We start from the raw sequence: 121,896 nt of genomic DNA on the forward strand, positions 1-121,896 counted from the left end.
TAGATGAATGCATGGCTGAGGAGCTGGTGTATGGGAGAAGGATTCACATTTTTGGATCATTGGAATCTCTTTTGGGTTAGAAGTGACCTGAACAAGAAGGACGAATTGCAGGGACAAGGTAGGACGAATACTTAAAATGCATTTATTTTCAATGCAAGGGGCCTAATAAGGAAGGCGGAAAAACTCAGGGCATGGTTAGGAACATGGGACTGGGATATCATAGCAATTACAGAAACATGGCTCAGGGATGGGCAGGACTGGCAGCTTAATATTCCAGGATACAAATGCTACAGGAAGGATAGAAAGGAATGCAAGAAAGGAGGGGGGTGGCATTTTTGATAAGGGATAGCATTACAGCTGTACTGAGGGAGGATATTCCTGGAAATACATCCAGGGAAGTTATTTGGGTGGAACTGAGAAATAAGAAAGGGATGATCACCTTATTGGGATTGTATTATAGACTCCCCAATAGTCAGAGGGAAATTGAGAAACAAACTTGTAAGGAGATCTCAGCTATCTGTAAGAAGAATAGGGTGGTTATGATAGGGGATTTTAACTTTCCAAACATAGACTGGGACTGCCATAGTGTTAAGGGTTTAGATGGAGAGGAATTTGTTAAGTGTGTACAAGACTTAACAAGTACACACTTTGGGCGGCACGGTGGCACAGTGGTTAGCACTGCTGCCTCACAGAGCCAGAGACCCGGGTTCAATTTCCGCCTCAGGCGACTGACTGTGTGGAGTTTGCACATTCTCCCCGTGTCTGCGTGGGTTTCCTCCGGGTGCTCCGGTTTCCTCCCACAGTCCAAAAATGTGCAGGTCAGGTGAATTGGCCATGCTAAATTGTCCGTAGTGTTAGGTAAGGGATAGATGTAGGGGTATGGGTGGGTTGCGCTTCAGCGGGGCGGTGTGGACTTGTTGGGCCAAAGGGCCTGTTTCCACACTGTAAGTAATCTAATCTAATCTAAAAAAAGAGACAATTTTCTGATTCAGTATGTGGATGTACCTACAAGAGAAGGTGCAAAACTTGACTTACTCTTGGGAAATAAGGCAGGGCAGGTGACTGAGGTGACAGTGGGGGAGTACTTTGGGGCCAGCGACCATAATTCTATTTGATTTAAAATAATGATGGAAAAGGATAGACCAGATCTAAAAGTTGAAGTTCCAAATTGGAGAAAGGCCAATTTTAGCGGTATTAGGCAAGAACTTTCGAATGCTGTTTGGGGGCAGATGTTCTCAGGTAAAGGGATAGCTGGAAAATGGGAAGCCTTCAGAAATGAGAAAATGCGAATCCAGAGAAAGTACATTCCTGTTAGGGTGAAAGGGAAGGCTGGTAGGTATAGGGAATGCTGGATGACTAAAGAAATTGAGGGTTTGGTTAAGAGAAAGAAGGAAGCATATGTAGGTATAGACAGGATAGATCGAGTGAATCCTTAGAAGAGTAAAAAGGAAGTAGGAGTATGCTTAAGAGGGAAAATAGGAGGGCAAAACGGAGACATGAGATAGCTTTGGCAAATAGAATTAAGGAGAATCCAAAGAGTTTTAACAAATATATTAAGGACAAAAGGGTAACTAGGGAGAGAATGGGGCCCCTCAAAGATCAGCAAGGCGGCCTTTGTGTGGAGCCGCAGAAAATGGCGGCGATACTAAATGAGTATTTTGCATCGGTATTTATTGTGGAAAAGGACATGGAAGATATAGACTGTAGGGAAATAGATGGTGACACCTTGCAAAATGTCCATCTTACAGAGGCGGAAGTGCTGGATGTCTTGAAACGCATAAAAGTGGATAAATCCCCAGGAGCTGATCAGGTGTACCCTACAACTCTGTGGGAAGCTAGACAAGTGATTGCTGAGCCTTTGCTGAGATAATTGTATCATCGATAGTCACAGGTGAGGTGCCGGAAGACTGGAGGTTGGCAAACGTGGTACCACTGTTTAAGAAGGGTGGTAAGGACAAGCCAGGAAACTATAGACCCTGTGAGGCTGATGTCGGTGGTGGGCAAGTTGTTGGAGGGAATCCTGAGGGACAGGATGCACATGTATTTGGAAAGGCAAGGACTGATTCGGGATAGTCAACATGGCTTTGTGTGTGGGAAATCATGTCTCACAAACTTGATTGAGTTTTTTGAAGAAGTAAAAAAGAGGATTGATGAGGGCAGAGCGGTAGATGTGATCTATATGGACTTCAGTAAGGCGTTTGACAAGGTTCCCCATGGGAGACTGATTAGCAAGGTTAGATCTTATGGAATACAGGGAGAACTAGCCATTTGGATAGAGAACTGGCTGAAAGGTAGAAGACAGAGGGTGGTGGTGGAGGATTGTTTTTCAGACTGGAGGCCTGTGACCAGTGGAGTGCCACAAGGATCGGTGCTGGGTCCTCTACTTTTTGTCATTTACATAAATGATTTGGATACGAGCATAAGAGGTACAGTTATTAAGTTTGCAGATGACACCAAAATTGGAGGTGTCATGGACAGCAAGAGGGTTACCTCAGGTTCCAACAGGATCTTGACCAGATGGGCCATTGGGCTGAGAAGTGGCAAATGGAGCTTAATTCAGATAAATGCGAGGTGCTGCATTTTGGGAAAGCAAATCTTAGCAGGACTTATACACTTAATGGTAAGGTCCTAGGGAGTGTTGCTGAACAAAGAGACCTTGGAGTGCAGGTTGATAGCTCCTTGAAAGTGGAGTCGCAGGTGGATAGGATAGTGAAGAAGGCGTTTGGTATGTTTTCCTTTATTGGTCAGTGTATTGAGTACTGGAGTTGGGAGGTCATTTTGTGGCTGTACAGGACATTGGTTAGGCCACTGTTGGAATATTGTGTGCAATTCTGGTCTCCTTCCTATCAGAAAGATGTTGTGAAACTTGAAAGGGTTCAGATAAGATTTACAAGGATATTGCCAGGGTTGGAGGATTTGAGCTAGAGGGAGAGAGTGAACAGGCTGGGAGCGTCGGAGGCTGAGGGGTGACCTTATAGAGGTTTACAAAATTATGAGGGACATGGATAGAGTAAATAGGCAAAGTCTTTTCCCTGGGGTCGGGGAGTCCCGAACTAGAGGGCATAGGTTAGGATGAGAGGGGAAAGATATAAAAGAGACCTACGGGTTAACGTTTTCGCGTAGAGGGAGTGGTGGAGGCTGGTACAATTGTAACATTTAAGAGGCATTTGGATGGGTATATGAATAGGAAGGGTTTGGAGGGATATGGGCTGGGTGCTGGCAGGTGGGACTAGATTGGGTTGGGATATCTGGTCGGCATGGATGAGTTGGACGAAACGGTCTGTTCCATGCTGTACATCTCTATGACTCTGTGACACTATAACAGTCCCTCTTCAGTACCTATGCAGGCACTGTGCCCCAACTCCTCAGCCATTACATCGATGACTGCATCAGTGCACCATCCTGTACCCACGCCGAACTGGAGCAGCTCATTGACCGCCCACAACTTCCACCCCACCCTCAATTTCACCTGGTCCATCTAGGACACCTCCCTCCCCTTTCTTGACCTCTCCATTTCCATTTCTGGTGACAGATGTTTACTACAAACCCACAGATTCCCATAACTACCTGGACTACTCCTCCTCCCACCCAGTATCTTACAAGAACAGCATCCCAAACTCTCAATTCCTCTGCCTCTGCTGCTTCTGCTCAGACAAGGAGCATCCCAGATGTCCACCTATTTTGAACAACATGTTTTTCCTCCCTTTGTCATTCAGACAGCCCTCCACTACGCCAACTCCATTCCCCGTTCCACTGCTCTGAGTCCCACCCCCCCAATGCAATGAAGACTGAGTCCCCCTTGTCCTCATCTATCATCCCACCAGTCTCCACATCCAATACATCATTCTTAAACACTTCCACCATCTCCAACTAGACGTCACCACCAAAAACATTTTCCCCTCTCCATCCCTGTCTGCCTTGTGCAAGGACCATTCCCTTCGATGGAGAGCAGGGAAATAGCAAATAGTTTAACTCGATATTCAATATTGCTCTTCATTTTAAATGACACTATAAACACCTTAAAGGTATCTGATAAAGAAAGTGTTAATGGGAGTCACTATCATGAGGAACAAAGTATTTGACAAATTAATAGGATTGATGACAGAGAAATTGTCAGAACCTGAAGGCTTGCATTCTAGAGTTTTTAAACCAGTGACTGCAGAGGTAGCAGAAGCTTTGGTGAAAATATTACAGAACTCCCGGGATTTATCAGGGTTCCAGTGGATTGGAAAACTGCTAATGTGATAATCATTTTCAAGAAGTAAAGAAGACAAAGCAAGAGACTATAGGTCAGCTGCCCAAATATTTGTCCTTGGGAAAATGCTAGAGTATGTTATTAAGTAAAAAGTAGCAGGACATTTAGAAAAGCTTAACACAATCAAACAGAACTTGCTTTTTGTAAAAGGGAAATCATGTATAATGAAATTGCTAGAGTTCTTTCAAGATGCAATCGAGTCAATAAAAGGAAACATGTAGATGTAGTATATTTGGATTTCCAGAAGGTATTTTATAAAGTGCCACATAAAAGTTCATTGCACAAGATTTGAGTTCATGGAATTAGTTTAGATTGAGGATTGTTTATTTTTTTATCTTAGTCGATGGAATGAAGGTGTCATGACCTAGGCCAGCATTTATTGTCCATCCTAATTGTCCAGTGATTAGTTAAGAATCAACTATGTTGCTGTCGATCTGGGGCCACATATAGACCTGAGCAGGTAAGGGTGGCAGTTTCCTTCCTGAAAGGACATTAACGAACCAGAGGGGATTTTACAATAATTGACAACAGTTATATTGTGGAGAAAGTGAGGACTGCCGATGCTGCAGAGTCAGAGTTGAAAAAGGTGGCGTTGGAAAAAGCGCAGCAGGTCAGGCAGAATCTGAGGAGCAGAAGAGTCGGTATTTTAGGCATAAGCCCCTCATCAGGAATCTAGAAGGGGAACGGGGCTGAGAGATAAATAGGTGATGGGGGTTGAGCTGGGGGAAAGCTGATCACTCCAGAATTTTATTGAAACCAAGGGTTGACACAGGAGATTAAAAAGTCAGAATTAATGGATCTTTTCAGATTGGAAAATTATAACTTATGCAGTGCCACAAGGATAAGTCCTAGGCCTGCAGATATTTATATCCAACTTAATAATTTAGGTGGGTGGGGGGGGGGGGGGGGGGGGACAGGGGGTAGAGTGCAATGTATTCAGACTTGCTGATGATATTTAAATAGGTGGGAGGACATGTTTTGATGAGTACTTAAGGAACCAGAAGAAGAAAGGGGATAGAGATACGTTGTGTGAGTTGGCAAAACAACTAAGCACATGAAAATTAATGGAGGGAAATGTGTGGTCAGAAGAATTAAAAGGCAGACTATTATTTAAATGGTGAGATACTACAAAAAACATCACAGATGTTCACCACCACCTTATAAGTATGGTATGTGAAATAGATTGGTCTGAATCTGCACAAGCACACAAGTAACATGGAGTAATTTTGCAACTTCAGTGAGAACATTGACAGTTGAAAAATGAAAGGTATTTTTATCAATACATTTGGGGACAATATAACTGTATCAATGTTGGGTCTAAAGTTAATTTTTTGAGGCAGAATTTAACTCTGCATTTTGCACCAGCTGTTCAGGACCTAACAAAATGTGATACTGACATTGGGTACTGAAAATGGAAAGGACTTTGATTCAAATATTGACATCCTTTACTTCAATGGACATGAAGTTCACTAATCATATCAGTAATATTTGACATGATCTTCCACTGACAGTGAATAATTTGTTTATTTTAGTACGAGATGTGCTGCCTCACAGGATATTGTATTTGATTTGATTTATCGTAATCATGTGTTCCTAAGCACAGCGAAAAGCTTTGTTTGCGAGCTGTGCAGGCAAATCATAGCAAACAAGGCCATACAGTTTATAGGGGGCTTAGACTGAGTGAGGCATACAGGTTACAGTTGCACAGGAGGTGCACAAAGCGTTACCAAGATTGACAAGATCAACATTATTTGAAGCTAGAGAGTCCATTCATCAGTCTGATAACAGCAGGGAAGAAGCTGTTCTTGAACCTGTTGGTACATTTGTTCAAGTTTCTGTTTCTTCTGCCTAAAGGAAGAGGTTGTAAAAGATCATTACTGGGACGGGAGGGGTCTTTGATGATGTTAGCAGCCTCTCTGTGACAATGAGAAGTGTAAATGAAGTCCATGGATGGGAGGGTGGCTTCCATGATGGTCCAGGCTGTGCACACAACCTCCTATAATTTTGACAAAAACAATGCCAAGATATGTTAGATTCAGCCTTTGGTTGTTAATTAATATAAAATTCACACTTTAAAATCCATCGTAAAAGAAAGGAAAACCATAGGGAATTTAAAAGGGATCTACACTTTCAGGTAAAGTGAAGAAATGTTTTGGAACAGCTGGTAAAATAAGTTTTGTTTTCGGAAAAAAAGTGTAGGAGACTCAGTTATACTCACCAATGTTATATTATAAGAGACCTTGGAGTGCAGGTTTAAAAGCTCCTTGAAAAGGTAGTCGCAGGTAGAAAGGATCGTGAAGAAGGTGTTTCGTATGCTTTCCTTTATTGGTCAGAGTATTGAGTACAGGAGTTGGGAGGTCATGTTGCGGCTGTACAGGACATTGGTTAGGCCATTGTTGGAATATTGCATGCAATTCTGGTCTCCTTCCTATCGGAAAGATGTTGTGAAACTTGAAAGGGTTCAGAAAAGACTTACAAGGATGTTTCCAGGGTTGGAGGATTTGAGCTATGGGGAGAGGCTGAACAGGCTGGGTCCGTTTTCCCTGGAACCACGAAGGCTGAGGGGTGACCATATAGAGGTTTATAAAATCATGAGGGGCATGGATAGGATAAATAGATTAAGTCTTTTCTCTGTGGTGGGGAAGTCCAGAACAAGAGGACATAGGTTTAGGCTGAGAGGGGAAGGATATAAAAGAGACCTAAGGGGCAACTTTTTCACGCAGAGGGTGGTATGTGTATGGAATGAGCTGCCAGAGGAAGTGGTCGAGGCTGGTATAATTACAACATTTAAAAGGCATTTGGATGGATATATGAATAGGAAGGGTTTGGAGGGATATGGGCCAGGTGCTGGTAGGTGGGACTAGATTGGGCTGGGATATCTGGTTGGCATGGACAAGTTGGACCAAAGGGTCTGTTTCCGTGCAGCACATTTCTATGACTCTATGACTCTATGATAATGTTAAGATGACTGGTCACATCCCCAAAATAATCTGTCTGTTTTCACCCCTAGTTCCAAAACATGTTTTTAAGACCGAATTGCTTAAAATTCAAGATAAATGCAAGTTTTTAAAAAATCTTCACGGGACTGATAGGATTTAACACCTAAAAGTGTCAAAAGAAAATTTAAACAAAGAGAATACAAAGTTAATGAAGAGCTGATGAACCTCTGTTCAACAGCAAGCCACTCTAGAAAGTTATCTCACAGTACAACGAGACCTTGACCAAATGGGCCAATAGGTGGAGGAGTGGCAAATAGAGTGTAATTTAGTGTGAGGTGTTGCATTTTGGTAAGACAAGTCAAGGCAGGGCTTATCCAATTAATAATATGGCCCTGGGGAGTGTTCTGAACAAAGAGTGCAAGGACATAGTTCCTTGAAAATGGAGTTGCAGGTAGACAGGGTGGTGAACTAGGCGTTTGGCATACTTGCCATCATTGGTCAGTACAAAATTTGGGATTTTATGTTATGTTGTAAAGGACATTGGTTAGGCAACTTTTAGAATACTGCACTCAATTTTGGTCTCCCTTCTATAGGAAGGATGTTGTTAAACTTGAAAGGGTTCAGAAAAGATTTACTAGAATGTTGCCGGACTGGAGGGTTTGAGCTATTGAGCTAAATTGGCTGGGTTTATTTTCTCTGGACCTTCAGAGGCCGAGGAGTGACTTTATAAAGGTTTATAAAATCGAGGGGCATGGATAGAGCCAAGGTCTTTTTCTGAGGGTAGGGGAGTCCAAACACTCGAGGGCATAGGTTAAAGACGAGAGGGGAAAGATTTAAAAAGGACCGGCAGGGCCACTTTTTCATGCAGAGGCATGAGATGCCAGAAGAAATAATGGAGACTGATATAGTTAGAACACTTAAGGCATCTGGATGGGTATATGAACAGGAAGGATTTAGAGGGATATGGGCCCAATGCTGGCAAATAGGACTAGATTACTTTAGGTTATCTGCTTATCGAGTCATAGAGATGTTCAGCATGGAAACAGACCCTTCAGTCCAACTCATCCATGCCAACCAGATAGCTAATCTAGTCCTATTTGTCAGCACTTAGTCCATATCACTCTAAACCCTTCCTATTCATATACCCATCCAGATGCCTTTTAAATGTTGTAATTGCACCAGCCTCCACCACTTCCTCTGGAAGCTCATTCCATACACGCACCACCCTCTGTGTGAAAACGTTGCTCTTTAGATCCCTTTTGTATTTGAGAAACCGCGCCCGGGGTTTCCTTGAAACAATAAAGAAAGGCAAAAACATTAGGAAGAACTGATAAAGATTGGAGCACAGAATATAAAGTACTAAATAAATATAGACTATTAAAAGGACTCTTTTCTTGGAGCAAATCAACAGATAAGTGATGCATAAAATCTGAGAGGGGATCTGATTGAGACGTATAAGATTATTAAAGGATGGGACACTCTGGAGGCAGGAAACATGTTTCCACTGATGGGTGAGTCCCGAACCAGAGGACACAGCTTAAAAATAAGGGATAGGCCATTTAGGACAGAGATGAGGAGAAACCTCTTCACCCAGAGAGTGGTGGGTGTGTGGAATGCTCTGCCCCAGAAGGCAGTGGAGGCCCAGTCTCTGGATTTGTTTAAGAAAGAGTTGGATAGAGCTCTCAAGGATAGTGGAATCAAGGGTTATGGAGATAAGGCAGGAACAGGATATTGATTGAGTATGATCAGCCATGATCATAATGAATGGTGGTGCAGGCTCAAAGGGCAGAATGGCCTACTCCTGCACTTATTGTATATTGTCTATTGTCTCTTGGAATGGATTATATTCTGAATCATAACCTCTTCCACTTAGTAACACGATAGGTTAAAATGACACTTTAAATTTTACTTTTTTAGGCAGCTTCTTTAGGCTTGTGACTGTCATTAAATACTATTGCAGCAATTTTCCCAAGAGTGAAATTTGATACAGGTATGGCAAATATGTGTGTATCATATATACTAAAAGAATATCTGCACCTTCTCTACGGCTGTAACGTACTGCACTCTGTTCTGTTACCCTGATGCACTTTGTATGGTACAATCTGCCTGTAGAGCATACAAAACAGCACTTTTCACTGTATCTCAATGCATGCAACAACATTAAACCAATCAATCAAATACTCAACAGGCTTAGCAGCAGCTGTGAAAAGTGAAACAGTTAACCCTTTAGGCCAATGATCTTTTCTCTATCACATGATCAATTCCTTTCTTTTCTGTTATAAATTTATGGGAATGCCACAATGTCCTGTTGCATAAGGCATTAATGTCAATGTTAGATCGGCTCCATTCATTCTAATGTTGTCACACACAGTCAGGTGGAGACAGGTGTTTGACTTTAGTTTGGAGGGAACAGATGTTCCAGTAACTATACTTGACCAAATGTAGTTGTACTTAGCATTATCACACAATAAATCTTCATAATACCTAAGAACAGTGATCCTTCTACAGTGTATCTATGACAGTGTATCCTCAACCACTAATCATTAGAAAGGCCCAAGACAAAACAAAGAAAAAGTATGTTGGTGACAGAGATCAACCTCACACAGTCTTTACCCAGAACCACAGACTGGTAGGATGACAAATACTAAAAGGTGCCATCAGTGGACACCCAGAAAAATGACACCTTTTTAATTGTGGAGCCAAAACTCCAGCAGTTTAGTTTTTTAAAATGAGATATTTTCTTTGCGATTTGATCTGACAGACTGCACTATCTAAAAAAACTGAACTGAGCTTCAAATATAGAAGGATTATATTCAAGAATTAATACGACTATTGGACATCAGTAAAAGGATGAGTGAATACAAATTTCCATTATAAATGATCATGATTCAAATCTATATTAATGTTTTTGTTGCATTTTTGCTGCACGTCACAAAGCACTCTTGAAGTTATAGGATCCTGATGCATATATAAGGTTTTGCAAATATTGTTCTTTAATGAGACACTAGAGGGTGCGAGAGTGCTGTAAATATCTTCCTTCATCTTAATTGTGCCAGATGTGGGAGAGCTTGATGTAATAAAACCCGTCTCCATCCTAGACAAGGCAGCAAGACAGGAATGATTAGCTGGATGTGATCCCAGTCTATGTGCTCATGGTCAGAAAGAATTGGCCCAAAACCTTTTTACTTGTAATTCACCAAAGTTCAAATTTGGTTCATGAGTGCCGGAGTAAGTCCACATCCCAAGGGGCCTGGACAGTGCATGTTGGAGCGGGTGGGGGTGAATAGGTCTCCTCTATGCTCCTCTGAAAGTTTAGCCTGAAGCTATGAGGAACCTGTAATAATATCAAATCAAATTAATATTAACGGACTTTATTAACTGTGACTGTGTAGATGGAATTGCAAGAGGGGAAACGCTCCAGCCTCAGGTTCTCAGTATCATATAATCTCATGTCACTGGCATCGCTCCTTACACAAATGCTCAGTAACATTTTTTAGTGTAAAAGTGTAGGAACATAGGAGTGGGCCATTCAGCCAGTTGAACCTGTTCAACAATTCAGTTAGATCATGGTTGATCTCAATACCATTTTACATTGGTAATCCCATAGCTTTCAATGGTATTTGTCTCCAGAAACCTATTGGTTTATGTCTTTAATATGTTTAACAATTGAGCTTGAATAACCCTCCAGAATTTCAAAGATTCACTACTCTCTGAGTGAAGTCGTTCACCTTCATGTCAGTATTAAATGGCCTGTCCCTTATTCAGAAAATATGCTCCTTTGATGTCAGCTCATCAGCCATAGGAAATATTGCTTTCCACAAACACCTTTTTTATGATACGTAAGAATCTACTAAGTTTCAGTGAGATAACCCCCCCCATTCTTTTAATCTCTAGGGAATGCATATCCAATTCCTCATAACACAATTCTGAAATCCCAGGGATTATTCTGGTAAACCTTCATTGCGCTCCAACTATGGAAGTAAAGACAAAAACAGAAATTGCCAGAAAAGCTCATGTGCACTCAAGTACAAAAGTATAGGAGTGCAGTGAAAAGTTTACAATACTGTCCTGTGTGTCCTAGATAAGTATGTACCTGTCAGGTAGGGAGAAAGATATATAAAGCGTGAGCCATGGTTTACTAAGGAAGTGGAATCTCTGGTCAAGAATAAGAAGGAGGCTTATGTTAGGATAAAATGTGAAAACTCAGTTAGGGCGCTTGAGAGTTACAAGGAAGTCAGGAAAGACCTAAAAAGATAGCTCAGAAGAGCCAGGAGGAGACATGAGAAGTTGTTGGCGGATAGGATCAGAGTAAACCCTAAGGCATTCCATAGGTATGTCAGGAATAAAAGAATGATGAGAGTTAAATTAGGACCAACCAAGGATAAGAGTGGGAAGTTGTATGTAGAGTCAGAGGAGATAGGGGAAGCACTAAATAAATATTTTTCAACAGTGTTTACTATAGAAAATGAAAATGTTGGTGAGGAAGATACAGAGATACTTGCATCTAGACTAGAAAAGATTGAGGTTCACAAGGAAAAGGTATTAGAAATACTGCAGAGTGTGAAAATAGACAAGTCCCCTGGGCTGGATGGGATCTATCCTAGGATCCTCTGGGAAGCAAGGGAAGAGATTGCCGAGCCTTTGGCATTGATCTTCAAATCATCATTGTCTACAGGAATAGTGCCTGAGGACTGGAGGATAGCAAATGTGGTTCCCTTGTTCAAAAAAGGTAGTAGAGACAACCCTGGTAATTACAGACCAGTGAGTCTCACTTCAGTTGTTGGTAAAGTGTTGGAAAAGGTTATAAGAGATAGGATTTATAACCATCTAGAAAAGAATAATCTGATCAGGGACAGTCAGCATGGTTTTGTGAAGGGTAGGTCGTGCCTAACGAATCTTATTGAGTTTTTTGACAAAGTGACCAAACAGGTAGATGAGAATAAACCGGTTGATGTGGTGTATATGGATTTCATTAAGGCATTCAATAAGGTTCCCCACAATAGTCTATTATACAAAATGCAGAAGAATGGGATTGTGGGAGATGTAGCAGTTTGGATCAGTAATTGGCTTGCTGAAAGAAAACAGAGGGTTGTAGTTGATGGAACGTGTTCATCTTAGTGTCCAGTTACTAGCTGCGTACCACAAGGGTCGGTGTTGGGTCCACTGCTGTTCGTCATTTTTATAAATGACCTGGATGAGGGCTTAGGAGGGTGGGTTAGTAAATTTGCGGACAACACTAAGGTCAGTGGAGTTGTGGATAGTGATGAAGGATGTAGTAGGTTGCAAAGAGACATAGATAGGATGCAAAGCTGGGCTGAGATGTGGCAAATGGAGTTTAATGTGGACAAGTGTGAGGTGATACACTTTGGATGGAGTAATTGGAATGCAAAGTACTGGGCTAATGGTAAGATTCTTGGGAATGCAAATGAGCAGAGAGATCTCTGTCCATGTACACAGGTCCCTGAAAGTTGCCACCCAAATTGACAGAGTTGTTAAGAAGGCATACAGTGTTTTGGCCTTTATTAATGGAGTGATCGAATTCTGGAACCTGGAGGTTATGCTGCAGCTGTACAAAGCTCTGGTACGGCCACACTTGGAGTATTATGTACAGTTCTGGTCACTGCATTATAAGAAGAATGTGGAAGCTTTGGAAAGGGTGCAGAGGAGATTTACAAGGATGTTGCCTGGTATGGAAGGAATGTCTTACGAGGAAAGGCTGACAGCCTTGAAGCTGTTCTCGTTAGAGAGAAGAAGGTTGAGAGGTGACTTAATAGACACATACAAGATAATCAGAGGGTTAGATAGGGTGGACAGGGATAGCCTTTTTCCAAGTATGGGGATGGCAAACAGGAGGGGACACAATTTTAAAGTGAGGGGAGATAGGTATCTGACAAATGTCAGAGGTAGTTTCTTTACTCAGGCCTCCCACCCACTGACCATCCCCACATCGCTCAGGCCTCCCACCCACTGACCATCTCCACATCACTCAGGCCTCCTACCCACTGACCATCTCCACATCGCTCAGGCCTCCCGTCCACTGACCATCCCCACATCGCTCAGGCCTCCCACCCACTGACCATCTCCACATCACTCAGGCCTCCTACCCACTGACCATCTCCACATCGCTCAGGCCTCCCGCCCACTGACCATCTCCAAATCGCTCAGGCCTCCCGCCCACTGACCATCTCCACATCGCTCAGGCCTCCCGTCCACTGACCATCCCCACATCGCTCAGGCCTCCCGTCCACTGACCATCTCCACATCACTCAGGCCTCCCACCCACTGACCATCCCCACATCGCTCAGGCCTCCCACCCACTGACCATCTCCAAATCGCTCAGGCCTCCCACCCACTGACCATCCCACATCGCTCAGGCCTCCCACCCACTGACCATCTCCACATCACTCAGGCCTCCCGCCCACTGACCATCTCCACATCACTCAGGCCTCCCACCCACTGACCATCCCCACACCATTCAGGCCTCTCGCCCACTGACCATCCCCACATCGCTCAGGCCTCCTGCCCACTGACCATCCCCACATCACTCAGGCCTCCCGCCCACTGACCATCCCCACATTGCTCAGGCCTCCCGCCCACTGACCATCCCCACATCACTCAGGCCTCCCACTCACTGACCATCCCTGATTCACTCGGGCCTCCCGTCCACTGACAATCCCTACAGTGATCGGGCCTCCCACACACTGACCATCCCCACATCGCTCAGGCCTCCCACACACTGACCATCTCATCACTCAGACCTCCCGCCCACTGACCATCCCCATATTGCTCAGGCCTCCTGCCCACTGACCATCCCCACATCACTCAGGCCTCCCACACACTGACCATCCCCACATCGCTCAGGCCTCCCGTCCACTGACCATCCCTGCTTCACTCGGGCCTCCCATCCACTGACAATCTCTGCAGTGTCATACCAGCTCTAAGCAGTCTTCCCACTCACTGTCTTTTCCAGCTCCTCTCGGACCTCCCACTCACTGGCCATACCCACTCCACTCAGGCTTCTAGACCAATTTGTTCCATGCCTCCAGCCCTCTTTACCTCTGAAGAGAATACCAAGCGGGGAAAGAAGTGAAGATGCCGGGCTCTTTAGATTTATTAAGATTCATCATCAGTACCAACAACCAGCAGAACAAACGTCATATACATAACATCCTGGAAGGACTGCAACAAACATCACATCGGACAGACTGGCAGGAAACTAGCCACCAGGATACATAAACATTAACTAGCTGCCAAATGACATGGCCAACTATCTTTACATACAGATGAAGAGGAACACCAGTTCAGCTGGACAATGTATCCATCCTGGGACAGGTTAAACAAAGACATACACGGCAATTCCGAGAGGTCTGGTTTTCAAACTAGAACTCCATCAATAAACACATCGATTTGGACCCATTTACCAACCTCTCAGGAAAAGAATGGCAGTGATATCACCAACCACAACAGATCCAGACACATAAATAGGAAGTGGGACAGTACACCAGCGATTCATCAGAGGCTCACAGATGATGTTACCTAGCATGGTGACGAAACGTCTGAGAAAAAGTCTTCTAGCTAAACGAGCAAACCTACAATGTGAAGCTTTTATAGTCTGCCATTATGTTTGTTGCTAGCTTGCATTCATACTCTCTTTTCCTTTTCTTTATCAGTTAAGCCATTATTCCATACAATCACCACCCCAAATCTTTATCCCCACTTATCTTTATACCATTTGCACATCTTCCCGCATTTCACCACCTCCATTATATACTCCCAGCCACGCACATCCAAAAGTATCTGGGCTTCACTGGAAAAATCTGTGTTCTTTTGGACACTGCAGTGTGTCTGTGCATGACAAACTCCATTTATGAGAGTCTTCAGCCTTTCTGCCCATCGTCAATGGTTGTGTTGTTACAGTTTCTTCCTGAGGATCAGGTATGCAAGCCTTCTGGCTATTGGTCTTGTTTTTAGTGAAATTAAGTCCTATTTCATCAAGTAATGCTGTCTGGTGTTTGAATGAGACATAATGTTGGGAGCCTTGCAACCAGGATGTTCCCTCACTACTGGACCCTAAATCACGCTTGGACTGTTTTTACCAATTTGGGCAGGTCGGGAGTCCTGCATCTCCAGTGGATGGTGTGGGCTCAGTCTGCTCTATACCATTGTTCCTCTTGTTGTACTTGTTCATGTTCCTGCACCATAGCACTTAACATTAGTGCATAGAAAGAGGAAGAAAGTTGAATTGACAGCCTGTAGGCTATCAAAGTTTGGTCAGGAGCAAAGCTGCCCGGCAGCAGTGTAGAGCACAAGGCGAGAAGAGAGAAATAAAAATCGTCATTCATTCTCAGGTGCTTTTTCTAACAGTATGTATTTACCTCTGGGCTTCACCATTTGCCTGAGGATGAGCTTGTCATGCAAAATATTAACATGAGTTTGCACAGGATTGAAAATAATTGGTAAATAATGGCCCACTGTCAGAGATGATTATGTTCAGGCTCGAAGGGCCGAATGGCCTACTCCTGCACCTATTTGCTTTGTTCAGGATTCCATATGTGGCAAATGTGACTTTCAAGAGGTTATAACAATTTCCAGCATGCTTGGATTGAGTTTCAGTATCCAGTAGAAATTAGTTGGCCAGAATAAAAAAAACCTTTAAATTCAAATAGTTGTATGCCAGGATTGTCCAATGACTTAGCTTTCAAGGGCAAAAGAAGTCATTGAGTCATAGAGATGTACAGCATGGAAACACAACCTTCAGTCCAACTCATCCATGCGGATCAGATATCCTAACCTAATCTAGTCCCATTTGCCATCACTTGGCTTATATCCCTCTAAACCCTTCCTATTAATACACCCATCCAAATGCCTTTTAAATGTTGCAATTGTACCAACCTCCTCCACGTCCTCTGGCAGCTCATTCTATACACGCACCACCCACTGCATGAAAAGGTTGCTTCATAGCTCCTCTTTATATCTTTTCCCTCTCACCCTAAACCTATGCCCTCGAGTTCTGGACTTCCCTGCCCCAGGGAAAAGTCTTTGTCTATTTATCCCATCCATGCCCCTCATGATTTTATAAATCTCTATGAGGTCACTCCTCAACCTTCGATGCTCCAGGGAAAAAGGCCCCAGCCTATTCAACCTCTCCCTATAGCTCAAAATCCTCCAGTCCTGGCAATATCCTTGTAAATCTTTTCTGAATTCCTTCAAGAATCACAACATACTTCCGATAGGAAGGAGATCAGAATTGCACGTGATATTCCAAAAGTGGCCTAACCAATGTCCTATATAGCCACAACATGACCTCCCAACTGGCTCAAGTGACACAGTTAGATGCTACATCTTAAATGAAACATGAGATGGCATGCCATCATACAGATTGCTGTACCCTGGTCTGACCATTGGAAATATCTAGGTCTCCCTGGTGGATTTATTGAAAAAAAACACAGGAGTGTCAGAAGTTCTGCTCAAAAAAAAAGAACAGACACGTCAGACATCCTGGGCTGATTAATTTTAGAAGAAGTAGCCTTTCCTACACTACAATAGGAAATTATAGTGTATTTGTTTCCTATTACAAAACACTCACAAGCATTTCATTTGTTGCAAAGCACTTTGAGACATTCAGTGCATGTGAACTTACCTTTAAATCTATCTGTCTTATAGGCCTCAAACAGACCCACGAAAATCAGGTAATTTATCAAAAATAAATTCACAATGGAGCAGATGAATGCAGGGATAAGAGATCTGGAGAAAACAACGCTAGTTTTTACAGAGCAAGGTGCAGACCACAATGCAGCAGTCATGGGTCAGTAACATTTTAATTAACTTTTAATGAGCAATCTGGTAACAAATGGTCAGGTACCTGCTCGAGCTCATATTTATGAACCGATAAATTGGTAAATAGGATTTATTGGATGTGGAGTGCTGTTGCAAAAGTTTCAACTATCAAAAAGTGGTGATGGAATTAACAGCAATAAAGGAGGCCAAGTGGAGACCTTTAAACAAAACACTTGGCTTGTGGAATGATTTTCCTGAAAGTGTATTGAAGTGTAAATTATAAATGGTTTGAGAAGGAAGTCGACTAGTGGTACTCTGCAAGGGTAAATGTGGACCAGATAGCCCATAGTTAACAGAGGTTTGTAAAGTGTGGGCAAAAATCAGTGATGAGAACTCAGAATAAGTCAAACTACTGGAGCAAAGAAATAGGACGACTTCATTAGAACCATTAATTATGCTCTGTCATGAGACTCTGTAAGTAAACATTCAGCATGGTCTTCAAGTAATGATCCCAGCAGTTCACATTTAGGATTTATTCATTTATTATAATTATAAAGAACAGTAGCGTTGAATGCGGATGTATTATCATAATTACTAAAGAAAGCATGTAGTTGTGGGTAAAAAGATGTAGTTTTGAATGTTCTATCCTGGCAACTGTTGATTTTTATGTGTACACCATGACTAATGGAGTGCATATCACATAGTATAAATTTGTTGATTGTGCATTGTCAGCATTATGGGGGAACAAGTGCTAGACTGTTGTTAACCTCTTACTGACCTCCACTGTCTTTGAGTTAGGATCTCAAGGAATATGAACAAGAGAGAATTTTTTTAAGAATGCAAACAAACCCAAGATGTGGAAAGGCTATGATTTGACTGTAGAACTGCAACCCTGAGAGGCCAGCAAGTATCCACAAAATAGATGGGGAATTCAATCGGGTTTACACCACCAGGAATGGGGCTGAGAAACTTTTTGCATGTCATTCTACCAGCTTCTTGCTCGCTCTTGCCCATTTACACCGTATAAAACAAATGTGGATGAGCATATTCGAATAGTATGCCAATAACAGGGATAAGTCATCTGGCATTTTTGGTATAATTTGCACTGTGACAACAGAAAGTGTTTCCTGCTGTCTGTCATCCTAATAACATGTAGTCGGTGGAGAGTCCTCACTGGTTTAAGTGTGAGAGTTGAATGAATTGAGGAAAAATCCATTCCTTTGTAGCTGCTGTGGTAGCACATGACCTTAAGGTGAGTTGCACATCCTTCCCTGCCCCAAGGTAAACACCTGCAGAACATGGTAATATGCTTGACCCTGGAAAATCAAGACAACAGTCTGGATTGAGACAAAGCGAAAGCAGAAAATCAAGGCCCAAAATATCCAACAGTGATCAATAATTAAAATAATTAAGGCTTGTTTTAGTATTCATTCACGGAATCTGAATGCTGCTGGTGTTTATTGTCCTCAAAAAGGTGTTGCTGACGCATCATGGTAATGATCTATTCTCATTGCTGCCTGTTGTATACTTTCATACACTATACTTTCAAACATCATTCAAAAAGATTAATTAAATATTATATTGTCATGAATGGGAGTTTGAAATCAGTATCAGACTGCTCATGCAGTGCAATTAAAGCTGTTATCACAATCTGTATTTGTTATTATGGATTACAAATAAAGTTAAAGTGAACTGAAATTGTAAAACTCAGCCCCACAGTTCGAGCACAAAGACATTTGAGGTGCTGTCCCATTGGCTGTGAACCAAACAGTTTAGACAAAGGCCGTTAAATCCATGGTCTCTGGGAATGAGTCTCCCCAGTGGCTTTACACATTATACTTTCACCTCATGTATTTGATTGCCCGATACAGTCTGAAAAACAGTCTTTGAAGACTGACTCAATTTTCCATGTATTCTCACAGGTTGAGTGGATGCCAGTAAGGTACAGAAGGATTTGCCTTGATTATGGTTACAGTCCAGAGAGTCCAGTCTGCCCTGAACATGAAGAATGTGAAGTAAATAACTTTGCAGATTTAAAAAAGTCCATATTACTGCCACATATAGAATCATATGAATTTATAGCAGTAATGCATGTGGGCCCTTCAGCCCACTATGTCTGTACCTGTGTGTTACTAATTATTATCTCAAAGTGTTATCTAAATGCTTTGAATATCACCTCTATATTATATTATGTCTATTAGCAACAGCAAGCAAACAATTCTCTAGGACTCCGCTAATATCTGTCTATTGCTGGTTTGCCTGCATTGATATTCTAGACAGGATTTTCAGATCAAGCTAGTCTGGAATGCAGGAGAATTAGGTTCAGTGTTGCCAGCATCAGCCAAAGTGTCAATTTTCCCACCCACTTTGACTGCGTGTATTGGAGTCCAACAGGGCAGTCTGTGCCCATGAACCAGGAAGGCAAAATAACCGAGGCCAACTTGGATTTTTCAGTTTTTCAGTTTTTTGCTGCAAACTGGGGCAGTTCACCCATTTTGAGATGGGCACCCGGTAGCAGTGTGGGGGTTCAGCACTCGTGACACATCCTCGCTGTCTGACTGAATGTGGGTGCAGCTGCATTGTTACCCTACCCACTCCTCATCCACCCCTTGGGGTGGTCTAGCTTTTAAAAAATTTTAAACTAAATTTTTAATAAGGACGCTGAGAGCAGACCTCCATACTGAAGAGCCTTCTCAAATAGTTACCATCTATTGAAGCCAGGTACACACCGTAGAATTGTCATTTCTGGTTCACGGCAACCTCCAGGATAATGATGGGAGATTCAGCAGTGGTGATGTCATTGAATTTCAATCGCGATAATGAGACTGTCACTTGTTTGATGGCAATTGCATGCAACATCTTTGATATAAATGATACTTGTCATTTATCAGACCAAGCCAAAGTATGTCCTTGTCTTGTTGTATGCAGCCATAGACTGCTTCAGTATCTGAGGAGTCGTGAATGATGCTGAACATTGTACAATCACTAGTGAACATCCCCACCTTATGAAGGAGCAAATAGATAAAGCAGCTGAAGTTGGTTGGGCTTAGGCCACTATCCTGAGGAATACTTTTTGCAATTTCCTGGAGCTGAGATGATTGTTCTCCAGCAATCTCTACCATCTTCATTGTACCAGACATGACTCTAACCAATGATTCTCATCAGCTTTAAGGGACTGATTTTTTTGTTTTGAGGTGGGGATTTTCCTGAGAAGAATTGATTTATTCTCAGAAAAAAAGACCATCCCACAGCAATAATACAAACAAGAACAATAAAATATGAACAATATGCTGAGGCCAGCCATTAAGAGTTGAGTTTGCTGTTTCTTGAAAGAAGCAGGATAGGTTATCAACCTGAAATGTTAATTTGGGCAAACCTTTCCAGCCCCTAAATGATTTGGGCATTGATAAGTTGGGAGAATCATGTGAGATCAGCATGAAGGAGATTCTTGATGTTGAGAGTCCTATTTTCCAACCAAGTGTTGAACAGGACGATGAGATTCTCACTAGAAGGTGGCAACAGATCTACATGCATTAGTATTCACATTATTACCCCATTTCACCTCATCGATATGTAGTTTCCCATTCTTTCACAGAAAGAACATAGATGAAAATTTTCAGAATGAAACTCAGAGTGGTAACCAACCACATCAAGTCACTTCGTGCTCCTATGGCCCTCCATTTTGGGAACCACTTACCATCTGAGAGCACGTTTATGAGCAGTGACTGAACACAACCCCCATCCACCAGGACGTCCACGACTGTGGTGGCAAAGTGGGATGCTAATTTTCTATTTCTGACAACTCTGGGGCAATTGACGGGAGCCAAGCAGGGCTACAGTGGACTACCAATGCTTAACTGGGAGCATAGCTGGACTTTAAAGATGGCATCAGTGCCAGCAGAAACCAACACTTCAACCTTCAGTGAATCAAAGAATCATACAGCATAGAAACAGGCCTTCCAGTCCAACTCATTCATGTGGGAGAACACAATCAAACGGGTGCCATAGGGGTGTGGTGCTAGATAATAAGGCAAGTTTGGGAAGATAGAACAGAAAACTCAGTCAAGCTCACAGGCAAAGTCTGTGCAGGAAATTCACCAATATTGACACTTGGCTAATTGCTGTTAAAATACTTGTTTTTCTCTCTGCAGATATTGCTTGAACGTCTGAGTATGGGTCAAATGTTGTTTGATGGACATGAAACAAAATGAAGTGTTCATAAATATGTGCAGTTTGGAAAGATGTGTGAAACAGCATTTGCCAGGATTGAAGTTCTGGCATTATTTCCAGTAGGGATCATTAAGACATTTAACAGCCCATAAAATTATGCAGTACGTTGATGGCGCAAAGGGGAAAGACAATTTCTTGTGCTGGAGGAATTGGTAACACGAGGTTATTAATTTTGAATTGCCACTGAGAGAATGAAAAGAGAAATTAAGAAACATTTCATTATGAAGGCAGTTGAAGCTAAGACAGTTATATCCTTTAAGTTGAGATAGATACTTGAAGCAGAGAAATCTACAGTGCAGTCGGGTTAGAATGTATTGAATCTTCAACACGAAGCCAGGGCTGAATGTTCTAATTTTTTCTCGTTGCACTTACTTTCATAAAATGAGGTATTTCTTTGAATCAATTTCAGGGCACGACATCCCTCACCAATTTATAATGCTACCATATAAATAAAGGTGGTATCTCAGGTATCCATGTGAAATAGGCATTTGATTGACAGGAAATGTGAAGAATGTACCTGAAACCACATTTAGATTCCACCCAAATATTAGCCACAGTCTAGTCATAGGATATGCCATGTGCATATTAATTAACTTTCCAAATGTAAAACAATCCAACCAGCAATGCTTAAATGGAGGCAGAAAAATCAGTTCAGCTAATTTAAAAAAAAATCTTTCTGTGGAGCCAGGATCTCCCTCTTGACCTGGAGGGTACCATTTGAACAGACATCACAGGAAGCAAGTAAACACACAATGATGGTTCACAGCTGGAGGGTCAAACTCTCTGATGTTACTGATGAGATGACATTTGTTTCATACTCGTCTCATCAAAGCTAAGAAGCAGCTTACTTTTCCACAGCATCACTTTTTTCTTTCAAATTCAGCTTTTGATGCCTGCATGTTGAAATACAGATTCATCTGCTGCCAGCAGAGCTTGAAGACAAGAGACAGAGAGAGAGAGAGAGAGAGATATGAACAATACCTACTGGGGACTGAAGCAAATGGAGAACCATTGTACACATTGACAAACAGAAACAGAGGCTGTACTTCTGATTAGAGAAGTCACACATCAACAACTTCTACTTTCAGAGGAGGGTGATATAAATAATTTTAGAATAGTTTTCCCATTTCCCATCAGGAGCTTCTCTTATTGGCAATGCACATCAGAATTCAAACACTTACTCTGGATAGTTCTATTCTCCCACATGTTTTCAAAATTGCTTGCAGCTGAGTTTTTGTTAATATTGTACAGGCAGGGTATGGGATAACTATTTCCTACATCTCCCTGTCTCTACTTAAATAATGCCCAAGTGCTCTAACAACTAACTCACCACTCCACCCAGCTAGATGCTGTTTTCCTAGCATTGCACAGCTAAAACCAGGAATTTGATGTTGCACATAGACAGCATGATCAATCTGTCTCAACTGTGTTAAACCATTATAAAACAAAGCAAATCAGGTTTCATTTCTGGGTGGGAATACATGTATAAGGTAATTTATTAATATCATTCTGCACAACTAAACAGCAACATTTCAGTTACAAGATTTGTTGTAGGAACTATGCCATGATTAATGTTTTGATTTCAGGTAAGGCTATGACTCCAGTGTGCACCGTGCCAGTTTAAACAATTGACAGGTAACACATTAGCCATGAAGGTAATTATCTATAACAAGAAAATCTTCACTTGTCTCTTCCTGATTTCCAATGGCACTAATTATTGAGTTGATCACTATCTAGGGGGTCACCACTGACATCAAGCTTCACTGAACAATGTATCAGTAACAGCGAGGCAGAGGAAATCTGTGGCTTTGGAACCTATGGACTTGTTAAAGCTTCTTTATCATCTACAAGCTCATCAGAAATGGAGTATTAGCTTCTTGCTGTAACAGATGGAGCCACAGCAACACTCATGTATAGGATGCATGAAAGCAACTCGCCATAGAGTCATAGAGACATACAGCACAGAAACAGATCCTTCGGTCCAACTCATCCATGCTGACCTGATATCCTGAATTAATTTAGTCCCATTTGCCAACATTTTGCCCATATCTCTCTAAACCCTTCCTATTGATGTACTCATCCAGATGCCTTGTAAATGTGCCTCTACCACTACCTCTGGCAGTTCATTTCATACATGCATCACCTTTGCATGAACAAGTTGGCCCTAAATTCTCTTTTAATTCTTTCCACTGTCACCTTAAACCAAATGCTTTCTAGTTTTGGACTTCCCTACCCTGGAGAAAAGACTTTGGCTAATGATGCCCCTCATGGCTTTATAAACGTCTATAAGATCACCCCGCAGTCTCTGATGCTCCAGGTAAAATTCATGCAGCCTATTCAGCCTCTCCCTATAGCTCAAACCCTCTCACCTTGGCAACATCCATGTAAATCTTTTCTGGACCCTTTCAAGTTTAGCAACATCTCTCCTATAGCAGGCAAACCAGAATTGAATGCAGCATTCCAAGTGTCTCACAAAATTCCTCAAACTTGGTATGTTGACACAGAATGTTTTTCTTCAATCAGAAAGTAGGAGAACAAAATTTGGAAAACTCCTACCCAATTCTGTTAAAAAATCAAAATTCTACTCACATCCAGCGTTATTTCTGTTCTAATAGGTTCAGCTTTCAGCAATGAGGACTCTGGTGGGATTTGTGTGAGAAACCTGACAAGGTGTATCTCAACGCTGGGAGCTATTCACTGCATATTTTATTCATAGATTTTTCCTTGAATTCCTACAGTGTGGAAACGGGCCCTTCAGCCCTACAAGTCCACACCAACCCTCCAAAGAATATCCCACCCAAACCCATTCTCCATTACTCTACATTTACCCCTAACCTACACACCCCTGAACACTATGGGCAATTTAGCATGGCCAATTCGCCTGACCTGCACATCTTTGGATTGTGGGAGGAAACCCAAGCACCTGGAGGAAACCCACACAGACAAGGGGAGCATACGCAAACTCCACACAGGCAGTCGCCTGACGCTGGAATTGAACCCAGGTCCCGGCACTATGACGCAGCAGTGCTAACCACTGAGCCACCATGCCACCCCATTGCTAAATGATGAGGTGTGTTTCTTACTGCTTACTGTTTCTTACTGCAGCATCAAGTTAGCAGTTAAGGGGAATTATAGGTTGTTAAACACCTTTTTAATGACATAACTCACCTGATTAATATCCAACTTTCTAACTTAAACATTGAGAATTTTCGACGTGGAATTTAGAGTGGGTACCTGGCGACTTTACTGGATTAGTGGTGCTGGAAGAGCACAGCAGTTCAGGCAGCATCCAAGGAGCAGCGAAATCGACGTTTCGGGCAAAAGCCCTTCATCAGGAATAAAGGCAGTGAGCCTGAAGCATGGACAGATAAGCTAGAGGAGGGTGGGGGTGGGGAGAGAGTAGCATAGAGTACAATGGGTGAGTGGGGGAGGAGATGAAGGTGATAGGTCAAGGAGGAGAGGGTGGAGTGGATAGGTGGAAAAGGAGATAGGCAGGTTGGACAAGTCCGGACAAGTCAAGGAGAGAGTGCTGAGCTGGAAGTTAGAAACTAGGATGAGGTGGGGGAAGGGGAAATGAGGAAGCTGTTGAAGTCCACACTGATGCCCTGCGGTTGAAGTATTCTGAGGCGGAAGATGAGGCGTTCTTCCTCCAGGCATCTGGTGGTGAGGGAGCGGCGGTGAAGGAGGCCCAGGACCTCCATGTCCTCGGCAGAGTGGGAGGGGGAGTTGAAATATTGGGCCACGGGGCGGTTTGGTTGATTGGTGCGGGTGTCTCGGAGATGTTCCCTAAAGCGCTCTGCTAGGAGGTGCCCAGTCTCCCCAATGTAGAGGAGACCACATCGGGAGCAACGGATACAATAAATGATATTAGTGGATGTGCAGGTGAAACTTTGATGGATGTGGAAGGCTCCTTTGGGGCCTTGGATAGAGGTGAGGGAGGAGGTGTGGGCACAGGTTTTACAGTTCCTGCGGTGGCAAGGGAAAGTGCCAGAATGGGAGGGTGGGTTGTAGGGGGGTGTGGACCTGACCAGGTAGTCGCGGAGGGAACGATCTTTGCGGAAGGCGGAAAGGGGTGGGGAGGGAAATATATCCCTGGTGGTGGGGTCTTTTTGGAGGTGGCGGAAATGTCGGCGGATGATTTGGTTTATGCGAAGGTTTTTAGGGTGGAAGGTGAGCACCAGGGGCGTTCTGTCCTTGTTACGGTTGGAGGGGTGGGGTTTGAGGGCAGAGGTGCGGGATGTGGACGAGATGCGTTGGAAGGCATCTTTAACCATGTGGGAAGGGAAATTGCGGTCTCTAAAGAAGGAGGACATCTGGTGTGTTCTATGGTGGAACTGGTCCTCCTGGGAGCAGATACGGCGGAGGCGGAGAAATTGGGAATACGGGATGGCATTTTTGCAAGAGATAGTGTGGAAAGAGGTGTAATCCAGGTAGCTATGGGAGTCGGTGGGTTTGTAAAAAATGTCAGTGTCAAGTCGGTCATCACTAATGGAGATGGAGAGGTCCAGGAAGGGGAGCGAGGTGTCAGAGATGGTCCAGGTAAATTTAAGATCAGGGTGGAATGTGTTGGTGAAGTTGATGAATTGCTCAACCTCCTCACGGGAGCATGAGGTGGCGCCAATGCAGTCATCAATGTAGCGGAGGAAGAGGTGGGGAGTGGTGCCGGTGTAATTACGGAAGATCAACTGTTCTACATAGCCAACAAAGAGACAGGCATAGCTGGGGCCCATACGTGTGCCCATGGCTACGCCTTTGGTCTGGAGGAAGTGGGAGGATTCAAAGGTGAAATTGTTAAGGGTGAGGACCAGTTCGGCCAAACGAATGAGAGTGTCAGTGGAAGGGTACTGTTGGGGACGTCTGGAGAGGAAAAAACAGAGGGCTTGGAGGCCCTGGTCATGGCGAATGGAGGTGTAGAGGGATTGGATATCCATGGTGAAGATGAGGCGTTGGGGGCCAGGGAAACGGAAGTCTTGGAGGAGGTGGAGGGCGTGGGTGGTGTCTCGAACATATGTGGGGAGTTTCTGGACTGGGGGGATAGGACAGTGTCGAGGTAGGTAGAGATGAGTTCAGTGGGGCAGGAGCATGCTGAGACAATGGGTCGGCCAGGGTGGTCAGGCTTGTGGATCTTGGGAAGGTGGTAGAATCGGGCAGTGCGGGGTTCTCGGACTATGGGGTTGGAAGCTGTGGGTGGGAGATCTCCTGAGGTGATGAGGTTCTGTATGGTCTGGGAGATGATGGTTTGGTGATGGGGGGTGGGGTCATGGTCGAGGGGGCAGTAGGAAGAGGTGTCCTCGAGTTGGCGTTTGGCTTCAGCGGTGTAGAGGTCAGTGCGCCAGACTACCACTGTGCCCCCTTTATCCGCTGGCTTAATGGTGAGGTTGGGATTAGAGCAGAGGGATTGGATGGCTGCGCGTTGTGAGGGTGAGAGGTTGGAGTGGGGGAGGGGGGTCGACAGGTTGAGGCGGTTAATGTCCCGGCGGCAGTTGGAAATGAAGAGGTTGAGGGCAGGTAATTGGCCAGCGCGGGGCTACTCTCTCCCCACCCCCACCCTCCTCTAGCTTATCTCTCCACGCTTCAGGCTCACTGCCTTTATTCCTGATGAAGGGCTTTTGCCCGAAACGTCGATTTCGCTGCTCGTTGGATGCTGCCTGAACTGCTGTGCTCTTCCAGCACCACTAATCCAGTATTTGCTTTCCTGCATCTGCAGTCATTGTTTTTACCTGGCGACTTTAGCTCACCTCTAGCTCTGATCAGCCTCCACATTACCCACCACCAAACGGCATCTCAGGGCATGATCCACTGGCACTACCCACACACACCCCTCACCCACGAACATTGGCACCTGACATTTGCCAACTCCTCATAATAATTGTGGCGACTTCCCTTCCTTTTGCAGATTGCTTAAAAAGCACAGACTTACTATGCAGGGCACACTGACAGCCAGCAATGAAGGGCTGCTGCAAGGACACTTCACTGCATGGACAGACACCAAATCACAGTTCGGATGAGGCAGTGTGTCAGGGCTGCTTGCTTGCTCTCTTAGCACTCGCTTGCTTTGCACCTACCTGCAGGCTCGCAGCATCCGTGCCTCACTCTACCTTCCCATCTCTCTCATCCTAAATATTTCATACAGCCCTATCTTTCAACATGTATCCCCTTGCCTTGTTATTCCTCCCAAAATTCAACAGCTCACACTTCTCAGGATTAAATTCCATTTGCCACTCTTCTGCTCATTTATGCTGTCCTGCCGTCTAAGGTTTCCCTCCTCACTATTTACCGCACCACCAATTTTCATGTCATCTGCAAACTTACTGACTATGCCTAACTGATCATTCCACCTACACTCATGTCCAAATCTGCAGCAGCTTTGGTACAATATGAACAGTGACCCATTTAAGAGGAACAAGCTGCTGTACACAGCCAATGTGCAGCAAGTTATAAGGTTAGCTATTCATTGAAACCATTCTGACCAGGAGAAACATGCAGTTTGTGCATTGTCTGCTTCATTATGATCCCTGAACCCTAAAATGGGCCTAAATGAATTCCCCATCTCCTGTGCTCAGTTTGTGTCATTTGCAAATATTCCACACTAAATAGAACAGCAAATTTACAGCAGATGGCAGTGTTGACCAGCATGTTTCACATGCTGCAGCTGTACAATAACCGTAATGTAAACTTATATTTAAATATTTTATAATGTTATTATCCTTATTTATTCCTTTAATATTTCTGTAGAACAAAGAACATCAACTTCAGGTAATGAAACTGGAGAAGTTAAGACAGTTCTCCTGGGGAATGAAGCTTGTGAAGTTGGAAGCTTGATTTCATGCAGAGGAGAAGATGGTCATGTTTCAGTTTATTTCATTTTGTGGGCAGCTGAAACAAACACTGCTTTCCACAATTCCTGCAGCTTTAACACATATGTTTGCTATGTTATGGCTAACTATACAAAACATTTTTATTATTCATTAGTGGGATGTGGGCTTCACTGGCTGACCAGCATTTATTGCCTGCCCCTAGCTGCCTTTGAGAAGGTGGTGGTGAGCTGCCTTCTTGAACTGCTGCAGTCCACCTGCTGTGAGTTGACTCACAATGCCTTTGGGGTGGGAATTCCAGGATTTTAATCCAGTGACGGTGAAGGAATAGTAACATATTTCCAAATCAGGATGATGAATGTCTTGGAGGGGGGGACATGCAGCTGGTGGTGTTGAGCAGACAGATAAGGCCTCAGTTTAGTGCTTCATCCAAAAGGTAGTACTTCCAACATTATAATACACCCGCAGTATTAAACTGTCATGTCCGCTGTGATATTCTTGCTCAAGCCCTTCATTAGAATTATAGAATTCCTTCATTGCGGAAGTAGGCTATTCAGCCCATCTAGTCAATACCAACCCTCTGAAAAGCATCCCACCCAGACCCACATACTACCTGACACCTGTCACCCTGCATTTCACAATGTTAATCCACCTAGTCTACATGTCCCTGGACATTATGGCCAATCCACCTAACCTAACATGACTTCTAAGGTCAGTTTTAGGTTCTGACCCCATGCTGCATCATCAGCACTAGTGCAAGACTATTTTAACAGATGCCTTAAGTTGGGCCCGAGATGATCTCAGTGTCCAATTCATGGCACTGGGCACTGCCAGGAGGCAGGTACTGACGCTGGAGTAGAATCCTCAGAGGCAAATGGAAGTTACAACGTGGTTTGCTATTGTCTCAATGAAAAGAGGAAATTGGAGGTCAAAGGCCCAGCTGCTTCACAGTGCAGACAAGTGGCCAAATAGTGATGAAGAAGGTACTAGACCCACTATGTGGTAAGAATACTTTTCAGTGCAATAATTTCAAGGCAGCAGAAACAGCACTTGATTCTTAAAATTCGAGCCACATGAATGTGAGGCAATGACCATTTCCACCGAGAGACAATCTAACTCTTGGTACACATTGGTATCTTTTTTCTTGTTCATTCACAGGATAAGTGCATCACATGGCTGGGAAGCATCTATTGCCTCTCCCCAGTTGCCAGAGGGCAGCTAAGACCCACATTGCTGTGGATCTGGAGTCACATGTAGGCCAGACCAGCAAAGGATGGCAGTTTCCTTCCCTGAAACCAGATAGGTTTTTCCAATAATCAACAGTGGAGTCATGGTCATCATTAGACTCTTAACTCTAGATTTTCATGTAATTTTCACTATCTGCTGTGGCAGGATTGCCAGACATTAGCTGGGTCTCTGGATTAACAGTCCAGTGATAGTACCACAAAGCATTGCCACCACTATCACTGAATTCTCCCAATAGGGGGTGACATCATGGAGGGGTGCGACTGGAGAGGGAGAATGATAAATTTCAAACAATCATTACAATCTGTACTGCATGGCAAGTCAACACTGATTGCCTTTGGCATTTTCATGGAAAAATCAACAGATTACTATAGGGTCCTCAGCTGGTTCACAGGTGAGACAGAAAAGATGCAACTAGTATGTTCAACATTAGTCGAACAACTTCATTGTTTTAGCACGACTCTCAGGAAATCCATACAGAAAGCAGTATGTCGTTGTGCCCCCTCTTTTCCATTAAAAGCCTTTAAAAACCCACCAATTTAATCATACTTGCATCATTGCATCATACTTTAATCATACTCCCAGTCTCCTCTGCTAACGTGCCTCATTTTCAGTGTTTTATTTATTTCCTCTATCACTGTCGGAGCTGGGTTAATTTTGAGTGCTAAAGGAAAATTGATTTTACTGTATATTTGACTAAATTGGTATTCAAGGGAGATTGTATTGTTAGGAGAAAGTGAGGACTGCAGATGCTGGAGATCAGAGCTGAAAAATGTGTTGCTGGAAAAGCGCAGCAGGTCAGGCAGCATCCAAGGAGCAGGAGAATCGACGTTTCGGGCATAAGCCATTCTTCAACCCGAAATGTCGATTCTCATGCTCCTTTTGGATGCTGCCTGACCTGCTGCGCTTTTCCAGCAATGCATTTTTCAGATTGTATTGTTACTCTTGTCTGTGAGGATATCACTGCAGAGTTTCCAGTCAAGCTGAATTGGAAATAAACTACTCCTTAGGTTAAGGACATAGAAAATCAAATATGGTACACAATCGCAGTTGCATGTTGAATGATAATAGTCACTTCTTTCCAACCCATCAAATATTGGGAAGTCCTTGCAGAAAAGTCATATTACAGTTTTTGGAAGCAGATAAAACAACAGCTCACATTTTTAATTGCTAAGTGGACTGATGGTGTTCTAAATGAGGTTAGTACAGTCATTGGTTCATTAGTTTACTCAAGGGAATTACAAAAATTTATACAAGAGGTCAATCCTGTCATCAGTCTGTAGTTTAAATGCAAGGTACAGAATACTTTTAAAATTCAGCACCTGTCATGAAACAGTCTCTTCAATGTTACAATTCACCAAGAGAAACAGTGAAATTCCCAGCAATTTAAAGCCAGTGCAACAGACAAGTCAGGCTAGTGCTTTGGAACAAAAGCCTCCCATGTTAACTGCAGGCTGGTTTGAGTGAGTGCACAAACTCATAAATGGCCCCTGAACAGGAGCCAAGCATGATTGAACTCGCTCAGGTTAACATCAGGCTCCAGGCCGGAAGACTGTAGGCTGCATTGAAAAATGCCCTCAATGGCCAGTAGTTGACACCACAGGGTCAACCATGATCGTATTGAATGGTGGGCAGGTTCAATAGACTGAATAACTTGCTTCCTGTTCCTATGTTTAGATCTGTGGCAAATTTGGCTGCAGGAATCATGTTCAGATTAGGAAATCTGGCAGCTGGTGGGGTCATGCCAATAACCCTACAGCAGTGGAGCCTCACTTTATTTAGTGTTCCTGCTTGTTTGAATCACATAGAGAAATTAATATAGGAATACAGAGATCGGTATAGCGTCTTGCTCTGATTCCCAGTGCCTTTAGCTCCCAGTTTCTGCAGTAACCTGGATGGTTTTAACTTCCCACTTCTAAAGTTAAGATGCCCCACTACCATCACTGCAGCCACCAAGCAATGAAAGAGAAAAGCTGGAGAAAAGCCAGGGTTTTGCTTCACAATATAGAGAGGCAGTGATGTAATGGTAATGTCACTGGGCTAGCAATCCAGAATCTAATGCTCTGAGAGCAAGGGTTCAAATCCTGCCATGGCAGATGGTGGAATTTAAATTCATTTTATTAAAAAAAAGTCTGTACAACACAACCACTGTCAATTGTCATATAAGTGGTTCACCAAGGAAGTATTCTGAACTTAATTGGTCTGATCAAGATGTGGTTGACTCTCAACTCCGGGCAATTAAGGATGGGCTGAAAATGCTGGGCTGGCCAGCAATGCCTACATCTTGTGAATGAACCAAAAAATAAGTAAGTGTCAAGCGATAGGTGTTTGATAAAATTGAATTTTTTCCACTGGGAATGTGAAAGGAATTCTTATAAAGGTGCCAAACTTTACAGATGTCAGTTCGTATCAAGTAAGAACTGAGGATGAAGAGATGCTTAGCAGGAACTAGATCCACTAACAGAATGCTGAGAAACTATTACTTATAAAAGGACCTGACAATCAAGTTATACAGCACTGTGATACAGGTGGATGTGCTCAGGCAGACTCCTGTCAAGAACCAAGAGGGCACAAGAAAGGGTTGTGGCCCAATCAGTAGAGCCAGACGAGGGAGCATCACTTTGACTTTGCGTGATAGACCGTTGTCCCCTTGCTCTAACTGTCGTTGAATTTGTTTCAGGAGGAAAGAAAATATCCATTCAGGGAGAAAATAAATTATTAGAGCTGCCGGCACTCTAGAGGTTAACTGATTCAATTGGCTGCACCCAGCAACAGTTTGACTTGCCTAAGTATACAAAACAGACAGAATGCACCATAGCCTATTGTGTATTCACCTGGGAGGGTGTGTGACAAGTGTTGAACCTTTTACAGGGAGTTCACCCTTGCTTATTCATTCCCATTAGTTCAAATTACAGACAGGGTTACACCCTTCAGATCTCCAAATTTTTCACATTTATACCGGATCTTACACAACTAATACAAAGTAAACTTTCATGAAGTGTGAGTAATAACTTTGAATATCATCATAGCCCTTAATTCAAAGTCTCACCTGGTAATTAGCCCACACTAAAAGAAACTGAGCTCAGTAGTGTAGAGAATTGTAAAACCCATCACCATTCCAGAAGGAGAGAGAAAATACAGATGAAAGTACTGAGGAATGAGGGAAGATCAAAATTCAAACAATATTTCTGCAGGAAGGTTGTCAACCAGTGTAAAAATCTGCCACAGAAAACACAATAAAATTGTTTTGATTCTGAAAATGCCTAATGCAAAATAAAATTAATATCAAAGGAGAAAATCTCATTTAAATTTCATTAAGAAAAGTTATGGTGTTAAGAATAATGGTTAAAAAGAAAGATCTAGGACTACACAGACCTACCTCTTACTTAAAGTGTTAATTCTCATCTTTTGTATTTTTAGTAAGTTTGATTTCTTGTAGTAATTTCAGAAATTATGCTTGAAAAAGTATTTCCACTTGGAAGCATTCAGGTCTAACCCAAAGCCTTTGCCAATACAAACGTGTTCCAATCATAGTGAAAATGGATTATCATTAGTCAACTTTCATCATTTAACTTTAATACTTGAAATTTTATGGACTTATAGAGTCATAGAGATGTACAACACGGAAACAGACTCTTCGATCCAACTCGGCAGAAGTGAGGACTGCAGATGCTGGAAACCAGAGTTTAGATTAGAGTGGTGCTGGAAAAGCATAGCAGGTCAGGCAGTATCCGAGAAGCAGGAAAATCGACGTTTCGGGCAAAAGCCCTTCCTGATGAAGGGCTTTTGCCCGAAACGTCGATTTTCCTGCTGCTCGAATGCTGCCTGACCTGCTGGGTGCTTTTCCAGCACCACTCTAATCTAAACTCTTTGGTCCAACTCATCCATGCCAACTAGATATCCAACCCGTTCTAGTCCGACCTGCCAGCACTGACCCATATCCCTCCAAACCTTTCCTATTCATATACCCATCTAGATGCCTTTTTAATGTTGCAATTGTATTAGCCTCCACCATTTCTTCTGGCAGCTCATTCCATACACATACTACCCTCAGCATGAACAAGTTGCCTCTTAGGTCTCTTTTATAACTTTCCCCTCTCACCCTAAACCTATGGCCCCACCACAGGGAAGAGACTTTTTATACTATCCACGCCCCTCATGATTTTATAAACCTCTATAAGATCACCCCTCGGTCTCCGATGCTCCAGGGAAAATAGCTCCAGCCTATTCAACCTCTCTCTATAACTCAAACCCTCCAACCCTGGCAACATCCTTGTAAATTTTTTGGAACCCTTTCAAGTTTCACAACATCCTTCCGATAAGAAGGAGACCAGAATTGTACATAATATTCCGAAAGTAGTCTAACCAATGTCCTGTACAGCCGCAACATGACCTCCCAACTTCAATACGCAATACTCTGACCAATAAAGGAAAGCATACAAACGCCTTCTTCACTGTCCTATCTACCTGCGATTCCACTTTCAAGGAGCTATGAACCTGCACTCCAAGGTTCCTTTGTTCAACAACACTCCCTAGGATCTGATGATTAAGTGTATAAGTCCTGCTAAGATTTGCTTTCCCAAAATGCAGCACCTCACATTTATCTAAGTTAAACTCCATCTGCCACTTCTCAGCTCATTGGCCCATCTAAACTAGATTCCATTGTAATCCGAGGTAACCTTCGCTGTCCACTACCCCTCCAATTTTGGTGTCATCGGCAAACTTACTAACTATACCTCTTAAGCTCACATTTAAATCATTTATATGAATGATGAAAGGTAGTGTACCCAACACTGATCCTTGTGGCACTCCACTAGTCACAGACCTCCAGTCTGAAAAACAACACTCCACCACCACCCTTTGTCTTCTACCTTTGAGGAGAAAGTGAGGACTGCAGATGCTGGAGACCAGAGTTGAAAAGTGTGGTGCTGGAAAATCGCAGCAGTCCAGGCAGCATCCGAGGAGCAAGAGAATCGACGTTTCGGGCATAAGCCCTTCTTCAGGAATGAGGCTGGTGTGCCAAGTGGGCTGAGATAAAAGGTGGAGGGGGGGAGGAATTTGGGGGTTGGGTGTTGGGAATAAGACAGGTGGAAGGAGGTGAGGGTGAGGGTGATGGTGATAGGCTGGAGAGGGGGTGGGGGCGGAGAGGTCGGGAAGAAGATTGCAGGTCAAGAGGGCGGTGCTGAATCCAGGGGTTGGGACTGAGATAAGGCGTCGTGTGGCCAGGGTCTGGCGATGGAGCAGGCCAGGTAAGTTTGAGGTCGGGTGGATTCTGTGTTGAGTCGATCACCCCGTGGCTGAACACTTTAACTCCCCCTCCCACTCCGCCAAGGACATGCAGGTCCTTGGCCTCCTCCATCGCCAGACCCTGGCCACATGACGCCTGTAGGAAGAGCACCTCATCTTCCGCCTAGGAACCCTCCAACCACAAGGGATGAATGTAGATTTCTCCAGCTTCCTCATTTCCCCTCCCCCCCACCTTGTCTCAGTCCCAACCCCTGGATAGCAGTTACTAGCGGTGTTCCGCAAGGATCTGTTTTGGGACCATTGCTGTTTGTCATTTTTATAAATGACCTGGAGGAGGGGCTAGAAGGTTGGGTGAGCAAGTTTGCGGATGATACGAAAGTCGGTGGGGTTGTTGACAGTAAGGAAGGATGTGTCAGGTTACAGTGGGATATAGATAAGCTGCAGAGCTGGGCAGAAAGGTGGCAAATGAAGTTCAACGTAGGTAAGTGTGAGGTGATTCACTTTGGTAAGAGTAACAAAAAGATGGGGTACTGGGCTAACGGTCGGATACTTGGTAGTGTGGATGAGCAGAGGGATCTTGGTGTCCGTGTACACAGATCTCTGAAAGTTACCACCCAGGTAAATAGTGCGGTGAAGAAGGCATATGGCGTACTGGCTTTTATTGGTAGAGGAATTGAGTTCCGGAGTCCTGAGGTCATGTTGCAGTTGTATAAGACTCTGGTGCGGCCGCATCTGGAGTATTGTGTGCAGTTTTGGTCGCCATACTATAGGAAGGATGTGGAGGCACTGGAACGGGTGCAGAGGAGGTTTACCAGGATGTTGCCTGGTATGGTAGAAAGATCGTATGAGGAAAGGCTGAGGCACTTGGGGCTGTTTTCATTGAAGAAAAGAAGGTTTAGGGGTGACTTGATAGAGGTGTACAAGATGATTAGGGGTTTAGATAGGGTTGACCATGAGAACCTTTTTCCACGTATGGAGTCAGCTATCACGAGGGGGCATAGCTTTAAATTAAGGGGTGGTAGGTATAGGACAGGTGTTAGGGGTAGATTCTTTACTCAGCGAGTCGTGAGTTCATGGAATGCCCTGCCAGTAGCAGTGGTGGACTTTCCCTCTTTATGGGCATTTAAACGGGCATTTGATAGACATATGGAGGATAGTGGGCTAGTGTAGGTTAGGTGGGCTTGTTTCGGCGCAACATCGAGGGCCTGTACTGCATTGTATTCTTCTATGTTCTATGTTCTATGTTCTCTCCACCCTCACCCCCCTCTCCGGCCTATCACCATCTCCCTCACCCTCACCTCCTTCCACCTACCTTATTCCCAGTGCCCCTCCCCAAATTCCACCTCCCCTACCTTTTATCTCTGCCTGCTTGGCACACCAGCCTCAGTACTGAAGAAGGGTTTATGCCCAAATCGTCGATTTTCCTGGTCCTCAGATGCTACCTGGCCTGCTGCGCTTTTCCAGCACCACACTTTTCAACTCTTCTACCTTTGAGCCAGTTCTGTATCCAAATGGCTAATTCACCCTGTATTCCATGAGATCTAACCTTGCTAAAGACACCACTGCCTGAACATGGCTGCTATGTTCACAGGAATCCACACAAAATGTACGCATGAGTAGCATCAGATTTGCAATTTGAATCATCAGACACTGAAACTCAATGAGGCATCAAGAATTTACTTTACTTGTTTTACACATACTTGTACGATAAATTTACATATTGGAAGATAAAAGATCACTTGCAAAGTATTCAGTTTGATAAAAACAATGAAATTAGGCTTGGGATGCACAAATGAACCATTTTGCAGTTGCTTGTTTTTGGTGAGCAGTAACAAAAAAAAGCAACATGAACTGATGACAGTACAGTTGTTGGGAGCTTTTTCTCTAGCCATCTCTTCCTCCCCTTCAACCTTAAAAATCAAAACTTTAAGCTTCATCACAGCTGGAGAAACAAGACAACAGCTGAACAGTCATCTCATAGGTCTGATGTGGAGGTGCTGGTGTTGGACAAAGCTAGAAGATCGCACACATCAGATTATTGTTCAACAGATTTGGCCATTCTCACAACTCAAAGACTGCAAGGTTTTTAAATTGTAACTGTTTTGTCTTCTGGGACAGACATCAAAGAGAGACCCAACCTCCCTTTCTTGGGATTATTATCTGGGTTTCTGCATGTGTTTGCTGTTTAATATTTTTCTTGGGTTTATAGCTAATAACATTTCTCTTTCTTTTGCTCAAGTAGATCTTCCAATTAATTGGTGTGATAGCTGCATACTTAGAAAGTTTTTTTTTAATTGTTGCAACCAGCCATGAAGAAGTTAAAAAGAGGGAAGCTGTTCACCCCTCCTCTTCTGGTTGTAATAAAAGTGCCAAACTTAATGAGTAGAAAAACAAAGAGAGAATATTTGCAGATAAATTACATTCAACTTTGTGACTGATCCCCAAGCACAGAAAGGAATTGCTTTGCATAGCAATATAAATGCTTTGAAAAATAATTTTTGCAATATTAGTTACAATATAGAAAGCTCTGATGGATAGCAATCCAGCTGCAAACTGAATGCAGTAAAGTAGAAGATATAGATTAAAGATACAAACTCAATCGGGCAACTAGTAGGAAGTGTGTTTAACAAGAGCCACGTTGGGAGCAGTGTTGTTCATCATTCAGATCAAGAATTGGGACTTCAGAATCAGAAGTATCATTTCAACATTTGCTCACAACAGCCATACCAGGTGTACTTAACACAAAAAAAACTGCAACAAATTAGTCACAGAATCCCTACAGTGTGGAAACAGATTATTCAGCCCAACAAGTTCAGACCGACCATCTGAAGAGGATCCCACTCAGATCCACCCCCTCACCCTATCCTTGTAACCCTGTATTTCTCATGGCTAATCCATCAAGTCTGCACATCCCAAGATGCTATGGGCCATTTAACATGACCAATCCATACATCTTTGGACTGTGGGAGGAAACCTACACAGTCATGGCGAGAATATGCGAACTCCACACAGACAGTTGTCCAAGAATGGAATTGAACTAGGGTCCCTGGTGCTGTGAGGCAGCAGTGCTAACCACTGATCCACCACGCTACCCTATTATTAATATTCTTAATATAAAAGTTACTATTATTATTTTTAATAGATGGTGACGGAGCTTTCACTAACTTTGCTGTTCTCAATCTATGTTGCTTTCTCTCTCTTTGCCCATCAAAAACATTTGTGCATGGATGTATAATTAGCAGATTAATCTCATTATGATTAAATATAATTAAAACGTTTTCTTGAGTGAAAGAATGAGCAAGTTTATTACCTATGAACTCAAGAAAAATAATAAAACCACAATGCACAAACTAATTTTGATAGGAAGAACAAGGTGGACCATGTTCCTTGGGAAATAAATATAGGAACATCAGACCAGGAGTAGGCCATTCAGTCCTTCAAACTTATTCCATAATTCAATGAGATCATGGTTAATCTGTGGCCTAACTCCATTTATATATATGCCTTTGGCCCATATCCCTTAATATATTTGCTTGTCAAAAAGTTAACTGTCTCGGATATAAAATTAACAATTAATCCAGCATTCACTGTTGTGAAGTGTAGAGAGTTGCAAACATCTACCACCCTTTATGTGTCAACGTGCTTCCTTGGATCTCTTCTGATTGGTCTGCTCCTAATTCTCTGAATGTGCCCTTAGTTCTTGAATCCCCAACCAGTGGAAATAATTTATCACCGCCAAATGATGTTCCAACTCCTGTACTCAATGCTTTGATTAATAAAGGCAAGCATGCCAAATGCTTTCTTCTGTCTACCCGTAACAACACTTTCAAGGCACTATGTACATGAACCCTTAGGTCCCTCTGTCCAACAACATCCCCCAAGGCCCTAACATTAACTGTGAATGTCCTATCCTGATTTGTTTTACCAAAATGCATCACCTCACATTTATATAAACTAAACTATGTCAGCCACTCCACAACCCTTTGGCCCAATTGATCAAGATCCCATTATCCACTTTTTCACAGTCCACTATACTACCAATTTTGGTGTCACCCACAAACTTACAAACTACAATTACCCATATTCCAATCCAAATAATTTATTTAAAAAACATGCGAAACACCACTGGTCGCAGGCCTCCAGTCTGAAAGACAACTTTCTACCACTAACGTCAGGTGGCGAGTAACTGGTATGGATACATAATGAAACGCAAAGATAAACTCATGATGGCAAAGAGAATTGATGGATATATTGATGAGTTAGAGGAAGAGTAGGCGGAGGAGACTCATGAGCAATGTACTACACCAAATAGCTTGTTTCTACATTGCATACAATGCACAATGAAACTGTTTCAATTTCCTTTCTAAACAATATAATCATATATAAATACAGTGAAAGAGTTTTATGTTGAAATAAAAAAACAAAAATGGCTATAAAAGCTCCGCAGGTCTGGTAGTAGCATCTGTGAAGAGAAATCAGAGTTAATGTTGCAGGTCCGGTGACCCTTCCTTGGAACTAACAGTAGCTAGGAAGATAGAACATAGAACATAGAACATAGAAGAATACAGCGCAGTACAGGCCCTTCAGCCCTCGATGTTGCGCCGATCAAAGCCCACCTAACCTACACTAACCCACTATCCTCCATATACCTATCCAATGCCCGCTTAAATACCCATAAAGAGGGAGAGTCCACTACTGCTACTGGCAGGGCATTCCATGAACTTACGACTCGCTGAGTGAAGAACCTACCCCTAACATCAGTCCTATATCTACCCCCCCTTAATTTAAAGCTATGCCCCCTTGTAATAGCTGACTCCATACGTGGAAAAAGGTTCTCACTGTCAACCCTATCTAACCCCCTAATCATCTTGTACACCTCTATCAAATCACCCCTAAACCTTCTTTTCTCCAATGAAAACAACCCCAAGTGCCTCAGCCTTTCCTCATAGGATTTTCCTACCATACCAGGCAACATCCTGGTAAACTTCCTCTGCACCCGTTCCAGTGCCTCCACATCCTTCCTATAGTAGGGCGACCAAAACTGCACACAATATTCCAGATGCGGCCGCACCAGAGTCTTATACAACTGCAGCATGACCTCAGGACTCCGGAACTCAATTCCTCTACCAATAAAAGCCAGTACGCCATATGCCTTCTTCACTGCACTATTTACCTGGGTGGCAACTTTCAGAGATCTGTGTACATGGACACCAAGATCCCTCTGCTCTTCCACACTACCAAGTAGTCTACCATTAGCACAGTAATCCATCTTTTTATTACTCTTACCAAAGTGAATCACTTCACACTTAGCTACATTGAACTTCATTTGCCACCTTTCTGCCCAGCTCTGCAGCTTCTCTATATCCCGCTGTAACCTGCCATATCCTTCCTCACTGTCTACAACTCCTCCGACTTTCGTATCATCCGCAAACTTGCTCACCCAACCTTCTAACCCTTCCTCCAGGTCATTTATAAAAATGACAAACAGCAATGGTCCCAAAACAGATCCTTGCGGAACATCGCTAGTGACGGCACTCCAAGATGAACCTTTGCCATCAACTACTACCCTCTGTCTTCTTCCAGAGAGCCAATTCCTAATCCAAACCTCCAACTCACCCTCAATGCCATATCTCTGTATTTTCTGCAGTAGCCTACCATGGGGGACCTTATCAAACGCCTTACTAAAATCCATATATACCACATCTACCGCTTTCCCCTCATCTACCTCCTTAGTCACCTTCTCAAAGAATTCAATAAGGTTTGTGAGGCACGACCTGCCCTTCACAAAACCATGCTGACTATCCTTGATCACATCATTCTTATCCAGATGTGCATAAATCCTATCCCTTACAATTCTCTCTAAGACTTTGCCCACAACAGAAATGAGACTCACTGGCCTATAGTTACTAGGATTATCCCTACTCCCCTTCTTGAACAAGGGAACCACGTTTGCTAGCCTCCAGTCCTCTGGCACTACTCCTGTTGACAAAGAGGACACAAAAATCAAGGCCAATGGCTCTGCAATCTCCTCCCTTGCTTCCCAGAGAATCCTAGGATAAATGCCATCAGGCCCAGGGGACTTATCTATTTTCACCCTTGCCAGAATTTCCAACACCTCTTCTCTACATATCTCAAAGCCATCCATTCTACTTATTCGTGCCTCAGTATTCATATCGACAACAATGTCCTGTTCCTGAGTGAATACTGACGAAAAGTATTCATTCAGCGCCTCCCCAATCTCTTCAGCCTCCACACGCAACTTCCCATTACTATCCTTGATTAGACCTATTCCTTCCCTAGTCATTCTTTTATTCCTAACATACCTATAGAAAGCCTTAGGGTTTTCCCTAATCCTACCAACTAAGGACCTTTCATGTCCCCTCCTTGCTGCTCTTAGCTCTCTCTTCAGGTCCTTCCGGGCTACCTTATAACTCTCAATTGCCCCTATTGAACCTTCACGCCTCATCTTTACAAAGGCCGCCCTCTTCCATTTAACAAGGGATTCCAACTCCTTATTAAACCACGGCTCCCTCACACGACCCTTTCCTCCCTGCCTGATAGGTACGTACTTATCAACGACACTCAATAGTTGCTCCTTGAACAAGTTCCACATATCAATTACGCTCTTGCCTTGGAATCTACTTTTCCAATCCACACATCCTAAGTCATGCCTCAACGCATCATAATTTCCCTGCCCCCAGCTATAACTCTTGCCCTGTAGTACACACTTATCCCTCTCCATCACTAGAGTAAAAATCACCGAATTGTGGTCACTGTCCTCAAAGTGCTCACCTACCTCTAGTTCTAATACCTGGCCTGGTTCGTTACCCAGAACGAAATCCAGTATGGCCTCACCTCTTGTTGGCTTATCTACATATTGTGTCAGGAAACTCTCCTGCACACATTGCACAAACACTGACCCATCTAACGAACTTGAGCTATAGCTTTCCCAATCAATATCAGGAAAGTTAAAGTCTCCCATAACAATCACCCTATTACTGTCACTCTTCTCCTGAATCATCTTCGTAATCCTTTCTTCAACGATTCTAGGACTATTAGGAGGCCTGTAAAAGACTCCTAACAGGGTGACCTCACCTCTCCTATTCCTAACCTCAACCCAAACTACCTCAGATGGCAAATCTTCGTCCATCTTCCTTTCCGCCGCTGTAATGCTATCTTTGACAAGCAAAGCCACACCCCCCCCTCTTTTGCCCCCACCTCTGACCCTACTAAAACATTTAAACCCTGGAACCTGCAACAGCCAATCCTGTCCCTGATCTAGCCACGTCTCCGTAATAGCCACAACATCGAAGTCCCAGGTACCAACCCACGCTGCGAGTTCACCTACCTTATTTCGTATACTTCTGGCATTAAAGTATACACACTTCAAGCCACTCTTCTGTTTACAGGCACCCTCCTTTAAGATTGATGCCATATTCCTAACCTCCCTACACTCCAGGTCCTGCACCCTAAAGCTACAGTCTGGGTTCCCATGCCCCTGCAGAGTTAGTTTAAACCCTCCCCAAGAGCACTAGCAAACCTCCCCCCAAGGATACTGGTGCCCCTCAGGTTCAGGTGCAGACCATCCTGTTTATAGAGGTCCCACCTTCCCCAGAAAGAACCCCAGTTATCCAAGTACCGAAATCCCTCCCTCCTGCACCATCCCTGTAGCCACGCATTTAACTCTTCTCTCTCCCTATTCCTCGACTCTCTATCACGTGGCACGGGTAACAAACCAGAGACAACAACTCTGTTCGTTCTAACTCTGAGCTTCCAACCTAGCTCCCTAAAAGCCTGTCTAACATCCTCAGCACTCCTCCTACCTATGTCATTGGTGCCAATATGGACCACGACTTCAGGCTGCTCCCCCTCCCCCTTAAGGACCCGGAAAACACGATCAGAGACATCACGTACCCTTGCACCTGGGAGGCAACATACCAAACGTGAGTCTCTCTCGTTCCCACAAAACCGCCTATCTGTGCCCCGAACTATCGAGTCCCCAATTATTATTGCTCTGCTCTTCTCCACCCTTCCCTTCTGAGTAGCGGGGACAGGCTCCGTGCCAGAGGCCTGAGCCCCGTTACTTACCCCTGGTAAGTCGTCCCCCCCACAAGTATCCAAAACGGTATACTTGTTCTTGAGGGGAACGACCACAGGGGGTCCCTGCACTGGCTGCTTCCTCCCAGTCCCCCTCACTGTCACCCATCTATCTGCCATCTTTGGAGTTACTACTTCCCTATAGCTCCGATCTATGACCCCCTCTGCCTCCCGAATGATCCGAAGTTCATCCAACTCCAGCTCCAGTTCCCTAACACGGTCTTGGAGGAGCTGGAGATGGGTGCACTTCCTGCAGCTGCGCGCTTTTAAAGGGGAAACAAACCTACCCAGGTAAGCTTACGCTCTACCTGCTAAGTACTTTTAAAACAAACAGTCTTACCTTAGCTGCTGCTCGCAATCAAAATGACCGTTAGCGTCGAAGGGTGAGTATTTATACTCACTGCTTTCCTTCCCGGCTGCCTCTCTGGTCGCTGTCACTTCCCCCTGCTGCTCCCGCTCTTTCTGTGAAGAGAGTGAAAAAAACACCGCTGCCCGCTACCGGTAAGTACTTTTAAAACAAACAGTCTTACCTTAGCTGCTGCTCGCAATCAAAAATGATGTATGTTATATGCAAAAGATAGGGTCAGGAGTAAACGATAGGGAGGGATAAACCAAAGAGAGAGAAGAACATTTGGACAGATATAGGAGTGGATAATGATCTGGCTGGGAGGGTGAATCGCTGTTAATGAAGACTGTTAGTGGCTAACAATGGGTAGTGTGTAATGGCAGACTATGTGATAACGAGGCTTGGTGTGTGGGGTTGGGGGCTGGGACACAGAGTCATAGAGTCATAGAGATGGACAGCATGGAAACAGACTCTTTGATCCAACTCATCCATGCCAACCAGATATTCTAAATTAATCTAGTTCAATTTACCAGCACGTGGCCCATATCTCTCTAATCCTTCCTATTCATATATCCAGCCAGATGTCTTTTAAATGTTGTAATTGTACCAGACTTCCAACACTTCCTCTGGCAGCTCATTCCATACACGCACCACTCTTTGCATAAAAATGTTGCCCCTTAGGTCCCCTTTATATTTTTCCTCCCTCATCCTAAACCTGTGCCCTCTAGTTCTGGATTTCCCCAGAACCTTGTCTATTCACCCTATCCATGCCCCTCATGATCTTTTAAATCTCTATAAGGTCACCCCTCAGTCTTCAATGCTCTGAGGAAAACAGCTACAGCCGATTCAGTCTCTCCCTATAGCTCAAACCCTCCTACCCTGGCAACATCCTTGTAAATCTTTTCTGAATTCTTTCAAATTTCGCAACATCCTTCTGACAGGAAAGAGACCAGAATTGCACACAATATTCTAAAAGTGGCCTAACCAATGTCCTCTACAGTTGCGACATGACCTCCCAACTCCTACACTCAATGTTTGGACCAATAAAGGAATGCCTTCTTCACTATCCTATTTAACTGTGACCCTACTTTCAAGGAACTATGAATCTGCCCTCCAAAGTCTCTTTGTTCAGCCCCAGGATCTTATCATTAAGTGTATAAGTCCTGCCCTGATTAGCCTTTCCAAAATTCAGACTCTAAAGTTATTGAACTAGATATTGAGTCTGAAATTATAAAGGGACTCCAAATAAAAAATGAAGCATTGTTTTCCAGCTTGCACAGAGTTTCACTGGAACAATGTGCAAGCCTGAGACAGAGATGTTGGCCAAGGAACAGGGTGGTGTGCTCAAGCTGTTCCATGGCCAACATCTCTGTCTCAGGCTTGCTGCATTGTTCCAGTGAAGCCTTGCACAGCTAGAAGAACATTTCATTTTCAACCTCGCAGCCCTCTGGACTCAAAATCGAGTTCAATAATTTTACGGCCTGAATTCTCCCATGTCCTTGTCCCCTCCACACACACAACAGGCCTTGTTATCACATAGTTTGCCATTACACACTATCTATTGTTAGTCTCCTTTAACAGTGATTCACTCTCCTAGCCAGATCATTCTCCAGTCCTTTGTCATTCCAACTGTTCTTCTCCCTCTTTGGGCTCTATCCCCACCCATTGTTTACTACTTACATGCTCCCCCCACCCTAATTTCTGCATATAACTGACATTTTCCTAGCCACCTTCAGTTCTGAGGAAGGGTTACTGAAACTGAAAAATTAACTCTGATTTCTCTTCACAGGTGCTACCAGACTTGTTGGGTTTTTTCATCAACTTCTGTATGGTTTCTGATTTGCAGCTTCTGCCGTTCTTTTGGTTTTTATGTTGATACATTATGGTTCACTTTTATTTTTAAAATCCTGTCATGCTTGCATTCACTTCTGTAACTATTTTGAATTATTTCATTTAAAGATGTTAATAATTCTAGTGACTAATTATTTGCAATTAATTATTGTATTCATAAGCCTAAGGGATGAATTATTTGGTCCACCCATGTCGATGCTACAGTCAAGAAAACACACAATGTCTCTACTTCCTCAGAAGGTTAAGGGAATTCGGCATGTCCACAATTTTTATCAATACACCATAGATAGCATCCCATTCAGGTGCATCACAGCTTGGTATGGTAACTGCTCTGCCTAAGACTGCAAGAAATTATAGAGAGTTGTGAACGCAGCCCAGTCCATCACGCAAACCAGTCTTCCATCCATTGATTCCTTCTACACTTCCTGCTGCCTCGGGAAAGCAGTCAACATCATCAAAGAACTCTCCCTCCCTGGTTATACTTTCTTCCATCAGGCAGAAGATATAAAAGTTTGAAAATGGGTACAACATATTTCAGAATAGTTTATTCCCTGCTGTTATCAGGCTTATGAATGGACTTTTCAAATATTAGAGTTGATTTTTATCTGCACCTTCCATGTAGCTGTAACACTATATTCTGCATTCTGTTCTATTATCCTGATGTGGCAGGTTCGATTCCAGCCTCAGGCGACTGTCTGTGTGGAATTTGCACATTCTCCCTGTGTCTGCGTGGGTTTCCTCCCACAGTCCAAAAGATGTGCAGGTCAGGTGAATTGGCCATGCTAAATTGCCCGTGGTGTTAGGTGCATTCGTCAGAGGGAAATGGGTCTGGGTGGGTTACTCTTCGGAGGGTCGGTGTGGACTGGTTGGGCCGAAGAGCCTGTTTCCACACTGTAGGGAATCTAATCATACTATTAAATGCTACGATTTGCCTGGATAACATGCAAAACAATACTTTTCAATGTATTTTGGTACATGTGACAATAAAAAAATTAAATCAAACAAGATGATTGACAATAAACTTGTTTAGAAGCTATGCCCTGACAATTTTGTTTCCATATAGTCTGTTCCAGTATCAACTTCCAGTTATGATTTGGAGGAGCCAGTGTTGGGCTGGGGTGAACAAAGTGAAAAATCACATAACACCAGGTTAATTTGGAAGCACTAGCTTTTGGAGCGCTACTCCTTCATCAGGTAGCTGTGTAACAGGATCATAAGACACAGAGTTTATAGCAAAAGGTTACGGTGTCATACAACTGAAATGGTAAACCTAGATTAAGTCTTTCATCTTTTAGAATGGTTTTGCTAGTTTCAGTTCATTAATATGTAACTCCTTTTAAGTCACATTCTTCAAGATAACTTCAGGTTTTCCAACAAAATGTGTCATCTCAGCTCAGGCAATACATTAAAGGTGTAAGGTTTGTCTGTGTTCCCATCTTGAATCAGACTGGTTCTATTTCTAAAGTGGGATTTACAGAATCTCATATGATTGACTGCGGGCTATGCATTTTTTGAGCAAAATAAAATATAATTCTGCAAATCCAGATTCACCCCAAAAACCTATATGTATGTGTACAGGAGAGCTAGATTGAGTTTGTGTCTGTGAGTGTGCACGTGTGGGTGTGCGTACATGTGAGAGAGTGAGGTGTATGTGCGTGTGTAAACCTGGTAAAGTATGTGTGCGAGTGTAATGGTGTATAAGCCTGTGAGAGGGTGCGTGCATGGGTATGAGTATGGGGTGTATGTATGTGCATATGAGAGAGAGCTTGTGTAGGAGAGATGGCCTGTGTTAGTGTGTGAGTATGTAGGAGTGTGTGTGTGTGTGTGTATAGTGCAGTGGGGCCACCTGTAGTGTGACATGAACCCAAGGTCAACTGGGACCTTGTGTGCATGTCTCACTACAGGAGACCCCACTGCACTGTACACTCTCACACACACTTGCACACACATGCACACACATGCGCGCACACTCTCTCTCTCTTACATACTAACACAGACCCTTCCTCATACACAAGCTCTCTCTCATACTCACACATACACCCCCATACCCACATCTATGCATGTACCCTTTCACAGGCTTATACCCCATCACACTCACACACATACTTTACTAAGGTTACACACAGGCCTACACACACTGTTTCACATGTGCTCACACACAAACGCACACACTCACATATACACTCACTCTGTCTCTCCTGCATGTGCACACAAATAATCTTCTGAGGTGAATTTGTATCTGCAGAATTGTATTTACAGATGCATTCTATTTTGCTCAAAAATGCATAGCCTACAGTCAATCCATGTAATATTCTATAAATCCCGCTTTAGAAATAGAATCAGTGTGACTCAAGAGACAGACTGTGTGCCTTTAACCTTATACCTTTAATGCATTGTCTCAGCTGAGATTGAAGCTTTTGTTAGAAAACCTGAAGTTATCTTGAGAATGTGACTTAAACAAAGTTCTGGGATTTATATATTAAAGAACCGAAATGAGCAAACCCATTCTAAAAGATGAAAGACTTAGTCTAGGTTTATCATTTCAGCTGCATGACACTGAAATCTTTTGCTATAAGTTCTGTGCCTTATGATGCTGCTCTACAACCACCTGATGAAGGAGCAGTGCTCTGAAAGCTAGTGCTTCCAAATAAACCTGTTGGACTATAACCTGGTGTTGTGGGATTTTTAACTTCCAGTTAGTTACTTTGATAATGACATCAATACTAAGGAATTGGAATTGGTGAACTGAATGATGACTATTGAAATAAGTAACAGGAAGAGTTAGAAGTGAAACAAAAAAAATGCAAATCAATCACTATTTGTATTTTTTAAAAGACTATGCATTGTTAACTCCCTATTAAATACATTAGCGTTGTTATTTCTGTTAAATATATGATCTAATAATCCTGACTTTTGTTTCACTAAGTGCTGATGGGATATCTTCTCTTATTTATTAATAAAACATGCTGTATTCATAAATTATCGATAGGTACTGTACAAAGGTCAAAAACAGTTCTATACGAACTTTGTATGGAAAAAAAAGCGGTAGATTTAGACATTCCCCATTTGAGCTTGAATCCATGAGCAAGAACAAAGAAAAGGCATTTTCTAATAACAAAAGGAATTTATTGACATGCCCATTAGGGAATGGAGGTTTTGAAATTGAAGAGGCCTTTGTTATCATTTGGTAGAAAGACCTTCGATGGTGGTCTTTCCCCCACTGCTCTGTGGCAGCAGCTATCCCAAGCTTTAGATCTTGGAATGTGCCACTCTGTCAGGGTCAACTTTTTCCTTTGTGCTGTCACTAGAGTATAGGAAGATGAAGGGTGTGGCTGAAAGCTTTTGGAATATTGCATTGGAAGGGTGTTGTGAATCTTGAAATGGTTCAGAAAAGTTTTACAAGGATGTTGCCAGGATTGGAGGATTTGAGCTATAGGGAGAGGTTGAATAGGCTGGGGCTATTTTTCCTGGATCATCAGAGGTTGAGAGGTGATCTTATAGAGGTTTATAAAATTATGAGGGGCATGGATAGGGTAAATAAACAAAGTCTTTTCCCTGAGGTCGGGGAGTCTAGAACTAGAGGGCACTGAGGGTGAGAGGGGAAAGATATAAAAGGGACCTAAGGGGCAATTTTTTAACACAGAGGGTGGCGCGTGTATAGAATGAGCTGCCAGAGCAAGTGGTGAAGGCTGGTACAATTGCAGCATTTAAAAGGCTGGTATATGGTTGGTATATGAATAGGAAGGGTTTAGAGGGGTATGGGCCAAGTGCTGGCAAATGGGACTAGGATAGGTTAGGATATCTGTTCAGCATGGACGAGTTGGATGGAAGGGCCTGTTTCCGTGCTGTGCTTCTCTATGACCTCTGAGGCTTTTCCTGTACACCATCCCCAGCACCCTGATAGTAACAGCTGACTGTGGGTCAGAACAAACAATCACACTGAGAACACTGCCAGCATTCTATGGGATTGCACAACAGGCTTCAGGCAATATTGCTCTAACCATCCAGTTGAGACTTGCAATCTAGTTTTGTAAGGTTATTATTTCAATGAGGTAATCTTGTTTAAAGGGCATTGTCATTCCAGCAGATAGAATGGTCACTGTCAGTTTGGAGCTGATAATTTGATTGTTTGCTGTGAAAATCAGAACTTCCAATCAGACAGGCAGGAAGAACTTTACATTGTTTCTTCATTCAGACAGGCACAACTTCACACATCAACACTATGCAGCACAAGGCAAGTCGGTGCACTATTTTGTGCCTGTTCTTTGGAAAATCTTTGTCCTATTCCATTCATCATTCCCACAGTCCTGAAATGTTTATCAACCTCAAATTCCCTTTTGAAAGTTACTTTTGAAGTGCTTTCACCACTTTTCATGAAATATCTTTCAGATTGTAACGATGTGATACAATTCTCTCCTTACCCCCAACTTGTTGCTGGTTTCTTTGTCAATTTGTGTCCTCTCCTTACTGCACATTCTGGCACTGGGAATTGTTTTTTACTTTATCCTTCTTTAACCTTCTCTCCACTAAAGAAAACAATCCCAAATTTTCCAGTCCTTTTTCAAACACATCCCTGATGTCTCACATCCCTGGTACCAGTCTGACAAATCTCCTCTGCACCCTCTTCAAAGTCTTGGCATTCATCCTGCAACATAAACAATAGCAATAACAGTTAAGAATAGAAATTCCTATAATTTAAAAAAAAGATACATTTATTAACTTTTAAAAAAAACATGTTTCAACTGAGCCATACTTAATCACAGAAGTTGACCCATTTTAGGTGAAAATCATGTTTATGGCAATGCAAATCATTAACTTGAGCTGGAATCTTCTTAAAGGAAATGTTTAATTTAACAGAGTCAATGGGCCAGATTCTATCAGTCCTCTTGCGGCAGGATAGGTGCAGGGAGGAAGATGCCCATAATCTTGTGAGGAAAAGTGGGGGTCCACTGCCCTTTGTCTTCCTGCTGCCATGTCATTTCAAGTCGTAGAGAAGGTGGGTGTTGGCCATCCCACTCCAGGGCCAATTGTACCCTTTAAATAGCAATTAAGGTCATTTTCCTAATGGTACTATTGTTTTGCCATTGACAGGGGTATGAGGATGCGGGCTGCTGGGCATGGGGAAAGATGGACAATTCACCTTGTCATGCACCCTTTAACTACCCCTGAAGCAATGGTGCTGAATGGTTAACTACCTTCACCAATGTCCCAGCCCTCAAGATCTTCTCAAGATCAACCTGACTAATCCCAGATCCGAGACTCTACTTTAGAGGAGGTGGGGTATTCGGTGGTATTTCTGCTCCCAGATACAATGCTATCATTATTGGTGGTGGCTCTGCTGAGCTGCCATATGTCTGAATGATCTCAACTTTGGTGGCCATTCTTTAAAGGGATAGCAGCCCCTAAGGCAACCTGTCATGCCTGCCTCCATAAAATGGGGCCACAGATCCCTCAAACTGCAGAAGCAGGGATTTTTCAGCTTTCCACCCCACCCCAACCCCCACAACCGAAGGAATAAATTTCAGTCCAACATATCAGACTGGTGACATTTGAAGTCTGATGCAAGGTCATTCGCTTAAAATGTTAATTCTGTCTTCACAGTGGCAACTCTAGTTGCTGAGAATTGACCACCATATTCTATTTCGATTTCAGATTTCTGCCATGTGTAGTGTTTTGAACTAGGGAGTGAAGATGTACCCCAAAGGATGTACATGTACACATGGGATCTTGGGGCAGATTAGCTAATTCCCTGTTTCTGAGTCTGAAGCTGCAGGTTTGTGCCTCATCCCAGGATATGATCATCAAGGAATGTACTTTCAGTATGCAGCACAAATAAGTTGCGTGATAATTTGCAAATGCTCCAAATAGTCATACTAGACAATAGACCATTAATCCAGAGACCCATATTAATATCAATCCCAAAGACCTGAGTTTGAATCCCACTGAGAATTCAATTAAAAAACATGTGAAGTTAAAAGTCTTACAATGATCAGAGCAACATCGCTGACTTCTATTTGCCTTCTAAAATGACCTAGCAAACCACTTAGTTTTATCCAAGGGTGAGTAGGGATGGACAGTAAATTCTGGTCCAGCCAGTGATGTCCGGAACCTATAAGGGAACAAAATGTTGTAGGTGGTTAAGTCTAAAAGGGATGGCAAGTTATCGATGTAATAAAGAGAAACATGGAGCCTCCATTATTACTATCCACAGCTTCAGGTTACAACCTGCATACGATAGTATATGGAATACATCAAGGCTCCCTGAGGGAGCAGTGACAGACACTGTCTTCTTATATGATCTGGGTTTAGAGCCACCTAGGGCACATGCAGAGTAATTGCAGAGGACATGTAATTATGGAGGCTGAAGGAGATGGTGCTCATTACTTCTCCATCTATATCTGAACAAACAGAAAGATAAAATGTTGGCAACTCTATTCCTTTGTTCAGTCATATTGCAAGTTTTCATCCTTTAAAAGATTACAATCAGCTCTTTGGAGCTGTTGGTTTTTTCTTCTGAATTATGAACCTTTAATCACTCAACATGAGTATCGTGTAGATAATTGCAATGTCACAATTTGATCTTGTCCAATATATATGTCTTGAGTCACACATGACTAATTGGGAATCTAGATTTGGCTAATTACATTTTAGCTTAGTAAATACAAAAAAATTAAAGATAGCGTCAGTAGGCATGTGACACCTATATGCAAATTCACATCATGTCCACATGTTCTTTAGGAGAAAGTGAGGACTGCAGATGCTGGAGATCAGAGCTGAAAAATGTGTTGCTGGAAAAGCGCAACAGGTCAGGCAGCATCAAAGGAGCAGGAGAATCGATGTTATGCCCGAAACATCGATTCTCCTTCTCCTTTGATGCTGCCTGACCTGCTGCGCTTCTCCAGCAACACATTTTTCAGCACATGTTCTTTAACCTTTCAGTATTGGTAAGTTGAAAAACATGCATGCACGTGCTTTTCTTTTCTATCACTGTGAATTTTCCTTTGGCTATTTATCTGTAAAAATGATATGTAACATATTTTGATACCTTGAAAACACCAGTGACATCATATGGAGAGGGGAGCCATCATTGTAGTCATCTTAACTAATCAGGAGATCCCCACCAAGATAGCAATCGAAAGCGACAATGAGCATATTCAACAAGACATATCACAGTATCGGACTGTCAGCAAGGTCTGAATGGATTTCAGAGATGCGTCTGGAACTCTGCTCGAGTGAGTCACTTAACAATCACACAGAGGAAATTAAAGTACCTCCTGCAACTGCTAATCACAAACCTAGAAGTTGCACTGACTGTTAAATGCAGGTTTGTCGTAACATTTGCGAGGGAATTAGATGAGCACACTGAAGTAAATAGTAGGATAGAAACTAGGTCTTCAAAATATTTTCCACATAGAAAGCAAGGAACCTAATTTCTCAAGATAAGTACTTAAATTATCTTGAGAAAACTAAAGGTTGGACAAATTGGGCTGGTATCATTGGAGTTTAGAAGCATAAGAGTATCCTGAGTGGTATTTTCCTGAGGGATGTTTATTCTTGGGTGAGAGACTAGAACTAGGATTGCATTTTAGGAATTAGTTAACTCACATTTATGGTTGAAATAAGGAGAGTTTCTTTCTCCCAGGGGTCATGTGGAGACTTTCTTCCCCAGAGAGCAGTGGAGGCAGGGTCTTTGAGTATTTTTAATGTTGAATTGACAAATTATTTGTTTTAATTGACAAGGGAGGAAAGGGTTATAGGAAGTAGATAGGAAAGTAGAGGCCACAGTCAGGTGATCCATGATCTTATCAACTGGCAGAGCAAGCAGGAGGGGAAGAATGCCCTACTCCGAATCCAAATTCTTAGGTTTGTTACGAATGTTCTGATGATGATATCCTGTACTCCGAAAATCATTCTCAGGATTCCCAGGTGGAAGATCTTAAAAGGTGTTAAGCCCTTAAATTTAGAAATACATTTGTCTCATGTTCGGTTAAGCAACTTAAATCAATTTGTGAGCATCAAGCCAACCAATTCCAAGTCTTTAGGAGCTAGTGGCTCAGCCAGCAGCTATTAACAAACAGATTAATCCCTTTTTAAAAAAATTACTTAACTTAGAGCTAGGAAAAAAATGGCATGATCGGTTGGTGCCAAGTTTTCCTGGTGCCATTGAGGCCAGTTTTTCAGCTCAGGAATCAGGAAAGTGGGAAGAAATTTGTTTGGTCAGCACTGTACTCCTTCAAACCCTTATCTCTCAGGTGTTCTCAAGTCCCTATGTCCCACTTCCCAGGTGATTTTCCCAGATGTGGGAAACAGTTGGAGTTCTTGATTCATGGGTTAGGTAGACAGCCAATCTGAACTGCTCAATCTGAGGTAGGCCACAAATGAATGACAGTTTTGGAGGGAGTGAGCACTCTTGGTATTTGGGTTGAGCACTATTGATGATGTCAATAGGAAAACTTTAATAAACGCTGGGGCTGTGCTATTAACTTCATTATCATTAATACAATTATAAGTAGCTGGATAATTGCCTCTTTGAGATTTATTAATGTAGTAACATGTTACAGTCACAGCTGGTTTCCTTCATTACCTCTAAATCATGTCAGGCAATCGGGTGGGTTTCAGAGATTAATCATTGCACCTGATCAGGTCGGATTTTAATTTCATTTTCCTGATATGTTATCATTGGTCCAAAGCATTGAGTCCTGTCCAAATGAATTATCTTGTTAATACAATATTAATGTAGTAAAGACATGCTTGTATCTTTATTCTGTAGTAGCAGCAGAGCTCCAATAAAATTGTTTGCAGAAAGAGGCGGAGTCAATGATGTAACTTTAAGCTAAACTCTTAATAAAACAGCTGGCCCAGACAGTACAGAACCCCCTGCAACTGTTGTCATATGAACATAAAGTTAAATACAAATGGCATAAAGGATTTAGTCTTCTCCCTTGTTTCTATATACCTTAATTTTAGTGGCCATTTTTATTTTTGATTGATGGGGAGACTGTGTGCTGAGTGTGCATGTGATGTTAAACATCACATGCTGTTATGCTAATACTAGCTAGAATACATGTGTTAAACTACCAGGAATGTCTTCAAGCATGACCTTCAATGCTGTATTACCAAGATAGCCCCATTGCGGGCGCAGAGATATTTATCTGTGATAGTGCAATTCTTTCTATTAAAATCAACTACAGCAGAAAGTGTCTGTTTATGAATTTACTCTTCTGTTAGCACCTGACACTATGACAGTCTACCTTTACGTAATGTTGTCATTCGTGGCAACGTGCCAATAAGGAAGTGCAGCTTGAGTATCAGTGACAGGCTCTGCAGTATGGACAGGAACTAATGGGTTTCTATAGATCTTTAACTGTGAAATATCTTGACTAAACGCAGGGGTATATGTGACCATGTCTAGATTTGGATAATCAGCCTACAAAGGTTTTTGTCAGGAATGCCTCAGTTGCCAGGTGCTGAATTACAGACATATCTAGTTTCATTTCATTTCAGAAAGGTGAGTGAGATGTTCTTTTTAATTTTTTTATATACAGAAGTTAACAATAATTGCAAATATTTAAATTGTTTAGGGATGCCTAAAGAGCCTGGTTTGTGATTTCTGGTTCAGATGAAAGATTAAAAAATGTAGTATTCATTCCTTTAATAGAACAGTCTGATTTTTTAATCAGAAATTTCTAGATTGGAAAGTACAAAGAGTCTGCCCTCATAGTATCTGCAAACTGAACCATTGGAGATTGGGATACTAAGTATGCTTACCTCAATCATTGAATTCGAACTTTGCATTTGGTCTGCCTTTCAGTTAAAATTCCAATCCAAAGAGTCAAGTTGAATTCTGTTTGCACTGTAGCATATGTTGAGCTGTGTATTTTGTTAGAGCATACAAAATAATGTCTCAATTAGGTATACGCCTGAATCCTTTGTCTCAGGTAAGGCAATGGAAACCAGAACAGGTTAGGATTAGGTAGGATCACAACTCTTGCTGAACTGCTTTTTAACTACAGGCCTTCCACTGAAGTAAGATCAGGAAGTTAGGTACACGTCTGTTCTTAGCATTTAGCTGCACTAGTTTTGATTTAAGAACAGAGGGATCAACTTCCTTATGGCAGGAAACAAAAGAGTAATATGGTGAATCAAATACATGCATAGAATTGCACAAACTTTATGCAGAAGCTTTTTCCTTACCATGTCTAAAACGTACCTTTATTCTAATTTAATCTGTATCCTAATTTTAATAAATTAGCATAATCTGACATAGGTTTACATTACAGTATTTAATATTTGTGGCTCTAAACATCATGGCTGGAAAAGAGAGCAGCTTATGTGGGTGGCTCAGGGTGATATTCTGTTACTATCCCATTTACCCACCAACCAAAACTACAATGAAATGTCTCCCAGATCTTCTACCTGCTGCCCCTATCACAACCCAGGAGCAATTTTTGACATATCTGGGGATGTTGATTAGATATCTGAGCATTTAGCTAATATGGCCTGCCAGACCCACGTTTGCTGAGAATAGGCATGAATTTCATACTGTGACTTGGAAAGTTGCTAAAGAAGGGGAGGAGCCATGGTAATCAATTGTGGGCTTATTATATCTAATAGAAGTAATAAATTCAGAGAGTCTATAGCACAGAAAAAGGTCCTTTGGCCCATCAAGTCTGTGCTGGTCAAGAATTTAATTATTTTAATATAATTTTCCAGGACCTTGTCTCTATCCTTGTCTTGACATCATGCGTGTACATCTGAATACTTCTTAAATTTTATGAGAATTTCTGCTTGATCACCTTTACAGCCAGTGAGTTCCAGATTCTCATCACCCTCTGTGTGAAAAACCTTTTCCTCATATCTCTTCTAAACCTACTGCCCCTTATCCTAAACCTATGACTCCTGGCCATTGATCCCTCTGTCAAGGGTAAAAGTTTCCTGTCTATCCTATCTATCCCCCTCATAATTTTATACATCTCAACCATATGCTCCCTCAGTCTCCTCCGCTCCAAGGAAAACAACCCCAATCTGTCCAATCTCTTTTTATAATTAAAACTCTCCAGAGAAAGTCCTAATAAACCTCCTCTGCATCCTTTCCACTGCAGTCACATCCCTGCTATAATTTGGTTTCCAGAACTGCACACAATACTCTAGCTGAGGCCTAATCAACGATTTATATATTAACAGCATACCTCCTTGCTCTTCAGCTCCGTGCATTGACTAACAAAGCTAATTATCCACTATGCCTTTTTAAATACTTCATTGACATGTCTGAACAGACTGGTAAATTGTGCACACCATGGTCCCTCTGATTATCACTGATTCCCAGGGTCCTACTGTTCATCATGTATTCCCTTGCCTTGCTTGTTCTGCCCAAGTGCATCACTTCACACTTATCCAGACTGAATTCCATTCATCACTGATCAGCCCATTTGATCAGCCTGTCTAAATCCTCCTGTAATCTAAAGCTATCCACCTCAGTACTTACCACCTTACCAATTTTTGTATCATCAATAAACTTACTGATCAATCTTCCTGCATTCAAATCTAAATAATTTATTTAAATCAAAAACAGCAAGGGCCCCAACACTAATTCTGTAGAACCTTATTGGACACAGGCTTCCAGTCACAAAAACACCCTTCAACCATCAGCCTCTGCTTCCTGCTGCTCAGCTAATCTGGACCAAATTTGCCATGAGCTCTTCTCTTCACTGTCAATCTCCCATGCTGAACCTTACCAAAAGCTTCATTGAAGTTCACGTAGATTACATTAAATAAATTGACCTCAACTGCATGCCTGGTCTTCTCTTCAAAAAATTTAATCAAGTTTGTCAGAAATGACTCCCCTGTGAGGATAATGTGACTTTAAGAGATGTATTTTGTCCTATTATTCTTTATGAAGAAAGACTCAGACATACGTGATGAGCAGTCTGCTCCAAAGCTAATAAAGTAAACAGTTTGTGAAGTCTTGTTTTTTTTTTAAAAGTTGGAACAATAGAAACAGCCTTCAGTAGCAGTTGGGGTCTTGAAGTGAAATATGGAAGCCTCTATTCCTCTCTCTGTTACAGCTAGAAGGCTGGGATTCTCATCCACCTGCTAGAATTGCATATGAGACAATCTATTTTACTGACTTTGCTTTTGTCAAGGGTGTGTTAATGGGATTTTACTATATTGAAACAGTTCATTATTAGTAGTTTATCTATATATATGTGTGTGTGTGTGTGTGTGTATGTAGTTAAGCATTTTGATTTAGTTACAATTAAACCAATTCTTTTCTTTTAATTCTGTTTTGCATTTTAATCATAGTGTATGAATAAAGTGTGTTTTGTTTCAAACCTGACAGTTTGACCAATCAAATTGCATCCAGAACATAGTACCTTACTTACCTTTTAAATAAGAAAAAGTTAGGATCTAGATTATCTTCCTAATGTGTTTTGAAGGCGTTTGGTATTGTCCGTAACATCCCTAAACAAAGTCATGTTGACTGCTCTTGACTAATCCCCAACTCTCCAAGTGCAGATTAATTCTGCTCATCAAAATTGCTTCTAATTGTTTCCCCACCACTGTGGTTAGACTGGCCTGCCTTTAGTTTCATTGTTTATTCGTTGCTCCCTTCCCGAATAATCAGACCACATTCGCTGTCTTCCTGTCCTCTGACACCTCTCCAGAGGCTAGAGAGAAATTGGACATTTTTTCCAGAGTCACTGCAATTTCCTGCCTTATCTTACTCACCAGTCTGGGATACATTCGTCCGCTCCTGGCGAATTACCTACTTTTTAGCCTACCAGACCACTCAGAATCTCTTCTCTGTCTATGCTGATTTCTTTAATTTAATTGCAGCACTGGCCTTCTCCTGATTTCTATAACCATCTCATTCCTCATACGAGTGAACTCTGATGCAAAGTGTTCATTCAGAACCCTACCTGCATCCTCCAACTCCATGCATAAATTACCACTGTGGTCCTTAATGGGCTCAGTTCTTTTCCTTGTTATTCTTTTACATTGAACTTACTTTTGGATAACTGGAATTTTCTTTATTTTATCTGTCATTATCCTTTCATGCCTTCTTTTTGCTGTCCTAATTTACTTATAATGATTCCCTTGCACAAGCAGTACTGCTCCAGTGCTTCTGCTGTTTTCAGCCCTCAGTCTCTGTCATAAGCCTCCCTTTTTCTCTTCATCCAATCCAGTATATCTCTAGATATCCAGGGTTCACTAGATTATAGGCAGTTATTTTCCTTTATGGAAAAAAGACAAACTTTAGTATCATCTACCACCTAAGAAGGCAAAGTATCATTCCTATTTTTGGCTTTCTTACCAAAATTAAATATATAATTCAAGGTCTGGTTTCACTGACACACAATACAAATGCAGTATAGCACCTTTTGCGTTATATTCTACTAGGGTAGCAATGTGTTCTGTTAATTCACACTTATTCTGCTCCTCTGTGAATTGGTGTGCTGTCAATCACAATGCAATGGCTTGGAAGATATAGGTCATCTGCAAAAGTAACATATGGAGGGCTGTCAAGTTACCAAATGCAGGCAAACTATTATATTGCCAGTTTGCAGATTATGCTGTGTTATAAAACAATGTGCCTTTCAATCTTGTTTTGCTTATTCTGAAGTCTTAAAATTTTAAAAAATAATATTTTTGAGATTAGATTCTCTATGGTGGGGAAATAGGCCTTTCAGCCCAACAAATCCACACTGACCCTCTGAAGAGTAACACATTTCCTTCTGACTAATGCACCTAACACTATGGGCAATTTAGCATGGCCGTTTCACCTGACCTGCACAGCGTTGGACTGTGGGAGGAAACCCATGCAGACACGGGAAGAATATGCAAACTCCACACAGACTGGAATCAAACCTGGGTCCCTGGTGCTGTGAGATAGCAGTGCTAACCACTGAACCACCATGCTGCCCAAAGATATTTGATCTTTAAACTCTATTTTGGAAACTCTATGAAATTCCTTTCTCAATACATTGATATTTTAAAATTATGTATTAAGACAATTACTTACATATACCTTAATTTTTTTGTATATCAATATTCACACATCTAATTACACTCTCTCTAGCATTACCAGTATTCACAAAGGTATTTCTTTTTATTTTGCCATACCAGTTTCACACCTACATTGGTCCTTTCTTCTCTACAACCATATCCACTCCCTTTGCTATTTGTTCTTTGTTACCTCTAATCTCTCCCTAACTTTACTCTGACTTTACCTTATGCTCCAATAATTCCTCCCTAACTTTCCTTAGTGCTTAAAACCCATAATTTTTCCAACTTTTCAGTTACCAAGAAACAACATATTGGAACTGAAATGCTAACTCTGTTTTTCTCACCATGGATGCTGCCAGGCCTCTGTGGTTTATTAAGATTTCTGATGTAAATAATATTTTGTTTTTGTTGAAGATCAGGGAGTGTTGTGTCAACATCCACCTTACCAGGTTATCTGTGCTTAACAAGTTCTCGCCAACGACATAGTGCAACTTGGTCTTAGTTTCCAGATCTGCAGTATGTTGTTAGATCTTCAATTAAGAAGAGATGATATGCTTTACAATTTTTATTCATTCTTAGGATATGCTTCAGCATTTCAAAAAGGCAGCTCACTACCACATTCTTGAGGGCAACTAGGGACAGGCAATAGATGCTGGTCCAGCCAGCAATGCCTACTCTCCATGAATAGATTTTTTTTTAAAGTCCCTGTGGTGAGGTTACCAACACTGCAGTGCAGGTATAAGATTTAGACTTAGTGATGATTTAGATTTTAAATAATTTAGGTTTGATATAATTCTTAGTGCTAAAGTGATCAAATGGTATGGGGAGAAAGCAAGGATGTTGTACTGAGTTGGATGACGAGCCAAGAGTAAAATGAATGGCAGAGCAGGCTTGAAGTGCAGAAAGGAACATTGCTGCTTCAATTCTCTATCTTACTATGTCTCTAGGATTGTAGATATTGTTCCAATCAGGATGGCGTATGACTTGGAGTTGAGCAAGCAGGTGACAGTGCTCCTTTGTGTCTGCTACGCTTGTTCTCAGAGTAATAGAACCATAAAGTAAAACAGGCCCTTAGGCCCATTGAGTAAGTATCATTAAATCTACACTAAATGTACAGTAGTCCCACTTTCCAACACTTGGTCCATAGCCTTGAATATTTTGATGATTCAAGTGCCCATTCAAGTATTTTATAAAAGGTTATGAAGTTTCATGCCTCAACTATCCTCCTAGGCTGTATATTCCAGGCCCCCACAATTCTCTGGGTGAAATGTATTTTCCTCAAATCTCTTCTAAACCTTCTACCTTCCATTTTAAAATTATACCCTCTTAAATTGACACTTCAACTGAGGGCAACAGCTGCTTGTTATCCATTCTGTATATACCCTTCATAACCTTATATACCTCTATCAGGTTCCTCTCAACCTTCTCTACTCCAAAGAAAACAACCCAACCTAATCCAGGCTCGCTTCAAAGCAGAAGTGCTCCAAACCAAACAATATCCCGGTGAATCTCCTCTGTACCCCCTTCAGTGTAATCACATCTTTCCTATAGTTTGGGTGAGCTGAAAATGTGTTGCTGGAAAAGCGCAGCAGGTCAGGAAGCATCCAAGGAGCAGGAGAATCGACGTTTCGGGCATGAGTCCTTCGGGAATCCTGAAGAAGGGCTCATGCCTGAAATGTTGATTCTCCTGCTCCTTGGATGCTGCCTGACCTGCTGCGCTTTTCCAGCAACACATTTTCAGCTCTGATCTCCAGCATCTGCAGTCCCCACTTTCTCCTATAGTTTCAGTGACCATAGTACTCCAGCTGTGGTCTAACCAAATTCCTGGCCAGCTCCAACATAACCTCCCTGCTTTTATCATCTATGCCTCAACAGATAAAGACAATTATTAACATGTCCTGTCAGCTTCGGGAATTTGTGGACTTTAAGATTCCTTTGTTCCTCTGAGTTTCCTAGTGTCCTATCATTCATTGAGTACTCCCTTAGTTGTTCCAAAGTGCACACCTCACATTCATCAAGGTGAAATTTAATATGCCATTGATCTGCCCATATTACTAATCAGTGTATATCCTCCGGTAACCTAAGCCCTTCTTCCTCAATGCCAACCACTTGGCCAATCATAGTATCATGGGCAAACTTGCTTATCATAACCCCCGTACTCTCATCCACATCATTTCAGTATATATTATACATATCTTGAACAAGAAGGGACCCAGCACTGACCTTGTTGTATGCCACTGGATACCAGACTCCAGTCATAGGAACGACTTCTATCACCATCCTGTGTCTCCTGCCAATGAGCAAATCTTCTAGATAAAGGTTTGAAAATTGCTATCAAATAATTCTTGGTAATTTGCAACAGTGCATCTTATTGATGGTACACACTGCAGCCAATGTAACCAGCGTTGAAAGGAGCAAAAGATTAAAATGGTGGATTGAGTGCCAACCCAGTGAGCTGTTTGACCTGGATGGTGTCCAGTTTTGTCATTATGGCTACAAACATCCAGGTAAGTGGAGATTATTTATGTAGGCTACAAGAGTTTTCAGCATTGCAACATAAAGGATCTAAATTGAGCATTGTCTGTCTGAGGAGATAATAGATATTAATCTAAACAAATACAAGTACAATTCAAGAATAGAAATAAATGGAGAAACTTGTCTGGCAGCATCTGTGGACAAAATGCAGAGTTAATGTTATTGAAGATACAAGTACAATTCAGACTTATGACAAAATAAAACTAATTAAAGAGTTGTCTAATCAAATTTTTCCTTTCTTTGTCACCTAAAAAGGTTACATTTTTATTGCACTAAAATGTATTGCACCGAGAGTAGAATGTTGGAAAACAACAGCCAAGAATCAGAAGGGAAACAACTCTATTGTGGTTCTGCCATGACACAAATTAAGGAAGAGACAGAATACGTTAAAAAGGTGAAATAATAATCTTGATTACTCATAATGCACTTTGCAAAGACTTGCTGAATAACTTATTCTTATTATCACTTAAAGCACCATGTGTGACTCCTGTGATATTTCGTGTGGTTAATTCATGTAATGTCAACAATGTCTGTCTGAAAACCAGGTGTAAGATTGTGCAAAATAGGTGCTGTATTTCCATCAGGCATGACTGGCATCCCAGGATTCTAGATGGCATCTAACAGACAGTGTACTAGGGTATCAGTAAAGAGGAAGATTAGATTGGGATCATTGGAGATTTGAGGTTGAACTGAGGTCAAGGGTGGATCATCCAAGGGGCAAGGGAAAAATCTTACTGTAATGTATGACCATGCATGGTACAGCATGGTAGAGACATGAACAATTGAGGCATGCAAAATGAAATTAGATTATTAGCTGAAAAGAAAAATCAAGATCACAGACCGTGGCACTAGAGTAATTTCTCCTTCAGAGGGCCAGCAGAGACATGATGGATCATCTGGCCTCTTGTTGTCATGATTCTATAATTTCCACAAGCAATGAACATAATACAACATTTTGGCCTGTGTCCTAAAAGATTGGAATGTGACGTTTCCCTGTCCAAATTGAGTCAGCTAGATTTTCACCCAAAATAATGAGCATAAATGTTTCAATTTCTAGGGTCAGATATAAAACAATACTATGTTGCTGAGTATTTCTCCACTGCAGTAATAAACAGACACGTATGTTCCAATTAGCAACATTTATTGACCAGGCAACAATTGAAATTTGAATAATCTTATGTATGTTCACTTTTAGCAATTAGAATTTCTTGTCTTGAAAGTTTAGATTACTTACAGTGTGGAAACAGGCCCTTCGGCCCAACAAGTCCACAACGCCCCGCCGAAGCGCAACCCACCCATACCCCTACATCTACCCCTTACCTAACACTACGGGCAATTTAGCATGGCCAATTCACCTGACCTGCACATCTTTGGACTGTGGGAGGAAACCGGAGCACCCGGAGGAAACCCACGCAGACACGGGGAGAATGTGCAAACTCCACAGTCAGTCGCCTGAGGCGGGAATTGAACCCGGGTGTCTGGTGCTGTGAGGCAGCAGTGCTAACCACTGTGTCACCGTGCCGCCCAAAGTAAAGGCCAACATAAAATAAAGTTTTTTAGAAGTTCGCTCATGGGCCGTGGACATCACTGGCTGGGCCAATATTTATTCCCCATCTTTAGTTGCCCTTGAGAAGGTGGTGGTGAGCTGCCTTCTTGAGCTATTGCAGTCCATTTGCTGTAGGCAGACCTATAATGCTATTAGCAGGCGAATTCCAGGATTCTGACCGAGTGAGATTGAAGAAACAGTGATATATTTCCAAGTCAGGATAGTGAGCAGCTTGGAGGAGGACTTGCAGATGTATTTCCATGTATATACTGCCGTTGCCCTTCTAGATGGAAGTGGTCATGGATTTGGAAGGTGAAAGGTCTAAGGACCCTTGGTGAATTTTTGCAGTGCATCTTGTAGATGATACACATCGTTCCTAATGAACACTGGTGGTGGAAGGAATGGATGCTTCAAGATGTGGTGCCAATCAAGTGGGCTGCTTTGTTCTGGATGGTGTGTCAAGCGTCTTGAGTGTTATTGGGGCTGTACTCATCCAGGGCTGAAAATGTGTTGCTGGAAAGGCGCAGCAGTTCAGGCAGCATCCAAGGAGCAGGAAAATCGACGTTTCGGGCATGACTTGTACTTCGTTGATAATGGATAGGCATTGGGGTGTCAGCAGGTGAGTTACTCTCTGCAGTATTCCTAAACCTCTGACTTATTCTTTGTAGCCAGTGTATTAACATGGTTAGTCCAGCTGAGTTTCTGGTCAATGGTAACCCTCAGGATGTTCATACTGAGTGATTCATTGATGGAAACACCATTCAATGTTGAGGGGTAGTGATTCGATTTTCTGTTGTTAGAGATTGTCATTGTCTGGCATTTGTGTGGACATCGATAAGGGAGGGGAATCCAAAACTAGAAGCCATAGGTTTAAGATGAGAGGTGAAGGATTTAAAAGGGACCTAAGGGGTAATGTTTTCATACAGGTTGGTGTGTGTATGAAATGAGCTGCTGGAGGAAGTGGTGGAGGCTGGTACAATTACAACATTTACAGGTAAAAGGCATCAGGATGGGTGTAAAAATAGGAAGTTTTTAGAGGGAAATGGGCCAAATGCTAGCAAATGACACTAGATTAATTTAGGATATTTGGTCAGCATGGGCAAGTTGGACCGATAGGTCTGTTTCTGTGCTGTCCATCTCTATGACTCTATGACAGTATGTGTGGTGCAAGTGTAACCTACTACTTCTCAACGCAAACATGGATATTGTCCAGATCTTGCTGTGTTTACAAATAACTAAATTAAAAATAACTGCAAAATAATGTTCTATTCCATGTATAGTATAGTACTCTTACATTAGAAAATGACACTTCACACAAGAAGGTTGTTTATTTTAATTAAAATATTGATTAAGGGAAGGCCTTGGATTTGGTCAAGCAAAGGCCCTCAGAGAAATCAAGAACTCAGTCTGTGAGCAGGATGAGTCAGGGGTGTCAGTTATCCAGACTTTTATCTTTCTCCCTTTCTATTTAGATGCGAATTACATTACAGAATATGCGACAACAGCTATTTGGAAATGAAGGTGAAGTGGCTGACAATCGACAAGCTCAAGAGTTGAAGGTACTCTTTGTATTTTCTTTATATTTGCTGATTTTACTAATACTTTGTGAGAATCTCAAGAGTACGCACTGTCAACCGTAAACCATTAGCGGCGTGTTATTAGAATCAGGATTCCATGTTTTGCTAAAATGGCTGACATTGGATTGGTGAGACTGACCTTGCACTCACCTGACCAAAAACAATTCACACATTATGTTGGCATTCTCCCAGAGTGATTCCACTCATGCCAGGGAATATTTCACCATTTTGGGGAAGACAGTTGCTATAAGAATAGATGTGCGCCACTTAGGTGCACACTGTCACCCTGGTGTGCAGCCGTGAAATTCAAACTCTGTAGCTGGAGGAGCATGCCTCCTTTTTATACAGCCAAAGCCCCTTCCCTCAGACCTAGTAAATAGTGAGTGCCAGTAAAACACTAGTTAAAGCAGCATCCATCATACTCAATGCAGTGAAGGTAGAAACTGTGATAACTGATCCCTTTCTGGTATTTATGTACTTATTTGAATGGACTTTCATAAGTTGTCTCACAGAAGGAAGCCATTCAGCCCATTGTGGCCATGCTAGTCAATAATGATCTCATTAGACTAATCCAATTTTCTAGCTTTTAACCCATAGCCCTGGAGACTATGGCAACACAAGTGAATATCTAAATGTTGCTAAAATGTTATGAGAGTTTCTGACAGAATGACCCTTTCAGGCAGTGAGTTCCAGAGCTCCACCACCCTCTGAGTGAAAATATTTGTCCTCAACTCTCCTCATGGCTTTCTTCCTCTTCACTTAATTCTCTGCCATTTGGTTATTGACCCCTCTACTAATGGAAAATCTTTTCTCACAGCTCAGATCATCTAGTTTAATCTTGCCCCAACATCAATAGTAAACTCCCCACAAAGATGTTGGCCCTGTTCCTGTCAAAAAGTAAGCCATCCGATTCATACAGGACTCACCTTCCCCAGAAATGATCCTAAAAGCCTGAGGAATTTAAAGCCCTCAATGCTCCAGCCACACATTCATCTACTCTATCCTTCTATTGTTATACTCAATGTTGCATCACATCGGGAGTAATGCAGGCATTACCTCATCTGAAGTTCTGCTTTTGAATACCCTTCCTGACTTCCTAAAGTCTGCTTGAAGGATCTGATTTCTCTTTCTTCCACTGGAGCGTAGGAGGTTGAGAGGTGACCTTAATGAGATTTATGAAATAAAGAGGGGTATTGTGATGATGTTGTTCCTTTAACGAGGTTATGTTGTCTTTGTATTTTTTTTTCACAGAGGTCATAAGCACAGAGAATCCCCGAAGGGTTTTAGGGCCCATTTGATTATAGCTAACAGATACTGCCTCAGGAAACAGGCTTTCAAGTTTAAAAAAAAACACTTGCACATTGAAAGGGGAGGGGCCAGTTCTCCCAGCTCAGCTTTTCTCTGGTTTGGTTTTAGCAGGCAGTCAGTTATGAAGCTGCTGGACCCAAAGAAACAAGGTCCATGCTGATCCTCCCTCTCTCTGGACCCAAAGAAGCAGTTCCATGATGATTCTCCCTCTCTCTAACATCTCTCCTGTGAAAATCTTTTATGGATCTTTCCTTTTTTTTGTAAAGGGGTGTTAATGTGGAATTGTTGCAAGTATTTGGAACAGCATCATTAAGTTGGGATAATCTGTTGAGTTTTCGGATAGGGTTAAATTATTCTGTATTCTGTTCTCTTTTGTTTTGTGTTTCATTTTGTAATCTTGCAAATAAATTCTGTTTGGTTTAAAACTAAGTGGTTGGGCCAGCTACATCTCTCCTGACCTATCCACTCAACACCTGCTTAAAACAACTCACAAAGTTAGGGTCCAGGCTACTTGCTTGATATGTTTTGAGGAGGTCTAGCCTAGTCCATAACTGTATAGACAAGTGACTTTTCCCTAGGATAGGGGATTTCAAAATTAAGGGCATATTTTGAAGGTGAGAGGTGAAATATTTTAAAAAGACATGAGGGTCAGTTTTTTACACAGAATTGTTCATGTTTGGAATGAACTTCCAGATGAAGTGGTAGATGTGGGTACTTACAACATGTAAAAGACATTTAGATAAGTACATGAATAAGAAACATTTGGATGGATATGGGCCAAGCGCAGGCAGATGGGGCTAGTTTACTTTGGGATTATGTTCGGCATGGACTGGTTCGATCAAAGAGTCTGTATGACTCTATGACTCAAAGTACTGAGTGGATGTAACACATTTTGGGATGCCCTATACTAATGGAATTTTTGCATTTTTGTTGGAACTACAATGTCACTGGTTGAATTATAACATTAAAACTTTGGGTTGACAAAGGGCTATTGTACACATTGCAGGCTGTGACAGTGTGAAAATATGACACACTCAGCAATATCACCTGATGAAAGCTTTACTCTGAATAATACAGTTTTTGTTTATAGCGTCCCACCACACACTAGACAATTGGTTATTATCTTGCACAGTTTCTTTATGCTATTGCAGTATGATTCCAATAATATTTTGTTAGAAGTTGCTCAGTTAGTTACAAAATGCATTCAATAGTTCTGACAGGAATGGGAAGACCCTGACACAACCATTATAGGAGCACTTTCCACATTCGCTTGAAATTCTCTTACTTTAGCAGAGGAAACTAACTCTTTTGTTAAAAAATATTTTTATTGAAGAATTTTTTGAATTTTTTACAAAATTATAAAATTACTACAAAATAGTATAACAATCTTATAATGCAACAACAATAACAGTAAACAAACTACTCTCAAACAGTTTAAAAGAAAAAAACTTTTAAAAAACTACCCATGCTACAATTCAATATATAGTTAAATGAAATAAACTAAATTAAATTGGATTGAACCAAGGTAAATTAAATTAAATTAAATTACAACACTCAGCACAACCCCACCATCACTGGGAGCATCAGTTGGCATGCTTGTAATTATTTGGGATTCTTCCTCTCAGGGGCCCTCTGCCTGCCGGACACAGCCCTCGTGACGACACAAAGGCCCTAATCAATATAGCCAACAAGTCTGCATCTATAAAGTTCAAAAAGTGGCCACCACATTTAGAAAAATGTTCCATTTTTGGTGCACCGTACTTGTAAGGAAGTCTGGGGGATATGCACCATAACTAACCTACGCCACCCTGAAAGTCCTGGGGGATTCTCTGATATCCAGCTCATCAGAATGTTCTTCCTTGCACAACATGAGAGAATATTAAACAGTTTCTTCCCATTCACATCTAAAGAGGGCAGATTCGGCAGACCCAAGAGGAGGGACTACCTTGACCTCGGTTCCCAGGACCCCTTTCAAAACACTCGCTATTGCGCCCAATACCTACAAAGCTGTGGCATGACCACAAGCAATGAGTAAGAGAACCAATATCTGTTTTACATTTGGGACACATTGGAGACGCTCCTTTCTTAAATTTCGCAAGCCGCTCCGCTGCCAAAAAAACCCTGTAGAGAACCTTCAGATGCACAGCCTGCATCTTATTACAAATCAACATTTTCCTTATGTTCTCTCTTATATCCTCTTATGCCTCTGACAAGATCTCCACCCCCAATTCCTGAGTCCAGATCCCACACAGTTGTTCAATGTCCTTTGTGACACTATCTCCTAATAAATGGCAGAGGGTACTGAACAATAGAGTACATGTGGACCGAAGTACTCTCCTCTCCACATCAGACTTCAAAAGATTATCAATAATGTAGTCTTTTTCTATATAAAGTCCCTAAGCTGAAAATAATGAAAGAAATACCTACCTGATAGTTCATATTTCTGGCTCAGCTGATCAAAAGACATCATGACCTCCCCCTCAAATAAGTCTCCCAAACAGGAGACTCCTCTAAAGCCAGAATCCATCGATCCCTGCCAAAATCCTGGCATTCACTTTGGGAGTAAAAAAAGTTTTATCTAAATTGCCCATGTTTTGTCGAATTATTCGCTGCGCTTTAACTGTGTTAAGGACAGATTTCTGAAACGCTCCATGACAGTCCTCATCTTGTCCATCAACAGTAAATTAATGAGGGGGCATTCTGCCTGGGAAGCCTTGATGTCCAGCCAAATTGACCTTGGGTCCTGACAACCCAATCAGTCACATAAGATAATAGGGAACTTAACTGATATTTCTTAAAACACCCCCATCACCTGTGGGAGCTGCAATTTGTCAACCTTAATCAGAGTTTACCTGTGATGCCACATAAGAGACCCAAACCAACTGTTAAGCCTCTGTTGCGCTCGCCTAGGTGGCATCAAAGGGAACATTTGAATGGGATATAATAAACGAGGAAGAACTTCATTGTAACCAGAGCTATTCTACCCAACCAGGATATCTGAAGAGCCTCCCAACACTGGAGGTCCTGTCTTATCTTCTCTAGCAACTGCACAAAATCAGCTTTGTATAATGGATCAAAGGCCGGAGCAATAAAAATGCCAAAATACAGGAACCTCCCTGTGACCACCCCGAAAGGTAATCGGATTCCACCCCCAAGATCGGGTACTCTGACAAGACCCCACCACAGGCCTGGCCTCCGACTTCATAACATTGATTTTATATCCTGAGAAAGAACCAAATATACTAATCATTTGCAGTAAATGGGGCACAGATGGTGTCGGGTTAGTTAGGAAAAGAAGAATGTTATCTTCTTAAGGGATGATTTTATGCACCCCAATCCCACCTTCAGAGCAACTATATTGGCATTCCTCTGGATAGCCTCTGCCAATGGCTCAATCACTAATGTAAACAGCAGCGGTGGAAGGGAGCACCCTTGTCGGCTGCCTAAACCAATAGTAAAATTGTCAGACCTTACGCCATTAGTGAGAACCACTGCCTTAGGGTCGCTATGTAATACTGCCTGGCGAAGACCCCCCCCCCCCCACTACAAGACCAAACCATTCCAGGACATAAAAGAGGTATGGCCATTCCACCCGGTCAAACACTTACCAAGCCCAGAATTGACCTCTGCTGGCACACCTGGACCATGTTCAGCTCTCTTTAATGTTGTTAGATGACTCTATGACTCTATGACCTGCAACGCTTAATAAAACCTGGCTGGTCCTCCTTTACAATGGAGGGCAATACCTTCTCCAACCTCAATGCCAGTATTTTCAACAAAATTTTGAAATCCATGTTTAATAGCGATACAAAGCACAATCCTCTGGGGCTTTCCCTCTCTTGAGAAAAGGGAGATATTATCTTCTATCAGAGAGGATGGGAGGCAGTACAAATTGTACGAATAATTGTACATGTCCAACATTGGCCCAGCCAACATGTTTATAAACTTCTTATGAAACTCACTCTGGAATCTATCTGGCCAGACGCTTTACCGCTCTGGAGCTTCCTCACCACCTCCTGTATCTCTTGGATTATCAGAGGGACATTCCAAAGGGACGCCTTTTCCCAAATTACACCTGGGAGGTCCAAGGTCTTAAAAAAGGACTCCGTCTTCCTAACCTGTTGGCACAGCCCTCTGACCGGTACAACTCAGAATAGAATCACCTAAATGCCGGCATTAATCTTTTTGGAATCGCAAGTGAGAGTATCAACACACTCTCTAATGGATGTGATAGATTTGGGGCACACTTCCTCCTGGCCAGATATGCCAGGTATTGACCCCGCTGACCACCATACTCAAATAACTTCTGTTTCACAAAGGAGATCTCCCTCTTTGCTGTTTGGGTGGGCGCGGAGTTCAGAGCAGCCCTGAGGGCTGTAATCCATTGTAATTTGGTCACAGACGGCGTGCCAAAGTATGCTGTCTCGGCTGCCTTCAACTGGGTCTCAAGCATACACTGGTGCTCTCCCCTCTGAAGCTTCCAGGTCGCCGAGTAAGAAATAATCAAACTCCTTGGCAATCTTCTAGAACACCGACGGATTACTGGCTGTACCTGAATTAATATCCAAAAAAAAATTTAAATTCCCTCAAAAAATAGTCAGTAAACTTACTGTCCTTTAGGAGGAAAGGATCTATGCTCCAATGCCACAAGACTGTCCCATTGCCTCTGGCCTTAACCTCCAGATACACTGCCGCATGGTCAGAAATGGCTATGTTCCCAATTCTACAGGACAGCACCGAAGCCAAAAAGGCCAGTGTCAATCCTAGTGTGGCACTTGTGTGGGTTAGAGAAGAAGGTAAAATCCCTACCATCAGGGTGAAGACATCTCCACAGTTCCACCAGTTGTCTGGTTTGCGGGGATATGCCTGTGAGACCCCTGAGGTCTACCTTGGGGTCCATAAGCAGGTTAAAGTCTCCCCCTATAATCATATGATGTGCTCCAAGGGCCATCAACCAGGAAAGTACATCCGTTAAACATTTGAGGGGTTGTGCCATGGGCAATATACATTCAAAATCCCATACTCCTCTCCATGTATTAAAGCTTTGAGGATCACAAGCTGCCCATATTCATCCTTAAATTAGTTCATCGGCTGAAATGGGAGATTTTTCTGGATAAGTATAGCTACCCCTCTGCTTTTAGAATTAAAGGATGAGAAAACACCTGGCTGAACCCTCTCTGCTGTAAATTTAAATGTTCCTTATCACCTAAATGTGTTTCTTGCAACATGACAATAGACAATAGACAATAGACAATAGACAATAGATGCAGGAGTAGGCCATTCTGCCCTTCGAGCCTGCACCGCCATTCAATATGATCATGGCTGATCATTCCTAATTAGTATCCTGTTCCAGCCTTATCTCCATACCCCTTGACTCCACTATCTTTAAGAGCTCTATCCAATTCTTTCTTAAAAGAATCCAGAGACTGGGCCTCCACTGCCCTCTGGGGCAGAGCATTCCACACAGCCACCACTCTCTGTGTGAAGTAGTTTCTCCTCATCTCTGTCCTAAATGGTCTACCCCGTATTTTTAAGTTGTGTCCTCTGGTTCGGCACTCCCCCATCAACGGAAATATGTTCCCTCCTGCCAGAGTGTCCAGTCCTTTCATAAGCCTATACGTTTCAATCAGATCCCCTCTCAGTCTTCTAAACTCAAAGGTATACAAGCCCAGTCGCTTCAGTCTTTCCGTGTAAGGCAATCCTGCCATTCCAGGAATTGACCTCGTGAACCTACGCTGCACTCCCTCAATAGCCAGAATGTCTTTCCTCAAATTTGGAGACCAGAACTGTACACAGTACTCCAGGTGTGGTCTCACCAGGGCCCTGTACAGCTGCAGAAGCACCTCTTTGCTTCTATACTCAATCCCTCTTGTTATGAAGGCCAGCATGCTATTAGCCTTCTTCACGACCTGCTGTACCTGCATGCTTGCCTTCATTGACTGGTGGACAAGAACACCCAGATCTCTCTGAACAGCCCCTTTACCTAATTTGATACCATTGAGGTAGTAATCTGCCTTCCTGTTCTTGCCACCAAAGTGGATAACCAGACATTTATCCACATTAAACTGCATCTGCCATGCATCTGCCCACTCACCTAACTTGTCCAGGTCACCCTGTAATCCCCTAACATCCTCATCACATTTCACCCTACCACCTAGCTTTGTGTCATCAGCAAATTTGCTAATGTTATTGCTGATACCATCTTCTATATCATTTACATATATTGTAAAAAGCTGCGGTCCCAGCACGGATCCCTGCGGTACCCCACTGGTCACTGCCTGCCCTTTCATTTCTAAGGCTCCAAAGTATCTTCTTTCTCTTAATCGGTGAATGACTCTCCTTAATATTCCAGGTGCACCATTTAAACGGACAATTAGCCATAGCTGTCCAAGACAGCCCATGACCGAGGGGAACAATCCTACTCATAGCGTGCTGATTGAAAGCAGTATAAGATTTGTATAAACTTAAGAATATAACTACAAAAACTGCCAAAGCAAAACTTTTTAAATCCTTCTACAATGAACCAACACATAAACAAATAAAAGGAGACTTGCCCCCTTGCCCACAGGGGGCATTCACACTATCCACTAATCCCTCCATGGCTCCTTCTAGCTGAAGCCATGCCCCAAACCCAGGCAAAACAAAGTAAAAATATACATGTATCTCATAACAAGAAAATTAGAAGTGTGCATTCAACCCATCCCACCCATACTTCAACCCCAGTCAGTACTGATAAGAAAGAAAACCCCAAAAACCACACCCCATCCCAGACCAAAATAGAGAAAAGGAAATAATAGAAAAAAGACAATGGGAGGGGAGAAAGAAGATAACAAAGGCCCCTTACATATTAAAAGAGAAAAAAAAAACACAGGTAAACAAGATAAACCATAGACAAAACAAAGAAACCACTATTGTCCATATTACTCAAACCAGCCAGTCTATTTTCAAGTGTCCAGGAAGTCTTTTGCCTTTCCTGATGAGTCAAATTTATACACAGATCCTCCGTGGCTGAAATGTAACACTATAAGATATCTTACACAGCTCTGAATATTCAAGTCTCTCAGCCTCTTCATTACCTCATCAAAGGCTTTCCTCTTGTGGATCACAGCCACAGAAAAGTCCTGGAAAAACATAATTTTTGATCCCTTATATATCAGGGCCTGTGGATCCTTCCCCAGTGCTCTGGAAACCTCCATCATTTGCTTATCTCTATAGAGCTGGAGTTACACTAGGACCGGGCGGAACCCACACCCAGCCTGCCTCGACATCCAGCCCCAAGAAGTGCAAGAGCCATTGCTCCATAAAGCTGACTAGCTGGCCTGCTTCCTCCTGTTGCAGCAGCCCAGTCAGATGAATGTTCCTCCAATGGCCTCAATTTTCAAGGTCGCAACCTGCCCAGCTAAGGCCTGTACCTGCCTGTCCAAGTCCTGGACCCGACCTGCCAAGGATTTTGCCACAGTCTCTGAAGCCGCGGTCTGTAGCTCTATCTGATCCACATGCTGCCCGAGACGCTGGATCTCCTGGTCATGTTTTTGTAGTATGGCCGAGATTGGTTCCAGCCTGGTCCAGGTCTCTTCCATCGCTGATTCAATCTCATCTCGGAGTTTCAGGATTTCTGATGAAGGGCTCCTGCCTGAAACGTCAATTCTCCTGTTCCTCGGATGCTGCCTGACCTGCTGAGCTTTTCCAACACCACTCTAATCAAGTCGACCAGAGTGTTTGCAGAGGCCGATGCTGCATCTGCAGGCAAGTCTGTTACTACAGGGGAGTACCCTGCTTGTTGTGATCCACGTGGATCTTTTTCCCCTAGTCATCTTCCCTGATTAACAAAACTAATACATAGCAATTCTGGGAATGTAAGATTTTTGATTTTTGCCATAATAGCTAAAAAAGGGAAGGTAAATGCACCACCTTTCCTGGGTGTGATGCAGAGCTCAGCATGGCAGACCTACTAGATCAACTTATCGCTTTAAAACAGTGAAAAGAGTGGAAATTAGAGAAACATGCAATTCTCCCTTCAAGAAACAAGTTAAGTGGTCAGGAATTTTTTAGTAAAATTGGTGGTTAATTGCTGTGCTGAATTCTCATATTCCATGTGACAAGTTAATTAATCCAAATATATTTTCCATGTAGATGTAATTGCTTATGATATGTGAATATATACATCTAGTAGTGATTCATATCTTTAATTCAGATCTGAGCTTAATGTAATTGAGCCTGGTAAAATACTGCAGGATAATGCTTAGAGCATGGAAGTATGTGTGCTGCTGCTTCTTTGACAAAGTCTATTTGTTCTAATTCCTGTTTTATCCCTGTAGTTAATGCCTTGGGATGGTATTGACTATGTAGTAGGGGTCTGAACAATTGTCGGGTCAGCCCTTAATCTGAGACTTGCCTTGTCTCAGCCCACTTCATGGTGAACAGGTTGGTTGACCTATCTGTTCTACTCCATCAGTAATTGGGATATAAGCATGATAAAATAATTCCACCCCTTTATTAACACTGTCCACATTACTGCATTGTAAAAGAGTATTGTTTCTCTCACAGTCTCCACCTTAGACTGTTCTCACAGAGCATTTGGCCTATGCTATGATTACATAATCAGTTGTATTATTGACTAATAGTAACCCCTTACTCCACAGTTAACCCATTTACAAAGAACAGTAATGGAACAGTAATGGTCTATGTGCAAATATCTTTGATTTTTCATTTGTTAGCTCATAAAAGTTACATTATTTTTGCTCTGGTCCATTTAAATTTCTCTCAAATGCAAATGGTTTTAATTCCACTACTCTATAAGGTCATTTAGACCTGCATTCTCTTTACGTATCTCGCATTTTCTGTGTAAACAGGTAACATTTGCATATGGATTGTCAGAGAACATTCCCCATGACCACCTCACTAAGCAGATGATTGAGAAACAATCTCAAAGAATTCATTTACCAGTAACCACTTCTAAGACAGCATAATTTTGATGATATATATTCACAATATAGAAATATAACTATAAATAAAAGTCAAGATTTACAAGGATTAGAGGATTTGAGTTATAGGGAGAGGTTGAATCGGCTGGGGTTGTTTTCCTTGGAGTGTTGGAGGCTGAGGGGTAACCTTATAGAGGTTAATAAGATCATGAGGGACATAGATAGGGTGAATAGTCAAGGTCTTTTTCCCAAGGTAGGTGAATCTAAAGTTAGAGGTCATAGTTTTGAAGTGAGAGGGGAAATATTTAGGAGGGACCTGAGGGGCAACTTTATCATGCAGAGAATGGTTTTTGTATGGAATGTGCTGCCAGAGGAGGTGGGTTCAATTGCAACATTTAAAAGGCATCTGAATGGGTATATGAATAGGAAGGGGTCAAAGGGATATGGGCCAAATGCTGGCAAATGGGACTAGATTAGTTTAGGATATCTGGTCAGCATGGACGAGTTGGACCGAAGGGTCGTTTCCAAGCTGTATAACGCTATGTTGTCCAAGATTAACTCAGTCAGTTTGCAATATTGGTGTCACATTTGAGATTAAAATGGGTTTCTGATATTATATTCATGCCATTACTAAAATCACCTATTTCCACTTCTGTAACATTGTCCAACTTTAACCCTGTTTTAACTCCTCTGTTGCTGAAACTCTCATGAATGTCTTTGTCCCTCTCCATAACTATTCCAATTCACTTCTGGCATGTCTTTTGCAGTCCACCCTGTGTAAACTTGAGGTCATCCAGAAGTCTGTGGCCCGTATCTTAACTTAGAGCAAATTCAATTCCCCATCGCTCTTGTGCTCACTGACCTACATTAGCTCCTGGTAAAGCAACAAATAATTTTTAAAATTTCATCCTTGTTTTTGAATCCCATTGTGACTTTAGGTTTCTGCCTCTTCTACACACTCCTCAGAGAAATCTGATTTCCGCAAACTCTCACTTTTTGTTCAGCTCCAATTTAAATTGCTCTATCACGTGTCATGTCGATACTAAGAAGCAGGAGTTGGTCCAACTCGTTCATGCCTTGAAAAACATTAAGGTAGATTAATCGCCCAGGCCTGATGGGATCTATCCCGGGATACTAAGGGAGACAAGGGAGGAGAATGCTGAGGCCTTGACAGAAACCTTTGCATCTTCCTTAACCACAGGAGAAGTCCCAGAAGACTAGCCAATAGCCAATGTTGCTCCTTTGTTTAAGAAGGACAACAGAGGATTATAAACTGATGGACTTTACATCAGTGGGAGGGAAATTGTCGGAGAAAATTTTTAGGGACAGGATTTATTCATGTTTGGAAAAGAATAGACTTACTTGAGGGAGTCAAGATAGCTTTGTGTGGGGGAAGGCTTTTCTCACAATTTTGATTGTGTTTTTTGAAGATGGGAGGAAGGTGATTGATGAGTTTATTACAGTTGATATTGTCTATGGACTTTACTAAATCATTTGGCAAAGCGTCGTTGTAGGCCGGTCCAGAAGATTAACTCACGTGGAATCCCTGGTGAATTGGTAAGTTAGATACAAAAATTGGCTTTGTTACAGAAGATGGAGGGTAGTTGTGTAAGAGTGTTTTTCTGATGGGAGATCACTGATGAATGGTGTTCTGCTGGGATCAGTGCTGGGACTTCTGTTGTTTATAATGTATATAAATGTTTTGGATGAAGGTAGGTGGTCAGATTAGTAAGTTCGGAGGCAACATGGAAACTAGTGGAGTTAAAGAAAGTAAGAAAGGTCATCAAAGGATACAACAGAATTAGATCAGTTGGAAAGTTGGACAAAGAAATGGCAGATGGAGTTTAATCTGGACAAATTTGAGGTGATGTGTTTTTGGACGTAAATGCAAGAGGAACATATGCAGTAAATGGTATACAGAGGGATCTTGGGATGGAGGTCCATCACATCCTGAAAGTGAAGTTGTGATAAAGAAGGAGTACGGCATGCTTGCCTTCACTGGGTGGGGCATCAAGTGTGAAAATTAACAAATCATCTTGCAGCTGTATCAAATGTAGTTAGGCCACATTTGGAGTATTATGTGCAGTTCTGGCCACTGCACTGTATTAAAGATGTGGAAGATTTGGAGAGGGTGCAAAAGAGGTTTACCAGGATGTTACCTGGATTGGCGTGTATTAGCTTATAAGGAGAGGTTGGACGAACGTGGTTGTTTTTGTTGGAGTGTTGGAGGCTGAGGGGTGACCTGATCGAAACATAAAAAATTATGAGTGGCATGGATAGGATGGCTGGATGGAAACATTTTCCCTTGTTAATTATACGAGAGAGCATAGGTATAAGGTGAGAGGGGGAAAATTTAAAGGAGATGTGCAAGCTAAGTTTTTTTATACAAAATATGGTAAGTTCCCAGAGCAGGCTGCCAGGGGAGGTGATAGAAACAGATGGATGGCAGTGCCATCTAGACAGACACATGAATAAAGCATTACAGACTATGTGCAGGATTTGTGAGAAGATTTGTAGCTCGGGTGCTCGTTGTTGTGGTTCTGTTCGCCGAGCTGGGAATTTGTGTTGCAGACGTTTCATCCCTTGTCTAGGTGACATCCTCAGTGTTTGGGAGCCTCCTGTGAAGCGCTTCTGTGATTTTTCCTCCAGTATTTATAGTGGGTTTGTCTCTGCCGCTTCCGGTTGTCGGTTCCAGCTGTCCGCTGCAGTGGCCGGTATATTGGGTCCAGGTCGATGTGCTTATTGATTGAATCTGTGGATGAGTGCCATGCCTCTAGGAATTCCCTGGCTGTTCTCTGTTTGGCTTGTCCTATAATGGTAGTGTTGTCCCAGTCGAACTCATGGAGCTTGTCATCTGCGTGTGTGACTACTAAGGATAGCTGGTCGTGTTGTTTCGTGGCTATGCAATCCCATGCAAAGAGTGCACAAAACACTACATAGGACAACATGAGCAAAACCAATGTAGTGTACAAAATCCCATGCAAGGACTGCACAAAACACTACATCGGACAAACAGGAAGACAGCTAACGATCCGCATCCATGAACACCAACTAGCCATGAAACGACACGACCAGCTATCCTTAGTAGCCACACATGCAGATGGCAAGCAACATGAATTCGACTGGGACAACACTACTATTATAGGACAAGCCAAACAGAGAACAGCCAGGGAATTCCTAGAGGCATGGCACTCATCCACAGATTCAATCAATAAGCACATCGACCTGGACCCAATATACCAACCACTGCAAGGGACAGCTGGAACTGACAACCGGAAGCGGCAGAGACAAACCACTATAAATGCCGGAGGAAAGATCACAGAAGCGCTTCACAGGAGGCTCCCAAGCACTGAGGATGTCACCTAGACAGGGGACGAAACGAAACGCAACACAAATTCCCAGCTCAGCGAACAGAACCACAACTATGTGCAGGGAGATGGGATTAGTTTACAATGGCATCATGATCAACACAGACATGATAGGCCAAAGTGCCAGTTCCTGTATTGTACTGTTCTATGTTCGATGGATCGTTGTCTAGGTCCCAGCAATGCTCTTAAATTTTCTCCTTCTACCTCTTTGTCCCTTGCTTTTCTCCTGTCAGACACTCCTTAAAAACAAACATCAAGCTTTGTATCACCTGAACCAATGTGTCCTTGTGGCTTGGTATCATGCTTTGTTTTGTAATATTCTTGTAAAGAAGCATTTCATTAATGCCACTCCTCCAATATGATTTTCTGTTTCATAGAAGCCAATGTTGGAATCACCTGGTGTAAATGAAGCTGAGCCATGTGTGGCTGAGCTGTGTTCTAAATATCGTCAGATCCTGGAACAGATCAAAATAAAGGATGCCCAGCTCCGTGCTATTCAGTGGGAAAACAAGGAGCTATTAACAAAGGTATGAAGTACTAATGATTGTGACAGAAATGTTCTTCAATGGAAAGATAAAGTTACTACAGGTCTGGAAATTTAAGTTGACATTCAGTGTAATACTGAGGGAGTGCTGCATACTGTATTTTGGATAAATGCAAAATACTGCATTTGTTGGAAATCTGAAATTTAAAAAAGCAGAAAATGGATGTGAGTTTGCTCGCTGAGCACCAAAAAAGCTTCACCAGAGACTCACTGATGATGTTACCTCATATGGTGATGAAACATCTGAAAATAAACCTTACAGCTCAACGAGCAAACTTACATCCAGAACCTCAACCTGACCTAAAACTCTTCTCAAAACTGGCTGAAGCAGAAAATGCTGGAAAACTTCAACAGGTCTGCCAGTACCTGTGGAGAGAGGTCAGCTTTAATGCTTTGGGTCTGAGATGGCTCTTCTTCAGAACTGGTTTTGATTCAGACTCAAAACATTCAGTCAGTTTTTCTCTCCATAGATGCTGCCAGACCTGCTGAGTTTCTCCAGCCTTTTCTGTTCTTACTTGCACTATGAATGTTAAACTGAGGCCTCATTTATTTGAGAGTAAAAGATACCATGCTATTTCTTATATTGTATGAGGACCATTCTCCCCTCAACAAATATCACCAAAAAATAATATTTTAACTGTTCATTACTACTTAAAGAATTTTGTTTGTGCAACATGTCTGCTTCAACTCAGCTGTCATCATTCTTTAACGTAATTGCTTTTCTGTTTTGCATTTTTCTATTCCTAGCTAATTTACTGCTGGTCTACTGTGTGAACTAAATACATTATACTATAATAGGTTTATAAGTGAAAGCTTGGAAAAAGTACTATGTGACCATTTGTCATGTTAATATATGTTATTGTAAAATACTTGTGAATACAGTGACCATAATCTGTATCTAGACACAAAAATATTAGGCCAATTACGAATATCATATTTGCTCACATTCTTGTAATTGGAGACTGTTTTCTAAATATGCAGGCATTGGTAACAGTCTTGTCTGCTCCCAGTTTGTAGAGGAACTGATGTTGGATTGGGGTGGAAAAAGTTAAATCATGCAACACCAGATTGTAGTCCAACAGGTTTGTTTGGAAGGTATTCTCATGCGTGTCTCTGTTTGGATTGTCCTAGAATGGAGATGTTGTCCCAGTCAAAGTGGTGTCTTTCCTCATCTGTATGTAAAGACCACAAACCCACCGACACATTAAAACAGTAGCTAGTGAACTTGAAAGACCCTATACAGACAACAAACAAAACTAATGTCATTTACAAAATACCTTGCAAGAATTGTAACAAACACTACATTGGACAAACAAGCAGCAAACTAACTACCAGGATGCATGAACATTAACTAGCCAAAAAAAGGCATGACGCACTCTCACTAGTATTTTTACATACAGATGAGGAAGGACACCACTTCAACTGAGAAGTGGCAAATGGAATTTAATTTAGATAAATGCGAGGTGTTGCATTTTGGGAAAGCAAATCTTAGCAGGACTTATACACTTAATGGTAAGGTCCTAGGGAGTGTTGCTGAACAAAGAGACCTTGGAGTGCAGGTTCATAGCTCCTTGAAAGTGGAGTCGCAGGTAGATAGGATAGTGAAGAAGGCGTTTGGTATGCTTTCTTTTATTGGTCAGAGTATTGAGTACAGGAGTTGGGAGGTCATATTGCAGCTGTTCAAGGCATTGGTTATGCCACTGTTGGAATATTACATGCAATTCTGGCCTCCTTCCTATCGGAAATATGTTGTGAAACTTGAAAGGGTTCAGAAAAGATTTACAAGGATGTTGCCAGGGTTGGAGGATTTGAGCTACAGGATTAGGCTGAACAGGCTGGGGCTGTTTTCCCTGGAGCATCGGAGGCTGAGGGGTAACCTTATAGAGGTTTACAAAATTATGAGTGGCATGGATAGAATAAATAGACAAAGTCTTTTCCCTGGGGTCAGGGAGTCCAGAACTAGAGGGCATAGGTTTAGGGTGAGAGGGGAAAGATATAAAAGAGACCTAAGGGGCAACTTTTCATGCAGAGAATGGTACGTGTATGGAATGAATTGCCAGAGGATGTGGTGGAGGCTGGTACAATTGCAACATTTAAGAGGCATTTGGATGGGTATATGGATAGGAAGGGTTTGGAGGGAAATGGGCTGGGTGCTGGCAGGTGGGACTAGATTGGGTTGGGATATCTGGTCGGCATGGATGGGTTGGACCGAAGGGTCTGTTTCCATGCTGTACATCTCAATGACTCTATTACTCTATGACTGGGATAATACATCCATCCTAGGACAAGCCAAACAGAGACATACGTGAGAATTCCTCAAAGCATGGCACTCCAACCAGAACATTATAAACAAACAAATTGACTTGGATCGTATTTGCCATCCCCAAGAAAAAGAACAAGAAATGACATCACCAGAGGAAATGACATCACCAACCCAAGGAAACCTAAACACATAAATAAAAAGCGGGCTATACCACCAGTGCTTCACCTGAGGTTCACTGATGATGTTACCTAGTATGGTGACAAAACATCTGAAACCAAACCTTCCAGCTCAGTGAGCAAGCTTACATCCATTACTAAATTATCAATATGTTATAAATTCCATTTTGGAAATAGAACCAGTCTGACCCAAGACTGGGATATAGACAGACTCTAACCTCACAACTCTGATGCATTGTCTGAGCTGTCACCAGTTTTATAAAACCTTAAGTTATCTCGAGAATGTGATGTAAAAGAAGTTCTTGGATTTACATATTAATGAACCAAAATGTGCAACCCATTCTAAAAGATGACAAACTTAACAACAATCTAGGTTTGTTCAGTATATAATTTCAGTTGCATGACAATGCAATGTTTTGCTATAAATTCTGTATCTTATGGTCCTGCAAAACAGTTACCTGATAAAGGAGCAGTGCTCTGAAAACTTGCTCCATGTTTGTAATTGAAAATTGTCCCCTTAATCTTGGAACAAAGCTTGTCTGCAGTCTTAAATAAACCAACCTCTTGACAACTTAACAATACATCGACAAAGATATTGTGGATGAGCAGTTGTGGACAAAACAACTAACAATGGTTGGGCTTTACTTCCCTGAGAAATACCTGCATCCATGTCCCAAATATGTGATGATTGATTTCTTAAAAGCATTTCTGTTTGTGTCAGTTATGACTTCACTCAACAGAGACTTTACCCTGACGCGCTTTGGTTTCAACCTTGCTTATGTTTCTTGATGAAACAGTGAATGCTACCTTTATATCATAGACATTTATCCCTGCCCTCTGTCATTGTGTACCTGTGTCTGGATTATCTCTCTGGGTTTTAGAGCCTATTCATTCTGGTGGAGTTTTAGGCAGATTGGAATCTAGAACAAAAGTCAGCAGGTCTGTCGGCGTCTGTGAAGAGAGAAAAATGTTAACATTTTGAATACAGTGATTCTTCATCAGAACTGGGATTTAGAATATTGGAGGATAATGGAAGCAGCAGGAACCTGAAAAAAAGAGACATGCTGTCAATGTATTTCAACTTGCAGTCATCTGAACAGTCACAAGAATAGCAAATCTCAAAGGTAACAATTTATGCTGCATGGAAAACAGGATGCAGATTCATAGGCAACTGGTTTCTAATTGGCTGAGGCTTTGCTTTAGAATGTGCACCAGGGAATAGATAATTTGTTAACAGCTACCATGAGCAATGCATATGGAACGTGTTCCCCAAGCTTTTATTTGAGAATGCAAAACATCTTAACAATTTCCTTTAGTCTGCACAATGTTGGTTTATGCATATGAATATATACATAACTTTTGAGTGAGTAAAGTGAGCCACATTATGAGCCCTATTGCTAATCTAAAATTGATTGTCAGTTCAATTCTTGGTACACTCAGGTTTGTTCAATAACTGCTGCCAAATTATGAAATGTTATCTGCATAGACTTACAAAAACCCTTTGATAAGGCGCCTCACAGGAGGCTGCTGAATAAGGTGAGGGCCCATGGTGTTCGAGGTGAGCTATTGACATGGATTGAGGATTGGCTGACTGACCGAAGGCAGAGAGTTGGGAATGGCAGCTTGTGACAAGTGGTGTCCCATAGCGTTCAGTGTTGGAGTCCCAGCTGTTCACTTTATATATAAATGATCTGGATGAAGAGACTGGTGAAGTTTGCCAATGATACAAAGTTAGGTGGACAGGCAGGTAGTTCTGAGGAGGTGGGGAGGCTACAGAAAAATTTGGACAGTTTAGGAAAATGGTCCAAGAAATGGCTGATGAAATTCAATGTGAGCAAATGTGAGGTCTTGCACTTTGGAAAAAAGAACATAAGCATGGACTATTTTATAAACGGTGAGAAAATTCATAAAGCCAAAGTTTAAAGGGATTTGGCATGCTTGTACAGGATTCTCTAAAGATTGACTTGCAGGTTGAGTCTGTGGTTAAGAATGCAAATGTAATATTGTCATTTATTTCAAGAGGGTTGGAATGTAAAACCAGTGAGTTGCTACTAAGACTTCATAAAGCTCTGGTTAGGCCCCATATAGAATACTGTGTCCAGTTTTGGGCCCCACACTTCAGGAAGGACATACTGGCACTGGAGTGTGTCCAGCGGAGATTCCTGGAATACGATGAACAGCTGAGGACCCTGGGATTGTATTCATTAGAGTTCAGAAGTTTGAGGGGAGATCTAATAGAAACTTACAAGATAATGCATGGCTTAGAAAGGGTGGATGCTGGGAAATTGTTTCCGTCAGGCAGGGATACTAGGACTCGTGGGCACAGCCTTAGAATTAGGGAGGGTCAATTTAAAATGGAAACGAGGAGACACTTCTTCAGCCTGAGTGCAGTGGAGGCCGGGATGTTAAGTGTCTTCAAGGCAGAGATTGATAAATTCGTAATCTCGCAAGGAATTAAGGGATACGGGGAGAGTGCGGGTAATTGGCATTGAAATGCCCATCAGCCATGATTGAATGGCGGAGTGGATTCGATGGGCCGAATGACCCTAGTTCCACTCCTATTTCTTATGATTTTCAATCATTTATATAATGTTGGACACTATGATCTGAGATTTTATATTAATGGAGAGATTGTCCAAAATGTCATCATGGAAGTAATAGTCCTGATCTTTTTTACCAGGATGAGTGAAGTTAAGTGGAAATGGGAATGGGGACAGGTTGTACTTTGCATATCTTGTGAAGTGCGCAGTTTAAAGTGAAATACAATTTATGCTACTGGATATCCAAAATACAACTTGTTTTAATTTAAAAAGGAGATCTAAAGATGTTGTAGGTCTTTGGAATGGTAGGGTACCCTGTTGAAGGAGCCTTCTTTGTTCATAATTGTGTCACCATAACTTTACCTACTCCAGGCCTCTCATTAGAGAGAAACAATTGATGGTGATTTCACCTGATGGCCACCGTACCTCAGGCAAGGGGAAAGATTGAGAAGGAGAGTCCTCCATGGTAACCTCAGCTGATACAGGAATTGAACCCACACGATTGGCATCAAACTACTATGTAAACCAACTGTCCACCCAACTGAGCTAAACCAACACCCCGCTTTGTTCATGCTGGCATTTACAACACAAAAGTGCATGGTGATGACATCTCCAACAAGAAAGAGAATGTAACCATTGTCTCTTCACATTCAATGACATTATCATCACTGAATTAAACATAGCAATATCCTGAGAGTAAACATTGACTAGAAACTGAACTGGACCAGTAATAGAACTACAGAGCAGGTTGGAGGCTAGGCTAGTAACTCACCACTTGCCACCCAAAATTCTGTCCACCATCTGCAAGGCAAAAGTGTGAGGGAATGCTCCACACTTGCCTGAATGGGTGCGGATCTAATGACACTCAAGAAGATTGACACTATCCAGGGCCATTTAATTGGCACCCCATCCACCATCTTTGACTTTTATTCACTTCACAATTGATGCACAATTGTCGCTGTGTGCACCATCTACACAATGCACTGCAGTAATTCACCAAGGCTCCTTCAACAGCACCTTCCAAACCTGTGATCTTTACTATCTAGAAGGATGAGAGGAGCAAATGCATGGGAACATCACTAACTCAATGTTCCCCTACAAACCACAATCTTGATGTGGAACTATACCATTGTTTTTCCATTGACATGGGATCAAAATTCTAGAGCTTCCACCTTAACAGGACTGTAACATTTCAAGAAGGCAGCTTATCCCAACTTCTCCAAGACAATTTGCACCATAACAGTTCTTGACTCCCCCAAACTAATTTACCCTCCTTGAGGTCCCATGAAATTAGAAAAAAAACTTGTCTGGTAACTTGTTGATAAATGATTGGGTACAAATTAACAAAGGGTTGATTAACTGAATTCAGTTTCACAATTTGCTCTGGTGAGATGTGACAATAGTGGAACACAGTGATCAATATACAACGTCACCTGAGGGCAAAAGAAGGATAAGTACACAGCTCAGGGAAGAAGGGGCGGAGTCAAATTTTCATGGGGTGTCTCCTGTTTATGTGCTGTAACTTTGCAGAAACATCATTGAATAGCTAGAAACATAGTACAAACTACACATAGACATCCACTTCGACTAAAGTTCTAACAAGAAACTGGGCGCCATTCTGTGGTAACTGAGTCACTTCAATTTACTGAGCATTACAATTTGATGGCATTACTGTCATTGTGTTGTTACACATAGAGGCAATGAAATTTGTTTTACTCAAGAGTGATTTCAGCAGAGTTTGCTGTCCACAAATCATACAAATAATTTCCTGTAGAAGTTGGTAGAAATTCAAAATTGTCCCAGGTCACTTATCAGGAAACCAGTTTCATCAAGTATTTTGAAAGCCTCTTATTTATATAGCGAACAATGTGAAGCTCTAATTATAACAATCTTTTCAGCAGTCAGATGGAAATGATGCCATTGAAACAAATTAGGGGAATTGCCAACCTCCTTAAGACCACAAGAACACTGAAAATTGTATTGCAATAACTTAATGGAAGCATTTTTCACTTGGTCTGAAGAGATTACAACATAGTTTAATAAAACAATCAGCACAGTTATTGTCTTCATCCATACTGTAACACACAAAACAAAAAATAAAGTAAAAAAGCAAATTACTGAGGATGCTGGAATCTGAAACCAAAAGATAAAATGCTGGAAAATCTCAGCAGGTCTGGCAGCATCTGTTAGGAGAGAAAAGAGCTGACGTTTCGAGTCTAACTGACCCTTTGTCAAAGCTAAAAGTAAGTCGATGCTGTGAGAGGGAAGTATCAAGTGCTTTCATGTGGCGGCGCATGGCCCTGGGTGTGGCTTTTAGGATGCGGTGAGAACAGCAGTTGGAAAAATGTTGTATATTGTGCAAGTATCTATAATCCTGGAGGCTGCATGCAGGGTGGAATTTGAGTTGAAATCCATGTGGAGTAAATTGGAGGCGAAGGCAGTCAATGAGGAAGGAAATATGGCTGTGGAAGCGAGTCTTAGTAAATACCTTGTCTAACACTGAGAGAGAAAAGGAAAGCAGTGAAGGTGGACAGCAGGAGAGACAAACGAAAATCCTGTCGCAGAGAAGAGCAGTACTTCTTCAGGGTAGGCATTTCCTGGGAGAGAGGTGGCAGTGAGTTAAACACTGGATAAAAGCAAATTACTGTGGATGCTGGAATCTGAAACCAAAAGAGAAAATGCTGGAAAATCTCAGCAGGTCTGGCAGCATCTGTTAGGAGAGAAAAGAGCTGATGTTTTGAGTCTAACTGACCCTTTGTCAAAGCTAAAATAAAGTAATTTTCTCACAATATATAGCCCCAATTTTAATTGGAAGTGTCAGTGGTGAGACCCGGCAACAACATGAATGAGTTGAGAATGCCATTTTATAATTCTCTGTTGCATCACAGGGATGCCAAGGGGGACATTCCTAAGCTGATCATGGCAAAAGTCTAGAGTTCTCATACCTCTTCCGATAAAAGTTGAATAGCCTTCCAGAATTGCTGGACCTTGTTTTAAAGGTGGCCAGAAGGGTGTGGACATGAGAAGCGGAAGTTGACTATTGAGTCCTTCAACCCTGCTCCTGCTCTGTCATTCAACAGGTTCCTCGCTGCCCTGGGTGGGCATTGAATTCCATATTCCCATTTACCCCCAGATAGTCCCTCACTAAAACATTGTGGGGGGGTTACCTGAAACTTAACTAGACTCACCATATAAACACAAAGGCTACAAGACCAGGTCAAAGACTAGGAACACTGTGGCAAGTAACTCACCTCTTGACACCCAAAGTCTGTCCACCAACTACAAAGCACAAATCAAGATTGGAGTCAAGAGTGTGGTGCTGGAAAAGCACAGCAATTCAGGAAGCATCTGAGAAGCAGGAGAATCCATGTTTCAGCATAAGCCCTTCATCAACCCTTCAACAGTCCTCACGCTCTCCTACAAATCAAGATTGTGATGGAATACTCCCCACTTGCCTTTATGAGTGCAACAACACTCAAGGAGCTTAACACAACCTAGGACAAAGCAGCCCGCTTGATTGGCACCACATCCAGGCCCTCCACATTGATGCTCAGTAGCTGCAGTGTGTACTACCTACAAGATGAACTGCCAAAGTTCTGCAGAAAAATCCTTAGACAGCACCTTCCAAATCCAAGATCCAGAAGGATCAGAACAGCAGATACATAAAAACACCAAGTTCTTCCCCCCACGCAGTCACTATCCTAACTTGGAAATATATTGCCGTTCCTTCACTGTCGCTGGGTCAAAATCCTCTGAATGGTGTTGTGCAGAGGTGCATGCGTTGCTTCAGTTCAAGAAGGCAGCTCAGTACTACCTTCTTAAGGGCAACTAAAAATACTGGCCACAAGTGAATATATTTTTAAAAACCCTTTGATTCACTTGCTTAATAAGAATGAATCTAAAAATATTCATTGTACTTGCCTCCAATACCTTCTGAGGTAGAGAAGTTTAAAGTTGGGGAGAGCTTTCCAATGGTCTTTCTTTGGTGTGCTATTTATCAACATTAAGAGGTAAGTAAACCAGTTAAGGCAAGTAGATAAATTGTCATGCCTAATGGAACAAGCGAGGTGAGGTCAGAAATTTAAAGGCATGAGGTGTTAAAATGGGGGAAGAGGTTCTAGGTTGGTATAATGCAGTTTTAGTGTCTTAAGCGAGCTACAAAATATAATTCAACATAAGAAGGAAATGTTGCTTTTAGATTGGAAAAATTGTCCTAATCCTAAAGGTAGGCAAGCAAGAAGCGGGAAGCGTGTGTAGTCTGTTATATGTTTACCTGGCTGAAGATAAAAACCTTATTGTGGCACTTCTGTGTATCTCTGCAGAATTGTTGTTTTTAGTACCTGAGAGAGTTAATTGACATCACAAAATTGGTTCCTCATCAGGATATAAAGGACTGTTCTTGGTAGGAGCGGCCCAGTTTGTTGTAGTCTTGCTGTGTGAAACAGTAATGAGTACTTGCTCTTAAGTTAAGCCTGCAGTCTTCAAGACACCATTATGTATCTCAGCTATGATGTAAACGGCTGTGGTTTAGTGGTACTTTCACTGAACCAGCAACCCACAACTCCAGGTTTATGTTATAGGGACATGGGTTTAAATTCCATTACGGCATATAGTAAAGTTTAAATTCAATCAAAATTTGGAATGGCAACCAATATAGTCACTGTAAATTGTTGTAAAAGTTCACCTAGTTCATTCTACCCTTTACAGAAGGAGGTCTGCTGTTCTTACTTGGGCTGGCCTTAATGCCAGTCCAGATGGACAGCAGCGTGGTTGATGCTTAACTGCTCTCTGAGCATTTAGGTATGGGCAATAAATGCTGATCCAGCCAGCAATGTCCATATTCTGTGCAAGAATAAAAGAAATCTAGCAAACCTTTACTGCTTATCTGCTGAAGACCTGGGGTGGAATTATATAGGGCCCTGAAAGACATAATTCATGTCAAGAAATCTGGGAGAATTTGACAAGGCATATCTTGATGGCGGGTGCAAAAAGTTATATTTTCCAACAGAAACCAGGACATCAGGGCAAATTTCTCACTAGGGAGCAGCAGGATGTCTATTAATGAGTATTTTTTTTCTTGCTATCACCATCAATAACACTGAACCTTGCTGCATTAATTAGTACGTTCCTATCCTACCATGGTGCCGATATGAAATAGACATTGACAATACCTGATGTGAAAATTAGAATCCGTACTATACAACTCCAGTTCCCTGCTTGCTTCTTTGGACCTCTATTTTGGCATCTCATTCGAACGGCTCAGGGCACCCAATTTTCGAGAACCTTGGCATCTGATAATGCCAGCTTCTCCACATACTTACAGCACATCTCCGATCCACTTACTGCAATGTTTCTGCAATGCACTTCTGCCACATAATGATTCCTACAAGGGCATTCAGGAGCAAAAACCAATCCACTAATGTTCCAGTATAGCAATAAGTCTAACTTCAACCTGCACACAAGCAGCAGATCTACTTTATGCAGGTTCAGAACATCTCTGCATTTACTTAGCCGAGTATCCCAAGCCCAAATATCTTCAGCTGCTTAATTAATGGTTTTCCTCCATTACAAAGCTCAGAAGTGAGGATGTTCACTGATGATAGAACAATGTTCAGCACCATTTGTGACCACTCAGATACTAAACCAGTTTATGTTCAAGTGCAGCAAGAACTTACAATAACCAGACTGACTAATGGCAAGTAATATTCACACTATACAAGTGACAGGCAATGGTTATCTCCAACAAGAGGGAATCTAACGATCACTCTTTGACATTAACTGGCATTACCATCATTGAATTCCCCACTATCAACAATCTGGGGGTTCCACGTCCAGAAACTGAATTGGATAGCCATATAAAATGGGTACCAGAGCAGATTAGAGGATAAGAATCCAGTGTTAAACAATACCTCCTGACTCCCCAAAGCCTGTCCATTATTTACAAGGCACAAGTCAGGAGTATGATGGGATACTTCCTTCTTGCCTGGTTGAATGCTGCTTTAACAACACTAACAAAGCTTGGTACCATCTAGGATAAAGCAGCCCATTTGGTTAGCACCATATCCACAAACATCCAATCCCTCCACCACTGACGCTCAGTGACAGCAATGTGTGCTACTGCAAAAAACTGAAAGAATTGTAGGTGCTGGAAACTGACACAAATAAGAAATTGCTGGAAATATGTAGCAGATCTGACAGCATCTATGGACAGGAAGCGCAGTTAATATTTCAGGTCCAGTGATACTAATTTCATAAATAAACATGAAAAATTGTGTAAAGAATTTAATAACCAGAAAAACTTGGGAGAAATATATAAGACAATCAGTACCTGCAAGTTAACTGACATCATTGGATAATCCCTGCCTATTAGGATATAAAGCAGAGTTGCAGTGATCAGTAAAGCGTAAATGTATTATTAGAGAGTTTCAATATTAGCAATGTATACCTAACCATACGTTGAGCTTGATGTCTCACAAGAGACACTCATGTGTCTCAGATGCAATGTTAGTGACTAAGCAATATGTAATAAATCCTACTTATCAATATTTAACCTAGCTTCTGCACAAAATTCCATGTTACCATCCTTTCCTACTTGGTATCTGTAACTAAGGTTGCTATCAACCTGAAGGATTGGTAGCAGTGACTCTACCTAAGTTATCTGACACAGTTCAAGAAAACAAGTCCACGCATTATTAAACCATGCTGGCAGCACTTCTATTGGAAATTGCACATATGGTCAATGTCAAAGCCATTTTGCTGCTGGGACATAATTCCAGGAGATCTGATGGCACCCACAGTCAGAAATATATTCATCTTCCGCACACTGTCTTGTCTTCCATACACCCACATCCAGGAGTACTTGACAATCTGAACTCAGTAATTTGTTTTTGGTTTGATGCCATATTTGCTGTGCTTTAGCAGCATAAAGCTCCTGAATATTCTTAATTCTGTCCAAATAATGTCAAGACATTCAGTGTGGTTATTTGAGAAAGATGTAAAGGCCAAAGAAAATTCTTGTCTCACATTTTGTCTGCTAATATTCTGATGATTACCAAAGCATGAGATGGAATACCTGTCTCCCTGATATTTAGCTGCCTGTGCCAGAATCATCTTTGATTTGCAAAAGGTATACCAGGCAATCTCTAATGTATTTCTTTAAAAAGATTCTTTGAACTGACCTGAGCATTGTTGAATCCTCAGGTCTGACTCTTGATTCTGGAATAAAGAATTTTTGAATGGATCAGTCTTCGTGCTTAAATTATAAACAGGTTAAAATCTTTGAAGAAGTTATGATCAGGTTGCCATGAAAATGCTATACTCGTGTTGTTTCCTGAGAGTAGTGGGTTGCTACCACAGTTTCAAGCATTTTTCAAAGGGAAATAGAACACTACTGGGAAACTTGTTCATAAATTGCCCTGACTTTAGTAACTGGTAAGATGCTTCAAGGCACTATTTAAGGAAAAAAAAATTGAAAGTGAAGACATTTTCGGGGATATCTGGCTTTTGAGAGTGTGGTACAAATCTGATTGGATGTCTTTAAAAAAGTCATCAGGTTGGCGGATGAGGATAATTGCCTACCAGGTTTCTTAGGAAATTAAGGTGCCCATAAAAATAGAGAGTTCTCAACAAGATACATATTCTTGTTGAATTGGTGGTGGTTTAGAGCCACAGCACAGAAATACACCCTTTGGTCCAACTTGTTTGCTCCAACCAGATATCCTAAACTGATCAAGTTCCATTGAGCAGCATTTGGTCCATATCTTTCTAAACCTTTCCTATTCATGTACCCATCCAAATGCCTTTTGACGTTGTAATTGTTCCTGCCTCTACCACTTCCTTTGGCATACGTGCACCATCCTCTGCATGAAAAAGTAGCTTCTCAGATCCCTTTTAAATCTTTCATCTCTCATCTTAAACCAATGCCCTCTAGTTTTGGACTCATCTACCCTTGGAAAAAGATGTGGGCTATTTACCCTATCCATGCCCCTCATGATTTTATAAACCACTGTAAGGTCACACCTCAGCCTCCAATGTTCCAGTGAAAAAAGCTCCAGCCTATTCAGCCTCTCCCACAGCTCAAACCCTCCAATCCTGCTGCATTATATTGAGAATTATCTGAAAGCAGAAAAGATTTGCAATAAGATTGAGACCTGCCTTGAGATTGTTACCAGTGCTGTTCTCAAAGAATGACTCTTAATGAGCGGATAAATTGATCTGGTTTCTGATCCACTGGAGAATTGCATCAGAATAGGTGGCAAGGAAACCCAGTGGAGGTGCTTCTGTATATAGTAGTGTTCCACAGAGAATCATGCAGACCCTACTGTCAGTGTAACTGGTGATCTTAACAGGGAAGCCACCTTTCTCATATGGTGATGGAAATAGGAAAGAAGATCTATGGGCCAGAAGTGACCCAATCGTGTGAGTCTATTTTAACTTTTCCTCTGGTGCCAGAGGAGCTCCTTTCCACATAGGAATACTTCCACCTCCTCCAGAATGGGCACTACCCTTCCCATTGGCAAGCACATTCCACAACCTTCCTCACCCATCCCTAATGACATGGTTGATTCTTCTGTTTTCCCTGTATCTATGGACGACTCTTCTGCTTCATTCTACTGATTTCTTACCTAGCATTGTATTGACCGGCATCTTTGCTGAAGGAGCAAGCACATTTTCAGCTTGTCTTCTTGTCCACTTGTCCAAAAATGAACCAAAGTTCAAATCAGGGCCCAAGATTTTCCGTGTTGCTCCTTCAGAAGGACAAAGCTATAGGTTTGCATCACAATGGTTAATGAATTGGTCATGATCAAGTTCAGGACCATTTCTGAGTTCTCGGGAAGAGTGAATTTATGATTAGAACAGTAAGAAATATAAATAATGAAATGAGACATGAATTATGAACTTTTTCATCAATTTTATTTTAATCCATTTCATTGCACTTTAATTCATTTAAGCTTATGAATATAAGATGAACCAAAGTTATTAATGCAGGCACTTTTTTGTCAGGTACTGAATCATTTAAGAGAAAGAGTTATCATGTTTGATACTGCCAAACCTAACCCAAGAATTTATTATGTTTGTTAGTTAAAGTTATCTTGCTCTTGAATAACTAATTCTAGGTTTAGCATTTGACCTGGAATAAAATGTAAACATGAACAGAATTGCATATATAGGCCTTATGCTGATGCATTTATTAGAACTCCTTATAATATTAAATTTATAGTATAATCCAATGCTGAGCATTTCCAAAACGTTAAAGAAATGGGATCAGATTGATAAGGAGTGGCAGATTGGTTTCTAGAACTAAAAATAATCATTTAAAAATAAGGGTTTGGCCACTTTATACAGAGATGAAGAAAACAGTTTTCTCTCAGGGAGTTATGAGTTGTTTGAATTCCCTTCTTCAAAAGGTATTGGATACGGAAACTGAAAACATTTTATGGCAGAGGTATGTAGATTGTAGATTACCGAGAATGAAAGATTATTGGAGTTATTCAGGAATGTAGAGTTGAGGGTAAAAATCAGAGCAGCCATGATCTTATTCAGTGGCATAATAGACTTGAAGGGCCAGGTGGCCTACTCTTGCACCTTGTTTGTATATAAATTGAATGACACCTATAGCCCAACTAATGGAGTAGGGGGCTAAATGTAGATGGATTGCCTGACTACTTGGCAGCTGGAACTTTGGGGTGAAATTGAAAGCTGCTGCGTATTACTTCTTCACCCTACAATCCAAGTTCCCAGTCTGAACTTACAGATGAGACTTTTTAACACCCTCCCTAAGTCATTCAAAGATCCAGGTTCACATCTGTATCATCCTAGACCATATACATGCTTCTGGCCTTCTGCCCTTTCAATAAAGTGTCCAAAACTGCACTCAAAAGATCTACTATTAAATGAACGATTTTATCATCTGAATATTTGCTGAAAAAGGCACATTTCATTGAAGACTGAAATTTCATTGAAGTCTTGTTGGCCAAAATTGCAAGCAACGAAATTGTAAGTAGAAAATAACATTTATACTGTATAAGAGGAAAGTACTGATTGGTTAGCAAGTGGACTCTGATTGGTAGATGGGTTGCTGTGGGGAATGTATCAGTTAATGATGGCAGATGGTTAACTGCCAAGTTTAAATTTTAAACAAGACCTATTGACTCTGAGTGATCAAAACATTACCCAAGGAAATGAACCAGAGAATGCTGTCAGTTTTTTTTATATTGAAATAGTACTGTTTGTGTATTAACTCCGAGTAATTTTCAATTGGGCAGTTGCTCCAGTGAATTGAGTGCCTACTCATTGGAAATATTGAGTGAGATTTTACCCATTGCGTCTGATTCACATTGGCCCACTTTCATCCTGAAATAAAGGTATTACTGATGCACAGCAGCTGACAGGAGACAAAGATCAAGCAGCTCTTATACACTTCACCGCATCCCTGTTCGTTCCCAGAAATTCTATAGACAGGTTAAAAATACATTGTCTTCTTTCTGACATGTAAAGGCCCTGCCTTGTATAACTTCCTGTTACTCCTGGCTTACTTAGGAATATGCATATCCTGTTGGAAAATATTGGAAGTAATTTTCAGTTGATTGTGTTAATAATCTTGTTTTTAACAGCCTGCCTGTCTGGCTGCACCAGAAGAATCAATTAAAGTTGATTTTGTTTTTTTTTATTCATTCATTGGGTGAGGACTTCACTAGCTGGAGCAGCATTTATTGCCCATAAAGTCAACCACATTGCTGTGGGTCTGGAGTCAGTTGTAAGCCAGACCAGATGTGGATGGCAGTTTCATTCCCTAACTGCCATTAGTGAACCAGATGGATTTTTCTGACAATCAACAATAGATTTTTGGTCATCATTAGGATCTTAATTCCAGATTTTCATTGAATTCAAATTCCACCAGGATTCGAACCTGTCTTTCCAGAACATTACTTGCGTCTCTGGACTAACAGTCCAATGATAATTCCACTTCCCCTATTTTCTTGTACTGTATGTCCCCTTTAAAAAACTCATACTACTAGCCATCAGTTCTTCTACCTGGTGTTAACAATCTGTATGCCCTGGTCTGTAAATTTGACCACACACACTGTCCATTTTCCAGACATGAACTATTCTTCCAATATGCTGACAGGAAGTGTGCTCACATTCTTTGATCTTGAGCCAGACCAAGGCCCCTCCAGATCTAATATTTCTGGCCTGATTCCTTCTTCAGGCTCTGATCTATCTCCTCCCACCTCTCACTGCCCTATTACAGCCTCCCTAATGGCAGAGAAGGACATAGGGGCCAAATGGCCAACTCCCATATTCCTGATGAAAGGCTTGTGCCTGAAACTTCAATTCTCCAGATATTTGGATGCTGCCTGATTAGCTGTGTTTATCCAGCGCCACATGTTTTGACTATTCCCATGTTCCTACTCATCCCGATTCCAAGACCACCACTCATGTCTTGTAACAACTGAAGCAATATCTCATTTACAACAATTGCTGAGATCCTTAATGTATGTAACCATGAACAGCTCTTTACAATTTAATCAAAATGCACATCAGCATGGTCTGTGGTGTTAGACCGTGACATTGATAGTTATTTTAATGCTGCAGCTTTCATTGTCATGAGCTTTCTTTAGTCACTGAAGCTCACAGGCAGTAGGAAATGCAGCATTTGAAAAATGATAAAATATTGATTTGAGTAATCTTCAAGCCCTAGAACCTAATATGAATAATTAAATTATGACTACAGGAGGTGGCTTGTGGTCCCAGTGAAAGATCTAATCTACAATTGTGACCTTCCATCAAAGTCCCTTATCGTCTGAGTTTTCTCTTTTCTCAGGTGTTCAATCTTATTAAATGTATCCATTTTGAATCCTGTCATTCATCATGACAAATTTCAAATTTCAAGCCTAGCTCACACAGACAAAATTGTTCTGACTCATTATGAATCAGGGGAGCATTCCACCCACGTCACCAATAGCAGATTCATGATCTGCATTTATTAAAAATGACTTTTTGACAGCATGTATTGATCTCTAGAACATTTTGTTTGATTCTCCAAGACATTTTGTTCAAAGGCACTTTTGATTCACTCCAAAGCATTTGTAAACTTTTATTTGCTTCAACATAACTTCATTGGTCTTCATTTTAAAGTGGGACACTGATTTTGGGTACAGGAGGTGTACTGAGAGATTTAGTACATGTTCCAACCTGTATTTACTTCCAAGTGCAAATAGTTATTGATGGACTGGATTATTTAGACATTTAGCCAGCCCTACACACAATTGCTCATACAGTTACTGGAGCGATCTCGAATCCCATTTAAAGGTGTTGTATATCTTAGTGCTAGGGCTTTATCCCCTAATTCAATTTGTCATTGCACATGTACAAAATGTGTTTTTGATGAGATTACCTACTGAGCTTTCCCCATTCCCAGTTATTCAGATACCTCCTTGTTATTCCTAACCCCACTGTGAAGTTAGCCTTATGAAGGAATGAAAGTTTTCTTGTTTGTCAGTCTCATTAACCCCTCTGTGGAATGTATTTTGGCAGTCTTAACCCAGTCCCTTTTGGACATGTACATAGATTTGCTACTGATTCAATGCTAATGAATGAATGAATGATTTATCATCACATATATCTAAGGAGATACAATGAAAACTGTTCTGTTGCCACAATCTGGTGCCATTTTGAAGTTCAAAGAAATGTAGAGAAACCCGCTGGGGTTTCAAACATGGCTCCAACACTTCTGCAAGGTCCCCTGTCCTTGCCGACAGGAGCCAGGAACCCTGCTCTGGGCACCGACACCTCTCACCGCCGAAAGAGTCTACGGTCCAGGTCTACCACAGCCAAGAGTCCTTGCTATTCCATTGCTGCGGCTGATGCCCCAAAGCCATTCCAGGACTCCATGTATCCAGCATGTGAAGTCAGGAGTCACAACTCACACTGCTCTGGCCAACTCAACTACAGTGAAACATCTATGAAAAATCTGCACTTAATCATAATCTCAGTTAAAGAGAATATTTGGTGAGGAAATGAAGAAGATCACACTTGTATACAAGAATTTAAAAAATGGCTATGACACTGGACAGAAATGTATATCTCACCTCTAAATGCAATATAAGCCAACCAGCTGATACTGATTAAAGGTGCTGAAATTTTTTTAAAAATCCGTTTTCTAGAACTAACAACTACCCAAAAGCAGATAGGCCAGTTAACTTAACATCTGTAATTGTGAAAGTGTTTAGAGCTATTTTTAAGGAAGTTGTGGCAAGACACAGATAAATTCAAGATAAGTAAACAAAGATAACATGGTTTTGCGAAAGGGAAATCAAGTTTAACCAACCGATTGGAGTATTTTGAGGAAGAAACAAGTGCTGCAGATAAAGTAGAACCAACAGATGTACTGTACTTAGGTCTCCAGAAGTCTTTTCAGAAGATGCCTCATCAAAGGTTGTTGTAGAAAATAAGAGCTCATATGTAGTGCTAACATATTGGCATGATAGAAGATTTAGTTAGGTCACAGGAAGCAGACAGTAGGCATAACTGGGTCACTTTCTGGCTGGCAAGACTGATGTGCCATAGGGATCATCTGCTGGAATCCTAATACTTTATAATTTATATAAATTACTTAGATGAAGGGACAGAAGAATTGTTGCTAAATCTGCTAATGACACAAAGATAGGAAGGAAATTAAGTTGTGAGGAGGTCATAAGGAAACTGCAAAGGGATATAAATAGTTTAACTGAGTAAAGAAAGATGTTGCAAATGGAGTACAATGTGGAAAAAATGCAAAATTGTCCATCTTGAAAGGAAGAATGGAAAAGAGGAATATTATCTAAATGATGAGAGAAATGATGTCAAGCTCTTAGATACATAAGGATCTGAGTCTTCTCGTGCTTGATTCTCAAAAAGTTAGTTTGCAGGTACAGCGAATGGAATATTTTAATTTACTACTGAAGTAATTGAATACAAATGTAAAAACTTATGCTTCAGTTCTAGAGGGGATTGGTGAGACAACATCTGGAGCACTGCATACATTATGAGTCCTGTGATTTAAGGAAGGATGTAAGGATAGAAGCAGTTCAGAGGAGGTTTACCATACCTGGAATAAGTCTTACCAGAAAAGATAGGACAGATTAGACTTCTATCTGCTGGACTTTAGATAGAAGGGTAAGATGATCCTGAGAGATCTTGACAGAGGATGTTTTCTTTTACGGGACAGTCAAGGAGTCATTTATTTAATAGGTGTGAGTCTTTGGAAATGTCTTCCTGAAAAGTTGATGGAAACAAAGTTCTTGACTATTTTTAAGATGCATTGATTCATGTTAAGTAAGAGGCTGAAAGTTAATCAGGGTTAGGTGGGAATGAACTTTTGAAGTTACACTCAGTTTGGCCATGATCTTATTGAATGGCAGAGCATGCTCAAGAGGCTGAAAGGCCTACTCCTGCTCCTTGTTTTTAAGTCAGCTAGTATGTGACAAAATAAGAAATAGCAGCAAGAGTAGGACATTTGCCCCTCAAGCTTGGTCCACCATTTAACAAGATCATGGCTGATCTGCCATAGGCTTCAACTACTCTTTCATGCAAGCTCAGCATAAGCATCAACACCCTGATATTTAAAAAGTCCACTCTACCCTTCTTTAAATACATTAACTTTCCATGATCTAGCCTCTACAATTTTTTGAAGTGGAGAATTTAAGACATTCATTGCCATCTGGGAAAAAAAATCCTCCACATCTCTATTTTAAATGAATGTCCTGTTATTCTGTAACCATGTCAAAATGGTTCAAGATGCCCCACTGGTAGAAACATCTTCTCAACATCTTCCCTGTCAAGCCCCCTCACAATCTTGTGTGTTTCAGTAAGATTCATTCTTCTAAACTCTAATGAATAAAGGCCTAAGCTGCTTAGCCATTCTTGATAGGTCACCACACGGGAATCAACCTCACGAATCTCTTTTAATCTGTCTCCAATGCCAGTATATCCTTTATTAAATATGGGGACCAAAACTGTACCCATACTCCAGGTCAGGCCTCACTAATGCTGTGTACAGTTGTATTCTGGATTAGTGGTGCTGGAAAAGCACAGCTGGAAAAGCCTCAGTCGACTGACTGTGTGGAGTTTGCACGTTCTCCCCGTGTCTGCGTGGGTTTCCTCCGGGTGCTCCGGTTTCCTCCCACAGTCCAAAGATGTGCAGGTCAGGTGAATTGGCCATGCTAAATTGCCCATAGTGTTAGGTAAGGGGTAAATGTAGGGGTATGGGTGGGTTGCACTTCGGCGGGGTGGTGTGGACTTGTTGGGCCGAAGGGCCTGTTTCCACACTGTAAGTAATCTAATCTAAATTCAGGCAGCACCCGAGGAGCAGTAAAATCGACGTTTTGGGCAAAAGCCCTTCAGCATTCCTGATGAAGGGCTTTTGCCAGAAACATCAATTTTCCTGCGCCTCGGATGCTGCCTGAACTGCTGTGCTTTTCCAGCACCACTAATCTAGAATCTGGTTTCCAGCATCTGCAGTCATTGTTTTTACCTGTGTACAGTTGTAACAAGCCCTCCGTATTTGTACAACACCAACAAAAGTAGATATTGCATGAAAAATTCAGTAGATCTGGCAGCATCTAGAGAGAGAAAGCAGAGTTAATGTTTTGGGTCCAGTGACCCAGCTTCAGAACTCCCTAATTGTAAACTCTTCACCCCAGGAATCAGCCCAGTGAATTTCTTTGAATAGCCTCCAGTGCCAGTGTATCCTCTTTGGATCAAAACTGTTGACATTATTTCAGGTTCAGCCCCACCAACACACTATACAGTTGTATCAAGACTTCTCTGATTTTTAAACTTCAGTCTCCAATGATAAAAGGCAAAATTCGATTTATGTTTTTAATTTCTTGCTAAACCCACATTTTATGTTTCATGCACAGGAACACCCAGACCCATCTGTGTTGTACATTTTTTGAAGTCTGACGTTTGTTTTTAAATTAAAGTTGGCCTTTTTATTCTTCCTTCCAAAGTATATAGCCTCACACTTTCCGACATTAAATTCAAATTGGCAAGTTTTTGCCCAGTCACTCAACCTATCTGTATCACCTTGCAGATTCCTTATGTACCCTTTACAACATGATCTCCCACTTTTTTTTTTGTGTTGCCATCAAATATGGATGCACTGCCACAAGTCATTGATATTGTTAATAAATATTTGAGGCCCCAGGTCTGATTCTTGTGATTACATCTTTCCAACCTGAAAAAGACATACTAATCCCAACATTCCATCTTAACCAATTCTCAATCGATGCTAATGCATTCCCCAAAATACTTCCTGAGCTCCCATTTGGGATGAGGAAAATGGTGGGAATGTCTGTGTGACTGTGGTTCTCATGTTTAAATATTTCATGTGTTTAGCTGGAGGCCAGTCAAGAAGCAGGAGCTGCAGCACTTCGGAAAGCCTCACAAAAACTTTTCGAAAATTACCAAAAGCAGATGGATGAACTAAGACAACGACATGATGAAGAGAAGCACAAGTTACAGGTCAGTGTCATTAAGCATCTGACTGAAGATTAAAAATTAAAAAGCAAAGACAGAACGAGGATGGCAAACATTTAACAGAATTTCATATCTATAGAAGTTAACACATTGATAGTAATTGAATTTGATCAGTGTCTATACTTCACCAAAATATCCAGGATGTATGCTGGAGATCAGGCTTTGTCCACAAAGAGTCATAAAGATGTACAGTATAAAAACAGACCTTTCAGTCCAACTTGTCCATGCCATCCAGATATCCTAAATTAATCTAGTCCCATTTTCCAGCATTTGGCCTATATCCCTCTAAACCCTTCCAATTCATGTACTCAACCACATGCCTTTAAAATGTTACAAGTGTACCAGCCTCCATCACTTCTTCTTGCAGCTCATTCCATACACGCACCACCCTCTACATAAAACTGTTGCCCCTTAGATGCTTTTTAAACCTTTCGCCTCTCACCTTGAACCTATGCCTTCTAGTTTTGGTCTCCCCCAACCCTGGAAAAATGAACATTTCAACAGCAACTCTGAGAGCAGGTTGCCTGTCTGTCAACTCATTGTCTATAGTATATGATGAACTAAAGCCATGAGAACGATGTTGGAACCACAGTCGCTAAAAAGCAGTTTTTTTTAAACAAGCACAGAAATTGCTGGAGAAACTCAGCTGATCTGACACCATCTGTGGGAAGAAAGCAGAGTTAGTGTTTCAGGTCTGGTGACCCTTCATCTGCTGATAAAGAATCACCGGACCTAAAACCCTGCTTTCTTCCCACAGATGCTGCCAGACCTGCTGAGTTTCTCCAGCAATTTCAGCTTCTGTTTCAGATCTCCAGATCCACAGTTCTTTGTTTTATTTCTTTTTTTTTCATTTAGAGCTTATAAGAGTTGCAATAATCAAATCTATGACCTATTCTGAAATGTTTCACTTCGTTTTCAGACTTTTGCTGAGGAGCAGGAACAAAGTTTGAAGAGAAATGTGGAAAATTACAATAACCTGATATTACAACTTCAGCAGAAACAGAATAGAGCCACGGAACTGGAAAAACTAATAGAGAGGATGGAGAAGGTAAATGGAGCGAGCCTGGAGAAAATTCTATCGGCAGACCTTAAGGTGCACGATAAGTTGGAGCATAAAATCGGACCATTTTAATATTGCTAACCTTATCTGAAATTCCAGGCCTGTGACCAGTGGAGTGCCACAGGGATCTGTGCTGGGCCCTCTACTTTTTGTCATTTATATAAATGATTCGGATGCGAGCATAAGAGGTACATTTAGTAAGTTTGCAGATGATACCAAAATTGGAGGTGTAGTGGACAGCGAAGAGGGTTACCTCAGATGACAACAGGATCTGGACCAGATGGATCAATGGGCTGAGAAGTGGCAGATGGAGTTTAATTCAGATAAATGCGAGGTGCTGCATTTTGGGAAAGCAAATCTTACCAGGACTTATACACTTAATGGTAAGGTCCTAGGGAGTGTTGCTGAACAAATAGACCTTGGAGTGCAGGTTCATAGCTCCTTGAAAGTAGAGTTGCAGATAGATAGGATAGTGATAGATAGGCATTTGGTATGCTTTCCTTTATTGGTCAGAGTATTGAGTACAGGAGTTGGGTGGTCATATTGCAGCTGTACAAGGCATTGGTTATGCCACTTTTGGAATATTACATGCAATTCTGGCCTCCTTCCTATCGGAAACATGTTGTAAAACTTGAAAGGGTTCAGAAAAAATTTACAAGGATGTTGCCAGGGTTGGAGGATCTGAGCTACAGGGATTGGCTGAACAGGCTGGGGCTGTTTTCCCTGAAGCGTCGGAGGCTGAGTGGTAACCTTATAGAGGTTTACAAAATTATGAGTGGCATGGATATAATAAATAGACAAAGTCTTTTCCCTGGGGTCGGGGAGTCCAGAACTAGAGGGCATAGGTTTCGGGTGAGAGGGCAAAGATATAAAAGAGACCTAAGGGGCGATTTTTTTCACGCAGAGGATGGTACGTGTATGGAATGAGCTGCCAGAGGATGTGGTGGAGGCTGGTACAATTGCAACATTTAAGAGGCATTTGGATGGGTATAAGAATAGGAAGGGTTTGGAGGGATATGGGCCGGGTGCTGGCAGGTGGGACTAGATTGGGTTGGGATATCTGGTCAGCATGGACGCATTGGACCGAAGGGTCTGTTTCCATGCTGTACATCTCTATGATTCTAAGACTGTAAACAACCTGACCAAGTGAAGAAAGATTTTCAATGTGTTTGAGATTGGGGTCCATTCTAAGTGTCCTTCAACTTCAGTATTGTTTCTTAGATCACAATTTCCTGTTGGGTTAGGACTCTGATGCTGGTGTATCCAATGTAGGGCCCAAGGCAACAACATGTTAGAAACAATTTTCCATTGATTGGTGAGAGAATGTACTTGCTGTCCAATGGGTGGGGTCAGAAAGGTGGCCCTCCAGCACAGAAGAAACTATAGTATGTCATTATGAGGCAGCCTCTCAGCAACTTAAAAATAAAATCTGAAATTAAAAGAAATTGCTCCTTTAAGGCATTCAGCAACAAGAGAAGGCAGAGTCTGTTTAGAGGCAGTAATTTGGTATCCATGCTGCTAATTCTGTGGGTAGATCTCACAGACTGATTGGGGAATTCCAGTCAACCTCTGATAATTAGCTTTAATTGCTCTTTAACTTATCTCAATTGACAGTCTGTCACTTTGAAGATAGACAGCATTCCTGATCTTGATCCAGCCTCTGGGAAACTGTTCCAGTGAGGAATGATGCTGACAAGTTAACATGTTGGCTCCCTGCATGGGGGAAATTATGCTTTCCCTTCCAATCACCGCTCCAGACAAGACAAAATCACTGCCTGTAATGACCCTAGAGAGGTTCTGCTCGATAAAATCCATGCACATTACTTTTCAACCATTCTAAGGGGTGAAGTTGGTCTATTTCCTCATGAAAGGTCAGGTTTTCATGCTGAAAAAGATGGCAAGAAACCCATAACGATTTTGACTGAGCAGAACTCTCTGTGTCTCCCTCCAGTCAGGCAGTTTGGAAGGCAGCAGTGGGCCCTCATCCTAAATAAAGACCTAGGGAAGGGTGGGTTGACACAATGCCTGCCCAGAGAGAGCAGCTGGCCAATTAGAGATACGCAGCTCTCGTCTACAGCAGACTGCAACTGCTGCTAGAGTATAACCGAGATCACGAGGAGCAAGATGTCAGGTAAGGGTCTTTGTTTTTTGGATGGGATTGAGGTCACAGGAGAAAGGTGTCAGAAGCAAGGATCAGGGGTGGCTCTCAGTGGCCATGATTCTGCCCTATTTCCAGTCCCTCAATTAAGCACAAACTTGTGCTGTTTGAGTGACCCTCTCAATAATTGATAATCTGCCAGTGACTAGCCTGCTCATTGGGTTGGCTGACTTTCTTTTCATCTCATCCGGTGTGAAGGTAATCTCAGCCCAGGAAGGATCAGGTCCTTATGTTGTCTGACCAATTAAGAGCCTCACTTGGTGGTTGGGCATGAAAGGTGAGCTTGGATGTTCCCACTCAGAACTTAAGTCTGGTTCAGGAGGGAACGCAGCAGCATTCTGGGATACTGCCAACCCACCACATTAAGTTATCTTCCTGCTGCCTGCAGGACCAGCCACATGCCAGATAGAGTTAATGTTTCAGGTTGACAACTTATCTTTCAAACTAGGATGATCAGAATCCAGAATCTAGATGAGAGGTCATTGACCTGAAAAGTTAACTCCATCGATACTGCCTGACACAACTGAGAAATTTCCACTTTTTTTTATTATTCTTATTTCATATTTGCAGTATTTTGATTAATTAAGTTCTGATGCAGACAGCTCTGCAACATTCCCAAGCTGATGGTGAACTGTCAGCAGACTTTAGATCTTTGCAGTTTGACTCCAGATGGCTGGAAAATTCCTGGATAGAGTGATCCCTGCTGGACATGTAATGGAACAATTACCAATTCACCTTCTGTCTGTAAAGCGTGGCCTATTTAGAGAAATTGTGCAAAAGAGACACTTTACTTGTGTGGAGTTATTTGAAGCTGAGACACGTGGTGGTGGGTTTTAATCTGTATCAGGCATTCAACCAATGAAAAGAACTTGCTGCTTCACTGTAAGTGGAAAGTCTAAACAATTAAATTGTCCAGGTGTAAAAGAAAGAGCCCTTAGTAGCAGAACATGCTCCATTATCCATCCAGACTAATGATGCTTAGGTTATCCAATGCACTCAGGGATCAAAACATCTTTCTCAGATAAATCAAACAATGAACTGTGAATTTTGGAGATCTGAAACAAAACAAAAAAGAAATTCCGGGTGAAACTCAGCAGGTCTGGCAGCATCTGTGCATCAGAAAAATTCTGATTAAGAGTCACTGGAGTTAAAACATTAACTGTGTTTTCTCTCCACAGATGCTACCACACCAGTTAAGTTTCATCAGCAGCATCTTTCTCAGGATCTATAATTGTACCCCTGCTTTTTTGGATACAGTCCAAAAGTCTCAGTCTTTACAGAATTCCTAATGCCAATAATGAAAATATGCATACAAGTATATTTTGTGTTATCAAAGATGCAGTAAAGACTGAGAAACAGGCAAGATTATAACATTTCTGAAGTTTTGTTTCCTCTGGCAATGCACTAGTTAATATATTCACACAAAATTCCTTTCTGTTCTATTTTAACACAACCTGTTTCATGAATTAACACCAGTCTCAAAATAGCACACAAAGGAAGCTTAAAAGAATACATTAATTAAAATTGTATGAGAGGAAAATAAAGTCTCCCTACAGATCCTAAATAAAGGCCTAAACAAAAGAGCAAGTTGGATGAACAGTGTTTTGTCACTCCTAATTCCTTAAATCTATATGAAAATTAATGTTAGCTCTCTAAGTTTTAAACATTTTGTATTCTGAGAGAATTCCTGAAGTTGTGATTCAAATATTTATTTAGGAGAAGAAAGAGTTGATAGAAAGGAAGCAGTCTATGGAAAATAACATGGAATGGAAGAGTTCTACTTCTATGGATGTTCCCGATGGCTCATCGAGGTAGGAGGTTTTACTACAATTACTGGATTAGTGGTGCTGGAAGAGCACAGCAGTTCAGGCAGCATCCAACGAGCAGCGTTGCTGCCTGAACTGCTGTGCTCTTCCAGCACCACTAATCCAGTATTTGATTTTCAGCATCTGCAGTCATTGTTTTTACCTTGTTGGTTTTACTACAATGACAAATGTTTCAGCTTGTCTTCCATTGTCTAATACTTTCCATTTCTTGTCTATTGGAGCTAAGTTTTTTAACCTTCAGCAATGAGAGTTGGCTAGTTCATTGAATAGAAATCTGGTTTGTGATGCAAAGCGATGCCAGCAGAGCAGGTTTAATTCCCATACTGGCTGAGGTTACTATCAATGACTGTCCTTCTCAACCTCTCCCTTTATGAAGATACTCATCTCTCTAATAATGAAGCAGCTCTATGGTCTGATAGGACTCTTGACTTAACCTTTAAATCAGTCAAGCAGAAAATTATTTACAATATATATTAATAGACTGAATGTACTATTGCCATAATTATGAATGATGCAAAAATAGGTGGGAAGGCAAGTGGTGACACAAAGAATTCAAAGAGAACCAACAGGCAGGTTAAATGAATGGGCAAAATCTTGGCAGATAGACTATAATTAAGGAAATATTTGAGGAACATAGAGGAGCTGAATATTATTTGAATGGAAAATGCTACAGAACAGAGGGATTTGAGAGTCCTCAACCATGTATCTGAAAAAGCCAGCACTCAAATTCAGAAGGTAATAGGGAAGGCAAATGACAAATTTAAGCCTATATTTCAAAGGAAATGGAGTATTAAAGTAGGAAGGTTTTGCTAAAACTGTACTCTGCATTAATTAGAAGCTGGAGTACTGTAAGCAGTTTTGGATCCCTTATCAATGGAAATATATACTGGCACTGGAGGTAGCCCAGAGATAGTTTATTCAGCTCAAACCAGGTATGGAGGGACTCTTTTGTAAGGAAAGGTTAAGTAGGGTGTAGTTTTGCTCGTTGAGCTGTAGGTTTGATATCCAGACGTTTCATTACCTGGCTAGGTAACATCATCAGTGGTGACCTCCAAGTGAAGCGAAGCTGTTGTCTCCTGCTTTCTATTTATATCTGAGCTACAAACCTTCACAAACCTTGCGAAAATCTTGCAAAAATGTTAAGTAGGTTGGGCTAGTACTCACTGGAATGTAAAAAAAATGAGAGGCAACCTTATTGAAAAATGTATGATTCTTGGCAGACTTGACAGGGTAGGTAGAGAAAGGTTATTTCGTCTCCTGGTTAATTCTAGATTCCGAGGACGTAATCTCAGAATAAGGGATTCAACATTTCAGACAGGGTTGGGGAGGAATTTCTTCACTCAGCTGGTAATGAATTGATAGAATCAGAGTCATACAGCATATAAAGCGATCCTTTGGTCCAACTTGTTCATGACAACCAGGTTTTCTAAACTGAATTTGTCCCATTTCCCTGCATTATCCTGTGTCACTCTAAACCTTTCCTATCCATCTATCTCTCCAAATGTCTTTTAAATGTTGGAATTGTACTAGCTAACTACCACTTCCGCTGGCAGCTCATTCCATATATGCACTACCCTCTGTGTGAAAACATTGCCCCTCAGGTCCCTTTTAAATCTTCCCCCGTCACCTTAAACATTTTTGGACTCCCCTACCAGGGCGAAAAAATCTTGGCTTTTCACCTTTTCACTGTCACTCATGATTTTATAAATCTCTAAAAAGTTACCCCTCAGACTCCAACACTCCAGAGAAAAAGTCCCAGCCTATTCACTTCTCCTTATAACTCAAACCCTCCAGTCTCAGTAATACCCTTGTAAAACCTTTTTTGCACTTTTTCCAGTTTAATAACATCCTTCTAATAACAGGGCGACTAGAATAGTACTCAAAATGTGACCTTACCAATGTCTTGTATAGCTGTAATATGATCCTAAATTCTATAATTAATGCTCTCATCGATGAAGGCAAATAGTTTTCTTCAACATCCTGTGTACCTGTGATGCTACTTTAAGGGAACTGTGTACATGTACACCCAGATCCTTCTGTTCAACAACATGTCCCAGGGCCCTAACATTAACTGTATAAGTCCTGTCCTGGTTTGTCTTACCAAAACGCAACACCTTGTATTTATCTGAATTAAATTCCATCTGCCATTCCTTGGCCCATTGGTCCAGTTGATCAAATCCCATTGTAGTCTTAGCTAACCTTCTTCACCGATAACAGTGAACCCAGCACTGATCTTTATGGTACATTGCTGATCACAGGTTTTCATTGTGAACATCAACCCTCTACCATGATGCTCTGACTCCTATTGTCAAGTCAATTTTGTATCCAATTAGTCAGCTCTCTCTGGATCCCATGTGATCTAACCTTACTAACCATTCTATAAGGAGAAAGTGAGGACTGCAGATGCTGGAGATCAGAGCTGAAAACGTGTTGCTGGAAAAGCACAGCAGGTCAGGCAGCATCCAAGGAGAAGGAGAATCGATGTTTCAGGCATAAGCCCTTCTTCAGGAATCAGGAATCTTCAGGTTCCTAAAGAAGGGCTTATGCCCAAAACGTCGATTCTCCTGTTCCTTGGATGCTGCCTGACCTGCTGTGCTTTTCCAGCAACACATAACCATTCTATAATGCAGGGGACCTTGTTCAAGACCTTGTTAAAGTCTAGGCAAACAACATCCACTGTTCTGCATTCATCTATCTGCTTAATCACCTCTTCAAAAAACTCAATCAAGTTTGAGAAACACGATTTCCAATGCACAAAGTCATACTGACTGGCCTTTCTAAATGCATATAAATCCTGTCTCTCAGAATTCCTCCAACTGATGTCAGGCTCACCAGTCTATAGTTCCTTGGCTTTTCCTTTCAACAGTGACATAAAATTAGCCACTTTTCAGTCTTCTGGCACCTCACTCATGGCTGTAGAAGATACAAATATTTCCAGTAGGGGCACCGCAATTTCTTTCCTAGCTTTCCACAATGCCCTGGGGTAAACGCAATCATGTCCTACTTTTATTTGTGTTAAGCACCTCCTCTTCTGTAACGTGTACACTTTTCAGGACAGCACTATTTATTTCCTTGAATTCCCTAGCTTCCATGTCTATTTCAATAGTAAGTACTGAAGTAAAGTCTTTGTTTAGGATCTCACCCATCTCTTGTTCCACATGTAGATGGCCTTATTGATCTTTAAGGGGCCCTATCCTCTTCCTAGTTACTCTTTTGCATTACTTATAGAATCTCTTTGGATATACTTATAGAATCTCTTTGGATTTTCCTTAACCTTATCTGCCAAAGTTATCTCATGTCCCCTTTTTGCCCTCCTGATTTCCCTCTAAAGCGTGCTCCTGCGCCCCCTATAATCCTCAATGGATTCACTTGATCCCAGCTGTCTGTACCTAACATATGCCTCCTTTTTTTTGACTGGAACCTCAATATCTCTACTATTCCCTACTCCTGCCAGCCTTGCCCTTCACACTAAGTGGAACGTGCTTTCCCTGAACTCTCATTATCTTGCTTTTGAAAACCTCCCACTTACCCGATGTCCCTTTACCTGTGAATGGTCTCTTTTACCACAGAGAGTTGTAGAATCGAGGTAGTTGGGTGTATTCAAGGTTGAGATTTTTAATCAGTAAGGGAATCAAAGGCTATAGTGAAAATCCAGAAATGTAGAGATAAGGCTTATCAGATCTCATTGAATGGCTGTGCAGAATCGATGGACTGATCGCCTCATTCTGCTTCCAAGTCTTATGGTTTAATGATCTTATTGTCCTCTGCAGTTCCTGCCCAATTTTCATTTCCATTGGAATCAAGTTGATTCTATATTAACTGTGGGAACTGCTCCATCAGGTTACTATGCAAGCTGTGGAAGTGAAAATTATCCATTTGGTCTTTTTTGATTTTCTCAGCATGAACATTTTTCAGAACACCTGAGAAATGTTTTAATGTCTGTCTCATAGTTGTCTTAACTGGTTCGACCTTCTGTACATCTTTTTCTTCTGATTTGCTTCTTACTTTGGGGGTCAGACAGCTCAGTTGGCTAGAAGATTGAATATAATGCAGAGAATGAAGCCTATGGCAATTGCCTCCTTGGCTTTCCCCCTACTTGCAGAGTGGTGTCCATCAAAATACATGTAACCTATTGATTCAGTGGAGCATGCTGGCACAGTTCAAGTGGTTCAGGAAGTGATGAAGCACAAAAATGCACATTGCTTCCACTTAGAGTCATAGAGATGTACAGCACGGAAACACTTCAGTCCAACTCATCCATGCCAACCAGATATCCCAACCCAATCTAGTCCCACCTGCCAGCACCCAGTCCATATCTCTCTAAGCCCTTCCTATTCATATATCCATCCAGATGCCTTTTAAATGGTATAATTGTAACAGCCGACACCACTTCTTCCGGCAGCTTATTTCGTACACATACTACCCTCTGCGTGAAGAAATTGCCCCTTAGGTGCTTTTATATCTTTCCCCTCTCACCCTAAACCTATGCCCTCTATTCTGGACTCCCCTGACCCAGGGAAAAGACTTTGCCTATTTACCCTATCCATGCCCCTCATAATTTTGTAAACCTCTATAAGATCACCCCTCAGCCTCCCTTGCTCCAGGGAAAACAGCCCCAGCCTGTTCAGCCTCTCCCTATAGCTCAGATCCTCCAACCCTGGCAACATCCTTGTAAATCTTTCATGAACACTTTCAAGTTTCACAACATCTTTCCGATAGGAAGGAGACCAGAACTGCATGCAATATTCCAAAAGTGGCCTAACCAATGTCCTGTACAGCCACAACATGACCTCCCAACTCCTGTACTCAATACTCTGACCAATAAAGGAAAGCATACCAAGCACTTCTTTACTATCCTATCTACCTGCGACTCCACTTTCAAGGAGCTATGATTAAATTAGGTGTAATCAATTCTTTATTTTTTACTTTTCAAAGGTTTAAATTTTCACTATTTAATGCTGAATATGTTTAACTAGGCTAAAGATACTGCAAAATTGTAAATTGTAATTTTGCAGTCCATGTCCTTCTGTTTTCATCTCAAAATGTGGAATCCAGAGATTCAGCTTTCAGATGTCGCATGTGACTGGAGATACTCTCCTGTTAATCGTGCACAATAGCAATCCAAATTTCTGAAATCTGTTTACGGTGACTAAAACAGTCACCCACAGTTGTGAAGTATAAAATATCCCTTAGAGCTTTACCTCCAGTTGGGATGAGACTAACTGGGCTGTAACGTGTTTTTCTCACCCTGCTTTTCTTTTAATAGAGTGTAACATTTGCCAGCCATTATTTCTTTGGCATAATTCCTAGTTTAAAGAACATTAGCAAATGACAATTTGTGTCTCCTTTATCTTTTCTGTTGCTCTTTTTTCTTTGTTCTGGGATGAAAGAAATGTATTTTTAATACAATTAAGTTACTGTTGACTACGCCCCACCACCATCACACCACACTCTAATTAATGTTTCTCAATTGCCAGCTATTAATACTTTGCATATTTACATATAAACATTGCATGAATGCCAGTCATGAAGCCTTTTTAATAGGTCTCCTTTAAAATGTTCTGCAAAATCCCTTCCTTAAATGACATAAAACAATCATAACAATTTAATTGTTCTCCCAATCCTTTTTAGATGGTTTAAAGCATAAGCCTTAATGTTTCTCATCTTGATATCAGGAAGGCAATATATTCGTTCACATCCCCAAGATATCTATTCGTAAGAGCATAAGAAATAGCAGCAGGCATACACAATTCAACTCCTTCAATCTGTTTCATCATTCAATAAGATTACATGATATCCATATCCCTTGATTACATTAAGCGCCCAGAAATCTCTTCATGTCAATTTTGAAAATAAGGACATACAGCCAACTCTGATAGAGAATTTTAAAGGTCCTCAAACCTTTTATTGAAGAAATGTCTCTTTATTCAACTCCTAAATACAATTGAACCCTTTATGCTGAAGCCATGAGCCAAGGTGCTAGCCTCTCCAGCAAGTAAGATGTTCAGTCAGCAACTACCTGTAAAGCCCATTAAGAATTTTATTCCTTTCAATAAAATTGCTTCTCATTCTATGCCATCTTATGGGACTGCAATGCAGCACATAGATGTTCACAGCACAGAAGGAAGCCTTTCAGCCCATCAAATCCACCAATTAACAATGAACTTCCTACATTCATCCCATGTTCCAGTTCATGACCCACAGCCCTGGAAGCTATGTTACAAAAAATCAATGTAAAAATACTATTAAATGCTTATGAGAGTTTCTGACTCAACCACCTTTCAGGCAGTGAATTCCAAACTTCCACCACCCTTTGGGGGTGAAGAAATTCTCAACTGTCCTCTTAGCCTTCCACCTCTTATCTTCCCTTGGTTACTGACTCTTCTTTGAATGGAAAAATGCCTTCCTATCCATTCTATTAATATTCCTCATTACCTTACACACCATTGTCAGCCAACAATCCAATGCAATCTTTCCTTACAGCCTATGCAACATCCTGATAAATTTCCTGTGAGATATCTGTAGTATAATCACAACCCTCCTATAACATGGTGACAAGAACCACATGCTGTACTCTAGTTGTGGCCTATCCAGTGCTTTATACTGGTACTGCTTAACCTCTTTGTGTTTACATTCTATGCCTCAACTAATAAAGGCAAATATCCCAAATGCATTCTTAACCACTTTATCTATATTCAGGGATCTGTAAATATGCACACATATGCACCCCAAGTTTCTTCTGATCCTCAGGAATTTCCAGGGTCCTACCATTCATCCCTTGTCTTGTTAACCCTCCCTGAGTGCATTATCTCACACTTTCTCAGGTTGAATTCCAATTGCCACTGTTTTGCCCAGCTCAGCAGTCCAATAATATCCTCCTACAGTTTATGGTTATTCTTTCTACTTACCACTATATCACTTTTTATGTTATTTGTGAAATTCTTGAACATAGCTCCCAACATTTCAGTCCATGTCATTAATGTACACTACGAACAGCAAGGGCCCTAACAATGAGCTCTGAGGAAACCCAATTGGAATCAGACTTCTAGTCACAAATACATCCCTCAATCAACACCCTTTACTTCCTGACTCAGCCAGTTTTGGATCTTGTATGTCACGTTGCCATGGATCTCATGTTAAAATTTGCCTTGTTAAATTTCGAGTTAAGTCCACAAAATGTTAAGTCAAATTTGTTAAACATAACTTTTCTATATATAAAAAAGTACTGATTATCCCTGATTCGTCTGTGTCATTGCAAGGTCAAATGTATTCTGTTCCTCAGTGTTTTTTTCTAATAACTGCCCACCAGTGAGGTTAGAGTGAGTGGCCTGTAACTTGCCAACTTTTTTTTAAAGAATAGATAGCATTAGCAGTTCTTTAGTCCTCTGGCACCTCACCTGTAGCCAGGCAGGACTTGAACATTACTATGAGGGATCTTGCTAACTCCTTGTTTGCTTCCTTTAGAAACCTGGAATGCCTCTCATCTGGGTATGTGGAACTATCCCTTTTAAGGCTGCGGAATCTGCTGGTACCTTCTCTCTCTCTCTCTCTCTCTCTCTCTTTCTCCATGTTAATTTCTTGTAATATTCTGAGATCCTCCATCCTGATGTCTATATCTGCATCCTCCTTTTCCATTGTGAATATTGTTGCAAAATATTCATTGAGACTGTGCTCATATCTTCTAGGTGTATACACAGATTGCCTCCATGGTCTCTCCCTGGACATATCAGTTTTTAATTCAGAAAATAATCTGTGTCTTTGCAGTAATCCCAATAAATAATACACATAACTTCTATGTATTTGCAGTGAATGACTTAAAGAAATTGCATAATAAGATTTCAAGTTCTAAAACTGTTACTATAACTATAAAACTAAAAGCAATATTGCCTAATCATTACTTAGTCAGAAAAAAATCTATATATGTATAATAAACCCACATGATATATATACTTTACAGCATTCTTTCAACAAAATTTGCAGTCTTTTCAGCAAAGAATCTGAAGTCACTTCCAGCTTCCACTGGTTCACTTGCCTCATTTGTTGAGTCATGACACCCAGTGACTGTTGAAGGCCTTGTGCCTCAACCTTCTGAGAACTCCCAGACTGACTTGCAGCAGTTAAGCCCTTTCTAGCAGTTTCTTCTCTGAACCTCACCAAGGTGGGTGGGGGGGTTTCCAGTCTATTTAAATTGCTACACAGTTTCCCATTCTTCAACCAATGGACAAACTGTTCCCAGCATTTGGTGCAGTAGCTAATTGAGAAAACAGTCATTTCTCGCTGCAGAATGCAATGACTGCTGGTCTGTCCCACTCTTGCTCTCACTCACTTCCTGTAAAAATGTCTGGATGGAATCTTGTGACCCTCCCTCTCCCCACCTTGTTGAATTTAGTGGTGAGGAAGCATTCAATCAGATGAGTGGCTCTAGGGATGGACACCACCACCTTTACATTCTGACTCTAATCTCCTGGGTGGAAAGGTTTTCCCATCCTGCTGACGATTGAGTAATTGATGTTAAGGAACATGTGCTGAATCCATACACGTGTTAATTATTTGCTAAAAAATCATTTATCACTGTCACACTGTCTTCCCTTATTTTTCTCGCTAATTCTAGTGCTGAAATGGCTTGCAATGAGAGAAAGCTTTTACAATGTTGCCATTAACCAAATCAACCAAAAAGTATTTGTTAACAGGTTTCAGGATTTTCAGCTAGAAGTTTCTACGCTACAAGAAAAGATATTTCATCTGGACAGTGTTGTCACCCAACAACATCGAAACCTCTACAGTGTAATAAATACGGTGAGGTGCAGAGCATGATATTTATATAAGACATTAATGTTTATTCCACGATGTAGGAAAATAACAATCAAACTACTTCTGCTATCTCGCTGTCCGGGTGCCTCAGTGGGCAAATATGCAAGCTAATGGAGTATTGTGTCATACAGGGTCAAGTGCCAGGTTCATTCCACAATCTGTGTTGAGTTCTCTGGCCTCAGTTTGGATAAGAGTTGAGAGATGACCATGCAGTCTGCCAACACTCAGTATCTAAGCATAGTACTAAAGAAATTGGAACAAGAGGAAAGCAAACAAAGTTGCTGACAATCGTGCAAGAATTCAAAAAGAGTTAGCAACAACTTGGAGGAAGGAGGCTAAGAAAAGATGATAAGCTAGGGTAAAATGTCTCATCATTGTTCATAATCATTATTTTTGCACAATCCTATTTCTGATGGTAGTGATATTCTAAGACTCCTCAAGTACTGGAGTAATCAGAAATAGCATGATTTTACTCCTCAGGAGGAAGTTTGTGAGCCGCTTATCCAACCAGATGACAATACCAGAAAATCAGATTAAATTATCTGCAGTCTAGACACTGTAGTTCATTTCTAAAATATCAAGTTTGGAAACTACATTAATCTCAGTCTGAGGTCTACAACTAAACATTAACTCAACACTGATGCTCATTCTTTCAACGATTTTCTGTTTTGGCTCCAGATATCAGCATTCTTTATCTACATTTATAATGTTTTGGATATTGATGGATGAATGAATAATCAGAAAAATGCGCACATACATATTTACTTGGCAAGGCTAAAAAGGAATGTATATGCATATATGTATATAAGGATATGAATACAGTTAAGGTTAAAACCAACAATGCCTAATTGAATGGTGAATTGAGTGGCTTACACTCATCTCCCAATGTTACTGTGTTAAAAGTGGCTCTTAGTTATCCCACAAGATATGATGTGTTAGTTGTTTTTATTTCATGTGTGTGTAAAAACTGTGAACTAGAAGGGACCTCCTCACCCACGAAGGAGAAATCTGAAACATCTTCTGCTGTATTTTATGTAATACTTTTTTTATTCTCTTCACAGATTGAAAATTTGAAAATGAAGTTGTCAAAACAGGATCAAATTATACTCTCTCTGAGGGAACAAGTTGGCATACTTGAAGCAGAGGTGTTTATTTGTAAATTATAAGCACATGAAGCTAACATGTTGATTGCAATGATCATTAATTGCATTGTGCATTTATCAGGACAGTAGAATATGAATTGACTGAGTTAACTTTCATCTCACAATCTTTTTGTTCCTAATTAAAACCAGCACTGTTAATTTATTATTGTGTGAGATAGGACTCAAATGAACAGAAAATATGGCAATTAACATTGTGGAACAACAATGTGAAACATTTCAAAAGGTGCTTAACAAAGTGCAGCAAATATATCTTCCACCTTGAAAAGAAAGAAAAAAAGCTAAACCCTTACCCTTAGGGATAATTAAATATATAAAAGAACAATGGAGGTTACATAGGCAGTAGAGTGCATTAAACATCCATGTCTAAACCTCAAATCAAATACCTAGCCTCACAGTTACTGGTCAATGTTAACCCCCAAGCATGAATATTACCACCCACTTACATCCCAGGATATTGTCCAGGTCTTGCTGCACATAACATGGACTACTTAAGTATCTGAGGACTTATGAATGGTACTGAACATTGTGAAATCGTCACAGTACATCCCCACTTCTGGTGTTATGATGGAGGGAAGGTCATTTGTGAATGAGCAAAAGACGGTGGGGTCTACAGCAGTAGATACTTAAGAATTAGGAACAGGTACAGGCCATTTTGCCTTTTGAGCTTGCTCCACCATTTATTAAGATCAGATAAATCTTAACTTTCTTAACCATAACTTAACTTTCTGCCAGCAGTCCATTACCCTTGACTCCCTTGTATTTCAAAAACCATCCTGAGGAATTCCTGCAGAGGCAGTAATTTTTCAGGTTTAATTTGTCCTGATTTGTGGACAGGGCATGCCTGGACAATTCTCCACATAGTTGGGCCAATGTCATTGTTTTAGATGTATTGGAACAACTTGGCTAGTTTTGCAGTAACAGTTTTCAATACTATGTCCAGAATATTGTTAAAGCACATAGCCTTTTCAACTATTTCTTGATATCACATAGATTGATTCAAATTGGATTCAGACTGAGACTTGTGATGAGACACTTCTAGAGGAAGCCAAGATGGATCATCCTCTCAGAACTTCTGTCTGAATGAGGATGATGTGCTGGTCACCCATCATTGAAGATGGTGACATTTGTGGAACCTCCTCCTTCAGCCTGATGTCGAATTATCTGTCACCACATCTGAGTGTGACGGGATTGAAGAGCTTAGATCTCATCCATTGGCTATGAGATTGTTTAGTCTTGTCTATTTTAGAGACAGCTTCTGCTGTTTGGCATGCAAGTCGTCCTATGTTGTGCCTTCACCGGATATTGTTAATCTCTCACCCAGTAACTATTAAAAAGACAAAATTCTAACCTTCAGTCAGCTCTGACTTTTGCTGGTAGGATTTGCAAAGAATGAGTTGGGCACTTTAGACCTGATAGGAGAAGGTTTAAAATTATTTTAGTTCTTCAACAGGATAGAGTACCTTAGATTCCTTACAGTGTGGAAACAGGTCCTTCAGCCCAACAAGTCCACCGAAGAGTAACCCTCCGAAGAGTAACCCAGCCAGACCCATTTCCCTCGGACTATGGGCAATTTAGCATGGCCAATCCACCTGACCTGCGCATCTTTGGACTGTGGGAGGAAACCAAAGCACCCAGAGAAAACCCATGCAGACACGGGGAGAATTTGCAAACTCCACGCAGGCAGCCTCCCAAGGCTGGAATTGAATCTGGGACCCCAGTGCTGTGAGGCAGCAGTGTTAACCACTGAGCAACCGTGCCACCCTGTACTTTTGAATATAGCTTCAGGACATCTTTGGAAAAACATCAAATGTCAGTTAAGAGATGTCAGGCATTATGTAGCATTATTAAAGTAGATAGGAATCTTAAAAAATGGAAAATATCATTGGAACTGTCAATTTTATTGGCATATTCAAGAAAGCCATGAAAGGAACTGTCAAGTTGGCAACATATTCAAATCTCTTGCTCTTTCAAACATATCTAACGCCACTCTCCTGCCTTTTACTGATAACAGAGCTGATTAGATTAGATTCCCTACAATGCGGAAACAGGCCCTTCAGCCCAACAAGTCCACACCGACCCTCCAAAGAGTAACTCACCCAGACATATTCCCTACTCCCTACTAATGCATCTAACACTATGGGCAATTTAGCATGCCGATTCACCTGAATTGCACATCTTTGGACTGTGGGAGGAAACCAGAACACCAGGAGGAAACCCATGCAGACACAGGGAGAGTGTGCGAACTCCATGCAGACAGTCATCCAAGGCTGGAATTGAACCTGAGACCATGTCACTGTGAGGCAGCAGTGCTAACCACTGTGCCACCCTAAAATATTTTGTTAGCCCAACCTTTACCCACCTATTGCACTCTCAGCTATCTACGCCATATCCCCAGTCCCGCCTCCCTCCTGCGGGTGCAGGTATGATGGGCTGAATGGCTTCCTTCTGTACCATAATAATAATTCTATGATTCTGTGAAATGGATAGCATTTTCAACTTGTTTGATATTATGAAACACAGCTGTTTAAGTCAATAACCTCTTGTACCAACTTCTGCCCATGCTGGTAGCTGTCATAGAGTCATTGAGGTATACAGCAAGGAAACAGGCCCTCTAAACCTTTCCTCCCCATGGACCTGTCCGAAGGTCATAGCGTCATAGAGTCATAGAGATGAACAGCACGGAAACAGACCCTTTGGTCCAACCCGTCCCTACCAACCAGATTACTCAACCCAATCTAGTCCCATCTGCCAGCACCCAGCCCATATCCCTCCAAACCCTTTCTATTCATATACCCATCCAAATGCCTCTTAAATGTTGCAATTGTACCAGCCTCCACCACTTCCTCTGGCAGCTCATTCCATACACGTACCGCCCTCTGTGTGAAAAAGTTGGCCTTAGGTCTCTTTTATATCTTTGCCCTCTCACCCTAAACCTATGCCCTCTAGTTCTGGACTCCCTGACCCCAGGGAAAAGACTTTGCCTATTTACCCTATCCATGCCCCTCAAAATTTTATAAACTTCAATAAGGTCACCCCTCAGTCTCAAACACTCCAGGGAAAACAGCCCCAGCCTGTTCAGCCTCTCCATATAGCCCAAATCCTCCAACCCTGGCAACATCCTTGTAAATCTTTTCTGAACACTTTCAAGTTTCACAACATCTTTCCGATAGGAAGGAGACCAGAATTGCACGCAATATTCCAACAGTGGCCTAACCAATGTCCTGTACAGCTGCAACATGACCTCCCAACTCCTGTACTCAATACTCCGACCAATAAACGAAGGCATACCAAATGCCTTCTTCACTATCCTATCTACCTGTGACTCCAATTTCAAGGAGCTATGAACCTGCACTCCAAGGTCTCTGTTCAGCAACACTCCCTAGGACCTTATCATTAAGTGTATAAGTCCTGCTAAGATTTGCTTTCCCAAAATCAGCACCTTGCATTTACCTGAATTAAACTCCATCTGCTACTTCTTAGCCCATTGGCCCATATGGTCAAGATCCTGTTATAATCTGAGGTAACCCTCGGGTCTTTTAAGTGTTGTAATTGTACCCGCCTTTACCACTTTCCTGGCATCTCGTTCCATATACACACCACCTTCAGTGTGAAAATGTTGTCCCTTTTATATCTTTCCCCTCTCACCTTAAGTCAATGCCCATCTGGTTTTGGACTCCTCTATCATGGGGAAAAACCTTTGCTATTCACCTCAACTGTGCCCTTTGCCTAACCGTGCAACATTCCTGATGAAGGACTTATGCCTGAAATGTCAATTCTCCTGCTCCTCGGATGCTGCCTGACCTGCTGAACATTTCCAGCTCCACACTTTTCGACTCTTGACTCTCCAGCATCTGCAGTCCTCATTTTCTCCTATGCCTCTTGTGATTCTATAAACCTCTATAAGGTACCCCTATGCTCCAGAGGAAAAAAAATCCCAGCCCATCCCCAACCTTTCCTTATAACTCAAACCTTCCAATCTCAGTAACATCCTTTTACATTTTTTTTGCACCTTTCAAGTTTAATAACATCCTTCCTATTTCAGGGCAACCAGAATTATACACTGTTCTCCAGTGTCTTGAACAGCTGCAACATGACATTGCAACTTCTGCTCTCAATGCTCTGCCCAATGAAAACAAGCATGCCAAACATGTGTCTTACAAGAATGCTTTGAGGAAGTAACAAGCAGGGCAGATAAGAGGAAGCAATGGGTTTTCAGAAGGCATTGTTAACATACCACATGTTAGGCTATTTTATAAGCGGTCATGGTATTAGAGGTAGTATATTAGCTAGAAAGACCCAGCAGGCCCTTGCCTTGGTAATTTATTTCACTTTCTATAACATTTTGGCTTAAAACTTGTTTCACGTTACCTTCTTATTTGATGGCTTCTAATTTTTAACATTTCAACCTTTCATCATGAACAATTTTTAACACTAATGTCACTTTCCTTTAAAATCCTGAAACCTTCTTTGAAGTTATTTTGAAGTCTCACCTTTTCAAATGACAAGAATTCAAGCTTTCAACTTGGCTAAACTTTTCTCACAGTTAAAGGTTTGGCGTAGGCATGATGGGTTGAATGACATTTTTCAGTGCTGCACAGCATGTTCTATTTGGCTTTGTACTCTGCAAAAGGAAGTCACAACCTTCCTTTAACTGAATACAACATGTTCATACTGATGAAATTTTAAAATATTAAGAACTTCATCAGCATTGCCACAATTTTAATCTAGTACTAGAATATGGAAATACTAGCAAATGACTTACTTTATTGTTAAACAGAACAAAGAACTGAAATACAAAACAGAAGTTTACTCTGAAAAGCAAAACAAGAATGCCTCACCGGTATCCTCTGTCAGGTAAATCTTGAGTTTTTTTCATAATAATGTACATTAAAGAGTTTGGAAAGTGGATACTTAAAGCACAATATATGAAAATAATTGTTATTTCTTAGCATTGTGCCTATCTTACTAAATATAAGTTACTACTGTACAATGGTGGAGAAGTTATTGCCTGGAAGGGTGCAGCTCCAACAATGGTCAAGAGTCTTGACACCATCCAAGATAAAACAACCTGCTTAATTGATACCATATCCATAAGCATCCACTCCCTCCACCACTAACACTCACTCGCAGCAGTATCATCTGTGAGATGCACTGCGGAAATTCACCAAGGATCCTCAGACAGCACCTTCCAAACCCATGACCACTTCCAACTGGAAGGACAAGGGCAGCATATAAAAGGGAACACCACCACCTGCAATTCCCCTCCAAGCCACTCACCATTCTGACTTGGAAATATATTGATTTTCCTTCACTATCACTGGGTCAAATGGAATTCCCTCCCTCATGGCATTGTGGGTTTACCCACAGCAGGTGGACTGCAGCAGTTCAAGAAGGCAGCTCACTACCACCTTCTCAAGGGCAGCCTCGGACAGGCATTAAATGTAGGCAAGTCAGTGATGTCCAGATCCCACAAATGAATAAGACAAAGTAGGCATATTCACCAAAGAATTGAAAATTAAATTTGGCCCCATCACAAACACAAGAAAATAAACCAAAAAGAGTTGAATGTAAACTGGATTACAAGAATGTATAATTCATATCGGATTTTTTAAAAATCAGGAAAAATCCCAAGTAAGTTTAACAAAAGCAAAGGTAACCAAGAGCATGAATTAATCACATATCGTCTTCAGGATAATGAAAAGGGGCTTTTATTGAAAGGCTCACTGTGTCTTATTCTACTGATTAAGAAATGCAGATAATCATATCAGTAAATGTAATATGTCACAAGATAAGTCTTGGTTATTGAAAGATGATGGTCATTTGGTCTTTTCTGTTTGTCTACTTTGGTCCTCGCCCTTTCTTTGCGCCACACTCCATAGTTATGAATCTGCTCGAAACAAAACCCCGTACCAAATGTTAATGAAGTGGAAAAAGAACAGTGCCTGAACATGGATCAACGGCTTCTGTACAGCAGAGTGTTTACCACAGAAGGGCTGTTCAGAACAGAGCTTGATGTCTCTGCGCACGGAACCTGCCTTCCAGCTGCCCTGGGACCAAACAAGCATCAGAGGATGAAGAGCAAAAATCAAATTTGTCTGAAACTGGACATGACGAAAGAAAGGTTTCATGCCTGAGTCTGTGGTCTTTCAGATACATTTCATGTTAAGAAATAAAATGCTGTAAATGAAAAAAAAGAGGAATGTAGAGGCAATGAAATGAAAATGTTCTATGAAGTGCAGCTTCGAAAATTAATGATGATACAACTTTTATTCAAGCATTGTTATGAAAACAAGCCTTTACTGCGTCATTTAAAGTCTCTTAGCGCATTATCATATGATTTACTGCTTTACAGAACACATTATTGTGCAGAGCCAGCAGCAGGTAGTTTTAAACAATGCTGCATGCCTATTTTAATTTTTAATTGAGGTAGCATGGGCAGAATTTAACATGTACAGGGTAATTTGCTTGTCTGAAATAAATCTTTTATTTAATTGTTTTTATTCTGAATGAATATACTTGTAAATGGTGGAGTTAATACAGATATGTAAAGGTAAAATCACCATCTTCCAACCAAACTAGTCTCTCATTAGAGAGGGAGGTAACTGGTGGCAAGTTTAACCTGAGGGTCACTAAACCTCAGGCAAGGGGTGAACTTGAGTCAGAGAATCATTTGTGATAATTTCAGCTGGAATTGAACCCACACTTTTAATAGAATCTCTGCAGTGTGAAGGTAGGCATTCAGCTCATTGAGTCCATAACAACCCTCT

At 41.5% G+C, this 121,896-nt stretch overlaps 1 protein-coding gene across 1 annotated transcript; it reads left to right on the top strand.

The window, feature by feature from the left end:
* The first annotated feature begins 54,126 nt into the window (after positions 1 to 54,126).
* Positions 54,127 to 121,625, top strand: LOC140482679 (coiled-coil domain-containing protein 68-like). The gene is made up of 11 exons (XM_072580193.1): positions 54,127 to 54,310; positions 61,600 to 61,738; positions 64,363 to 64,449; positions 78,445 to 78,594; positions 99,971 to 100,096; positions 101,031 to 101,159; positions 105,046 to 105,140; positions 113,846 to 113,951; positions 115,028 to 115,111; positions 119,907 to 119,983; positions 121,009 to 121,625. The coding sequence occupies exons 2-11, from the start codon at positions 61,622 to 61,624 to the stop codon at positions 121,073 to 121,075; spliced, it is 1,038 nt and encodes a 345-aa protein (XP_072436294.1). The 5' UTR covers positions 54,127 to 54,310; positions 61,600 to 61,621; the 3' UTR covers positions 121,076 to 121,625.
* The last annotated feature ends 271 nt before the right edge of the window (positions 121,626 to 121,896 follow it).

This window comes from Chiloscyllium punctatum, chromosome 1 (assembly GCF_047496795.1).
Source record: "Chiloscyllium punctatum isolate Juve2018m chromosome 1, sChiPun1.3, whole genome shotgun sequence".
Taxonomy (NCBI): domain Eukaryota; kingdom Metazoa; phylum Chordata; class Chondrichthyes; order Orectolobiformes; family Hemiscylliidae; genus Chiloscyllium; species Chiloscyllium punctatum.

What these genes read in the sequence shown, in the direction of transcription:
- LOC140482679 (XM_072580193.1), top strand. Translation starts at nt 61,622, where the DNA reads ATGTATTGCACCGAGAGTAGAATGTTGGAAAACAACAGCCAAGAATCA. An exon ending in ACAAGGAGCTATTAACAAAG is followed by an intron (nt 78,595 to 99,970) that starts GTATGAAGTACT and finishes TCATGTGTTTAG; the next exon opens with CTGGAGGCCAGTCAAGAAGC. An exon ending in TAATAGAGAGGATGGAGAAG is followed by an intron (nt 101,160 to 105,045) that starts GTAAATGGAGCG and finishes ATATTTATTTAG; the next exon opens with GAGAAGAAAGAGTTGATAGA.